We start from the raw sequence: 144,179 nt of genomic DNA on the forward strand, positions 1-144,179 counted from the left end.
CGGCTGTCCCCCAGTCCCGCCGGAGGAAGGAAAGGCCAAGGGGGGAAAAGGGGCTGAGGAATGGGGGACCTGAGGCGCCTCCGGCAAAGACAGCGGGCGCGGTGACGGCGAGGAGCCGTCCTTAGACGACGCGGGGTAGAAAGCCAAGACGCGGCGACCCGTCTCTGGAAAAGACTAAACCATCAACCGCCGAACCTCCTGGGAGGAAGGGGCATCCGAAGATGAATCAGCAACCCGACGCCAGCCAGGCGCCAAAGAGTCCGCGACCGGGGGCAGTTCAACGTCGACCGGCGCCGCAGTGGACACCAGAACGACGCGCGTCGTAGGAGACCGTGGCTGGGCCGGAGCCGTGGGCGGCTAAGGAACGGCGCCGAAAAGGCATCAACTCGACCCCCAATGAGGCAGCCACCTGCAAGGAGGGACGAGGGGGGCTCGAGGACACAACCCGACACCTAGCCGGCCCCTGCAGCGCAGCCAGGGCCAGCAACCGCCGGCACCTGAGCGCCGCCACCTCGGCCAAGGCCACTGCCTGCCCAGAGGACCGAGGGGGACTCAGGGTCACTCCCGGAGCCCCAGCAACCTTTCGCGACACCACAGGGACCCCAGCGAGGGTTTGCGGCGAGGCAGAGGAGCCGTGGTCCGAAGGAGGGAACCCAGAAGGGTCGCACCCAGACGGCACCACATCCTCCGAACCTGTTGGGGCCGGAGCTACCAGCAACGCCGCAGAAGTCACCACGCGCAGCAAGGGATCTGCAGACGTCCCGGAAGGAGCCAACGAGGCCTGCAAGGCCGCCGCATAGACCTCCATCTGGGCTATAGTTGCCCCACAGCAGGAAACGGCGGATAGGGTGACAACGCGCGGGGCAGTACCACCCGTGGAGAACCCACGCCCCCAACAGGCCGGGGACCTGCCCTCGGGGACAAACTGCAACAATTACCAACAGGTGAGCGAAGCTCTTGTGGCCTTGGAGAAGGACGATGCCGGAGACGCAGGTGGCGGCTCTTGAGACCGTCCACGAGGGACGGACGCGGTGACGATGCTGACCTGGACATGCGTTTCGAAAGGAGTTTCAGTTGCTGACACGCCTCACAGTCTGTGAAGTCGTGGTGCTCTCCCAAACACCACATGCAGATGTAGTGAGGATCCGTCACCGACATCTGGCGCGTGCAAGATGAGCACGTTTTGAAGCCCGAAGGCATTGGCACACTGTTCTCAAGAAAAACATCCAAGGCGAAAAAGGGAGGCCTGAAACAGACAAGGAGTTACACGATTCCCCCCCAGCGCGCAGGGATGCTGGCCAAGAAAGTTTTCCGGGTCCAGTCTCATGCCTGGGCAATATTCTACGTTAAAGAATCTGCGGCTAGTAGTCTCTATCAGATAATGCTTGTTTTGTTTCTGAGACAGTTAGACCTCTTATATTCCAAGAGCTTATTCTCACGATGTATGGCTTTTTTAGCATTCCGTGTGCTAGGGCCACGTGCTTAATGCTCTTTGAGCCTTGCCAAATCTGTAATTTTTGTTTGCTGAGCCGCACAGGATCATCCCTGTGCAACTAGCCTTTATTATTAGCTCAACCTCTGAGATGGGGGGTTTCTGCTTTCCTTTTTGGTGCCCTTTAATGCAGAGTCCTGTTCTCCTTTGCCCTTCCACTGCATGGCTTGTATTCTTGCTGGAGCTTGACAGCTTGGGTAAAAACATCACCACTTACTTGCTCACTGCTGTACTCACCACCTTTATTCCCCATTGTTCAATCGGAACCGTGTTCTTCTTCAGGGTATTCACTAGAGAATAACTGGTGAACATAATTTTTTTGCTTTCATTTGCCTCCCTGGGGTCGTAAGGCTGTGGTCTCAATGCCATTTAAGCTAATTGATTTCAGGCAATAAATAAGTTAGCACAAAGCTTCAAGGCATTCCCTCGGTTCAGGGCATTGCATTTGCCTCTGGACACATGAAATTATATTTATAAAGCGTGATGGCTACCCTGAGGCCTCCCAGCGCTACAGATGGCACAGCCGATGGCTTTGAACTGAGTCCTTTCCCTGATCGGCAGCCAATGCAAGGATTCTAGGGCTGGTTTTAAAGACTGCCGGCGAGGGATCTGGAGAAGCAGTCGGGCGGTGCAATTTTGGATACTCTGGAGCTTACTGATGGTGTATTGTGGAGCTCCCAGATAGAGGACGTTCCCATAGTCCAGGCAGGAAAGGTTAAGAGCCTGGACCATGATCCTTCTGGCTTGAGAAGGGGAAGAATCTCACGCAACATCCTGAGTAGGCCAAAACAAGTGGCAGAGAGTTTAGCTGCTTGGTAATTAAAAGTGAGGGAACGGTCAAGCCAAATGCCCAGACTCTTAATCTGGTCTTTTGGGGCTGGGGCAGGCACGAGACAGTTAAGCCAAAGCAAGGCAGAGTTGAAAGAGGGGAAGTTGCCCAGGAGCATAGGCACCATCTTGTCGCCATTAAGTTTGAGGCATGAGAGTTCCATCCACCTGGCAACCTCCTAGGCAACTGCCTAGGATGCAAGATGACCTCTCTGGGTGGTTCAGTGCAACCACGAGCTGCTTGTCATATGCATAGCTGATGATTTTTATGCCAAATGGATGGACAATCTCTGTCAAGGGTCTCATATAAACATTAAATAGCATGGGGCTCAGGTAGGAGCCCTGAGGAACCCCACAGCTAAGAGGCAGCTGATTGGAAACAGCATCTCCTTCAAAGACCCTAAAGGAACGTTCACTCAGAAAGGATTGTAGCCAGGTTCGTGCAATACTGGATACTCCTAGATTTTTTTGAGGCTGAGGATCAGAATGTTATGATTGACAGTGTTGAAAGCGACACTGAGGTCAAGGAGGATAATCGCTGCATTACCCCCCCTTGATCCAGGATCCTCCTAGCCTCCTCAGTAGCTGCAAGGAGGGCGGTTTCAGTTCCAAATTGGGGGTGAAAACCAGTCTGGGAGGGATGGAGCAAATTGGTAGTATACACATACTCTGGATACAGCACAGTTTTCTTGTCAAAGTCAAAGATGCTTTATTCGGTTTGTAAAAAATACAACCATATAGCAACAGACATAATAAACATTAAAAAAATTACACAGTTCTAGAACATGCTACCATTGAAATGTAAACACAATGTTTCAAGATAAAACACGAAAACCCTATACAGTTAATTCTGTATCTAGTTTACATTAGCAGCATTTGTAGAACATAAACACTAAGCCATTCTAAGAATGCATTTGACTGTAATAGTAACAATTATACGACCTTTAGTTATGTGCAAATGTGCGAATAAAGTGCTAAGTATCATTGCCGTGTCAATGTATGTGCAAATTGGCGATTCAAAAGCAAGGTTCGGCAGCATCCTTCCTAAAGTGCAATATGCAATTAGCAGCACTTAGTCTAACTATATACAGTAAAATACAGATACAAAATTAAAACAAAGTGCAAGTGCTATACCATTCTAACAGTGCATATTATACAATAGCAGCGATTTATCCAACATACATGTATGTGCAAATTAGCATGATAAAGTGCATAATGTCGACAACATCTTCCTTAAAGTGCACAGTACATTTAGCAGCTAAGAAAATTCATATAATAATTGATTTTCTTACAAAAATACATTTTAAAATATAGGTGGCCACATGAAAGCATACGTCTGGGGTCTCTAGGTTAAACAATAGTTTCATTGCTGATTGTATATCATGCGTATTACGTTTTAAAAAGATGGGTTTCAAATAAAAATTTCTAAAAGAGGTATAGAAGGTACAAGATAACATAAAATGACACGTGCTCTGTTTTGATTTACCGTCACATGGACACAAATAAGTTCCGGGTTTTTTAGGCACGGGAAAGGCCACAAGGTGATGCACAATTCCTAGGCGGAGACGGGTTAGTACAAATCGATGGGAAGGAATACTGACTGTTGCAAGGTAAGATTGGAAACCTTCATTGATGTTGTATTGCTGGTAAAGATTGAATGTACTTTGTTTATCATATTTTTCCATTCTAATCCCAGCTGTATATTTCAAAAATGAGACCTTCAACTCCCGCTTTGATAGTGTGGAATCCATTGTTAAGTCATTAAAAATGTCCAGACCATACAGTGTTTTATACCAATGGTGTATGTGACTCAGCCAAGGGATATTCGATCGGCGGTCAAGTTTGATACAATCGGTTATTACGTCCTGCGTAAACTTTGTCTCCTCCTTAGCCCAAATTGAACGCCATAAGGACAAGGGACGGAGGGCAATTAAATCATTAACATAGTGCATATCTAGTTCCTTATGTATTAGCTCAATTGAAGCCGTAGCTGGGGCACTGATTAATCTTTTTAAAAACACATTCTCCTTACCCTGAACAAATTTGGCACTCTGTGCATCATACCCCCAAACCCCGGCCCCATATATAGCTGAGGAAATACACCTTGCGTTAAAAAGGGTTAGCATTTCATGAATTCTGTGATCCCCTAATTTAGCAGCAAATCTGAAAATACAGTTTGTATTCCTGACCATTTTAAAAAGAACACTTTTTTGTTCATTTATCCATCTCCCATCTCCTGAAAAGGTGATGCCTAAATAACAAAAACTGTTAACAGATTCTAATCTCTCCCCTTCTAAAAAAAAAAAGGGCTCGCATTTTCTTGATCTCTTACCGCACACCATAGTAACCGTCTTCCCTTTATTGATTTTCAATTTCCTGTTTTCAATAAATACGTGGAATTGATTAATTAAATGTTGCAGTCCATTATGAGTCCTAGAGAGGAGAACCGCGTCGTCCGCGTATAAGAGGACTGGGATAGGGTTATCAGTAATGGTGGGAGCATCTGCATTAATCTTTCTTAAAATTATGTCAACCTGATTTATAAAAAGAGAGAACAGTAGGGGGGCGAGTACGCATCCTTGGCGGATGCCTCTCCTGACTTTAAAAAAAGGGGTGCACTCGCCATCTGTTCCAAACCTAACTTTGCTGGATAAGTTTTTATACAGGCGGGCAAGCAGATGGATAATTTCAGTGGGGGCACCCATTGCCAATAGTGTGGGCCAGAGCAGTGCGTGTTCCACCAGATCGAATGCAGAACTCAAGTCGGCAAAACACAGGTAAAGATTACCAGCTTTGGTATACTTGCCGACTATGAGTTCCAGGTTCACGCACTGCTCCATTGTACCCATTCCCCTACGGAACCCATACTGTACTGGGGACAAGATGTTTTTCTCCTCAGCCCAGACTTCCAATCTCACTAATAGGGCTCGACTAAGGATTTTAACTGTCGAGTCCAGAAGTGAGATTGGTCGATAATTTCGGGCCTCCGACCTAGATCCTTTTTTGTAGAGGGGTATGATGATTGACTGGCCCCATGTCAGTGGTAAACTATCTTCCACCACAGCATTAAAATAACAGGTTAAAATTGGGGCCCATAGAGATATTTCATGTTTGAAAAAATCCATGGGTACCCCATCAGGCCCAGGTGCTTTACCCCCCTTACTGTTTTTAATTGCCTCTGTCACTTCACTTAAAGTTAAAAACAACTGCATTTTCTGCCATTTAAAACATGATACTGTGTCTATATTAAAAGTAGACCCATCTAAATTAAAATCAGAGTTAAAAATCTCTGAGAAATGCGCAATCCATGCAAGACAGCTGACATGGGAACTGACCTCAGGAGTATTATCATTCTTTAGGAATGGGCCATTAATAGTTTCCCAGAAAAGTTTATGATTTTTGGTTGCAGCGGCCATATCAAGTTTATTCCAGGCATCGTTTTGCAACCCCCTTTTCCTAGTTGCCAGGGCCAATTTATAATTAGTTCGTTCTTCTCTAACTCTTTCTTTATCTCTAGGTTTAACATCAAGCACTCTTTTTAACCTTTTTAGGGTCTTGGCACAATGTTTGTCAAACCATACAGTTTTATTTCTTTTAGGCTTTCTATTTCTTATTAGCAAAGAATTTTCAAATGTGCATATAATTTTCATGAAATTAGAAAGAACGGCGGGCGCCATCACGTTTGGTGCAAGGCAGTAATCAACTTCTCTGGTACATTTACAAATAATATCCTTCGTTAATTTGTTAGGGTCAATTTTGATCCATTTAATTCTCGTACCATTTGGTCTCACAGCAGTGATCCCATGGACAGATCTACCGTGCACAACGTTTTTTGGGCCCCAGCCCATTAACTCCACTGAAATGCTATTGTGATCACTCACAGGCTGCTCTGTTACCCAAACATTGGAGAAAAACGAGCCATTAGACACCAAAATATGGTCAATATTCGAATGGGCATCTCTCCCCCTAAATGTTGGGCACTTTTCATTATTTTTGTTCTTTGTACATTCAAGCAGCTCCAAATTTAATTTGGCTATCAGATTATTCAGTGCGCTGCCATAATTACTGTGCGGAAAATGATTAACAAAGACACTGTCACCCCCTGCATGCTCCTCATGATGACCGCAAATCCCCTTCCGGGCGTGACTACAAGCTTGGATGTTAAAATCGCCTGTCCACAATATTGCAAAATTATTCTTTGAGAGAGCAATTGCAGCTTCAATAGCACATTCAACATCAGGGACAATCTTATCCCGTTTAGGACCCACAATATTATTATAAAAGTTCACAATAATTAAGTCCCTGCCATGACTGTGTGTTAGTCGCAAAACAGACGCATGCTGGCACACTACTGTATGTCCCCCAACATTAAATTCCGTTAATTTGGTCGAGACCAGAGTCAGTAGGCCTCCCTTGGCTCTACCAGCCTTAGATGCTACTGCTGCCACGCTATAGGAGGTATAACCTTCAACTTGTATTTGTTCTCTGTGCCATGTCTCTTGTAAGCAGATTATATCATAACCACATGTAATAAAGTTATCCCAGAACGGGGTACATAATTTCGCAGCAATTCCCGCTATATTCCAAGTAATAATTACAAGGGAGTCAGCATGACTGGCTCCTGTACCTTCAGGGTGGTTAGACAAGAATGATGCTTCTGGACTTACTGTCGTATTAACGTTGACATTAACATTTGTCACAGTTACATCATTATCTGTATCATTATCTATACATGACACATTGTTAAGCAAAATTAACTTGGGCTCAGTTACAGCTTTTACGCGGCTTTGGTCCCCCAACTGTTTTTCCATAATTACTGTGTCACCCATTGCAACGCTTTCAAGGTTCGGGGCCAAAGATGAAGCATTCAGTCAATCATTCTCTATACATAGCCTGTACAGCTAGCCCATTGTTATGAATGTAATTTTTGCCAACATTTGGACTAGGAGTTCTTCTTGACGGTTGCTGTTAACACTACCCCACCATTGATTCAATACCTGCTTGTTTTGATCGCTGGTGCTAATGGCGGTTTCCTTATCAAATCCAGGTTTAGTGGTGGATTTCGGGGGGGTATATTGGAGTCCCTTTTGGGACATCTTTGGTTTCTGATGAGCTCCTGTATGGCAAATAATCGCTAAACTCTTGGGCAGCAGTTCGAAATCTCGGGGACATGGGCGTTGTTGGCGTCCCAACTGTAGGGTTGCATACAGCTAATGTGCTTTTGTTAGTAATATTTCTGGTGTGATCACTTGATGGTTGTGATTCTTTTTGTGCCAAATGATTGCTGAGCACTAGGGCGGCAGTTCGAAGTCTGTGGAACATGGGCGGGCATTGTTTGAGTCCCTACTGTAGGTTTATATATTGTTACTGTACTTTTGTTAGTAATATCTCTGTAGTGATCCATTGATAATTATTTTTGTGAGGGCAATTTAAGTTCCGTCTCTGTTCCTTCAAGTTGGAGACCATTTACAGTGACCCTTATGTCTTCCCCAGAGGTCTCCTGCAGGTTTGACTTTGGGACCCCGATGGCTTCAGCATTGGATCATGTTCGTCAGTGCTAATGATAAGCATGCAACCCAATAACAGTACCATCAACGATCATGGGCAGTCAGTGGTAGACTGTAAATGGGAGAGGTGGCCAAAAGCTGCCAGCATTGGCAGGGAAATTCCACAACATCAAAACAATGACTTCAGGACCCAGACACTCACCATTGCTCCAGGTGAATAAGATGAGCATTGCCAAGGACCTGGAACAGTGACAAAAATATAACCAAGTTATCATGGGCTCTGTACAAACCCCTCACAGTCCAAGGAGTTTAATCTCAACCAACTACTGCGGAAAATGTGATTATTGCAGCACAAGTAAGGGACAGAAAAAGGAACCATAATCTCACAAGCACAAAGGTATTCAATTTAAAATGAGTCCTGGTGTGAGAAGAATGTCTGGAGAAATAATAAAGGACCAGCCTAGATCTAAGGACAACGAACAAGTAGGTGAATTAAGAACACTTCCAGCAGCTTCAACATGGATTAGATGTGTCGGACATACATACTTAACATTCCGCCTGCACAAAGCACGGAAAGTCAGATGATAAACACAATTCGGCCCAGAGCCTGTGCCAAGGTTCTTCTCCAATTGCATGCCGTGCTCATGATACAGAAGTCCTTCAGAAAAGACACCAAATTAAATCCTGAAAGGCTGCCTTTTTCTACAAACTGATGCCTCGCTCAATGGTTGTCCTTCATGAATCAATTAGCGTATTCTGTTCTTCTAGTGGTCAGTGCTTGCCCATGAAACCTGTGCAGGTGCATTTTATGGACCAGAAGAGTGTATGCTGTAGAAAGTAGGGCAAATGAATGTGGGAAGTAGCATTGATAGACAAAAGATGAAAATATGGTGAAGGACTAGGAAAGATATCTCTGCCAATCAATCGACCTGCTTCTTGCCTGGGGAGATCAACATTGTCTAAGCGAATATTGCCTTGTTTTGACTGATGCATAAAACCACTTTATCCCCTTTCCCAGAACATCACCTTTGTAATAGCCATCACATCTGCACTGGTGAAGGAGATTCGGGCTCTGTGGTCTAAACAACATTAAGAACTGTCTGAAAATATTTCTATATAGAACCTAGCTAACTTTCCTCCCAAACGTAATTGCAGACATACATCGGTTTAAACCAGAGCATATTGCTCTATACCCTTTGCAACTACCGCTTCTTCGGCACGAAGATACCTTTATACTCTGAATGTGAAAGGGTATGTCAGGACTGATTGGATAAAAGATCAGAAAACGAACCTGCTTTTTGTCCATTATGATGATTGTGTATACAGCAATGAGGACATCCATGCAATCCAGAACCCATTCGATTGTCTCCTGTTACCCAGGGCAAACAGGCCCGTCACAGGAACATCCCAGGGCTGATACTTTCAGATGGAAAGGAGCTGTATAACTCTTAGTAAGAAAATCCATACAGTTCCAGAACGGTGCCTGATGATTACCTCGCCCATTTGAAAGGCACTTCTGGGTCAACCTGGATTTTTGCAGAAACATTTGCCCCACTAGAGCACTTATTTTGGGCGTCATTATTGTAAATGTCAATTAAATAAAACCTGTCCACCTCCACTCTTACTTTTAACTTTCCCACTTGAGAACATGGATTAAAGCTTGCTATTTGAATGTCATTGTCAATATCCTAATGTGACGTATGTAATTCTAGTTCTTCATAAACAACACATCCTTCTACCTGGCCATTCTAAACTGTGGGTTTAAAATTCCAGGGAAGTTTATCACCTCTGCAAGTCTCTACTTTCCGATCTGCCTTCCTTCTTTCGTTTTAAAAATAATGCGTTAAGAAGTTCTAGAGGCGTCTGTCTGACCAGTTTCAAAGTATAATTGGCTATCTTTCAAAGAAAGAAAAAATTGCATTTTGGTAAGCATATGTGTTACAAAGATATTTATTTTCTTATTTTAAAATCGGTTACCACATTTAGGCATAGATATTTACCTTTGTGAACATGGGCAACTCTTTCTTCTACCAACATAGTTTGTTGATTCCTATAGCACTTGCATAGCCATTATGCGGTTGAAATGCTTCCGTGACACCCTTTAGCAATGCAGTTCGACACCGTCTCTCATCGCATGCTCGCAGCCAGACTGCACGATGCAGGAATACAAGGAGCCACCCTCGACTGGATCCAATCCTTCCTTTCCGTCAGAACACAGAAGATCCGACTCCCTCCCTTCCTCTCCGAACCCACGGAAATCAACTGCGGAGTACCCCAGGGATCATCACTCAGTCCCCCCTTGCGCCATCGTCAGACAGAATGGGCTCAGCATCGTATCCTACGCCGACGACACCCAGTTCATCCTCTCGCTCACGAAGAATCCAGAAGACACAATTCTGTTTCCAGGAAGGTATGAAGAATGTGGCAGCCTGGATGAAGGACAGCTGCCTGAAGCTAAACTCAGAGAAGACAGCGGTCCTCATCCTCTGGCCTTGCTCCTCTGCCTGGGACAACACCTGGTGGCCCTCGGGAGCCCACCCACCTCTAAAGACCACACTCGGAACCTCAGCATCATTCTTGACTCCTCCCTCTCCATGAACCGCCAGATCAACGCCGTCGCCTCCACTAGTTGAAACTGCCTTCGCATTCTACGTTAGACCTTCAAGTGGATCCCTCCCAGACTGCAGAAGGAATGTCACCCACAGACTCATCACCAGCAGACTGGACTACGGAAACGCCCTCTACGCCGAAATTAACAAGACCCTTCTGCACAGGCTCTAGAACGCCGCAGCAAGACTCGTCCATGGAACACCACGCCATGAGCACATGACCCAACACCTACGAGGTCTACACTGGCTCCCCGTCAAGAAGAGGGTCACCTTCAAAATCCTCACCCACGCCTACAAATCGCTCCACAACATCGGACCCCCATACCTCAACAAGAGAGTATCCTTCCATGTACCTATGAGGAACTTCCGCTCTGCCGACCTCGCCCTGGCAGAGGTCATCCGCAGAAAGAGAACCGGCAGCAGAGTTTTTTCCTACATCGCAGCCAAAACCTGGAACGAGCTCCCTGTGAAGATCAGGCGCTCCACGACTCTTCTCACGTACAGGAAGGGTGAGTAGTGCGCTATACAAACCCCTGATTGATTGATTGTTATAAAGGACTCCCTTTTGAGAATTCACTATACAAAGACCTAGCCATTACTTCAGTCTTCCGTTAATCAGTGTAATCAGATGAATAAGTGAAAAAATAAATGTTTGGTCTAACTGGACTCTTATTAAATTTCTGCAGAATTATTTCTGTTAAGGTGATGAATATTATACCCTAGAGAATTGAGTTTCAGGGGGAAGTGAAGGCATATACCGTTCCAATTCTTATTGACTCCTGGATAGAATTTGACAAAATAGTTTAGCTGTACTTCGCTTTAAATTTTGCTTAAAGTAACTCTGAAGGTTGTGTCAGAAGAGATGTAAACCTTTAATTAATTGGACGTGAGGGGTATCGCACAACTCAACTACCTCAAAGCTTTCTTTGGAAATAGGTTTTGCACAAGAACCTGAACCACACCACAGAGAATATTGGGGGAGGGGGGTTTAAGTAAGGAAATTCATATAGGTGCAACACAAGGGGGCTGATGCCACGAGGTGTCTCTCTGGTGTTTGGTTGTGGGTATGACTCCAAGTCGTGCACAAGTGTGCCCTGGTGCACCCGAATGACAGTCCTCCAGGAAGTTCAAATCTAAGATCACCAAATATACTTCTTCTTAGAATGGTAGGACACCTGCTTCTAAATCATTATACACCTATAGCAGGTTTGTGTGATGGGATTATATTAAGAGTTTTGGATATTGCCTTTTGACAAAATCTGCACCAAGGATGTTTATCAGCGGCCCACCTCAGAAGACATGCAATTTCATGTCTACCCCCACCCAGATGATTGGCTGGTAAGGGCAAATAATGAAAAATAAGTATTCAGAAGGTGGTTAGCCTATGGCACTAGCTGGGGTTCACAGTGAATTCAAGGATATATTCCATAGTCCCAGAGAGAACAAGCATTTGCAATGCAATAGGTCTCGCATTATGAAACTTGGAGCTATTGGTCTTGTAAATGACTATTTTTAGGTTTCGTCCTGGCGTTGCAACTGCGTAGCAGTTGCTCCGCCCAGGCGAAATCTAATGTTATCGCTATAATGGGGACTTGAAACCGCCCCTTCTTCCATTGGCTAGCTCCATAAATGGAGGCTAGCCATTGGAAGAGATTGGCTGTCAATCACGTTTTCCCGTGAAAACGCGATTCGGGGGCGTTTCTGGGTCTTTTTTTAAGCCCCGCCCCTTGTTGCCGTGTGTCCTGGGCCGCGCTGTGATTGGCTGCAGGACCAGGACACCCCCGTGACGTCAGCCAATCACAGCACGGCCCGGGACCTGACTTGTTTATTCTGTCATTCCAAATGCAAGTCGCATTCGCGGCGCGGCGATACCATGTTTGTCAATGAGCATTTTAGGGCTAAGTGAGGTTTTTTTTCTAAATCTCAGCGAATGCTGGTAAACTGCGGTGTTGCGGGCGAAGAACCAATACACACCAAGGTCACTTTCGACAGACCACACACAAGGGTTGTCTTTTTGAGCAGTTGGCTGCAAAATCTTAAGAAGAAGCTATCACATACAGAAAAGTGTATGGAACTGAGGCTTCCTGCCTCTTCGGAGCAAGTCTCTGGAAAGACTGTGTTTATTCGCTAAACAGATAGGTCATCTGGCGACGAGGCCATGTCAGCAGGAGGCTTCTGTAATGAGACGCTATTCAGACAGGAAGCTTCTTGCTTGTGACAGCTCCGTCTCAGTGACCCATGTTCAAAGTTACCCAGTGTGTTTACAAAAAAGAAGGAAAAAAATGGTCAAGAAATGGGAAACGGCTGCCGAGCCCTGGTCCCGGCAGCCAGGCCAGCTGTCTAGATAGCAGCAACCAGATGGCACTGCTGGGATTGTCTCTTTCCGCAGCGAGGTGGCAATGGGATGGCACCGCGCCTTTCCGCCTGACTGACTCCAATCATGTCTTTCCCCAATGGCAGGCCCGGGCAATTACCAGCCTTGCAGGAGGCCCAGAGACAGGCCTCGCCCTGCAAACAAAATACAGCTTGCAGCTCAGACCAGCTGCCAAACCACACACATAGTGACGGGTTGAGAAAGGTCTGAAAATATCCCAACTCCGCCGCTGCTCCGAGAGAAAAAAAAAACCAGAACTTTATCGGCAGAAAAGAACGGTTCCCGTAAAGCCCGACAATAGACGCAACTTAATCAAAATGATAAGGACGTGTGCCAATCCGCGTTTACTTGAAATGGAGTGATTTTTTTTACGTGCAGACAAGTTTACAGAACTAAGATAAATGACATGAATGATTTCAATATATGCTCATACTTTTGAACCAAATGGTGAAGGTTAAAATCTTTCCTTACAAGGGCCTCAATCAGCCACAAAGGAAAACAGTAATCACTGTCTTTTCAGCCAGCCCAAGCGCATTTGTCAGCCCTTTCTCCGTCAATGCAGCCAGAGCAATCAACCTGCCAGGCATTCAGAATGGAAAAACAATCTGAAAATACCGGGTATAATGCACCTGCCAGGGAAAATGGCCATTTCAAGAAAAGCTACTGATCTCAGTGACCCTGCTGAGGAGGCGGCGGTGCAAAGGGGAAAGAAGGCTTCAAAGAATTCGCCGTGATCTCCCTCTCTCGCACATTGACACTTCCTTACAAAGCATGCCAATTACGGCTTTTGTGCTACTTAAAAACGAAAGCTTTTCTGGGGCCAAATAATCTCGGGGAGAAACAGAAAGACGTTGCGCCTTGATAAATTTACATGCAGAAAGCAAGGGCCATTTATTAATTGGAAACAGAGCTACCACTGTAGAGGCGCAGGGCAGCAGAGTGCCCGCCTAAATAAAAGTGCAGCTCGCACAGAATGAAGATTTCAGAGTATTGTGCAGGGAACTAGACTGCATCATTTAGGCCCTTCTAATATTGTCTGCTCTTGAAAAGGAGCCCATGCGTTACACACTACTACAGGCCTTTGTGCGCGTCATATAGAATGCTGGGACCTCCAGCATAAGTTGTGTGGACTGGGCTGATTGGGGTGAACCGTGTCTGCGATTCAAACACCCACGGCTAATTTTGATGGCTCGGGGCACGGTGCAGATTACAATCAGCCCCTTGCTCAAGATGGCTCTCTCAGAGCTCCCTCGATCCGGCCATTACCCACTGATTTCCTGATTATAAGTTATCATTTGCAAAGAAATGAGCCCGGTGGTTCCTGTCACAATGCAGGGGCATCACTTAGTGCTAAGCGACCTCTTCATAGCCATCTTTACAGATTATAAAGCAACAGTGAGCCAATCACCAGTGTTAGACGGGCTGGGCCTCACAGGGATATCTGCCCATGGCTACCGAGCACTCATGTGCACAAGAGGGGGCACCTGCCACTGATATACACATATGCTCTTAAATACGGCAAAAGCCATGGCCGGGATGTTTTATACGTACATCCTCTGCTGAGCTCTCCAGCAACAGTACAGACACAGCAATGGATTAGTACTGGTATTGGCAGAAGCAGAGACCCTGCAATGGATTAGTACTGGTATTGGCAGAAGCAGAGACCCTGCAATGGATTAGTACTGGTATTGGCAGAAGCAGAGACACAGCAATGGATTAGTACTGGTATTGGCAGAAGCAGAGGCACTGCAATGGATCAATATTGGTATTGGCATAAATGGGAGCGCCAATCAAAGCTCGAGCCTCGATGGAGGTCGAATGTTTGGCTCTGGACCAGCCCTTGTGCCATGTCGACTAGTGAGCCCAGAGAGAGCTGAGAAAGGCAATAAAGGCACCACCCCTCTCACTCCAGAATGGACAAAAACTGTGATAACACAGTGCGTTGTCATAAGATTTAAAAGTGAGCTCTTTTCACCAGAAACTGGAGGTCATGCATCTCCTTGAAATCTTGTTACTGGAGGCGCAAACTCTGTGGATGTCTAAGATCGTTTGCATTTTTTTGGATTAATTAACGGCTCTTACTGAAGAGGTGAGCTCCTCCTAAAATCAGTCTGTAATTCACACGTCAGGGGAGTCAGCAGTAACACTAACATTAACAAAATAAAGACAGCATCTTGTGACTTTCCACACACACAATATATATATATATATATATATATATATATATATATATATATATATATATATATATATACACATCTGAATTAGAAAAGTGCGGCTAATCACCCATGAGGGTAGCCAGGCGCGGAGTGTGTGTGTAACTCTGGGTGTGTGTGTGTGTGGCTACGAGTGTGTGTGTGGCTCTCGGTGTGTATGTGGATCTGTGTGTGTGTGGCTCTGAGTGTATGTGTGTGCCTCTGGGTGTGTGTCTGTGGCTCTGGGTATGTCTGTGTAGCTATAAGAGTGTGTGTGTGACTCTCAGTGTGTATGTGGATCTCTGTATGTGTATAGCTATAAGTGTGTGTGTAGCTCTGGGTTTATGTGTGTGTGTCTGTAGCTCTAGGTGTGTATGTGGCTCTAGGTGTGTGTGTCTATAACTAAGTGTCTTTGTATGGCTGTGGCTCTGGGTGTGGGTGTGTGTGGCTCTGGGGGTGTGTGTGGTACTAATTGCTGTCTGCTGAGCTTGTCTAGGTGTGTGTGTGTGTGAACTCTGGGTGTGTGTGTGTCTATGGCTATAAGTGTCTTTGTATGGCTGTGGCTCTGGGGGTGTGTGTGTGTATGTGGCGCTCTAGGTGTGTGTGGTACTAATTGCTGTCTGCTGAGCTTGTCCGTAGAGTACAATAGGTCTCCCAGTTGCAAAATATTAAGCTAATGACAATGTAAATAACAATAACATTTATTTATCTGTATTCAAAACTAAATCATAAATACAAATTTTAACATTTTCAATGCCAATAGCTCAAACTTTTTTCAAAGGCGAAACCATTGCATTGTAAATGCTTGTTTTATTTATGTGTTGGTTTTGAAAATAGCTAAATTAATAGCTTTGTCATTTACAATGCCAATAGTTATAACTTTCGCAAATGTGACACCTATAGCATTTGTAATGCAACATGTTTTGTATTTGCATGACTTACATGTATTGATATTTCAAATAACAATGGCTTTTAATTTTCTTCCAGTGTACTCAACCCATCACGTTTAGCCTTAAATTAATAATTGTTGACTAGGGTCTCTTGCTAACCACAACCAGATGAAACTCCTGGCAGAGCTTTGTTGTACCAAGAGAGCTTTTGCTTTTCTGCGTCTGACACCAAACCTGACTGTAGAGGGCAGCATCTGCTCACTGGTCACTTGTCCAACCGGAGGGATTTTCAGGAGGTGTTCTTGTTGACTTGCGTCAAAGCGATATTTCTTGTAATAACTGTTGATACTTAAAAAAAAAAAACCATCTCTCAAGATGCTTTTGAGTCGCATCCTAGTCAAGATAAGTGAAAAAAGTTTGCTACTTATGTGTATTCTGGTGTAGAGGCGTTCAGTGCCAGATACCGCACAGGGTTCAGGTTTGAGGAGTTGTAATTCGAGGTTTAATTTCTTGGCTCTAACTAATATCAAGGCTTGATATTGTAACGGCTACGAAGTGACATCTGCGAAAATACGCTCTACATACAGACAGGCTTGCAATGGGAAAGAAAATAGGACCAGGCACTAAAAAAAAAAAAAAAACAACGTGACCCGTGTTTGCAAATCGGCACAGTTTTGAACTAGTAAAGTTAGTGTATATCAAGCTATGGGAAGACCGCATGGCTTTCCCCTTGCTGTGGGAAATGTTTTTTGTTTTTTTTTTAGTTTTAAAGGAAAACTTTAGTGGACAAAAGAATGCAATGAAAAAATAATATACAGTATTAATGTCCAAGACAATGCAAGTAAAAAATCGTAGGTAATATAAAGAGAGAAAAGGGGAGGAAGAGAGGGGAAAGAAGGAGGGGAGGGAGAAAGATCCATACATAAAATGTAACATTTCGGAAAAACTTGCAAATGGAAATGTTTGTTTTAAACTAAGGGAAATTAACAGTAAAAAAACAGTCCACAAGACCACAAAACAGGCCCACAAAAGTGCCAAAAAAAACAAGCATTTACAATGCAACGGTTTTGCCTTTGGAAAAGTTAGAGCTATTGGCATTGTAAATGACAATTTTTTTTATTTATGTTTTCTTTTTGAAAACGATAAATAAATTGCATTGTCATTTACAATGCCAATAGCTTAATCTCTCGCAAATGCCACACACACCCACACCCACAGAGCCCCCCACACACACACACCCACACAGAGCCCCCCACACAGAGCCCTCACACACACTGCGAGCCTCCCCACACACCCAGACAGAGCCCTCCACACACCCACACAGAGCCCCCCCCACACAGAGCCCCCCCACACAGAGTCCCCCCCCACACCCACACAGAGCCCTCCACACACCCACACAGAGCCCTCCACACACCCACACAGAGCCCCCCACACACCCACACAGAGCCCCCCACAGAGCCCCCCACACACCCACACAGAGCCCCCCACACACCCACACAGAGCCCTCCACACAGAGCCACCCACACAGAGCCCCCCACACACCCACACAGAGCCCTCCACACACTACGAGCCCCCTGTGCAAGTTATACACTGTTGTTAGAGATGAACCGACCGCATAGGTAACCAACAGGTGTAAAAAGGACTTCAAAGGTGACCGACTGGGGAGAGAGATGATGATGTAGGAGTGAGAGAGAGAGGGATTGTGCAGATAAAAGAGGAGTGTGAAAAGGGTTGTACACAGCAAGAAGTCTGAGAGGGAGTGTGTAGATAATGGGTAGGTTTGGGTTTGCAAGAGATTAAGCTATTGGCAATGTAAATGACAATGCCATTTATTTATCTGTTTTCAAAACCAACACATAAATAAAAATTTTGTCATTTACAATGCCAATAGCTCTAACTTTTGCAAAGGCGAAACCGTTGCATTGTAAATGCTTGTTAAAGTAGGTTGCATCTGTGTCACAAGTTTTGGCAGTCAAAAATCGTACCTGCCAACAGACCCGAGTCAAAGTCACATGACTTTGATTTAATAGTTTCCCAGCGGTGAACTTCTGAGGCTCACTCCTGAGACCGTGATGTTAAACCCTCTGGATCTTTGCACAGGATTATTTTAGACCACTTAAGCATGTGACATAGATCCATACCCCCGAGTTTGGTATGGAAACGTGAGGTCACATCACATGAAAAATGTAATCCAGCACTCTGTATTGTTGCTGCTTTGTATAGTTCATTTCTGCGCGCAACATTCACTCCAGAGATGTGTTAGTTTTGTTTATCCGAAAACAAATGATTTGCGTAGGAACAATTGCAGCCTTGCGAATGAACATGCACATTTTTTTTAAACAAAAGAATTGCAAGAGCAGATAATGGTATAGACATGCTTCGCATGTACCTCGTTTGGAACGCCCTCTCCTGCAAGGTTGCTTTTGACAAGTAAAAGATGAGTCGTGCATTTGTTGTAGGAAGGCAGCGCGCCTCCCCGGGCTCCTGCGTAGCGTGCGTTTGACTGTCCCTTCTGAGTGACGCTCTCGCGCGCCTATTTTTGTTCGCTGCTCTCCACTTAGCCACATCTCACGCGCCTGCATGTTGTACATGCTGAACCAGGTCTCTGTAAATTGGCACTTTGTGTCCTTTCTCACACACGTCTGCATAGCGAACAGGCATACTTTGCAGATGACTCACACGGCCGCCTGCCTTCAAACCGCAAGTGCGGCGTTTGGACTGAAAAGCAGCGGGCGTCGCATTCACTAGAGGGCGCGTCTGACATCCAATCACCCCCTCGACAGCTGAGTCGCGTGAATCCCGCCCCTTGCTTCACTACATCCATGTGACACGTTCTGCGTTCTGCCCACAGCCAGTGCTCGAAGGAGGCAAAATAAGTACATGCATTGCACGAGTTAGAATTATTCCCACGTTAGCTTTAATCGGAGACGATGTGGTCTGACTGCCGACTCTGGAGCTGGGAAACCAAGGTTCGAGCCTCGGGGTCGCGTCCTCATCCTGTGATTCTGGGCAAATCACTTAATCTTCACATGACTACAAAAACAAGCAGCAACGCATGGATATCTCAGACCACTACACAGAGGCTTCCCAAGCAGGCAGGAATACCCGGAGGCATCCCAGCCGCGGAAGCAAAACCAAAAGTGCACGCGGGAGCGGTTCAAAAGCGCAAAATAGGGACAGCTTCCAAGACACGCGGACGGCAACCTGCACTGGAGTCTTCTCTGACCCTCAACGGGAACAGGGAAGTGTGCAGCCCCCGAATGTACACAAGCCCCCTCTCCACCGGGGTAGCTCCCTTCGTTTGAACATTTCAGCGCGGGGGAGGCTCAGCCGCTCGCCTGCTGTACCTTTAAACGGGCATGGGTCTCCCGCACACCTCGGCTCCCAGCACTTTCCCTCCCGCACTGCTCCTGGGTGCAGCGGGCACGCGGGCCCCGGGCTCTCACCTCCGTCCCTCCGCTGCTGCAGTAACAGGTGTCGCCGGGGACAGCGGAATGGCGGCCGGGAGGACCGAGCTGTGCGTGCGCTCTCCCAGACTCACTGGCCCCGCACTCCGCCTCTTCCAACGGCAGCAGGCAGGGGAGGGGCGCTCTGCGCAGACTGCGCTCAATTTGGGGGGAGGGGAAACGGGAGCCAAAGTGCCTGCGCTGGAGACCTGCGAAGTCGCCCCCTTGTGTGTTTTTTCACCAAACAGGACACCAGGTGTAAACGGGCGATCACGTGCGGGCTGCTAAAAACACGGGTAGTGCTCAGGCGTTACTGCAGTGCCTGCCCGCTAACCCGGATTACTCCTAGGTGCCACTTCCTTGAAAAATATGTTTCTAGGGAGAAGCGAAGATTCACATCGGATTCCCACATTTGGCAACGTGACTTTTATGGATTAGGCGAGTGGAGTCTACAAATCAGGAACAACAAGTCAGGTCCCGGGCCGGCCAGCCAATCACAGCGCGGCCCGGGAATGACGTCACGGGGGTGTCCCGGGCCGGCAGCCAATCGCAGCGCGGCCCGGGACAAAGGGGCGGGGCTTAAAAAAGCACCAGAAACGCCCCCGAATCGCGTTTGAGAGAAAGCGCGATTGACAGCCTCTGCCTCCCAATGGCTAGCCTCCATTTATGGAGCTAGCCAATGATAGGCAGAGGCGGGTCATCACCCCAGATAGAAATCAAGAGGTTTTGCTAGCGCATGCGTACTTCGTACGCATCGCTAAGGCAAAACCTAAAAACGGCCCCCACACGGGCATGTCAGACCCGCCCATTTGGCTTGCCCGATTGCCCCAGTCCGACCCTGTTGTGCACGAAAAACAACGCAATCTGCTATTAATCTAAGCCACACGGCTACGTCTCTTTCTCTGGGGTAATATGAGCATCGTTGTATTCAACCAGGCAAATGTATTTCGAGGTCATGTTATATAGTTACCTCTATAAACACTGAGGGATGCAAAGTCAGTTAAATCGCAGCTGTGCTTATTTAAATGCGAGGCAAGATGGCGTCGGCATTTGGACTTAACTTGAAACCTTGAAAAGATTTGAGGCAGAATAAGCAACTTTTCAGTAGCTTAAGAAGGACATCACTGGGGGAAACGCCGATGCTTGCCGTACTCACAGCGCTGGTGAAACTCCGTCGAGCCTTGTGGGCAGTACCTTCCACAGGTGTTGCGGCTTGGCTCAGCGGGGAACGCGGTGGACGCCGATGCATTGGAGACCACACGGCGAAAGGAGCCAAGAGAATCATCGAAGTAATGCCTCCGAAAGGTGCACGCAGCAAACGCGGCCAGGAGACGAATGCGACGGCTACCACAGGTGGAGGCGCGAAGGACATGAGCGGGGGTACCGTACAGAAAACTGGAGCAGGCGTTCCAGGTGAGAAGACGGGGGAGACCCCCGGGAAAGTTAAACAGACTATCTCTGCTTTATTTACGGCTGTGGAGGAAAAACGAAAGGGGAAGGCGTTGCATGTGCAAACTGCATCTCACGCGGATAATTGCCTGACAGTCTTCCATGCCGGAAACTGAGACATATACACTCACGGAGAATGTTAGTGTTTTGCCGGGGGTAGAAGAAGTAACGCTGCCCGAAATTACAGTAGAAATTGTCTCTATGGGTGTGCCACAAAATAATACTTGTATATCTGCATTAAATGGCGCCACCGGTCTGGGCATTATAGAGGCAGTCACTGAGCGGAATTCTGGGTTATTGGACTGCAATACTGTAGAACACCATGACGACTCAATCATGCTAGAAAAGCTTTCGGTGGCGCAGCCAGCTATAGCTATAGCGAATGAAGCTGAATCAGGTGATTTTTTCCCAGTCTCAGAGAATTCAGCTTCGTCGTGCGAAGATTTGGCTACACAGTATTCCAAGCAATTGCGCATGGACGAGGTTGATAATGAAGAGCTTGGGGAATATTTAGAGGATAGCCCGATCACAGTAAAGGGCGGAGGGGATGTTACAATGTTAGAAGGGGCCGTCGGAGAGCATCAAGAAGCTGGGGTGGAGCATATCACCCTAGCTACGATCTATCAAACAATTTTGAGCCACATGGACAAAACCGAGCAAGAAAGTCATAACATTCAGAATTCTTGCCGAAAGCTACAAAGCTCCATCCGGAGATTAGCAAAGTCGCAGTCTGACTTTGGAGAAAGGTTCACCGAGGTGGAAACTAGAGTGTCCAATATTGAGGATGAATTGGTAAAACAGAAAGCGGCTACAGAAATTATATTGAGGATGAATTGGTAAAACAGAAAGCGGCTACAGAAATTTTAAGTGCTAATAAGGAAGATTTGCTATCGAAAATGGCTGATTTTGAAAATCACGCTCGTCGCAACAATTTAAGACTCATGCACATCCCCGAAGGTAAAGAAGGGCAAGACCCACGTAAGTTTATAGTGGAGTTACTCCAGAAGGCATTCCCGGATTTGAATAAATGGGATTGGGAGAGAGATCGAGCGAGCCCATAGATATCCCTTCAATATTCGTCCTCAACTTGGGCAAAAGGTGACTAAACCTAGACCTTTTCTTGTGGCCTTCAACAACTTTCGCGCCAGGGAAGATATATACATGCACACCCGACCAAATAATAAAAGTATGGGTGAAGAGTTCACTTTTGTCGCGACACCGGACTATAGTAGATATACAATGGATAATCGCTGGCAGTTGCGACAATTAGTGAGTCAATTTCAACGAAAAGGTGCACAAGCGTACATCATGAACCCAGTGAAACTTAGTCATTTATAAGGAGAATGTCCGATTTTTCATTATTGTTGCAGCAGCGAAGGAGTATCTGCAGACTGTAAATGACTCTTAAGTTTCTTTTTTTTCTGATTACTGATCACTAAAGTGAAGTGAGGTATAATTTAGTATGAAAGTCTGTCATCTAAAGGGCTTTTTGGCTTCTTTTGCGTATTAATAATTTTCTTGTTGTGTCTCATACATAGAGGTTTGTAATGGGATTTTGCGCTTCTGCAGTATAGAATGTTGAAAAATTGCTTTCAAGATGAACTGGGAAAGGTTACTTTATTTAGTCCTGTGGGGAAATGACAGAGGGGGTGGGAAGCTAGCTGGCTGGCTACCATCAACAGGATCACGAGTCCGAAAGCCTCGGAAAAGGGAGGGGGGTATTCGGAGGGGGGGTAGGTGCTGGAGGGCACAGGGGGTTAAGGGGGAAAAAACCACAGTGACTACTGGTGACAATACACAAACGAAAATATATTACTGGCACAGGGACATCAAGTTAAGCTGTCTAACTAAATTAAAATACATGTGTTCAGTTAGAATCAAATCTAATCTGAGGACCAGGAAATTAATATCTCATGCCCCGTAATATTAAAATTTGTTCTTTCAATGTATCCGGCCTTAACAATGTCAATAAAAGAAAGAGAATAGCATCTGAAATTCGTTTTATTCAGCCAGATATTCTCTGTCTGCAAGAAACGCATCTGGCATGGGATAAACGGAAGCTTATAGCAGATTTAGGATACACTTTAATCGCTGCCTCCCAACAAACCAATATGACTAGAGGGGTAATGGTTCTCTCCAGACCGAATTTGTGCACCTCAGTTCGAAACTTGACTGATAAGTGGGGCAGATGGGTAATATCGGAACTAAAGGTGGGGGGTAGACAACTTACAATTTGTTCAATCTATGGTCCCAATATGGACTAAGGGGAGGTTTTGCGATGGCTAAATATGGAACTTGCGAATTGGAGATCCCCTTTAATTATATGTGGGGATTTGAATATCAACTTAAATACTATGGAGTTAGCTGCTGGTCCGGAGAACTATAAGGGTCACAAACCACGAGTTTTTAAAGCGCTATACAACTTGGTTAGTGATCATGGATTGATAGATATTTGGAGCAAAAATCATCCGACACTTCCAGGGTACACTTATTATTCTTCTCCGCACAAGAAATTTGTCCGTTTGGACTATTTTCTGATCTCCACATTCATGCATTATGGAACAAAGATGCACATATTCCCCAGAGTATCATCGGACCACTCCCCAATTTTAATCGAATGCCCCATAGTAAAAGCGACAAATCAGTCCAGGAGTTTTACATTCGATAGAAAGCTTTGCCTTGATGAACAGTACAGAGTATATATGAATAAATGGATATTAGAATTTATGAACATTAATTTAGGGTCAGCTAACATTGAGAAGATATGGGACACATTTAAGGCTTGCTTTAGAGGGGAGGCGGTGAGTTATGGGCTGTATCATCAAAATAAACTACGCTCTCATTTGCGAGATCTCTAACTGTTTAAGGATAGCGGAAGAAGAATTGATCAAGGAAATTGGGAAGATGGATAATTCAGTGAATATATCTGAGGCTGAGGGAAAAGTAGCACAATGTCGGGCTGGTATAACTGGGGTATGGAGCGAAGAGATAGCACAGAAATATCTAGTAAATAGACGACACACTCATGAATACGGGGAGGCAATTGGTCGATCGTTGGCTTTGAGATTAAAAATGAAGGCTACTTCTCGTATGATCCCCAAGCTACAGGATCAGTTCGGGGTAGTTCATGAGGAGCCGGGGGAAATATTGGATATATTTCAGCAATTCTATGCGGAATTATACACTCACCAGCCAAATCTAGCAATGGGTCCGGTCCCGGAAGAGGGCATGATCAATAAATTAACTGATAGTGAGATACAATTCTTAGATAGCCCCTTCTCTATGGAGGAATTAGAGGCGGCAGTTAAAAGCATATCGAATGGAAAGGCGGCAGGCCCGGATTTTATTCCCGGAGAAGTATACAAGTGCTTTTTTGAGCCATTGAAAAAGGTCATGTTGGAGACTTTTAGAACGGCGCAAATGGGGAATGCTCCACATACTTGGAATGAAGCATCAATCGTTGTGTTTATTAAAAAGGCGAAGCCTCCTGAATTACCCGGATCCTACCGCCCAATATCTTTGCTTAATTGCGACAGCAAGATCTATTCGAAAATGATAGCGAATCGCTTATCTAAGGTCATCACAACTCTTGTCTCAATAAACCAACATGGGTTTATCCCAAAAAGAGGTACAGTTGCACATATTAATAAGGTTATCACTTTATTTGATATTGCAGAGGGGGAAAAAAAAGAGATCTAGCAATGATATTACTTGATGCTGAGAAAGCTTTTGATTGTGTGGAGTGGTTATATTTATGGGAAGTGATGAAAAGAATGTGATTTGGAAAGGCTTTCTTAACAACAATACAGGTTCTTTATAAATCACCTAATGCAAGAATAACTGCTATGAGCCTGAAATCTGAAAAGATTATTATAACCAGAGGGACAAGGCAGTCCATGCTCCCCATTGCTTTTTGCTTTATTTATAAATCCTTTTATTATTCATTTGTTAAATTCACCTCACATTAAACCATTTATTGTTAAAGAAATTGCATACTCAGTGTTTGCATATGCTGATGACATCGCGATAGTTACAGTTGACCCCGGGGAGGCAATAGAGGAGATTGAACAAATAGCCAGAGAGTTTGGAGCCATTTCTGGCTATAAATTAAACTACGCAAAAACTCAAGTACTTTGTACAAATAATATACAATTTAACGATCCAAGGGCAACGGACGAGGTCACATATTTAGGTATAAAAATTAAACTCAAATGCAAGAGATAGTCGACAGTAATTGGGAAGAAACAACACAACAAGTAAAGCAATCATTAGAGAGGTGGGGGCGGCTGCAATTATCTATAATTGGCAGAAGTAACATTATTAAAATGAATGTTTTCGCTAAGATATTATATTTATTTCGTAGTATCCCTTTGGAATTTCCATTGCAGTATATACAACAACTTCACGTGCTTGAAATTTTTCTGGGCTCCGGGGAAAACCCGGCGTGCTATGAAATGGCTGACGTTACCTGAGGAAAGGTAGGGCGAGGGTTACCGGATTTTTCTATTTTATTATTATATCTGCTTTCTGCAAAGAATGAGACTCATGCTGACAGGGGAGTCAACTGAGGCGGAAGCTCCTTCGATATTTTTCTTGTTACTAGGAGAACATGCAAAGGGATGTTTATTAAAGGAGCTGGAGGGGAACTATTACAAACGCACACGCTTTAAGGTATTGGAGTCGGCCTTTAAAGTATGGTGAAGCGTACGGAGACTCATGAACTTTGGTAGACTTACTTATTATACTCCTTTTAGTGCAGATAAATTACTCCCTTCCGTGTTTTGGGACAGAGTGGAAAAAGGATTGGGCAAAAAAAGGGATATCTAAAATAGGTGATTTATAGGACACTAATGCAATATTTGTTACATATGGTAATTTAGTTGAAAAATATAAGTTGGCCCAATCCTCTTTTTTTAAATATCTCCAAATTCGGGATTTTTGTTTAAAAAAGCAATTTAAACCTTATCCCAATAAACTAGTCGAGGGAATTCGCCTCAAGAAAAGGATAGGCTCATTATATTTAATCTTGATGGAGTTTAGGATTGATGACTTGCAAAAATATAATGTGTACTGGCAGAATGAACTAGGAGAATTAGAATTGGACATTCAAGACACTATAAGTATGGCTAAGGAGGTATGTCTGGCTGCTAACTTAAAGGCTCAAATATATAAGACGGTGTTTAGGCTATACTACACTCCAAAGCGGATGGCTACCTGGGGTAATAAAGTTGATGGTAAATGTTTCCGCTGTGGCGGGGCGGATGCTGATATGTTGCATATTTTTTCCATTTTCCTAAACTGTTGCATTTCCTGACCAGTATCGAAACATTCATTGCTAAGGTTTTGCATATCCTGCTTAAGATCTCTCCGGCGCTTATGTTATTGGGAATAGGACAAAATGTTTGTAATGATAATGTATTACGTAAGCACAAATATCTTTTATTTATTGCCATGACGGTAGCGCGCTTATGTATTGCAACTGAATGGCTTCAGCCTGAGGCCCCTACATTTGAATTTTGGAGAGCCAAGTTTTATAATATTTTTGAACTGGAATGGAGTTTATATGCTTTGAAGGGGGTAAGGAAGAAACGCACTGGTATGTTAATTTGGAGTGCTCTCAAAGAATATTTGGAGTAATGCTGAGTTTATCAGTATCTAAGTTCCATGTTTGAAATTGTTGATATGTGTCAGTTTACCGAATGAATTCAATCTGTATTGTCACCGGTATGATTGTGGAAATAAAAAAATAAAATTAAAAAAAGGAATTGTTCTTTAGCCCACTCTGCCACCCCAGTTCAGACATGGCTATATGCAAATCAGTCTGACCCTGTGCCTCATGGGAACAGTCCAGCCCGAACTGCCAAGCCAAAGAACGGTGATGGATTAAAACCAGATCTTTTGACTGGGTGTGAGTGTTTGATTGATTCAGATGCTCCGTCCATCACCACCCCCTTTTGTACCGCTTTTAGCCGCCATAAGTGTGGCAGGGTATGCTCAGACGTGAGTCCCTTGCTCACTTTGCCACTGGATGCAAGCAAGCCGGGCTGAAGACGGCTGGAATGCCAGAAACCGGTCCTCGGAAGCTTGTTTCCGGTCCAGGGAAGACATGGCTTGGCAGTTCGGGCTGGACTGTTCCCATGAGGCACAGGGTCAGACTGATTTGCATATAGCCATGTCTGAACTGGGGTGGCAGAGTGGGCTAAATAACGGTGATGGATTAAACCCAGATCTTTTGACTGGGTGTGAGTGGTTGATTGATTCAGATGCTCCGTCCATCACCACCCCCTTTTGTACCGATAGTAGATAAAACAGCAGCCACATAAGTGGACCACAGGAGCAATGACATCTGACACCAAAGTAGGGACTAGGTTGGCATCAACAGCTCTCACCCCGCTATAGACCAGAGCTGTTGCAATAGCAGTGATTACACCAGTAAATGTGGCATGGACAACCGCTGCCAGCAAGGCAGCAACATAATCAATGCCCAATTGTAAATACAGGTTAAAAAAAGTGACAAATGTAATGCTTTAATCCATCTCAGTCAATCGTAGATGTTCTGGACAACATTCCAGTCCGTGGGTTTTTTGTCCCCACTGTGCAATTAGACACAGACAAGCATCTGTAAGTTAGCCATCGTCCTGTTCCAATAGGAACAGTTCGCCAAAAGTTTAAGTCATATTCCCTCTGATCGAGAACACAAGCAACCGCAGTGTTTTCACCTTGTGGGCCACATCAATGAGATACAGCTTGAGACCTGGGGTGCAATGAGCAGAGGGACCATGGCTGGGCATACCCTTTGGCCATCTCACTCTGAAAAACAGGTACTGGCAAAGACAGTAGATCTTGCTTTTATATTCTAGCATGTAAAATCAGTGGCAGATATGGGCACATAATGGTTGACATCCCCATGTACACTACTTATTTCTGTGACTTCAATGTTTGTACCCCGTTTTTATTCCCTAATGCTGTGGTGCCATGCAGCAGGGATACAAAGTAGCATGACATCAGCAGTCTTGGTGCCTCTGTTTGGATCTTAAAGGCAGGCCTCTTGGCTTTGTCAATGCTTTGTACCTGGAAATAAGTTTGTTTATAATACTGCACAAGGAAAATGATACTCTCATTAAACTTATGAAGTCACTTTACTGTCAAGGTTGGCTTTATTATGCTGAAGTTGGTTGCATACGTAGTGGTAGTTCGAAATTATACCAATTACAGAAGAAGGGTTCACATAGATGTTATTGTGACGCACTCAACCGGGACAACTTTTTGAACCATCTTTATTTCACATGACTTGTCTTAGGAAGTGACAACCAGAAGAAACAAATTTGGCATCGATCTCATCCTTGCATACAAATGGAGGCCTGTGGCTGTGTGTAGATTCTAGAAAAGGCAGTTCCTTTCAAAACTGCAATACAAAAATGTACATGTGGGGAACTCTCTTCTTTCCACGAAGGTTCAAATGAGATAAATATTGGTATTCACACTTTTCCAAAAGCACTCCGTGTCATCTACCCAAAGAATGGAGAAGCTGGTTTTCAATCTCTTTCGAGAGGGTGGAGATGTTGCACGCTGCTCGACATGGTGGATCACGTTTCCAAGATGTGGAGAAGTGTTGGTTCATGTCTTAAAAACAAGGTCTGTAAGCTTGGTTCCAATGTGTTGTTTTATGGACAAGAGCCTTTCATTTCAGTTCTGCACTCCTGCGCATAAGCTCTCAGGTTGCTTTAGACTTGGTGGCTGGCTCAGTCTCCTGTTCATACTCAATTTCCACATAGGCTCGCTTTTTCGGTGCAGTTCCTTTTAGGGGTGTCTTGCCTTTTGACTTTACTTTGCCGGATGCTTTTCCAGTCTCCATCTCCTCTTCACTCGAGGACTTCACTCCCTCTTCGTCACTGCTGGCTTCCAACTTGTCCATGTCCTGCACAAAGAAATAATAATTCAGAGACAACGGATACAAAAGCCCTGAATGTGATAAACAACTGCCATTGACAAAAGACCCATCAACCAGGACACCATCAGATTAGAGAGCAAGAAGTGTAGGACCCCCCTCCCCCTCCAGTTGAAAGAACATATACACATTGAGTAATAGTGACAGGGGGAGGTCCCCTTCCTTCTTAACCCCCATGAAATTGAGAGCTCACACTTGGTCCGCCCGCCTAGTTGCTGTACACCCATCATGCATACCTAAATGAAACTGTATGAAAAACTTGTACTTTGCTACAATGTATTTTTCTCAATTTCTTAAGTTGGAAAAACTCAATTAAAAATGAAAACAAAAAAGTTTAAAAAATAAATTAAAAAGTAAAACAATTCAGCACACCTTCTCCATATATAAATACCTAGGATCTGAAACAGCACCTCTGTATCAAACAGGACACAACACTGCTCAAATTTATGAAAGAGTTGAAGATGGACCTCTTTCAAGAACACTACATCAATATAGAACAGTACACTTCTGGTCAGATGGCGCTCCTATTACATGTTGGCTGAATCCTTGATTTTGCTCCCGGACATCACTCCACAGCCTTTTGGCTAGGCACGCCCTATACAAATATCTCAAATCAGTCTCAGAGAAAACAGGGCTAAGGTTACCACTTTATGGAAAGAAGAGAAATAGGACTACCGGCAGAGATACATGCGTGATTTCAATAACTGAATATAGAGGCAGTACAAACAAATTAGAGCGCAATATGGGGTTCTCAGTACTGTAAGGTGCTGTAGGTGATGGCTGCAGTTCACAGGTGTAGATATGTGAAGTCTAGGTGTGCAAAGAAAGAATTATGTAAGTGGAACAAAACTTATTAGGAGAAGCTAATTTTTTCTGAGATGAGATATCTTTGTTCGATTTTATGAAGGTCCCAGTATATTAATACCCTGTGGGTGCCTATGTACTAGAAGAAAAAGGGAGTAATGAATCTAATGAAATATGCACACTGGAAGAGCTGGGTGTGGATCCAATGCCAAATAGCACGGATGGTCTAGGGTAGAATTAATGAGCAATGGTAGAGCTGAAAGTAGGTCCCCTGGCCCGGTAGAAAGTAGTAGACATGAACTGAGGTGCAAAACCAAAGACTCAGTGTGTATGTATGGACTGGAATAACAAGACCTGTAAAATCAGGAAAGAAGAGGTTTTGAAGCTGTTTACAGAAACTTAAAATGTTCATTGTGCTACTTCAAAATACAAATGCAGTTGAGAAAAATAAAGTAAATACTGCACCTTAGTTATGACCATAATTCATAAATGTAACAAAAAACAAATGCTAGCAACATACAGCTGAAATTTAAAAAAGGATATGTCTCAGAAGATGAAAAAGTAATTTACCTCAAAATCACTCAAATCGCTTTCTTCCACTTCATCGTCCTCCACAAACTCCCTCTTACCAACATCCTAAGGGAAAAATTCAAAGATTCAATTTGCATCAATTTCTAGCAAAGTTCAGATTACTCAGAATGTTTGCCTCCTAGTTTAGCAGTCACAGAGTCGTCGGCTCTATGCATGACTATTGACAGGACAGGTCAATGCATACAAATTGGGATTATGGGATCAACTGTAGTCGCAGTTAACAATTGCAGGATTTTTGTAGTCCATTAAGCTCTGTAAATTTAATGTAATGCCCAAAACTTGTTCCCTTTTCAATCAATTTTGCAGCTCGTCTGCATTTTTTGTTGTCTGTGCATACATTTTGGTAAAGTAAATTACCCAGTTTAGTATTCAATTGGATTGCGCTCAGATAGCCTTGCCATGTGATGTTTTTGTCGCCCACCCCCCTAGAGGACCCCGATTTGTCCTCCAGGGTGTTTACCACTAATCTGGGAGTGACCTGCGGTTTAAATGCTGATAAGTAGGATTGCGTTTTAGGCGACACATTTTGATCTCGTAAAACTGATTGGATATTTGCATCTCTATTGGCATTTTGTATGTTTAAAAAGTGTAAAGGTGTTTCATAGTAATTGTGTGCACTTTGAACATGTAAACAAGACTGTCCTGACAGGCCTAGCCTCTCTTGTCGTTCCTTAACTTTACCCACAACAATGTATTATGCTTCAACCCTCATGGGGCGGCCAGTCCGTAGAGACCCATGTGCATTTGTGTTTTCACATTTCTTAGGGTTGCTCTTCTGCCACTCATCAGCAAACTGAAAAGAGCTCGTACAATAAATTATCCATTGCTGCTCTTTGATAGACTATACCATAACTTTCTCTGTGGTCTTCCTGGGTGAACTCCTCGGTGCAAGCAGCATGGCTGTTTGTATTCTGTCCTTTCCAATGAGCTGCTTCCTGCCACAATCAGATACTACTTTTGATTGGATGAGGTGGCTCTTTATCAGACCACACTGAACCTATCAGAGCATACAATATGGTTCACTCTATAATGCCATCCTTGTGGGTTGCTCCTTGCTGCTACGAGGTGGATCTCTCAGACCATAATAACACTGCCTTTGTATAATGCCATTTTCCATAAACCATTTCCAGTTTTTGTCTGCTGCTGGATAGACTATAATATGGTTTGCTCACTTCCGCTCCTGGAGGGACTCCTCGCAGCAGGTAACCATGGTAGGGTGTATAAAGTCCATTTCTATGAGCTGCTCCCATACAGGCCTTGGTGGGGTCTTGCTGACTGCATAACAGTTGCCCCTTTGTCGCCTCACAACAAATCCCATCAGAGTCTGAACTATGGCTAGATGTATAAAGCCAATTCTTAAAGAATATGCCTCACCACAGTGGGATCGTCAGGCAGATACTATGGCTGCTTGTCTACAGACTGATCCTCCGTAAATCCATGGGGGATCTGTAAGAGCGTGTGCTCCCTGCTGCTCCTGAATAGATTGCTCAGAGCATATACAAGGGCTGGTTGCATATCGCCCTTTCCTGTAGATTACACCTCGGCCACTCCCGAGTGGACTTCAGAACAAATACTTTAGATGATGTAAGATTCTATCTACTTTCAACCCGGGTAATTCTTACGCCAATATTTAATATGGTTGAAAATGTATGATACAAACCAATCCTAACCTTCTAGGTATCAGAATGCATGCATGACCATGTCTGTTCTCCCAGTTTTCTCCTACACTTGTGCCCAGGTTCATTTACACACTTGCCACAGTTTGAGCAATCTTTGACACACAATACTAAAACACTTCCCACATACGGCATACTGTCCTCATAAGTTTCTTTTAAGCAATACAATAGGTTCTAATGTCCATGCATCAAATTTCATTTCTTTTTTCTTCAAATTCCAGTCGAGGCACAATAATAAAACACAATAAGAGCACAACTGTGGTCCAGAAGCAGAATATCAAAACACTGCCAAAAAAGACTACAATACAGATCAGTGCACTGTTCAATCCATAGGACTTTCAATAAGTAGCTTTCTACCCATAGGAAAAAGCTCTTCAGCTCCTCATCATGGTTCTGAAGCACATTCTTCTAGAAGTTCTGAAGGACAGTGCTCTTGGAGTAGACAATGATGCATTGACGCTTTCTGCAGTATAGTAATGCGATGCAAATCTTAGAATTTCTCAATCACCTTTTCAGCCTAGGGTGGCTTTCACAATCCAAACATTATGAAAAACTCAATATCAAAGACTTAATGTGGAGTTAACTGACAGTTGCCTCGAAATAAAGGTTGAGTTAGTCCTAGGAATATAGTCTTTAGAGTGACTCATGGAAAATGGTCACTCCTACTGTATTAGTCCTAAAAGGTCAATCAGTACGTGCTCTTAGTGAGACATGGCATAGAAAGTCTCTTCTTTCTGCTAGGAGTATTAGTAGAGGTAAAAACCAGGATTATGCACACCAGTTTTTAGTTGGGGAGGATATGCTTCGACTACTGTTTTGATTCTCTTGTTCATTATGTTGGATCTCCACTAGGTAAATGATCATAAGCGAGCAGGAGGATGAATGTTCCGCACTATGGACTCCCTATGTATCAGTGTACGCGCAGCATGTGCTCTTGGGCTTAATACAGTATACAGTGCAACAGGCAGTTACCTTCTCCTCTTCCTCCTCTGCTTCTGAAACGTCGGACTCGCTCTCTGCCTCCTGATGCTCCAGGGCTTTGTCAAAGGCATGAATGGGGAAATTATAGATATCACCGTACTGTGAGAAAGTAAGAGAAAGTGGAGAATCGATTAATGCATGCAATCCACATAATAAGAAAAAAGAAAATATGCTTCAATGTTTTTATTTAGGTTTACATATAGCACAATGTGTCATGTACTCCCTATTTTATAATACTCAGGACTGCAGCAAAACCACAGACTTACTAGGAATTACTAATGCCAGCCTTGAAAGAGCAGCTACTAGGGATAACGGCCCACTGTTTACATCATGATTAAGGCTCCCAGTTTTCCATTTTTACAGATAAATAGAGAAAGAAAAAGCGGAAAAATACTGAAAATTGTGTTTTTTATGAAAGACTCTCCATCAGAAAACTCCTAAAGACCTGGATCTTTAACCTCTCCGATGACTACTCCAAGGCAGCCATCTAATCCCCTACCGTCACCAGGACTGGTCATCCAGGATTTTCAGCGCCAAGATGCTCCCTCCGGAGCGAACGTTGCGCTTTAGAAATTCCCTCACAAATATCACACAAATATCACAAATATCATGAATTCCAGGCAAAAGCTGAGCAGATAGGCAGCATGGGGAGTAACAAAATAGGATCAGATTTCTGTGAACACAGACATATATCAACATATATTTGTAGTATAACACTAATATGTAACTGAGGGTGTAGTGTTTTGTTTTATAGTGTTATGTAGCTTCTTAATTTGCTAAAATGTGACAGGCATCCATGTATGAGTGTACGTCTAAGAGTTAAATAAATGTGGAAATATACAATTTTACGATTCCATTTATTGTGAAAACACAAAATAAATATGGATAAATACCAATAAGATGGCCAAAAAATAAATATGGATAAATAAAAATGAAAATGTTAAAAAAAAAAATACCATAAAACAGGGAGCCCTAATCATGATCAGGACAGGTGAAACACTCCACAAAGAGATTTTAACAGTTCCTATCCCTTAAGCCTAAAGGGGTACTACTGGCTAATGCACTCCAATAATGAGCTTTCAAAGAATGTGGGATCTTCCAACATTTCATAAATGTATGAATTCATGTGCGGGTCGGAGTATTTTGGACACAGCTGACTGCAAAACACCTACAAGCACAGTTATGACCCTCCCCTGGATTGTGGCACTATTTGGATAAAGCTGCAAACAGCTTAATCCCTTAAGAGTTAAAGATTTTTTTTACCTCAGTGCTAAATCCAACGTAACATTTGTCCAAGCTCGCATTAGGCATGAATTTATGAAATGACCCTGTCAACTTTTACCTCTTCCCTTGTTGCCCCAACCCTCCAAACAGTTCATCACACAAGATGATGGATGCAATACCGCAGAGAGTTTGAATTTTGTGCTGACCAGTTGTTAGATTTTTCTTTGTATATGGTTAGTTCATCCACTCAGTTGAAAGGACAAGAAAATATGTAAATAATTTGTGAATGTCTACCATAACGTCCTTACCCATATAATACAAAGCACTAAAAACCAAAACACAACGTGCACACCTGTAACTTTATCCCCGTGGGTCGATGTACGGAAGTGATGCACTAGTTTCTCTTCACTCTTTCAGAAAATGCAAATTGTTGCTGCTATACTTAACTTTCCATTAACAATAGTTTAGTGAAGGACCTACCTTAGTGTTAAAAGATATAGGTGTCCACTTACACAACACCCTCTTACAATTGTGCACAGCACTACTCCTTACTAAGAATACACCAAGCTTGCCGGTAAAGCATTATCAGAGACCTGAAGAAATGCATATTACAGCACCCACTTGGTACACAGTCGATCTGGAAGATTCGGTTCTACAAGCGATGAGATCTTCTATGTTATAACCATCTATTTATTGGGACAGTGGCGCTTGAATGATTTTCAGAGTGGGGGTGTTGTCCAGTGAGTCACTTCCCTATCCAGCAGCCTCCAACACCCCTAATATCACAGGGATTTTAAACAATTGTGACACTGAATGGGTAATTCTATAAGTAGCCATACCTTTCTTGTACAACACGGTGCCCACCTCCCCAGTTTTGCCACCCTTCAACATTTTTGAAAGAATGAGATCTGGCAGAGTATTTTAAAGCAGCGAAATAATTATTCCACTGAGCCATCCAGATCAAATAAATAAACAAATGCAGATGGCTGCCTTCACTGTTAGAGCGCACTTCCTTGTGCTATTCCAAGAGCAACTACTTAACGCAACTGCAGATTTAGCAACATTTATCAGACAGTAAAAATACACCCCACGCAAAAAGCGCCTTAATATATGTAACCTGTTACATTATGTGGCTTTAGTTTCCCGAAAAATCGGTGTTTCTTCGCCAAAGTAAAGAGCCGATACTGAACTAGAACACTAGTTTTATATCGGATATGGGTGTAGATGCTTGGCAGTAGCCCGCCATCTAGTGGAAAGTTTCGCGCCTGTCTTCCATAATGATGTGAAAATCTAAACAGCAACAATGTCTCGGGTGACAATCATCCCTACCTAGCGCATCCAACCAATTTATTAAAGGAGCATTTCCTTGCGAAAGCACTTGAAAGGTAAACTTGAGCTAAGCACTGCCATTATGGATGGACTGCTACCGCAGAAAATTCCCTTCAACAGATGTTTCTCACATGAGTCAAGCAGAACATTTCGACACAAGTCACTTATGGACAGAATATCTTCCACTACGAGACCAGTGCAAAATGTCTACTTCTGTCAACAGATGGCCAAGCTCTTTACTCTTTTTCGGAGTTGTGACCACATTGTCCTAGTACAGTTTGATTAGAATTAAAAGAGGTTCGTGATATTCAGTTGAAAGACTTTGGGGCTGAGCTTCTATAAATTAATATGGAGTTCCATATCCAGTTGCCTACATTTCCCAAGCGGTCATTTCTTCCATGCAGTCTTCCATCTCAAGAGAGGTGTCCAGTTGTCACTTGGAGAGATGGATCGGTGAAGGTGTGATCTCCCTTTTCATAGTTGGCATGGACCACCATTTTAGGGATTGTAACAAGCGACGCACTGCAAACACCATGTCTGCTTAACCCGGCTCTTAACTGTGACGATTCGCTGTCTCAACCTTTGCAGTGTGAGTGTATGGGTCCTGGTACTAGGTATTCTCCTGTTGATCTTAGACCTAGCTGTGAATAGACAATTATATGCGCTGAGGCACGGAGCCAGAATTTGGATAGGTAATAAAATCACCTATAATACAAAACTGATGTTATGTTGATTTGGATAGCGCGCTAACCACCATGGAGATTTTCCAGGCACTTTGCCAGTGGGTAGGCGTCTGTCCCCCTTGAAGAATTTATTAGAAGAGCCAGGTCTTCAGCTTTTTGCGAAACTCAAAAAGCAATGAGGACGCTTTGGTGTGATGTGGGAGGTTGTTCCATGCTTTGGGGGAGATGTAGGAGAAAACACAGACTCCAGCTTTTGTTCGGTGAATGAGGTTATGTGAGCTGGTGAGAGGCTGGCTGGGCAGAAGTGCCTGGCAGGTAAGTGAAAGTGGAGGCGGCTGTGAGGGCCAGTGTTGTGAAGTGTTTGTGAGTGAGGAGCTGGAACTGGGTGCGTCCTTGTATGGGGAACCAATGAAGTTCCCTGAGGTGTGAGGTATGAGGTGATGTTGGTGTTGTGAGGTGGGTCGACGAGGCGTCTAGCAAGGGAGTTATGGGTGGTTTGGAGCCTGCTCCGGAGCTTCTTGGTGATTCCAGAATGGGGCGCATTACCATAGTCAAGTCTGCTGGCGCTCAGGGCATGTGTGACCGTTTTCCTCGTATTCTTTGGTAGCCAACTAAAGATCCTATGCAGCATCTTCAAGATATAGGTGTATGTGGTCTTTGCGTTTACTTGGGGCTGTCAGGTTTTCCTCCCTAAGATCACCACTTCCGTTTTGTCTGTGTTGAGTTTGAGGCAGTTGGATTTTTTCGAGGTGCTGAAGTTCATTTTTGAGAATCAGTTGGGTGCCTTCAGCATAGAAAAGTATGTTAGTGTGGTGTAATCTGATGAGGTCTGCCAGCAGGGTCATGCAGATGTTGAATAAGGTAGGGCTGACAAGATCCTTGGGGCTCACCGCAGATGAGGAAATTGACTTCCAACAGGGAAGGTGGCAGGATGCCTTTCTGTGTTCTTTCTGTGAGGGAGGAGCAGACCCAATTGAGGGAGGGGACTTTAATACCTGTTTCAAGTAGTCTTCTGATCAGGAAGGAGTCGGAGACTGTGTCAAAAGCTGCAAAGAGATCGAGCATTGGGATTGTTGCTGTTTCTCCACAGGCGAGAATTATCCTGATGTGCCCTTTTGCGGTGACAAGGGGCGACTGTATGTGCTGTGCTTGGGCTGGAACCCCGACTGGTGCTTAGGAGTTTATGTGTGTTGAGATAGATAGCAAGTTGTTAATGGCTTTCTCCGTTACCTTGGCTAGGTATGGTAGACGGGAGAACGGGTGGTAGTTTGCTAGTTGTGTGAGGTCTGCTGAGGGTTTCTTTAGCAGTGCGTTGGCCACTGAATGTTTCCAGGTCTTCAGGAACATTGCAGTGGTGATGGGGATGTTAAGAAAGCAGGTGAGGACTTTGCTGATGGGGGGAGGGAGGTGACCCAAATGCAGATGAGGTGGGGGCAGGAGGGTCCGTCAGTGCCCTGGAGAGGATGGGCCTCATGGTATTGGCTGTTTCTTCCGTGGTACTTGTTTTCCAGGTAATCGGTGAGTTTACATGGTGGTTTTTGGGTAGGCTGGAGAGGAGGGTGAGGGTTTGGTTGAAGGCTGAAGTTGTTGTAGATGCTGAAAAACTCTGAGAGGTTCTTGCAAGGGGATAATGCTGCTCATGGTGGACACTGGAAAAGTCAAGTCTTTGATGACTAAGAAGAGTTCTTTGCAGCTATTCGAGCTGTCGTCTATACGTTCTGCTAGGGCCTTCCTCTTGGTTTCTCCGATCAGCTGGTGGTTGTGTAGCAAGGCTTCTATTGAAGTTTCTGCGTCATTTTCGTGGTGATTCGTTCTCAATCTTCTTCCAGTTGTTGGCAGAGTTTAGAAACCTGCAGTGTAACACCTAGCTTCCAGGTTCACTTCTGTGAATTGTGTTTACAGAGTGTCAGGAAGTAGGCATATTTTGTGATCCACTCGTCTGTTTGATTTAGCTATTTACGTCATCGTCGGTTAGGCTGGTTCAAGCGCAGAGTGTCCGGCCAGTTTCATTCCAAGATGCTGCTCCGGCTGCATTTAGCCAGGTTCGTGTAGGTGGGTTCTGTTTGTCGAGGGATGTGGTTTTAAATTGGATGATGGTGTGATGAGTCCAGGTTAAGAGGCATGGTTGCAATGATTTTGATACAGTTGCAGGTGGCGAAAACTGGGATGAGGGTGTGTCTGACAAAGTGTATGCGCCTGGGGCCATGTGTCATTCCAAAGTTTTCTAGGCTTCCAGGGAGTACAGTGGTGTGAGTTGGTGTTGTTTACGACTTCCAGGTGGAAGTTGAAGTCTAATAGGATGTAGTCCTTGGAGTCAATGGCGAGGGAAGCGACGAAGTCTGTAATATTGTTGGTGAAAGTAGCACATGGTCTAAGTGGTGGGGAGATTAGGGTTCCGGCCAGGGTTTACATTGCAGGGATTCGAAATGTAGGTGCTCCACGCAGGGGGTTGGTTCTCTGTGGACATGAAGCATTTGATAGATTCCTTGAATTACTCTTCCTGGCTTCTACTGGCAGTCCTGTCGTGGGACCTTGTATCATGCTGGGATGGGCATGGCAATGTCAGCCAGGCTTTAATAAGGAACAGGATGTCTGGGGTGTAACAATCTAGGACGTCCCAGATTTCCATGGAGTGTTTGCTGAGTGAGCAGGCATTGAGGAGCATGCATTATAGTTTGTCTTTGGGTGCGGGAGGTGTAATGTGTGTAGTTTTTCTGAAAATGTGACGCCTGGAAATTAAGAAAGAAAATTATTTTTTAATGAGAGGATAGGGTAAATACTTCCATTTTTTCTGGTCAATTGCAATATTCTAGGGCCCTTTTCCTCACATTATACACACTTTGTACCTGTACTCTGCCACCTACAACCTGGAAAGTCATAGTCAAAGAGCTCCTTATGATTTCTGGGCACACAGTTTCTCTCTTTGATGGCTTTAGTTGGAACAGCTTACTTTAATTTCTTTGACAGGAATAGAGTTGTACTGAGGAGCATCATTTACTGTCATAGTTATAGGTGGGAATCCTCAACAACACCTGAAAGGGGTAAGGAACTCTATGAAGGCAAATTCTCCCCATCAATGATGGTTATCTAAGCCACAAATGTGAGAACCCAAATTCTACATAAAAGCTTTCCCTAATCAAGAAAGCCCCAAAACAGTTCTCTATTTCACTATACGTTCAATATTTTCTACCCAGAACAGAAAAAAAGCTGATGATTATTTTGGGTCGAGGTGAAAAGACAAGTTCCGGTAATTGTCATACAAGGGGTTCAGTTACAGATATGCCTTTGAATAACGTACAATGCTTTTGTTTTACTTATAAACTACAAATCTAATAGGATGTCAAACCAAAGATCAAAATCCGCTGAAAAAAACATTATTCTGGAGCTCATGGGCATCGAAAGGCATCCATTTCTTAAAACAATTGGGCGCACCATTAGTGCCTCGATCCTTTAGAGAACTCTAGCAAAAATATAACCTACTAGACATACACTTTTATGATTTTCTTAAGTTCAAAGTCAGCTTGCCCAAGATAAGTTACCGCAACAAAGATCCCTCCATCATTAAGGCAATAATACTTTCCCTCAACAAGTTGGGTCACCAAATTCTCCAAGCTTTACCACCTTTTAAAACCAAAATCCACATCCATCATAGGGGCAGTCATAAAGAAATGGGATAGCCATGGCTCCATCCTCTCTGATTACTGGCAGCTAATTTGGATATCAGTCGTATCCCACAAGCTCTTCCTCTTTCTCTCCCAAACAAAGTACTGGCTCCAACTTAGGACATTCTAGACACCTGCTTGGCTCCATAAAATGGCTCTTAGAGAAGACCCAACAGGTTAAAACGGTAATGAAGTTAACGGGGACCTCTACCACCTACTCTTAGTTTTTGACTTTATCCACACTCTTTGTGGGATCAGACTCCCCAAATCTATTCACAGAATGATAGACATCTAGTGAACATACTACAAACTTTGGCTTGTAAGTCAGTATTGGCCAACTGGAAGAACAAGGCTGCTGTACTTGGCTGAATTGGATTACCTACCTAAGACGGGCAGATAATATCACTCTCCAGAACTTCCCCAGGAAAAACACAAATTAACGTCTGGGACAGCGACTCTGCCACAACAAAACCTCCATAATCATAGACTGTCCCCTTACTCGGATGGGAGTTCGCGCTCAGACATGGACAGTAGGTCACACCCCCCACCCAAAAATAATTATGCATTCTAACTGTGTGCCAAATATGTTGGCTAAACTTTGTATGAATATGGATTCATTATGCTGTACTGTCACTAGTGATATGTGCCATACTCCCTAGCACAACTATCTATCGGCTTGGCTAATAAAATAGCATACTGTTCTTGGGCGGTAAAAGACCCTCAGTGAACTGCTCTTTAATTTCTTTACTTTTCCCTTATTGTGTCTTGAAAGCTGTGATTTGGATACTGCTCTTTCATTTTTGTGAGTTATTTTCTGTTTGTATTAAGATAAGTCATCACCTGATCCAGCTTACGTAGCTTGCTTATTATGCTTTAAACCGTGCTATTATAGGGGACTGTTTAAAATCAACTCTGCATACATGAATGCCATGGCTGCTATACATACAGCGTTTTTGTCAAGACCTGGGGCATCCATACTACTTTAATAACCCCGAAACTCTAGTAGAAATTGGAATGAAAGATCTAAAATCTGAATGCATCACATAATTGGAGTACATAAGGTTGTATACACAACTGTTAAAGCCCACTGTTCTTAGAAATCAGCATATCTTAACGAATTATGATATGCAGCCATACTTGAAAGTTGTGCCCAACTCAAGGCACAGATTTGTCCGGACACGTTTTAGATTGGATATTTTTCACCAGATGATTAGTTTCCTTGAACCCAATGACTGGTCTCCAAATTTAGGCAATTGTCCCGGTGAAAAAACGATGATACAGATCACAATGCACGTTGTACTCTTCTGCACATTTTATAAAAAGTGGAGGAAATGCTATATCTTAAGAATTTTAAAGCCATTACAGTTCACTCAATGCCGTCCGGTGTATCTTCTTCTACAAACATTACCCACCATTGATATCTTTTGTAGATTGTCATGCTTTTTATGGGGTGCTTTTTTATGCCAGAAAAAACATCTCGAAAGATGATGCAAGCAACTTTGTATGATAAGTGATCAAATGATACACGTCTTTATTAATCCATTATCTTATATGATATATACTATAAAATTGGGATTTTAGTAAAAACAAAAAATATATATATAATTATTTACTATGAATCACAAAAGAGATTTGAATAAGAATGTATGGCGGACCAAGACTTGAGGTTTTTACATTCTTCCATTTTCTCTTCTTATATGTGAAATGAAAAAAAATTGTTTTTATATTTATTTTTGTAAATGAAGAGGGATCTTTATAGCGTACTTTTATGTACTTTTTTGGTGCGCTTTTTATGGTTAATTTATTTAGATCGAATAAAGTTGGTACTTCACTTGCTTATTATGTACCCTGCTATACTATCATATCATTATCTCCTTTGTTCTGATTTTATAAAACCCAATGAAAACTTTTTGAAATAAAAAAAAACCTGCAAATCTGTAACCATTAACCCATGCTGGGTTTCCTAAACATGTGAAACAATTACAAGTGGGTTTGTGTTGTGAGATGTAATGGGTCACCCAGAGGGGCCACATCAATAAACTAGGCTATAGTCAATCAAATGAGCAATATTACAACACTGTGAAACATTTTAACTGCCACCGGAAAAATGGGTCACCTTTGCACTAGAAGCACAATTATACTGCAAGGTCTGACAGAACAACCTACATATTACATTAATATCTGGTCGTACAGTTGATAACATGCAAAACCATCAACCCCATATCTTTGGGAATAGTTGCCAAATAAGTCTAATGCTCTAGAGTGTGTCCTTACCGCTCCTTGTTTCAGCCGCTCTAGCAGTTCCTTTTCAATCGCATTGTCCACTTGAGCTGCCACCAACGCCTTTTCCTGGTTAGAAAAAAATATAAAGTACATTAAAGCAAATCAAGAAAACTACCACCTTGCTCCATTACTAAGCAAATGCCTGTTGTTGCACAAATTAGAACACACATCACTGAAATAATTTTGTGACAGTATTTTTGCAGAAAAGTTAGTTCACAGAAATTGACAAAATAAAAATGATTTCTCGAAAAATCTCTGAATTACTTTTAACTGAAAAAATAAGACCGAAAAGGAAATTAAAGGCTACTCGAAAAACTAGATTTTCCATTTATTGTTAATGAAATTAATAAAATGGCAATAAGGCAGTGAGTGAAACTTGCTCAACCTCTTTTCCTCCCTTTTCTCCGCCACCTACTCAGACAGGTGACCCAACAGATATTCCCTTGTAGTTGAAGTAAAACAATGCATTATTTTTCAATCGGACAACTAAACAGAAAAAATAATCAACGATGAGGGGGCAAGACATTTATTTGACTCCATCATGGTCCCTAACATGCCATCACTCACAAATAACACCTGTCCCCAACATCTTATTTGTGCATACCTATTTGTAAGACTGCAACACGTTTTCAAACTTTTCTGAAAAAACTTCAACATTTGAAATTCTGCAGGTTCCATTATTCACAACTTCATACATTTTTTTACATGGGCTTAAAACTATGCAACTATGTCAGAAAACATGACCGCCCTCAAGACCGCACCCGCCAATACCACCAGATGATCCGCACCACCAAAAGGACATTGTTCAAATAGCGGCTGGACAACAACTCCCACAACAGCAAGGAACTCTTCAACATCGTCAAAGAGCTCTCCAACCCCAGCGCCAGCAACAACGACATCACTCCATCGCAAGACCTGTGCAACTCCTTTGCCGCGTTCTTCCACCGCAAGATCGCAGATATACACGACAGCTTCGACCCCCAGACTCCGCCACAAACCACCAAACCAACGACCCCCATCACCAGCATCAACGCATGGACCCCCATCAGCATTGAAGACACCACCCGCGTCATGAACACCATCCACTCCGGCTCCCCTTCCGACCCATGCCCTCATCATATCTTCAACAAAGCAGACCCCATCATCGCACCCCACCTCCAGAACGTCATTAACAGCTCCCTCACGTCAGCCACCTTCCCTGGAAGCTGGAAACACGCAGAAATCAACGCCCTCCTGAAGAAACCAACAGCAGACCCCAAAGACCTCAAGAACTTCCACCCCATCTCTCTCCTCCCCTTTCCGGCTAAAGTCATCGAGAAGACTGTCAACAAACAACTGACTGCATTGCTCGAAGAAAACCACTCGCTCGATCCATCCCAGTCCGGCTTTCGAGCCAACCACAGCACAGAGACTGCCCTCATTGCAGTCACCGATGACATCAGGTCCCTGATGGACAACGGAGAGACAGCTGCTCTCATCCTCCTCGACCTCTCCGCAGCCTTCGACACCGTCTGCCACAGCACCCTAATAACCCGACTCCACAACACTGGGATCCAAGCAAAGGCCCTGGCCTGGATCACATCGTTCCTCTCTGACAGAACCCAGAGAGTACGCCTCCCTCCCTTCAGCTCCGAGGCCACCAAGATCATCTGCGGCGTACCCCAGGGCTCGTCACTCAGCCCAACCCTCTTCAATAGCTACATGAGCCCCCTCGCCACCATCGCACGCAAACACAACATCAACATCATCTCCTACGCCGATGACACCCAGCTGATACTCTCCCTCACCAAAGACCTTCTCACCACCAAAGCCAACTTCCAAGACGGAATGAAAGATGTCGCAGAATGGATGAAGCACAGCCGTCTGAAACTCAACTCGGACAAGACGGAGGTCCTCATCCTCGGACAATCCCCATCCGCCTGGGACGACTCCTGGTGGCCCACGACGCTGGGCACCGCACCGACACCCACGGACCACGCAATCTGGGATTCATCCTGGACTCCTCCCTCACGATGACCAAGCAAGTCAACGCAGTCTCGTCCTCGTGTTTCAACACCCTACGCATGCTCCGAAAGATCTTCCGGTGGATCCCCACCGAAACCAGAAAAACGGTCACCCAGGCCCTCGTCGCCAGCCGACTGGACTACGGGAACGCCCTATACGCAGGAACCACAGCCAAACTCCAGAAACGCCTCCAGCGCATACAGAACGCCTCCGCATGACTCATCCTCAACATCCCTCGCCACAGCCACGTTTACGCCCACCTGAGAGACCTGCACTGGCTCCCAGTCAGCAAGAGGATCACGTTCAGGCGCCTCACCTACGCACACAAAGCACTCCACGACATGGGCCCCGAATACCTCAACAACCGACTCTCGTTCTACACACCCACCCGTTACCTCCGCTCCACCAACCTCGGACTCGCCACCGTCCCACGGATTCGCAGAACCACCACCGGTGGAAGATCGTTCTCCTACCTGGCAGCAAGGACATGGAACTCCCTCCCCGCACACCTACGACTGACCCAGGACCATCTCACCTTTAGGAAACACCTCAAGACCTGGTTATTCGAGCAGTAGCGTCTCCCCCCCCCCCACCCTTCAGCGCCTTGGGACCCTCACGGGTGAGTAGCGCGCTCTACAAATGTCCGATTGATTGATTGATTGCAAGAACACAGTCATGTGTCCACTGCGAAGACAATATGAGAAACAGCATACATGAAAAAGATGACTGATATTACCTAAAGACCTGGTGGGCAACCTAACACAATGACTGAACAATGATTCTAATGTGAAATGGGCATGATAACTTGTATGCCACAATAACACCACAGGTTAAATACAAATTAAATTAAAAAAATTGCATTTAGATGGTAACTTCAAGAAATGGTGATTGTCTGACAAATGCATATAAGTATAGAAACAATTTGTAGTTATGGAATATGTTCATGAGAACTTTGTCTAAGTAGGAGTCCTGTTCAATATTGTTAAACAAAAAATGAAAAACTTGAACAGGAAATCAGGAAAAGAAATTGCAAGAATCACGGTAAAGAAAATCAAATAACCTCTCGTCTTTTTTCTCTCCTCTCCACCTTTCTGCTTAAAGGAACAAGTTTTCTCCTAGAAAGGAAATTAAAAAAAAAGGATTAGTGCCTAACGTAGGCAGACATAGACAACACACATATATATCATGATTCAAAGCGTCTTGATTTTCCACTGTTGGGCACCATATTTGACACCAAGACGCCTGACCACTACTGACAGAAATGTGAGTTTAGTAAAATGTAACTGCACCCAAGTGATAAAAAAACTGAGTTTGTAAACCTCTATTTGTGAGACATTGAAACATGAAAGCACAGAAGAATGATTTTTATTGCAATTTTTCATTGCTGCTGTGGTTTAGCTAAAGAGAGCATACGTTTTGAGAAATGTCCACCTTAGTTAAAAATAGTTCTTATAAATACTAAATTACAGTGCTCACACTCTACACAACTGTTCAAAAAAAATAATAAGTTAAAACAAATGATTTAGGAGGTGCGCACTGGCACCTCCTTAACTATTAGCAAATACAAGGTTGGAGCTATGGAAAGAAGAATTTTAGAGCACAGCTTTGTAACGTAAAAAGAACCAATCCCACGTTAAAGGATTGGAGTAAAATTATGCAAATAACGTCGGTACACAAGAATTCAGAAAAGGCAAACGTTTACTTTTCATACTATTTGTTCACTTAATATTCGAGCTAAGGAACAATTATAGAAATAAGTGAGTAGGCGGGGGGGCACAAGATTTGTCTCATCGCTGCCACCATTAACGCGCACTATACTCCTATTTCAACATCTGTTTATTGAGTTTTTAGTTAAGTTGCACCTGCATACATGTTACATATAACCTTTGCACAATTTTACAGGAATTTAACAGTCTTGTTTCACAACAAACAATTACGATAAGCATGTTTTCAAATTTTTCCAATTGTCCATACAATGCACTACTACAGCAAGGTTGTCGATGACTATCCAGATTCCGTCAGCCTTTACATTTGATGAGATCTCCAGATAGACAATTGTGAAACAGATTTAAACATAAATAACAAAAACGTCTGAGCATACTAGTACAATTTCGTTCCACCTCATGATATATGGTGTCTATGGTTTTCAGTCCCCCCCTTAGGTTTACACGACACTATAGTAAGAAAGCAGGTGTTGTGTGTGACATTACATATATAGTTCACTGCTGTCGGGCTTTTTCAATTGATTTATTTCTGAGAGGGGTGGAATGCAACTCATTTGCAGTAAGTGGGACATGTGTTGCCAATGTGTTATTTTCTTTTGCGATTGGGTATTGCGCGCATACACCTATTTCTCTCGTTTATATTCCTTTCATCCAGATGATCAACGATATGCAGTGTTGCTATCTCCTGTGTAAACCAAAACGGTCAAACTCAGACGTTTTCCAGTCGTATACAGATTCCTTCCCCTTAATACGAGTGGAACCCTGCTTGAAATGTGGCCCTCCCAGCAGTAAACTGTCTTGTTTGAATCCTAGTACAGAATGGATAAGGTAGCCTTTTTTGCTAAAAAAAACAAAAGTGTATATTTGTGTTGTTAGGTGAGTATTGTTGAAACGCGGAGTGAACCTAAACTTAATACTAGCCCATGTGCGGATAAAAAGGCGTAGAGTCGTGCAAAAGATGTGGCGGCAGGTGAAGAAAAAAGAAAAAGAATACTGTACCCAGAGAATCAGAGGTATCTGCTTTACAGAAGACAATCAACCTATCAGAAGTTTAAAGGGTTTTCAATAAGTGGATTTGCTAGCACTGTTCGACAAGGAATACTTGTCATCCAGCAACAGATAGGGAGAAGATCAGATTATGGCTCTCATAGGCTCTGCATTCTACCAGGAAATTGCCACATTTAAAGCAGCCAAGTGCCACAGTGTCTGTCTGGTATGTCTGGGACAATTCCGACAACCTTGCCTGTTGAGGAATTGAATTTTTTTTTCCTTTGTGCCCAAGGACCTCAAAAATGCAAGCAAAACACATTTTTAGCTAGTCTGGAATGAGAAATTCTCTCCTTCTCCTACCCATTTGATTCCTTACGCAAGCTAGTGAGAATGAAATTGGGAGATTTTAGGGGTGTGCAAAATTCTTTAACTTAATCAAATTGTGGGAAAAATGAAACTTCTGTGAAACTATGAAATTGGCAAAATTATAAACAAAAAGAGATAACCAATTCCTCAGAAAAAAACCGTAATGAGCACTTTGTAGACTATCTTTCAGCAAAATGTGGCTGATATCCTTAGTGTTTTGTCACTTAATATAGGGGAAGATTATATTAAAAACGAATAAATAAGATTAAACGTTTGCAAATAATTTACTTCAAAAACAGTTTTTAGGTTGGGCCTGGTTGCAAAGACATTGTCATCTTACCAAATCTTACCACATGCTTAACCCCTTAAGTGCTGCTGTCGGCCGTTGGACGTTGCAAGCACTACCTTCGTAGTGCTGCGCACGTCCAACGGCCGACGCGGCCCCGCCCGTTTTTGAGGAAGTGCCGCACTGCCGCGAAATTGCGGCCAACGGGTTAAAGCCCACCCACTGCTTAACATTCGTGGGCATTCTTGTTACTCACTGCTTGCTTATTAGATGGCTTGGCCTTGTTCATCTTGGATCTGTTTTACAGCTGACTTCCCCATGGGAATGTTGCTTTCTCTCTCTGATCTATGTGCTTCTCTTCCACCACACATTCTCTAATCCATGTGCTTCTCTCCCAAGCTCCACATTGATCTGCACCCTCGTGTGCTTCTCTGCCCCTTCCACTCCATGTTTCTCTCTCACCAGTTTGCTTCTTCATGTTCTGTGTTGCTTTACTTATGTTGCTCCCCCACACTCACTTTTGCGACAAACAAAAAACAAAGCACTACGTAAAAAAAAAGTACCCATCCATTTCAGATTGGTTATTAGAAAGAAAACAAGTATGGACACAGCCAATAGGTCTCGCCTTTGCAAGAGGTTCTATCTTTGTTTTCTCTCTTGTACAGTAGTTTTGTGGATAGTAAGTGTAGATTGTTTGTCAACAAAATAGTTTTTAATGTTACCGATCTCTAAAGGACCATAATCACTACGCACTGACAATATTACACAATAAAAAAAGAATGTCACACTTTAAGTTAATTGACCAACTTGGCTACCCATTACTGATGCTTAAATACCATGAAAAGAAAATGTAGCTATGAATAACTCTACATCCATACAGTTAAGCTTTTTTAAACGTTTCACTGAGTTATACACTCTATCCAGAAAGCACACAGAACTTGGAGGGCCGGGCAGGCAGCTAGAAGGCACATCGGAGTCAGCCGCAAAGAGATTTGTGTGACGAGCACACAGACAATTAATAAAGGTCATCCGAGATAGCACATGGATTGCAAGAGGGGTCAAAACAACTGTGGTCCCACTAAATAAACTGTTTTCAAGAGGTGTTGGGAGTGAGAATAAAAATTGTATGGAATGTTTCTGCCCAAGGATTTCAGCACAGAGGTGGGAGATACACTTTAGTCGAAGTGTTTTCAAACTTTTATTGGTTGCTATGGTTACGGCAGCGTGCATACAATCAGGATACGTGAGAGATTAGTGCAACAGTCAAGGCGCAGGTCTGTCTTTAGTTTAGAGCGCAGTTTGTGGCACAGGCAGTCTACAGTTCTAGGGTCTGGTTGACCTATAGCCCATAACTAGACTAATTAATTTACTTGCACATTTTTAAAGTGCTTTTCATGTGGAAAGATCTACCACTATCCCAGTAATCACTGATCCGTAAAGACCATTAATTTCGATTGCACTTGACGATTCATCACTAACTAGGGTGTGGAGCAAGTGGGATGCCTTGGTTGTCGCGTCTAGAAAGCAGAACAACATTTTTTTGGGTATTGTTACTGGGTTTTTTCTTTACCTATCGCAATGCAAGCTGTTCCCTTTTGGAGGACACAGGTTTCTACCCAGAACAATCACACACCATTGAACTCTGCTGCTGCACCAAGATGGCCAACACTGCTCTGAAATGCATAATAGGAATGCATTATAATTGTGCGTTCCAAAGGAGTGGCAACCAACTTATATGCTGATCTTGAGGGGAGAGGATGTAGTGTAAGGGCTAGAGTTTCCAACCGTGCCGCTAAAGCGGTCCTAGTCTTGTGGGAGGCCCAAGAGGCTCAACATTCTGCGTTTCTAGGTAAATCAATTAATCGCTCCATGCTTGTGAAAGTGTCCATGTGTTTAATGCAACAGGTGCTCTTGTAAAGCCCTTCGATACCTTCAGGTAGAGTTTACGCTATGTAAAATAGCACATAAGTTACAAAAACGCCACCAACACGGGAAAGCCTCGCTAAACAAATAAAGCACACTTAATTAAAAAGAAAGCTTAGAACGTATCTCCCACAAGCTTTAGTAACAACACGACATAAGAAAACGGAACCTTCCTAAACATGGGCACTCTACAACGGAAAAAAGTGCACATACTCAAAGATAAATACACTAAAGTTGAAGGATACAAGTATTACACCAATGCTCCATGAGAGGGAGCAAGACATGAGAAGAAGGGACATATAACAAAGATGATCCACCTGGGAGAAAGCCTTTTCGAACAACTGTCTAATAAAAAAATCAAAAGCAGTGGGCGGGCTGAAAGCCCACAGAGTGAACACATCATGTCTCTAAGAGAGGGAGCATGCTCTGCCTAGGCGAGACCCCAAAAAAGGGCAAGTATCATTTTGTATTTAATTATTTTTATTTATAAAGTTTTATATAGCGCAAACTTGATCCCGAAGGAAATCAGCGCACTTTACAATTTGAGGCAAAGGTAACAAATCAGAACACTAGTCTAACATGGGGAATCTAATGGGCATTGAATCAACTAGTACAAACATAACAGCTCAATATAACCTGAGTGCACGAGTAGGAATGGGCTATGCGATGGAGCATAGAGAGATAAGGGGAGTACATACAATAATCATATACAGGAATAATAACCAGTACCCAAAACAATAATCGAAACAAGAGTCAAATGGGGAATCTAAAGTCATCGCAGATGGCGATGAGGGCAGATTTTGTGCCTCTTCCTGGGCGGAATCCCGTTTGGAAGTCTGAAAGTATGGCATTACCTTCAATGAATTGCGACATCTGGGTGAATGCTGCTCTTTCTGTCAGCATGGTAAGTATGGTAAATGTATCGCAGTAGCAGGCAAGTGCTGGGTCCTGGGATGTGACTTTTATTCTTGCTGGGGGCACTCATATGTGAAAGGTGCGCTCGCTTACAAAGTGGTGCAGCAGTCACATCGTAGCACCTTTTCCCCCCATTTAGCAATGCTGCACAGCGTCATTAAACCTTTGCCAAAGCCAACAGGTCCCAAATGCAAGACCAATTATCTTTGACAATGCCTGTTTTTATATGAAACATTACCCTAAGTAAACCGTTCAAAACTTTGCAAAAAGCACTCCGTTCAAGCTACAGAATAAACATTTTTCCCCATGTCCCAGAAGAAGCTCTAAAGAGGAAAACATTAATGGTTAGGAAAAACACACATGGGGAGCTTGAAGTCACTCACTGTCGTTTGAGGGTAAGTTTACGGATGCGGATTAGATACTGGGTTATCTTCGTGAACCGTTGTTTGCACTTGTGCCGAATAAATCGCGGCCAGTATATGAGGTTTTCGTCTATCTGTTCCAGGGCCTTTTCATAGTTCTTGCTGAGTCGAACCTGAGGGTGAAGGCAAAACAATGATGTAATTAAATTGGCTAGGCATTGACATTTGAAGGTCCAAGCAACTCCACCCTTGATGTTTCACTGGCTAATGCCACTGAAAATCTGTAGAGCTGGTTCAAAGTAAGTAATACGTTTCACAGGTGACCCCCATAGATACCTTTCTACGGCACCTGGCCAGCTAAGAGAAATTCCGGGTTTCCTACAGGTTATCCCATTTCTACATAGCATCATAAACACCTATTTCTAAAAGATGCAAGCAATAAAGCAATATTACCTTTTTAGTCTTGAGGACCACATGTTTCCAATAACAAGCGTACTCTTTAGGATGTGATGGGAATGAGGAACCAAGCAAAAGGGAGATTCCCCCAACTGAAAACCATTCCTCTTTCCAAGCAGTTATCTACACTAAACTAAAGAAAACTCCAAACAAACCATCCCTCATAACATTCCAATACTTCACTCCAAGAAAGACAGAATGTACAGTGCACTTTTCTCCCAACAAATCTCACACACACACTCACCAAAATAACCAGGAACAGGGCAGAACCTGTGGTATCAAACACCGCCATTACCGTTGTCACATCACAACCATCACTCTCAATTCATCTACTAGACTACTCCCATTGTTATCTATCCATTAACTGGTATTCTTCTAAGAAACTGCTCCAAACAAACATTAAAAAAATCTTATGCTCCTCCACAGCCAAATCATTAATCTGCCATTATGACTTTTCGACTTTCTGCCTAAAATCCACACTGCTATTGACCAATCTGACAGCACTAAGTAATGCTATTCATTTCTTCTGAACAGACAATCTTCACACTTTACAACCCACAGATAACTCAACTCCAATAACCAACACATAAAAGTTACTCCTGCAAAACGCCTTGCTTATAAACCCCGTGTTCGTAACTGACATACTTCCAACTTTTTTCTTCAAGATTGCCTTTTCGCTCATTTGGCTTATCACGATCCACCTTGTCGTTCTGTCCTCTGAAAGACTGGCCGGTAGCTTCTATCCTCTTTAAAATCCAACTGTTTATGGCAGAGCCACCGTTCTATGAAATAGCTTCCATCGGGCTACAAAATACAGGTGGCCCTCTTCAGGTGGTAAGTGATGGAAGACAGGAACCTAATTGTTATAGGGAGCGGGTCTTTCTTGGGGAGAAGCCATGATATCACCGACACAGGCGGCTTGAGGCTGCTAGCTTAAACTACAAAAAGGAAATGAAACTTAAATGAGAAGAAATGAAGAGATATTATTCTAGCAGTGATGACCCACAATCCGAAATCATCGGAGGCGACAAGGGGTTAAGAGTGTAATTAGAGGACATGGACAAGGAAGCTGTAATCTGACGCATGTTGGGGCTCTTCCTGAGCAATGTTTTGAAAGAGTGACAAGCCCAGGGTGTGAATGCACTGCTCCAAGCTGGGCTGAGCTCTTGCACAAATGTTCATAATGGTTGGGAAATGTAAGCCGTATATGTAAAAAGATAACACAGTGGATAATAAGAAAGCGAAATTGAAAGCAATACAAGAGCATTCAAGTTGCAGGACGAGGGGTAAACAGATTCTTGAGAAAGGCGGCACGAAGCAGAGCCCCCAACTTGTTTATTATGTGTGAAGCTTCACAAATGTTGCCAAAAAAAATGAGACTCATCAAGAACTATAGTTGTTGGCATGGAAACTGCACTGATCCTGAAGAGTAGTTACATATTTGTAATTCAGCAGTGTTGCAATAGGAGCAGTGGCATGGGCTCCACATCTTCACCAAACGAATGCCTTTGAGACAAAAAGGAAGATTTACTTCTTCAAGACATAACAAGCATACCATTAAAGAATGAATGGTGAAAATGTCACAGACGTACAGAGAGTGGGAGGCTGTACAGGGAGAAACATGCAAACCTTCCATATCCGGTATGAAATCACTGATAACATAAGTGAATAAGGCAATCACAGAAAAGACTAAAAGGCTGGCAATAAATATGATAGTGATGTGGCAAGAGCTGGATAAAATTAAGAACAGCGTCAAAGAAGCAGAATGCAGGATATCAGCAATCAAAGGTAATGCAGGAGCATATTCTGCACAGCTTGTTGAAATGCGATCCACAGTTGAAGGTAGGAAGAGAAGGTTGCAGAGTTAGAGAATAGGTCAAGGAGGAATAAAGTGTGAATCTTGGGTCAGCCAGAAGGAATGGATATCAGCCTGTAAAATAATTTTGGGAGAACTACTGCTAGAGCTAATACCAGAACTAGATGGTACCCAGGAAATACAAATACAACAGTGCACAGCACACTAGGGCACATGTTTTTCGTATGGGCTCGGAAAGACACTCACTGATAGCATATATATACGGGAGGCGGAAATACTGTTGATGGAGAGAAGGCGAAGAGCTAAGGAGATCAGTATGTTAGAAATAGGAAAGAAAAAGAAAGGAAGAAGCTAGAGGGAGGCTTAGAGATCATGATTAAAGATTGTAGACAGATCTAGCATAAGAACAAGGTGATAAATTCAGGCACCAATTAGACTGGTGGTAAATAGGAAACAAGCACTGAAAATGCAATAGGTCTCACCTTAGATTAAGTTAAAGCCATTTGCTTTGCTAATGGTATTGTATAGCAAAGCAAATGGCTTTAACTTAATGACAGGCGAGAGCTATTGCATTTGTAATGCTTGTTCAGTCTTGTCTGTGTAAAACCTTCCTTCTATTGAAGTGGTTTTGCAGTGACTTGGCTGTCATGCCACTAAAGGTAATCGAAACCCCCTTTAGTTAAGGAAGCAATGTATAGACTTCATAGTTATCAGCTCAGCGACTAGGATTCTTATAAGTGACATCATCAGGTTCTCATAAATGCTAAAAATGAGACCATATGTGAAGACTCTTCTCCTCTTCTTCCAAACACATTGTTCTGGCATGATTAAATTACTGAGTAAAATAAAGACAGTTCCCCTCAAAAACCATGCCAAGACAGCACCTGCAGCTTTAAGCTGTTCCATGCCATTCGCTGCCAATGAGCCAACAAGAAAACAACCCCCAAGCTCTATAAATGCAAATACTGCGTTTAAAATATGCTCTATGCAAACTCTACTGACTGATTCATCATGGTCCAAATACACTACAAACACATATGTACTGTGCAAAAAAAGAAAACAGGGCCCAAACAAACATATCTAGTCAATAAATCAACACCAGACAATAAACTGACACTGAACCGCAAACATTGAACACATGAACGCTTAGAACATCTTCTCACAGGTAGTCAACCATTCATAACTGATCACTAACTTTCCTTCCATGGGACTTGACCCTAACCTGATCAACTGAGCCACTTCTGACACAACACCCAATATACTCTTTGTATGTATTATGAAGTGCTGAAGCAGCACTAGAGAAAAACAAATACAAGAAGCTGCCATTCTCTGATGCCACTGTAGGTCGGGATATGCACTGAATTCAATGTAGTAGTATGTATATTCAACAAAATCTTCAATATTTAAATGTCTTGTAAAAAAGAAAGAGCATTTATAGTGCCTTCGATCAGGATCCAATATGGGTCTTAGGACACATGCATGCCAGATTTTAATTTAACTACTATTAATCTACGTGGAATTCTTTGATATAGTCCTATCCTGAGCTGAATTAATCTCTCTACAAAAGCACAGCTATCCAACAAGCTCATACTGAAAGGTTTAATTATTTTTATAGAATCTCAAAACCTCCACTCCATTTAATTATTCGAGAGCCAAGCTAACGATTTCCTAAACAGGTAGACTGCGATTCTCTGAATCTCGTCAGATGGGATTGAGAAATAGCGCTGCTCCAGCACCGCCCTGGAAGCTGAGATCTGCATGTTTGCATACCACCCAGGCTCCAGGTCAATGCTTTACGGAACGCAATCAAAAGGGAAACCTTACACATTCACAAATAAACACAATACTAACAATTGACTGGAACCTGAACTGTGCTAGGCCACCAGTCGAAGCGACTATGAGCACTTTTGGTTACAGAAATATTCATTCATTGCAATGGGAATATTGATCAAATTCAGTATCAGGATACAGTGTCGCTACACTGGAGCTGTGATGTGCAATAGCAGATAACATACATGCAAGGTATGCCCAAGTTTAGCCCGGGGAAGGAGGAAGGGGCAGAAAATGATATTAAGCACTAGGAGGGCACAGTGTTAAAATGACATCCCGTGAATCCCATTTGCAGAGGATTTAATGCTTGATTATAATGCCTAATCCATGTGGAGTGGGTAACAAGCGGCCACCATACTGCATTCCACACAGACGTAAATATAAACAGGGCGCGCACCTGCTAGAACAGCTTACATGCATGCACATACAACATGCAGCCCCCGAACATGGGCAACGCAGCCGAGCTCGTGCCACATACATGTGGCTTCGTCACCACAGCCTGCAAGCAGTGTATTCTCCCCATTGGCCTTGTACTGCAGCCTTCTCCCGACAGGTCCGCCTATCACATCAATACCCGGGTACAGAACGACACAAGATGTCTCCTGTGTTATTAAAAGCCTCGCTGAGGGGTATAAAAAGCACCGACCTGCCTGGAACACCACTGTGCTCTTCCTGTAGCCAGCCGGAAAGTGGAGGCCGCGCAGCAGCCCGTTCGCGGTCAGACGGATACACATGTTGGATAAGGAGAAATCAGGGGACCATAACATGTCTCCGCAGCACCAGGGACGGGGTTCAAGCAGAAGACGGCCCCCGCAGACCGTGGCAACGCATGATGATCCCTCTCTCGACAGTGCATACATTGAAATTGCTGACATATAGAAACATGCAACCATCTGTTCAATTGTGTCTGCTAGGTCTAGTCTTATGTAGTAAAATCCCTCCGGCAATGTTTTAAATGGTACTATTTGGGTCTAGTATTGGCTAAGAAGAAATTTGCAATGAAATGTAACAAGCATGTAGACCTGACTATAAAGGCCTTGTAAATGGAGCTTGTTTAAATGGATGAATGAAACATATTATTATTATTATTATTATTGGATTTTATAAAGCGCGTAGTCACCCGTAAGTATCCCAGCGCTAAGATCCATACATCTGAGGGTCACTGGGGCGAAGGGGAAGTCAGATCAGGGGAAAAGGTGCGTTTTCAGCCGCTTCCTGAATCGGAGATAATCTGGTTCCGTTCTAAGGTCGCGGGGTAGTGAGTTCCAAAGGCGGGCAGTGTTGACAGAGAAGCGCCATCCACCCATACGCACCTTCTTAACTCTGGGGATGGTGATAAGGTATTCCTGATCGGATCGGAGGGATCTAGGGGCTTTGTAGGGCCTGATAAACTTTCTTAAGATAGGGGGGCCTTTGTCTTGTAGAAGTCTGTGAGACAGAGTGCCTTGAACTTCACTCGCTCTCTCACTGGAAGCCCCTGGAGGAGCTTAAGGGCTGGTTTGGCCGAAGCTCTGGCCGGAGTATTGGTAAGGATCCGAGCCGCGGCATTCTGGATCCTTTGTAATTTGCCCAGGGTTGCCTCCGGAGCGCCTAGGTAGATGGTGTAACTGTAATCCAACCTTGATAAAATAAGGCCTTGGATTAACAGTTTCTGGGAGGCAGGAGGAAGTAATGGCAGAATCTTCCTGATCGATTTAGGGAGCCCAAAGCAAGTCCCCGCGATTTGTTTGGCTTGCGTCTTGAAAGACAGATCTTTTTCGAGCTAAATACCCAGGCTTTTAATCTCAGACTTAGGAGCAGGGAGTTCACCCAGGCAGAGGGGCCAGATGTTCTGTGAGAGGGAAAGCCCCTTCTGTCCAAGGAGGAGAATATCTGTCTTTGAGCCATTAAGCTTCAAAGATGAGCTATTCATCCATCCTTGTATTTGTGTCAGACAGTTGTATAAATCCGCTGGTTCTTGATTTGGGTGAGATAAGGACACTACTAATTGAGTATCATCAGCATAGCTGACGATACTCACTCCGAACGGGTTGACGACCTCCTCCAATGGGGACATGTAGACATTAAATAATGTCGGGCTCAGGGAGGAACCCTGAGGCACGCCACATTGGAGGGGGATTTCGGGGGAGCGTGTGTCATTCTCCCAGACCTGAAAGGAGCGTTGGCCAAGGAAGGAAGTGAGCCAGGTCAGCGCAGTGCCCTCCAGACCGATATTCCTAAATCGATGGATTAGGAGCCGATGGTTAACGGTGTCGAAGGCCGCACTGAGGTCCAGGAGGATCACTGCCACTGATCCCCCCGCGTCCAGAAGTGCTCTGGCCTCCTCCACCGCTGCGAGAAGGGCGATGTCAGTGCCCTGCCCTGGGCGGAATCCGGTCTGCGAGCTTCTCAGCAGATTGTTGGTTTCCAGATACTGCGAAAGTTTTTTTGTTCACAAGCTTTTCAGCAATTTTACTGGTTCCGGGGAGTAGGGAGATTGGCCTGTAGTTGGCCAAATCCGAGGGGTCCAGGGAGGGTTTTTCAGTAGCGCCTTGATGACAGCCGCCTTCCAGCTGGAGGGGACAATTCCCTGTAGCAGTGAGGCATTAATGAGATGGGTAAGGGGAGGGACGATGGTAGGGGCTACTTTCTTAAGGATGCGTAGCGGAACAGGGTCCCTAGGTGATCCGCTTTTGATGGTGTCTAGCGTGGTTGCGACCTCTTCGGTAGTTACTGATCCCCAGGAAATTAAACGGGGAGAGGTGGGAATCGTATTAATACCTTCTTCCTCGCTAAAATTAGTAGGTGGAATGGAGGCAAGGATTTTCTGAGTCTTCTCCTCGAAGAAGTTGGCCAGTTTAAGGCATTTTTCTTCATCTGCTTTGGGGGTCTGGCGGAGTTCTTGGTCTGGAGTCTGGGGCTTTAAGAAGTTCTTTTAAGATGATAAAAGATTCCTTGCTAGAGCAAGAGGAGTTTTCTATCCTTTCCTGGAAAAATATACTTTTTGTATTGCGAAGAGCGATCTTGTAATTTTTTAAGGAGGTATGATAGGCATCCTTCTTAACACTCGACTTATCCTTCCTCCAGGAGCGCTCCGTTCTTTTACATTCCTTCCGTAAAAGATTGAGCTCCGGAGTGTACCAAGGGGCAGGGCTCACTCTTTTGATACGCTTGAGGGTGGTAGTTTTGGGGAGAAGTTTGTCCAATGAAGAGGTAAGCCAGGAGTTGAACTGTATATCAGCGTTCACTGGGTCTGAGGTAGGGGAGGGGTGAGAGTCCCTGAGGATAGTGGTCCATTAGTCTGGCACGAGTTTGTGCCAGCGCCGTTCGGTGACCCGGATTTTAGTCTGTTGGGTAGGTGAGATGAGGAAATACCAAAAGATGGGAATTAAGAAGTGGTCTGTCCAGGGTAGGGGCAGGGGGGAGCTAGTGGTAATGTCCGTGATGTTGGTAAAGACAGGGTCCAGGAGGTGCCCCTTGTCGTGGGTGGGTCCTACATTAACTAACCTAATATCAAAAGACGTGAGGTCAAGCAGGAGTTCAGACGCAGTTAGATCTGTGGGGTCCGATAGGTGAAGATTGAGGTCACCCACTAGAAGGAAGTTGGGAGAGGAGGTTGCTATCTGTGAAACCGTGTCGACAAGAGCACTGAGGAATTTCCCTGGAGTTCCCGGCGGGCGGTAAATCAACAGCCCCGAGAGGGAGTGTGCAGGGGATATTTGAAGAGCAAAGTGGCAGCTCTCACAGTCTTCAATATTGGCATTACTGGTTCTACACGCGAGATGTTCTCTGTGGATTATCGCAAGACCACCCCCTCTGCCAAGGGGTCTGTGCAGGGTTTGGATTATGTAGCCTGGGGGTAGGGCGTTGACAATATCAGCATCTGACCAAGCAGTAAGCCAAGTTTCTGTAAGAAACAAAACGTCCAGACCATGGTCCTGAATCAGCAGGTTGGTTTCATGAGCATGCTTAGGGAGGGACCGGCAGTTAAGAAGGCCCATCTGTAGTCCAGAATTACCTGCGGTGATGGAGTCTGGGTTACAGAGTTCACAATTAATGTAGGGTTTACCTTCTACATGGATGTAGCTACACTCCGGATTTTTTCCCGGGTGGAGGGCCAGGAGCATGTCACTCGTATAGACCAGTCGGTCTTCTGATGAAACGGGCAGAGTTACTGGGCCTGGGTCCGGCTGGGCCCGGACGGGCCCAGACAGGCTTGCCTTGGGCGCGCCTCCTGCGCCCGTCCGCTGCGCGTACGTGGAATGCACATCTTATATAGGCGGAGTGTGGTAAATAAATAATTAATTACCGGTACTATTTTTCTATGCATTAACTGAAAAGGATAGCTCAATAAATAAGAGGCAGAATCCGTGGTATCTGAGTCGTATGGGCTTTAATCAGATGGCTCGAGCCAATGGACCATCGGGTTCCATCACCTGCAAAAGCTCAGGAAGGGACAGACACAAGGGAAAAAAAAAGCCTAATGTCATATTAACATCATACAGTATATATAGTAAAACTGTATAATTGCATTGCATACAGTAGGCGTAACAAGTGACAAACGAAAGATAAGAACATATGGGCGTAGAAAGAAGGCGTGCACAGGGCGTGCACGGAAACATGTGATGTAAACGTCACAGAAGTGTCATAAATGGGTGGATACATAGAGGGGGCTACCTGGGCAGCTGGAACCTTTAACCTACTGGTGCGCGCAAACGGGCCATGACGTGTAACTGGGGAGAGCTGGGGGCTCTGACTTCTGGCACTAGAAGAGGAGACTAAAGTCTGGGATGTCAGGACGACATGTACCTATAGCATATCTGGTATCTCGTGTTTGGAGTACATGTGGCTTGAATCTAAAAGTCATCAGGGCAAAGGCTACTTGACACTAGGCTGGTGCATGCATATATTCTACATGTATTGCGTGTGCTATGAATCTTCTATGGATACTAATTCAGTAATTCTCTTGCATGGAGACAGAAAGACTAGACTATAGATGAAGAAGTTTATGCGGTTCGTTAGCTTAGGAATGTGAAGCCGGGGAGCTGAACTGATAACTGTAAGCATAACATATTCTTGGCAGACAGGCAGGCAGGCCAGGCTGGGCACCGCGCTGCTTGGCAGAAAGTAAGTGAAAGGTCAGGGATGCGGGAGGGGCTGCATCGCTCCTCGGAGTGGTTTCAGGAGACTTGAGCTTGAATCTGGTGTCCGGGCCCTGTAAGGCCTAGAAACAGGGACAACTCGATGATTTATCGTGCACAATGTAAAGACGTTGGCAACATAGGCCTAATACTCGTTGCTTTCACGAGGACTGGATAACTGGCATACTAACGTTGGACACAACTATAATTGCGTCTTTATTCGGTCAAGGGGGAACATATGCATATCGATCATGCACACATAACATATAATGGGGAACACGTAGGGACACATGACAGGGCAAAATTCAATTTTCCTCATTCCCTCCTTGTTCCCTACGTTTCCTTCAGGAAACATCAATATTCATGAGACCATCTATCTGTTCATAGAGCATCATTTGCTCGTCTCTTATCTTCTTGGAATGGGACTCAGGACTTGGAATACAAGAGGTAGCGCACAAGCCGCAAATCGCAGGGCCACATTGTAAACATAGACAACAACTGAATATGATCATTACTACTATTCCCAGGAATGACAATACTTTCCATCCCCAGGCAGATATTACACTCCAGAGCCAACCGGACCATGTCCAGGTGCCTGGATTCTGGTGTAACTGATGGGCTATTTTGTGAAGTCTGGTTATAGCTGAATAAACAGACGGTGCGTTATTAGGAATGAAAATGCAACAACTATATCCGATGACTCTACAAGCTCCGCCCCTATCGGCCAGTATGACGTCAAGAACAAGGCGGTTCTGAAGAACGACAAATCTCATAGCAGATTGTTCTTCTGTTAAGTTACCTAGAGCGGAAGTAGTCTCATTCACTACTGCTTCAAGGGTTCTGGTTAACCTACGTATTAGCTTACTATTCTGGACAGGTCCTATGAAGAAAAAGAAACCTTTATTGAAGTCTGTATACTGTTCTAATGCAGTTTCAGTTTGATCGACAATTGGGGACTCGATCTCCCTTCTATGTCTGACGTGTACTAGATGTGTATTTCTGTGATAATCGGATGGGGCTAGAAAAACTGGTGGCAGTAGGAAGGAAATGTAACATGTTCCATCCCAATCTAGGGGCAGACGTACATATGCGGTCTGACCACATACAAAATACGAATGACGTGAGGCTTTGAAAGTAGACTTCCCACTGTCACTATACTCGACCACAGTAGTACAATCACTATGTCCTAGATGTACTGAACCATTCTTTCGGACACATAATTCGCCTTTCACTGGTAGGACCATGAAATTCGAGGAATAATTACCTAGATCATATACTTCATTTTCTAGATCTAACCCTGTTCTATGGGAAAGACCTTCCTTGTCTGTGAAACATGTTCTATTCAGAAGGGACTTATCGTCTGAGGATGATGTTATCGTAAACCATGCTCCACACGAACCATTGTGTGAAAACGGATAGGGAAAGAGTGGCAGAACTCCCTTCGGTGTCTGGAAAGGGGGGGAGTCGACCACACACCCAACAATTAGTGGCATTGCTAGTCTGGTGCGAATAGTGTAACATTCGTATAAAAGTATTGTTGCGCATGGCAAGTCGGTAGGATAACTCGTGAGGGGGTAGTTCACTAAAAGTGTGCTCTACTGTATCATTAGAGGAAAGATGTACATGTGAATCAATAGGAGGAAAAAATACATGTAAAACATAACTTATGCATGTAATCGTAAGACTCAGAAATAACAAACAATAAAGTAATAACGCATCTGCTGCGCAAATTCTTACAGTAACGTATTTTCTTGGAGTTTCGTCTAACTCTCTCACTATGGGGGTCTATCTCATACATGTCAGGAACCTGTCTAACCGCTTCACCCGAGAGGGACTTAGACAATTAAACTGTCTGACTTGCTAGACCGTAATTTGTTTTTATACTCCTGCTGCGGAGTTTTCTCTAACAGGGGGAGTTTAGAGTCAGTATCGGGGCAGTCCTTGAGAAAAGTCTTTGGACGGAGTCCATGAAAACGCTTGATATGGCTGGAGTGTAGCCACCCCTTGCGGCCCTCCAGTTTCACGGCGGTCCTTGTGGTCATCAGAACAAGTTTCGTCTCTTTCCAGCGGGGCTCCAGCGGACTTGAACGATCAAAGTTCCTTACAAGTACGAGGTCGCCTGGTATGACCTCGTGCGGTTTCACTTGGGTGTTGTCTGGAAAGGCAGCCGCGACCTGTGAACGACAAGAGAGTAGTGCAGACATCAAGGAAGCTAGGTAATCTGTCAGCATATTACTGTCAACATCGGTAATTTTACGTGGCATAGGTGTACCCCACATGTTCGGGGGACGACCGAATACAACCACAAAAGGTGACAGACCTGAACGGGAGTGAGCGACCATTCTCATGTAAAAAAGGGCGACTGGCAGAGCTATCATCCAATCTACGCCTTTCTCTGCGCAAACCTTTGCAATGCGGATTTTCAGAGTCTGATTATGTCTCTCGACGAGGCCAGCTGCCTCGGGGTGTCGTACACAGTGGAACTTCCACTGGTACCCTAACAGAAGAGATACTTGTTTCATGAGTTCGGATGAGAATGGCTGGCCGTTGTCTGAATACACGACCCTGGGCAAACCATAGCGGGGGAAAAACTCACGAACCAACTGCCTGGCAGTGGTCGCAGCAGTGTAATCTGGGACTGGATATGCTTCTGTCCATCTGGACAAAGCGCATACTACTACGAGGACATACTTGAAACCTCGACATCGATCCATCTGAATATAATCCATCTGGAGGACTTCAAAAGGGTGGTCAGGAGGATGGAATCCACCTTGTTCCACCGGAACACCTTTACCTGGATTGAACTGACAACATATCATGCAGGTACGCACTTTCTGCTTTGCTGCTGCTCGTAAATGCTTGTTAAACCAAAGGTTCTGGATGCTGTCTAACATGGCTTTTTCTCCTAAATGTGCTGGACTATGTGCGGTGTTAATAATGACTTGAACCATAGAGTCGGGGAGAAACCATGTGGCTTTTCCCTTCGTCAACCATCCTTGATCTGTCTGGACCCCTCCTTGTTCAGACCATTTCTTGATTTCATCTGGAGTAGCATGTGACTGTATGTCTAGTACGTCTTGTGTAGGGTCCTTCACTGTCATACAAGTCGTCTGATCTGGAACATCTGTCTTTGTCGTGTTAACTGGAATGTCTGGAGTCTGAGCTGTAAGCTTGGCTGTTCGGTCTGCTAGATCATTACCTTAGGAAATGGTGTCAGTGGCTTTCGTATGTGCTTTGCACTTCATAATGGCAATGGCTTTCGGTGAATGTATTGCTTCTAACAGAGCTTGAATGAGGGGACCATGCTGAATCTTGACTCCATGAGAGGTCATGAAACCTCTTTCTTGCCAGAGTACTCCAAAGTCGTGAACGACTCCGAATGCATAACGTGAATCTGTATATATGTTTACTTTCAGGTTCTTAGCTAGTATGCAGGCTTGGGTCAGAGCAATGAGCTCTGCTGCTTGAGCAGACAGGGTGTCAATACGATGTGTTTCTATAACTTCAGTTTCAGTAGTCACTGCATACGCGGCTACTAGTTCTCCTGTACTTGTTCTCATACATGAACCATCCACATAAAGTGTCAGGTCGGGATCAGGTAATGCAATGTCTGTCAAGTCTTGTCTTGGCTTTGTCATGGTGTTAATAACTTCCACGCAGTCATGTGTGGCAGGGTTTGATATAATCGAGGGTAACAGTGTAGCAGGATTTAAAATGTTGCAGCGTCTGATTTCTATGTGTGGCTGAAACAGTGTCAGTTCATATCCTGTTAAACGTGCAATTGTCAAATGCTGAGTCTGTGTTCGGTTTAAAAGAACTTCCACTGAATGTGGAACTTGTACTGTCAGGGAGTGTCCTAACACTATGGAATCACTTTGTCTGATAGCTAGAGCTGTGGCTGCAATTGACTTGAGGCACGCAGGCAGAGCCTGGGCTACTGGATCCAATGTGCTAGAAAAATAAGCACAAGGCTTGTGTTGTCCTGCTTGATCTTGCGTGAGAACAGATAATGCTGTACCATCACGTTCAGTGACAAAAAGTGTAAAAGGCTTACTGTAGTTTGGTGTCGCTAATACAGGTGCATTACACAAAGCTTTCTTTAACTCATTGAAAACAAGTGTATGTTCCTGGGTCCAAGGGAGGACAGTCGATGTGGCTGCCTCCTGTGTCGTTAACTGTATCAGTGGTTTGGCTAGATATGCGTACTGAGGAATCCATTGTCTGCAGTAAGAAGTGAGGCCAATAAAAGCTCGTACCTCCTTCTGTGTCTTGGGCTGTGGAAGATGTGCTATTAACTGGATACGGTCAGGTGTCAACTGTCTACCCCTCTTGGACAGCAAGTGTCCTAGGTATACCACTTGCTGGACACAGAATTGCAGTTTCGAAGGGGACACCTTGTGCCCCATGTCTGCCAGAAAATACAAGACTGTCAGTGACGCACGTTCGCAGTCACGTTCTGTACGGGCTGTGATCAATAGATCATCGACATACTGGAGGAGGGCAGTGTCAGTTGGCATGTGAATACTGTCTAGTTGTCTTTTAAGTGCTTGACTGTAAATACTAGGACTTTCTGTGAAACCTTGAGGAGCACGTGTGAATTTATAGCTTCTTCCATTTAAACAGAATCCGAAAAGAAACTGGCTGTCTAGATGAATGGGGACACTAAAGAATGCGTTCTTGAGATCAATAACTGTAAAGAACGTAGCTTCAGAATCAATGGCAGTCAATAGGGAAGAGATATCTGGGACCACTGGGTACTGGGGTATGATACATTTATTAAGTTCTCGGAGGTCAATCACTAATCGATAAACTGGGGGTGCATTTGGATCAGTACGTTTAAGAATCGGAATGATAGGAGAATTACATACATTGGAGTCAGTTTCTACAACTACTCCTTGAGCAATGAGCTCGTCAATAATTTTCGATAAGGCTGCTACAGCCTCAGGTGGCAATTTGTACTGTCGGATTCTTGGTAATACAACACCTCGTTTCAGAGTGACACGATAGGGTGTAATGTGCATACAACCTACATCAGTTGGACCTTGCGCCCATAAATGCTGTGGTACATTCAGTAATCTTGGATCAAAATCACGTAACACATAATGACCTTTAAAATCACGTAAAAACAATCTCACTCCTTCCGGAGAGCAGCATATTACGGCACCTAACTCTTTCAATGTTTTAATACCCAGTAAATTTTCAGGACAGGATTTCGTAAGTAACAAGTCTGTAGTTCGGGACAATGGACCAACCACTAGGGAAACTGGTTTCGATATTTCATTAACAATAGGCTTTCCTGAAAATCCCAGGGAAACATTTCTTGAGCCTGAGAGTGGAGCCCCTGGAACCTCGTCATGACTGATGGTAGTCCTACTTGCCCCTGTATCAAATCAGAAACTTTCTGTCTTTCCCTAATACTTGACTGTGTACATAGGGACCCTCTTGATCTACAGGAACCTCGATGAAAGGCAAGCCAACCTCCCTCTCTAGGCTGTTTCATGAATACTGCTGATATTCTGGATAATCTGACTGTGCGTACTGGTACATCTGTTGTGTAACGTGTTGTGTGGCAGCTATAGGCTGCGGTACTGTAACTGTCTGTTGTGCGTTCTGCGGTGGCTGCGAATTCTGTGGAACGTGTTCTTGTCTAGGAGGACGCGGTCTCTCTTTCGTCTTACCTGTAGCTATATTGTGTTTCAGAACAGCACATTCGTTTATATAATGACCTGGCTGTTTACAGTAATTGCACGTCCCTTTAACGGGAGCTGCAGAATGACTAGTCTGATTCGGACCCCTCTTCTGACTATCTGGTGGAACAGACTGTGCAACTAGTACTTTCATTTTCGTGTCTTTCATACGTCTCCTTTCGTGTTCTTGCTCTTCCCTGATTCGGTTCTGGTGATACTGTAACATCTGGAGCATTTGTGACGGGGTATTAGCTTGCCATGTACTCTCGACTTTCAATACTCGATTTTTTAACTTGTGGTAAGGAATTCTCAACTAGTTTGGTAACAAAAAGATGTGGATACGATTCACTACTTGTTTTCAGACCGCTATTAATAATGAAACATTTCTCAAATCTGGAATAGAAATCACTAGTGTCTTCGTCTTGTTTCTGTTTACAGGCTGAGATGGCATCCCAGTCTTCCTTTTTCGTGGCTAGCAATCTTGGCAAGACTTGTATTAACATTTCGGGCAACTCTTTGGCTCTATCCCCAAGACCAGTACCTGGGACCCGTGCATTATCTTCGTTCTCTAACGCGGTCCAGTCAATCTTTTTCTCTCCCACCTCCCATTCTTTTTCTTTCAGTTTTTCATATATGCCCGCAGGCAACAGGACCTTTAACATTTTGATGATATCAGGATACGTGTATTCTCCCATACGGAGCATGTCTTTTAATTCACGGTGGAACCCTGCTGGATCTTTATCGTGACAGGGCACTAACTTTTTCATTTCTAGTAGTTCTATTTTCGTGATAGGGGTGGTAAACAAATACTCGTTCGAGATTACCCCCCGTTCCCTTAACAGGATGCACTTCTCGCAACGGATTCTGTCTGTCTATGTAGAATGGGGGTGAAACAGGAACAAAATGCGGAGTCAGGAACGTTCTGTATTTGTGGCGCTGTTCTAAAATGACACTAATTAAATCGGTACCTAGACCTTTCCATCTGTTTAGGAGTAACTCGTTTAATACATTATATAAGGGACCTGGATCAGAATGCTGACTCTCGTACTGTGTAATGAGGTGCTGGATCATGTACATACCCACCAGTCGCTGCTCGGCTGGGGGCAGTTTCAGAAACATTTGAGCCACTACTTCGTCTGGAAATGTGGTAGAATCACTAGTCCATCGGACTGCTGATCGGGCTAGTTCTTGTTCATGCATGGTACTAAGCTCACTGTAACCTATTCGTAATTGCAGAACTTTATCGGTAGCCTGGAATACTTGTTCAAGAGAACACTGTTCTGGTACGGGAGGAGGAAAAGCTTTCTTGTAATCTAGGCGTGTGTGTCTATCAGAAGGTCTCGTTCTACCTACATACGCTATTCTAGTGGGATTCTCGTTGTCTACCTCTTCGTCTGAAGAGTCATTCTCTTTCTCGGCTACCCTCATTGCTTCCTCCTTTTGGTGTATACTTATAATTTCTTTACGAATCTTTCTGTACATGGTTTCTATACAATTTTGTGTTCTGTGTTTTCCTTCTGCTATATTGTCACTCCATCTTGTCAGGACTTTCATATCTTCTTTGTTTTTATCAGGATAATCCTGTTCTCTTATTAAACAATTTATTAAAAATTGCAAAATCATGCCTTGAATCTCGACTTTCCTGTGTACCATAGCTTCGTGAATGCTTTCTGGATTCTCCCCTGATTGGATAAAATGATATATTCTGTCTAGATGCTTTTCCATATTTGATATGGTAACCAAGAAGCTTGCAACTCGTCGTAAACGTATGGAATATATTATCATACTATCTTCGCCTGGTACTGGGTCATATCTACAATCAGATCCACACTCATTAAAATACTTTTTGAGGGCCTCGTACGTAGTCACTTTGGGCGTACGTTGTAACGCTGCATCTCTCAGCGTCAGTCGCTTTGTTTGAGGCGGGGTGATAGGAGTACCTCCCCCTGCTCCTCCTGAACTAGAATCGTCAGTTAATACTGAATGCGCGGCTGCTGGTAACGTGACTGGCAAAGTAGGGGTACGTAATGTGGGTTGATCCTGGGGTGCTGGCACATTAACAGGGCCAACGACTGGAGGCACAGTAATTACATTATGAACAGGGTGCTGGACTTGAACTGGCGGAATAGGATTCGTATTAGCATATTCTGGGACAGTGTCGTCCAAATAGGAAGAAAGGAAAATTTCAGCCGCGGTCGGTTTATGACGTAGCTTAGTCGGGACCAAGGGTGGCGGTAAATTACAGGGTGTTTCCGGGGTCGCTTTAGGCAAACCCTCGGCGAGAAGAAGATACATACCTTTAATAAGGGCATTTCTCTGTCTGTCTGATTGTTCTGCTCTAACTCGTTCACCTTCTTCTAGTAATTCCCTTTCTTGGGCTTTTTCTGGGGATTCCCTACTTAATTCTGCTTTTCTGAATTCTTTCTCTGTTCTTTTATGGGATTCTTTACGCCATAATTCTATGGCATCTTTCTGGGATTGTCTGGCTTTCTTTTTCCATAATGCTTCTTCTACTCTCATGATGCACTCGGCATCCCATGTTCCTGAAACAGGCCATCTATATTTCTCTTCAAGATCCTTCGTGTAATCAACCCATAAATCTAGATACAGTATGGCATCTAAGCCATGCTTATGATACATGAAATGTCCAGGACTGTCCCTAGGAGGGACAGGAACTGATTCTTCGAGTAACCCTTTTCTGGTTTTTATCTGACGTAATTTCGAAAACAGCGGCATATTTGAACCGTACTTGAACTTGAACACAATACACAATGAACACAGTAATGAATAGCAAAACAATCATTCATACCACGACATCAAGAACACATTAATAACAGTTCAAACAGATACTACCTAATACATTGAAAACATAATACTTGAACTTCTCGAGAACAGACTTACTAGAATTTCTGGATGCACTGCTAAAACAGTACAGAACATACCGGTCTCCTAAAGAGACACGTCATACCGTATCCACCTAGGTGAACACGTCGGACCGGATCTGTGTACCCAAACCCGTCGGACCGGGCACAAATTAATGAACCCGTCTAGATACGTCCCAGCAACGGTACTCACCGGGAAGCAAAACTGAAGGCCTCGGACTGGACTGGACTGCTACGACGTCTGGTTACTGCTACGCACTACGCATGCGCCTCGGGCTTCGGAAACAGGTGGGCCTCCGGATACCTCGGACCTTGCTCTCTTGGCTTGGGCTCTGGTCGGGACGATCCGCCTTCCTCACCGCCTCGTCTGGATGCCGGACCGCAGTCTCCGTCTCCTCCGTGGGCCTGAGGGAGACTTGAAGCAGAAATATCTGCACGTGCACAGTAGGGTTCCGTCACGGCTGTAGAAGGGTCAGGGGGCCTGCGTTACATCGCCGGCGCGTGGGAAAGGGGCTCGTCCCTATTCGGGCGCCATTATGTGGTAAATAAATAATTAATTACCGGTACTATTTTTCTATGCATTAACTGAAAAGGATAGCTCAATAAATAAGAGGCAGAATCCGTGGTATCTGAGTCGTATGGGCTTTAATCAGATGGCTCGAGCCAATGGACCATCGGGTTCCATCACCTGCAAAAGCTCAGGAAGGGACAGACACAAGGGGAAAAAAAAGCCTAATGTCATATTAACATCATACAGTATATATAGTAAAACAGTATAATTGCATTGCATACAGTAGACGTAACAAGTGACAAACGAAAGATAAGAACATATGGGCGTAGAAAGAAGGCGTGCACAGGGCGTGCACGGAAACATGTGATGTAAACGTCACAGAAGTGTCATAAATGGGTGGATACATAGAGGGGGCTACCTGGGCAGCTGGAACCTTTAACCTACTGGTGCGCGCAAACGGGCCATGACGTGTAACTGGGGAGAGCTGGGGGCTCTGACTTCTGGCACTAGAAGAGGAGACTAAAGTCTGGGATGTCAGGACGACATGTACCTATAGCATATCTGGTATCTCGTGTTTGGAGTACATGTGGCTTGAATCTAAAAGTCATCAGGGCAAAGGCTACTTGACACTAAGGCTGGTGCATGCATATATTCTACATGTATTGCATGTGCTATGAATCTTCTATGGATACTAATTCAGTAATTCTCTTGCATGGAGACAGAAAGACTAGACTATAGATGAAGATGTTTATGCGGTTCGTAAGCTTAGGAATGTGAAGCCGGGGAGCTAAACTGATAACTGTAAGCATAACATATTCTTGGCAGACAGGCAGGCAGGCCAGGCTGGGCACCGCGCTGCTTGGCAGAAAGTAAGTGAAAGGTCAGGGATGCGGGAGGGGCTGCATCGCTCCTCGGAGTGGTTTCAGGAGACTTGAGCTTGAATCTGGTGTCCGGGCCCTGTAAGGCCTAGAAACAGGGACAACTCGATGATTTATCGTGCACAATGTAAAGACGTTGGCAACATAGGCCTAATACTCGTTGCTTTCACGAGGACTGGATAACTGGCATACTAACGTTGGACACAACTATAATTGCGTCTTTATTCGGTCAAGGGGGAACATATGCATATCGATCATGCACACAACATATAATGGGGAACACGTAGGGACACATGACAGGGCAAAATTCAATTTTCCTCAGGAGGGGGCGTGGCCTCGAGCGAGTGGGCGTGGCCACAAGACCGGCTCACTGGCTGATGGCGGGAATGAGAATTAGCAATCCTGCAGCAGCGTTTATCTCTGCTGCGCGGGTGAAGAAAGGGGAGGAAAGTGCCCCAAACAGAGTGCAGGTAAGAGAGGGTGGTGGGTTTTAAAATTCAATTCAAACACACAATTTTTAAAAAAAACGCTAAGATCGTCAGCAAAACGCTCCCGGCTGTGCCTCAGGAGTAAGGTCTCAGATGAGCTTGTATTCAGCTCGATTATGTAGGCGGAGGGGGCGTGGCCTCGAGCGAGTGGGCGTGGCCACAAGACCGGCTCACTGGCTGATGGCGGGAATGAGAATTAGCAATCCTGCAGCAGCGTTTATCTCGGCTGCCCGGGTGAAGAAAGGGGAGGAAAGTGCCCCAAACAGAGTGCAGGTAAGAGAGGGTGGTGGGTTTTAAAATTCAATTCAAACACACAATTTTTTTAAAATATGGGATGGTGAATGTGGTGGGGCACTGGTAGGACAGGTGATGCTAGTACAGCTGAAGCAATGAATGGCAGAAGATGATTAACAATATTTACAATGAGACATTGGGGACATTTAACATGCAACACTGAACTGAACAGGTAATATAGGAAACAGGGAAATGAGACGTTACTGTTAAAATGTGAAATAAGAGGTCACCTTTATTTGATGTTGGCTGAATAATTATGATAAATATGCGGATTCCAAAGAAGGAGGGATGGGTATTGTTGGTTGGTTGGAGGTATTGTTATATGGCTGTTATGAAACCACAAAATATATATAGATCAACATTTCAGTACCAGATGTACGGTTGCTCTCTAAACAAAGTAACCCACAAAGCCATTCGATAACAGAAATTAGATGTAACAATGTTGAATAAACTCCTTCACAAATCTTCGTCATTATACCTTCACTAATAGCTTCCCAATGATTCAAAGGTATCTTTTTATGCTAAAATACCAGTTATTTTCTTTCCAAAAAATCTAACTGTTTAAATGACATTAATTGAATATGTTTGTCAGAAAAATTATTCTATAGATACGCCATCTCTACAAAGTTTATTCTCTTGGACAATTTCAATTGTTACAATAACAACCATTGTCACTTATGGCTACTCCGATTACTAGTCAATTTAACACAGAGGCAAAAGACTCCTTCCACAGGACTGGCTAAAACAACATATGACTTAACCAACATGTCACTATTGCTACAGACAACACTCTCACAAACAGCTAAATACATTTTGATATATATGCCTAGCCATCAGTAAGATCTTCAAAATCTGATTTCTTACCCAACAGCAATAAGCGCCCTACACGGCCAATATGGACTAATTTCATATGAAAGCTGAACAGAGGAAGAATTCCAAACAAGACAATATCCCCCCTTGCAAACGGACCTAAAATTTTACATAGCACCAGATTTTGACAATTTTTTTTTCTTTCAGAGTTATATATAGCGCAAACTTGACCCGAAGGTATCAGAGAGCTTTACATGACCACCAGATGCGTTCCAGATGGACACATTAATTTTTATTGGGCACAGGGAGATTACGTTTTTTCCCAGAATCACAGGATGTTGAGCGTCCCTGCAGAGACTCGAAGCAGATTTCCCAGCTTCGCGGCCGACCCCTCTAGCCATAAGGCCACATCCTCTCCCCAATTCTTTGACAATCCCAAAACGTAATCTCAACATTCAGAATTTAACAATTCTTCTGATATACACTCTTGCACGACCTCACTCGCACTATATCATGTGAAACCACCTTCTCACTTCAGCTCATCCCCACTGCAACAATCATCAACTGAAAGCAGTCTGGGCATATAACCTGATAGGGTACTGTTTTTTGCCCAGGCACATTAGATTACATACTAAAATGCTAGTTTTTTTTAAACTGCTAATCTTGGGTCAAATTCCTTATGCCATTCGGAGACAGCACATTGATCAAAGGTTTGCAGTACGTTTTACTAACTTCCCTGAAAGAATATACTTCCAAAATAAAGCATCCATATTCGAATGAAAGGTAGCAACAAAAAAAAAAAGGGGGTTGAGAGCAAGAAGATTGGGGGAAAACATCTGGGCCCCCATCAAAAGATGGAAACTAAATGTATATAGTATATTACCGGCACTCTAGCGGAACATTGTACAGACAGATGCTTACTCTTCAGGTTACTTGTAATTGTCTCCTATAGCAATGAATTCGTTATCCTGTAACCCGTATAATTTGATTTATGTGTTTTTCTTCCTTTTTTTGGTCATATGTTTAACCCTAAAATCGCTGTTTGTCTTCTCTTCAATCCTCATGAAATTTGTATGCATTTAATTTGCTGGTGATAAAATAAAAAAAATACAAACAAACAAAAAGAAAGAAAGGTAGCAAAAAAGCAGCCACAAAAAGGCAGCTCTTGCAAATGACAAAGATCTCTCTCTACAAAACGTTCCACGCTCAAATCCACTTCTAACATTTCAATATTTCACCCTTCGACACAAAGTGCCACCCAGGGAACAAACGATGACAGATATACAGCTTAGTTTTCCGGAGCTATTTTAACTTTTGATGCAAGTGAGCATTTTAAAATCTCAATTGCTCTCCAATTTACAAAATTTCACCTTTACAGAGCCAAGTACAGCAAAGTGGATCATAGTAGTTAAAAAAATAAATCTCTTATTTCTAACTTTTTTTTAACATGTTCACGCCTTTTATTAGCAAAAGATACATTTTACATACATTGAAATTTAGCCAGATATGGAATATGAAGTAGTGCTCTTTTTTAAACATGTTATTTTGATGAGTTTATGCCAATTAAACTGGCGTAAATAGAAAACTAAAATACACTACTGTCCTTTGTTTCGCAAACCCTTCATTCAATAATGTTGGTCTCACCACTTACCAAATAAAACTTTACAAATAGTTTTCAATCATGTTTTTCAAAATTTCATTCAACAGAAATGGCTGCTGCCCCCATCTCTAAAGTCATCTTGTGCCCACCACAACAATCTCATGCTTCCAATCTCATCCCACTCTGGCTCAGCAGCCGCCTTCATTGGTTACCATGGATTATTTCGGTCAGGTATGTCAATTTTAGGCTTCACAGGCCTCTTCTCTTCATGATCAATACAATTGTGTCCTTTTGCTTCTTTAGCTCCAAAGCAGTAAGTGTCCAGCATGACTGTCTTTAGCACCTCCTTTCTCTACGCAACCTCTACTAACATCACCACCTTATAAGATCCTCAACCAACCATTGGCTGATGACAAGCTTCCCCTGTCTCGCATAAACCTAGTTTGTGTAGTCAGTTGGCTGTCAGAAGCTACCTAAACTCCTCTGCTATAAGACTGAAATCCTTTACTTGCTATAATCACAGTCCCCTGCACCAGTGTTTCTTAACTTGTGGTCAGAGACTCCCCTCGGACCACAAGTCCTACTTGGTGGCAGGGTCTGTGATTGTTTAAAAAATTAAATACTAAAATGTATAAAGTACAAACAAAGAAGCAAAATTAACAATCTGAAAAAAAATCTCTATATTAGATCTTGAATTAAAAATATTTACATTTTGAGCATTGATATGCCGTATACTTGTTTCTATATTTTTGTGTATTGTTTTGACTTTCAAATCATAGAAACTGCTGTGGGTCCCATGCTTCCAATAATGACTCAGTGGAGGTCCCCGAATTCCAGTATTGATTCAGTGGAGGCCCACAGAAGTGAAAAGGTTAAGAACTGATGCCTTATACCATATCCTTTCTATTCTCTGTGTAACTGTAAAATCTAACCACGCCTTACACTCTTCTCCAACCTTAAGAAACGCTCTAGTCATCAGTAAGAAGGGCCACTGAAATAGGAGACTCCATGATCTCTATACCTTCTCTCCAACAATAAGGTTATTCGTTTTGAAATACACACTTTATCAAGTCTGCAAATACTGCTACTTCAAAAAACCTACATAAAGCAAGCTGGCTAAAAAAGTCGACAGAGGGCCTCATGCCAGGATATTTTAAACTAGCATAAATAAAATCATGTCACTTTGCAGACAATCTCTCTCTCAAGCAGCCCACACAACCATATACCAAAAATCTAGAACTCTTATATTCCTGCACCATGTCAGTGCTGGTGCCTCTCCATGTTAACATCCACCCTAAACCCAGGAAATACTACTGCCCAAAGAATCTTCAAATTGACCCTCAAACTACATAACTCACAAACCTCTACATGTCCCTCTGGTTCTTCCTTTCACACCTCTTCATCAAGCAAAATTAATGCAACAATATCAGCCCTTGAGCTAACTATACAGTGCATTATGAAGCTAAGTAGACCCATCTGAGTAGATCCGGTTTTGTCTTATTCATTATAGACTATGAGACGTATCACCCATCATTAAAGTACCTTGTATGGTTTGCATAATGTAACCCTCTGTCCAAATTGTGAGATTGCAATGCTTGACAAATACACAAAATGTTTTTCTACAAGAACCCAAAGTGGAGTGGCACGGTGCTGCAATATCAGTTGTCATAATCCTCATATTCAAATGTCTTTTTTACTGCAGCACTATGAAAAATATTTTTTTACTTCCTTGAGCAATGAAGAAAACATGCCTGCCACACTGACTTGATCAGGAGAACAGCATGTCCCTCTTTTAAAGCAGATGGGGCACCCCTGCACTTTATAGCAGTTCTACTGTGATAAGGGTACCAAATTACATGACTGCATGAAACTCACCCGCTCCCACATGCGTCCCGGAAAAGCAGCTCTTTCAATCACTTTCATGTACAAGTAGCACAGACCTAAAGGAAGGAGAACATAATTAATACAAGAAGTAGGTCAACAGATTTTGCTCTCCAGCTGAAATGCCATGCTCAATTCCCACAGTACACAAAAAGTAACACGCACTTTGCAATATGTTACATTAAAGTGACATGGTCTTTAAATTTAAGAGTATGCTTTCCTCAGTGTATCAAAAAGCAGACTTCTACCCATAAAGAATACAGAAATAGCAGCATATGGCTAAATATTGGGAAGAGAATAGTGATGGTCATTTTTTTTTACCTTTAACCACATGCGCGCGGCGGGTTTTCCCGCTGAAGTTTTTAAAACCCCGCGGATCATGACGAGCTCAGCTCGTCATGAGCGCACAACAGGTAAACCTCATGACGAGCTGAGCTCGTCATCGGCGCAGAAGGGGTTAAAATTAAAGAAAGGCTTTTGCCCCTACCATCAGAAACAGTTACGAAAATGTCCAAATGTATTACAATAACATTTGGAGGAGATAACTGAAGGAAAAGAAGTGGAATATGAGGTGATAAAAACGGCACGCCAAATAGTAGCTAGCCGTGGTATAAATTTTGACATTGATGAAAGTTCCCAGATTTTAATAATAATCATATCAACTTTTTATAAACTGAAGGAAGATGCAGACATGTACCTTGCTTTAGAAAACAGATGTCAAGTTAATAATACCCTATGAGGTTGTACTCATTTCATCGATCTCAGAAGGAAAAAAAGTTTTATAGCCCCTGCCATGGTTCAAATCTGTGAACTCAGATTTCTGCAGCAAATTTAATAACACGTTGAGCATTTTCATCTCTTCTTTGGGAAATATATTAGTAAACAACGGGTGAGGTGGTTATAGCGGGGGTGGGTGGGTTGCAGTTCCTAGTTTCTTGTCTAATCAGACAGTAAACCGGAGTTTTCTATCATAGGGTCTTCACAGATAGTCAGAAACGTTATAATTAACACATCTACACATGAGAGCCCACAACACTTTTTACCATACATATGAACACTACAATAATTTGAAGAAAAAAAATCATTCATCGCCACCTATCTAAAGTTGAGTTTACCAAAATCTGCAGAGTTTTTTGTTGTTGTTTTTCTTAAATGAAATCCAATCAAGAATTGTATTAAATAAAACGACCTTTTAATGAACATAGATTATGTCTGCAAGGTCAATCAATCTTCAGAATCAATGTCAGAAATACTATGAAATGTATTTATTCCAGTGGCGAAGTTATCTGCTCAACAAAGGATGTGATGCTACTCCAAGGGACGTACAATTCAATTCCAAGGCATGTGTGGATGTACATAATTCTGATTAACAGGCTATACATTCGCACACCACAACACTGTTGGGAAGATCAGTGGACTCAGAAGTGGGACTCCCAGGGCAATCAAATTCTTCTACTCCATGAAGCCGTACAGTCTCCAACATCGTGGAACTTTCGCCGCAGCCTCCTTTATGGAGACAATACCCATCAGGATCCCCGAAGACAGACAACAGTAATGGACGCACTGTTGACTGGCAGGGTAACGCACTGAGGCAATCTAACAGTACAGAACATCTGGTCAATGTTTTGGAGCACAAGGTTGTTTGCAGGCCAATCAAATCATTCTCTGACAGGCAAAATGTTAGTTCAAACAGACAATAGAAGCACATTGAGTTACTTCAACCGACTAGGGGGAACTAACTATATGATTTTGTTGACAGAAACACAAAGAACATAAAAAGTGGTTAGTTCCAGGAGGTATGACCACTGGGGAATGCATCCGCAAGGGAACAAGATTGGTTAAGTGGATGCTCTTAGCAGACTATACGAAGGAAACCACAATTGTAATCTAAACAATGACGCTCTAAGAGACATCTTTACTGATTGGGGCGTCCGCAAACAGATATATTTGCAACGGCAGACAACACAAAATATCAAGACTTTGCATCCAGTTACTCATAACCAGGGTGCTTAGTAAATGCCTGTATGATGAAGTGCTCAAAACGTTTTCTGAACACATCTCCCTAGACTTGTCTAATCCCTACCACTCTACGATTCAGGCAAAAGCCAAGATGATCCTGATTGGAACATTGATCCTGACTTCACATGAATGACCGAAACAGTGGTTGTACACCAACCCACTTCATATGCCAGGAAAACATCACATGAGACTGCTATGGAAAAAAGGGAGAAAGTACAAGGTATTTTTTAATTACCCACGGTGTGAGACAGGGTGTGTACTCACCCCATTTTTATTTGCTATCTATATACACTAATGCAGTGGAGTCGGCCTCGGTAGGCTTCACCCAAGATGTCTCCCTTATCAAATCTTCTGCTGTGCCGATACACCTCTATGCAGACGATGCAGTGCTTTTGACACAATCTTGTAATGCACTGCGGAGACTCATAGAGGAGTATGTGAAATGTATTAATAATTTGGACATGAAGCTAAATCAAATTAAGTCATTTGTACTTGTGGCGGATACGACTTTAACGAAACATCCCACTTTGTCTATCGAAGGCTAAAATCTTGAGATTGTGGACTCATTTCATTATCTTGGGGCTATGTTTAATAGGAAACGCACATGGTTAGATATGGTGACCAATAGAGGAATCGTAATGGAAAAAAGCATCGAGGAGGTTTTTAGATTTATAAAGAAACTTGGTTCAAAGCCACTAAATGTAATAAAAAAAGATCTAGGAGGCAAAAACACTATCCATCGCTGCTTATGGGGCAGCCGTTTGAGGTTTCTTGGATATTTCAAAATTGCAGAGTATAGAGGACAGCTTTTTGAAAAGGTTGATATGTGTTCCACAACCCTGTTCCTCCTACAATGCCCATTTTGAGCCGAGTGTCCCTCATAACCGATAAAATTCATATTACGCCAATCCTTTTGTGGCACTCAGTCTGGAGGAAAGAAACAATATGTCTAACTAGACATATCTTGGCGGACTGCTTGAATTTAGACGGTGTACATAAAATTAAATGGCTAAAATATATCGAGGTCAACCTACAGGCAATTGGTTTACGTAATTTATATGAGGATCCGAAGTCATGTCTGAGAATATCTAAAAAAAGAGTTGAAGCTTTGTTTATTAGACCATTTTGATAGAAAGGGTTAAGACCTCAACTGTAATTTTACCACAGTAAGGCATTATCATTTAGCCCCTAGCATAAGAATTATTTCAACTTCATACCAGTCATTTGTAACGAATCTTCAGCACAGACACAGATCACTGAGATTTTGATTAAAATACATCCCGCTTATGCTTGGTTATCTATCCAAAACGTATTCCATTGATGCCCTCCCTTAATGTCCATGTGATAATCTCCTCAGAACGATTTGTACATTGTTTTTTTCTGCAAGCTGTCCACGGATGAAAGGAATAGATACATCCTTCCGCTTAAATGTAAATTAAAGATTAGATAATGCCACCCAGCACTTTATTACTTCCAGCAATAACCGGATACCCTGGTATGCATTTGTCTCACTTTGTTCCTCTTATCTGCTAGAAAGACAAGAAGTCGAACTCCCTAGTCTGAATCTTATAAGTAAGATGAGGGCCAACTTGATTCATTCTTGATCTTATATTGATAAAAAAAAATATTGATTATGTTTTTATTCTTTTTAATTGTATTTTATTACTCTGAATTTTAATAGATGTATCTTTTTAATCTTTTTAATCTGTAATGTTATTAACATTTTGGAATGTATATTTTGCAGAATCCTTTTCTGCCGTTATTCTAACGCGAAATAACGTTATTTTTGATTGATTGATTGACTGCTATGTAAAGCAAAACTTTTAGCCAAGTACTCCACCCAAATATAACATCCTTGAATTTGGCTGTACAGCTTCTGAAATGTATTCAATATAGACATTTAAACCTACCAGGAGACTGTGTGTACATTATTGAAAAAACAAAGAAGCCAGCTAGCAGAGAGTCACATATCCTCTTAAATAGAAATATTTTTACACATGGTGCCAGTAAAAAGACGTTAAGCCTGTCTCCTGCCAAGACGAGGCCGTACTGCCTTACCTGCTGCAGCTGGGCAAGTGTGGACTTCAGCTCTCCTAGATTAAGGCACACTTGTCAGCTATTATGGAAAGTCTCCATCTCAGATAATTGTTCGTGATCTCAGACATTAAGAACTTCTTAGAAGGACAGAATAACGTTTTCACTTCAATTTAGAACCCTTCGCCTCTTTAGGCGCTCGATGTGGCACTGTCAAAATTCTAAAACCTATTTGAGCCAACACAAAGGTTTCTTGTAGCATCATTCATGGGGGGACACCTTTAATTGCTACTACCTATGTGTGTAGAATTAGAGATCTGCAAGCCCTTTCTGCATAGCACAAAAATATGCAATACTCTATCTTTATTCAGTAGCTATGAGAACAAAATGAAGGAGTATTTCACTTAAATCAGTCTATCTCAGTGGCAGTAGTCTTTAAAAACTGAGTCACCTGGGAAAATACTTAACATACTTTAGAGACACAAGTGTCCAAAAAGTTTACTTTGACAAGACTAAGGACATTAGGAAGAATTCAAGTATTTGTAAACTATTGCTTCGTACAGATGGATATAGGAACCTACATTTCGCAAACGATTGGTAACATAGTACTAAATAGGAGACAAGAGTCTATCCACAATCGTACTGGGGCACCGAGGGTGTGGAGGGAGCTAGAGAACCGCAGGAGTCGGTTGAAACATCTTGACCTTGACAGGGCTGAGTATGCCCTTCTTCGCCTTCACCACAAATTCTACCTTAGCAGTGATAAGTGTGGTAAGCTGTTGGCCCACAGATTACGGGCTAAAACACAGACAACTCTGATTCAATCGATCGGGGATCAAAACGGGGATGAACAGAGTGCTGACATACAAATAGTAGAAGCCTTCCGCTCGTTCTATGGCGCCTTGTATACTGGGCGGGACCTGCTTGTGTATCTGAGCACCTGTGAGATCTCCCCTCTCCCCAAAATTGCAGCAGACTCACTTGATTCTGCTATTCGCATAGAGGAGGTGATTACGGCTATCTCTAGACTGAAACTGGGCAAGTCACCCAGTCCAGGCAGCTTTTCGGCCTCTTTTTATAAGACCTTTAGTAGGGAGTTGCTTCCCTTTTTAGGTCTCGCTGAGCCAGCGCATGTGCTGCTTGCTCTGCGAGACATTTAGTAGTGGGCTTTGAAAAGTCCTACCCAAAGGCTTTTGCTGGACTCCAGCTTGTGTTCACGAGCGCGTGGACGTGCATAGACCATCTGGCTTTCTGTAATGACTCATTAAGCCTTACACCGGGTGAATCCCCTACCCTCTCCCTTCTCCCACTCCCTCCTCGTCAGCTTTTCTCATTATTGGGTCCATTTCACAGGGAAGCAACGCGCTCTCCACTTGTGGGCTTGTTTAATTTCACACTAACAGTTCCCATGCTTCTTGTTTCAAATTTTTCGTTTGCTATGCACATTTGAATGTTACTTGATTATGGTCAGGGTTGTTTTGTTAAATCGTACGCGTTTTTTGAGCTTTGCCCAGATGGCTCACGTTTACTCAGTCTACCCATGGCAGAGGGGTGCTGCATTGGCGCCGTCACCACCGTAATCAACAGAGGAGGCTGACTATTTCTTACTTTCATTCTGAAGTGTGTCAACCTTCAGTGCGGAAGGATGGTTGAATTAGATAAACAAGTCTACCATCTAGTAGTAGACTATATTTTTGCCGTGATTTAGCATGTTAGAAGATCTAAATAAATCCTGGTTTACAGGAGAGGTCTCATACATTGTTTTGAAGGAACTATTTATTTTAGGACTCGTAAAAATGCAGCACTCTCACTAGCCACAAATCCACACCGAAAAGCTCTTTGCGACTTTACAGAAAACCTACCGTTCACCATTGTTCGGGCAGGTTATTCGGAATTGACCAGCACAAAACGATCACTGTGTGCCAGCCGCATGCTTTCCAGGTGCAAAGAACGACTTTACTTCCAGTATACAAAACTCAATCCTATCCAGGATGCCAACTCACTTTGTACCTTTCCCAACGTAGTTTGCATGGCAGCTTCTCTGCAGTCAGTGTTTAAAGGCTGTCTTAAATATCTTCCATGTGTCGCCCTCACTCTCGCTGGGCTGAAGCTTGCTACCAGCCATATAGTGCCCTATGCTGAATCTGACGAACAAATACGACCCCGTTAACTCAACCAACCGCACCTCCATGATAAGGACTGATAACTAATTCCGCACTGAAACACATAACAATTTTCCTCGCTCTGTGTTTAGTAAACACCCTCTGAAAACCGGTACATGGGCTACATTTACAGAAACAGATGGTAAAAAAGCAGGCTGGCTGTCCTAGCAAATTTGGGACCTCTGGCCGCCTTAAATATATTGACGGCACTTAGTGCCATAGAACGACGACACTCACATCCCACAAACCTGCGACACCGACTGCATGTGAGAACAAGCATTGGCATAGCCAATAGGTCTCGCCTTTGGGACCTTATAAGTGTTTAGACATGCAACAGTTGATGTTGTTGCACCAAGGATATTGTGCTGCATAACTAAATATTTATAAGGTCCCAACAGCGAGACCTAATGGCTACGCCAATGCTTGTTAACTAAACTGTTTAATTCCTTTTTGGAGAAGGGAGCGGTAACACCCTCCATGTCAGGAGCTGCTATCTCAGTCATTCTAAAACCTGCTAAAGATCCGCGAGAATGTGGCTCCTACAGGCACATATCTCTCCTCAACATCGATGAGAAGATCTTTGCTGGTATCTTAGTAGCGCGCTTAAATCCACTTATAGCAGATCTAATAGACTCTGATCAGGCGGGTTTAATCCCCACACGAAGGGGGGGGGGGGACGGGGACAATACTAAGCATCTCTTCCATCTTATGGATAGCATACAGAGATCGGGTTTGCAGGCCTTCTTCCGGTCTATTGATGCCGAGAGGGCATTCGACAGGGTGGGGTGGAACTATTTGTTTGATACCCAGCGGTGCTTCGGGTTTAGGGAGAATTTCATCAAGTGGATCAAATGCATCAACTATGCGCCCATGGCATTTGTGAGAGTCAATGGCAACAGATCTGCCGCCTTTCTGATTTCCCGGGGAACCCGCCAAGGTTGTCCCTATCCCCCCTTTTATTTGCGCTCTATATGGACCTATTGTCCCAACATATACGAGCGGACAAGCGCATAGAAGGCTTGAAATCTGGGACTGATGTTCACCAAATAGGTCTCTATGCAGACAATGTGATTCTCTCCCTCACCAACCCTCACTTTCGTTGGCACAGATGGTTCGTCCAAAGAATCTGGGTGGGTCTCCCTTTGATTAGTGGCTACTACCAGGCGTCCTGCCTGCCACTGGATCACGGCGCCTTCCAATTACACCCAAATGATTCGCCATCTTAACACGTTTGATAAATGGCTGGTGCGCAAGCGTGACGATCGCCGTCATATCTCCGAACTGTACGCTATGCTTACGGTGCGACCCACCGAGCAACGCAAAGGACACAAGTCCGTTGGGAGACCGAACTGTGTAGGCCATTATCCCCCAAGGAATGGGATAACATCCTTCACAGAGCACATCACACTGCACACAATACTGCTTCGGCGGAATCCGCATTTAAAGTCTTCTCATACTTGTATTATACACCTATGCGAGTTCATAGTTGGGACAAGAGCAAATCGGACCTTTGTTGGAGGATGTGGGATGTCCAGCATGCTCTCTCACCTATTATGGCATTGCCTCAAATTGCAGCACTATTGGAATGTGGTACTCAACAACATAGACGAGGCGTTTGGCGTTTCCATACCCTGCTCCCCAGAATATACTCTCCTTGGTCTCTTACACTCAAGAGCTTTTCCATTAAGGTCTATGAGGGATAGGCAAACAGCATTAGCCCTATTAGCAGCTAGACAAGCTATTTTATCTCAATGGGACACGAAGTCTGTTCCCGAAGTTCTGAACTGGCTCCATCACCTGTGGTATATTTTGACTATGGAGCGCATGTCCCTTGTTGTGGGGGAAAGGGGGATGTCTATGCAAAATTATGGGTGCTATTTTTGCAGTTGTTGGCTAAGGACATTAGAGAAATCACTTGCTCTATATAGCTGCAATTCCTTTAACTGCTACCACAAGAGGCGCATGCTACTGCACCGCCGACTGCATTTTAGGAGTGACGTTCTACCAACATTTCGGTTCTGGGGCCTGGGGTTCATTAAGGCGGCAATGACTGGGGGTGGAGGAGGGTTACATGGGGTTTAGGGCTGGGTTGGTTTCTGTAGTGTTTCCCTATTTGTTCTTTCTTTCTTTAACTTCTAGTGTTTTTTCTCATGAAATGTAAGAAGTCGTTGATCAATACAAAAGCCATATCGATCCCTCCGCTGCCGGTCTCAGGGTTGTTGGCACAAAAGCTGTGTATTGCTACAAAGGATACTCTCTGCAGGCCATTGGATGTAGGCAGGAGGCTGTGTTATCACATTTAGACTTCATACCAATAAAAAAAGATTGGTTCTTAAATAGGAGTCAATTAGCAAGTCAATCGTTCTCATCAAAACCTAAATCTCATTTAAGGAGGGGTAAGTCAGCTACAAATACCTGGATATGTAATGTCTCCATGTCAGATATTTGGAAGACTGCAGTGAAAGTTGTTCACACTTCCACAGGGCAATACTGTTAAGACAGATGCTAGAAAATAATTCAATAGTTGATCAGGCTATTATGAAAAACCTGTTCATGAAGAGTACAAATAGTTTTCTCTACATTGCCAAATATTTCAATTTGTATCTCCTTTTTCAGGTGTCTTCAAGCCTCGGAATACTGAGATAAGATTGCTATTCTACTCTAATGTTAATGGCCATCAATGAAGAACCTACGATGCAGAAGTCAATATTACTTACTTGTAATGCCAGTTCTGCCACATAGGGACCGTCATAAAATTCATAAATGAGCTTGCTTCTCCGCTGTTTGAAGCAACCAGAATGTAATCTCTGAAGTTTAGAAGATTTCCCATGAATCTTCAATGATGATGCTGTCAAAAGTAATGGTGCTCTTAGGCAACTGCCAGTACAGGGCATGATGGGATTGGGAAACTACTGGCTCCTTAAAAGAGCAATACATTTGGATGGTTTTACAATATGTTGCACATTTTTCAAGATTTTTAGTGTACATGGTGCTAGTTAAGTTGAAGGGTTGTTTCATGATGGTATAGTAATATGTTTCTTATAGAAAACGTTTACCAATGGTATTGGTGCTTAAAACAATAAACTGTCTGAACGGGATTAAAATTAAGATTACTTGCTTTCATAAACTTGTTTGAATAGTCAAGTCTTTAAAGATTCGCGTAAAAAAAAAACGGAAATCCCTTTCCTGACTGAGTTATTTCCACAAGGAGTTCCAGATAACAGTGGCCACTGCGGAGAAATTCAGACTGCCAGACCTCCATTTTTTAAATTTAAGAACAGTGGTACGAATTGCATGTTTTGATCTCAAGTTTGGTATGGGGTTATATTTCTTGATTTTTTTCTGCCACAAATTTAGGGGCTGTCCCGTTAAGACTTTTAAACACCGGGCAACACAACTTAAATGGTACATGTTAATTTAGGAAAGCCGGAATATCAGCTGTGATGCCTCATTTTAAATGACTTGAAGTTATTGCCAGGTAACGTTAAGCAATCCCACGTAGACCAGGTTCGTGTAGTCAAGTTGTAACATGATGGCAACACTCCGTTTCCGCGCCTCAGTGGATAGTAGAGGTACAATTTCACTCTACATTTTTAAATGAAATGAGCATTTGGACACTACAGTGCCTACCTGAAAATTCAATGTGAGGTTTCCATCAGCCACAACCCCAATCAAATAGGATTTCATTTTCTTGATTGGATCTTATTTTCCAAAAGAGAAAAACACTTGAACTCCGGATATCGAGCATTACATGGGCTGCAATGCATGGTTGAATATTTAAAAAGTTTTTTTTTACCCATTTACTGAAGTGTGTATATGTATTTCAAATGGTGTTCCAGGGCCACCCCCCTTAGGTAGGACAGTCAAATGATTATGACTTTAAATGATCCCTATGATACAGAGCTAGGATTGCAAGTAAAGAGATTTCCCTTTTCTCTGCCTGCAGTTTGTCAAGCAAGCAAAACCAGTTCGAGGTCCAGAAACAATGCTGCTATAGTACCAACTGAAGTAAATAAAAAAGCGATGGGTGCAATGCTTAAATTAATCTCAGCTACTGGTAAATACTCGTTGCTGCACCCCAGTCCATCTTTTTTTTCTTGCCAGCCAGATTAGACTCAACCATATGCAAATCAGTTTTGTTCTTGCTTTAATGGTAACAGTTAGGCCCAACTACCAAGCCGGGTCCTCTCTCCGAACCGGAACACAAGTAACCCAAGACCAGTTTCACCTAAGTTGGGCCACTTCAGTTGAGTGGAACTTGGTTCCAGTGGCACAGTGATCACAGGACCCATGTCTGGGCATACCTGTTGCATTTAGGGAGTTTCTTCAAAGTAAATAAAAAGTGATGGGAGGAATGCTTGAAATATTCTCAGTCACTGGTAATTACTGTGAGCCGGATCCCCGTCTATCGTTTTTTTTGCCCACCACTGGATGTATGCCCAGAAGAGGTGATCATTGTGTCCCTGGAAAAAAGCAGCACTTTACTGAAGGGCCCCAAGTTGGGCAAAACCAGTCTTAATTTGCTAGTGTTCACGTTTAGAGAGGATCTGGGGGTAGGCAGTTCGGGCAGGATTGTTCTTAGTGGAGCAAGACCAATCATCATTTGCATATGGCTGGGTCTAACCTGAGGTTGCATGATGCCTAACAAAACAATGGACTGTAATGCTGTCCTGAATAATTAGTAGAGAAAGATTAATTCAAGCATTTAAACTATCACATTTTGTTGACTACAGCACTATAGTACCAACAGGGTGAGCTTTATGCACCATTGCAGAATACCCTGAAGTTACAGTACCTTCAGATACTGAAGGATAACAGAAATACCAAACATTCCGTCAAACAAATAGCTCCTCAAAAATGGAATCTACCTTTAAAATGGGCAACTTCAGCAGAAGGAAATAATAAACTGAGAAGAAGTGCAAACTGACTTTTTTCAAGGCAAAGTGTTCCCAGAACTTGGTTAGGGCAGTGCTTTGTCTGTCAGGGTAGCTGCCTCTACTGGTGCTCGATAATAAACAAAAACGTTTTCTTTCCAATTATGGGTCAGATTGATGCAGTTACCTCGTTCTTCTTTTATTGTAGCATACTGACTGTTGGCCAAGGGACAAGAGGAACGGTTACACTGGCCAGTCAAGTTATATTCATTGCGGCAAAAGTTCTGTGTCTTTGTCCTAAAAAGCAAAAAAATTCTGGTCAGTATGAGTGAAAAAGAAGCAGGTCAAAGAAGCTTTCGAATCTGCAAGCAAAAGCACAATAAAACCCAAAGTCATATCTTTCTTACAACTGGAATATGTCAAAGGATTTGAGCAATGCAGATCCCTTTTAACAGTAAAGAGCACTAAATTCTCACTAGAGTCAAACACACTATGAAGGCAAGCACAGATAAAACGTATTGTAGTTGGAATAGGACTGCCAATACACATGCACGAGAAGAATCTGACCACTGAAACTAAAGAGGCTACTAGTAACATACAGAATATGTTAACGGAACAGCCAGAGAAGTGTTCCGAAAACAATATTACTCATACATGATTGATAACAAGAAGATCAGCACATCTAGCCCGAGGATCATAGAAAGGTTAACTAGTAACTGTGGAAGGACAAATAGGTGGAGGAAAATGTGCTTCCAGTGTGACTCAAATGCAAATAAACTGATCACTGAAGCAATCGTTAAATAGTACTTACTTTATTTTGAATGAGCAGAACTGTTTGTTACCAAGAATGTCCCAAATTACCTGAAGGGTAAAAATTGAAGAGGGTTAGATCCGACAGTTTTGTTCAAAAGCAATTTTTGTTTCATACCTACAGAACACAAATTAACTCTTGTTGCTCGCATTTTTATAAAAACTCATGTTTGTGGTTCATGCCATATGTGCACCATTTCCAGTTGACAGATCCCAGATGTCATGAGTCACACTGCGCTACAATACATACCATGTTCAAAAATACTCTATTTAGACAATGGAGTCTGTCAAAGTGCATTAGTACCAAGTAAAATCAAAATTATAGCTATTGTAAAGGTTTTTCGTAAGTGTTAATAATTTAGCAATACATACCAGAATCACTTAAAATCCCCCCAAAATATCAGTTTCCTGAGGTAATCACAGGTGTGCCTCCACACCATCTCTCGGGAACAGTTTCAGGGCCTGCTCCTTTTTCAGGCACATCAGATTATGTGTGCATCATGCTCCCTGCAACGGAGGTGATGTGCAATTTGTTCCCAGGTGACCGATGTCAGATTTGACTACAATTGATTTGGATTAATGAGTGCACATTATTATCAAGATACATAAGGTCATGTATGTGACCAATCTGCAAGACATATAATGAAACTGAAATGTGGACTATATAAAAATAAAAAGACTGGCTTGAAAGAAATTTCACTTACAACTGGATTATTTATAATCTGTTTCCAACTGAAACTCAGCTCTGCACCTATGACGGCGACTTCAAAAGAGGAACATTGAAGTCGAAAGCAGGTTGGAATTACAGATAAGCCTGTGATTAACAGAGTCTTAGGCTCTTCAAAAGGATCAACCTTGAAAAGATGTTTCAATATCAACCTCGATCATTAAGGGAGGATCAGGTCAAATTAAAAAAATCCATCATTGGAGCTTCTGCCTTGGGGAAAAGTACATACTATCACACCAGCTGCTACTGAAAGAACAAGAGTAGATAAAAGACAGATGAAAATACACACCGACCAAGACGATGGCACAATTTCCATATCACCGTAAGCATACACATATCAACAAGACCTATCGCTTCAAGAAGCAATTTCAGACGAAGGAATAGCATTTTCGGTGCTAGCCTTCAAATACCAAACCTACAGTTTTGATTACGAGGAGCACTTCTGAGCCACAATTACCTTTACTTCCACTCCAGACAAGAATCTGATGGGCGAAAATGTAGAACAGAACAAATAGGACGGGAGGAAAACAATGGTGTATACAATAAATATCGAGCTGAACTGCTGGATGAGGGTTAAAATACTTATCTAATCAACATACTGCCCCATGATCAGATGTCAACATTTCACACTGTTATTCAGATGGTCGCTTTTGATGACAGCATAAGCTTGCATAATTTCAGGAAATTTGCGTTATGTCAAATTCCACTATAACACCCCATCATGTAATTAATTACATGTCGTGCAGCATAACATTTAGCACAAACAACCTAAACATTAGTAGCAGCTGTTCACAGAACCTGCTTTGTGTGTGTTCGTTTTTAGGGCAAAACGTGCCCGTGCAAGAAAGACTCAAGCTAAAATACTGCACCAAATGCAATTTGTATTATGTGTCATTTCAAATTATTTTCTTGAAATTCCATTCAATTACACATGCAAATTACAAGATTTACGTACAACCCAAGTGAAATGCAAGTTAGAGGCGGAAAAAGAACTTCTTTATAGAAAGCCTCATAAGAACAGAAGAAAAAAAAACAGTATTTACGGATGCTTAAAAAACACAGAATTCAAAACAAACTTGCACATGCTTGGTCAATAACCCCTATACTTGAGAAATATACTGCACCCAGGAACTAAAGGACGAGTGCCACCAGATTTTATAGCAGTTCCTACAGCTGTAAGAGCAATAAAACGAGATTATACACAACAGGACACTGTGCTGCCATAGATGATATGAACAAGCATTTACAATGCAACGTGTCTCGCAATGACATTATTTTGAGCTATTGGCATTGTAAATGGCATTGTTTTATTTTTTTTCCTTTCTAAAAAACAAATAAAATGCTCTAATGAAAATGGCAATAGCTAACTTTTTCGTAACTGCAAAATCTATTGCATTTGTACTAGTGTGAGTGATAGGTACTGTAAATGGTACTGGTCCTTTCGCTAAGAGGAAGGGTACACAAGCATTTGCAATGCAATAGGTTTCGCACTTACGAGATTTTGAGCTATTGGCATTGTAAATGCCAATGTCATATTTATTGGTCTAAAAAACCTGCAATAATAAAAGACATTGTCATTTACAATACTAATGTTAAAGTTACGAAAATGCGACACCTATTACTATGCCAATGCTTGTTTTCCAATGGCGAGACCGAAAAATGGGTATGTCACCAAGCACATATCTTTTGCATTTTTGCACTTTCATACGCAGAAAGGTGCATTAGTCAAAGCTATTTCGGTTACTTGATTTTTTTATATTTGATATCGGAGTCTTTTTTTGTTTCAACCCCCCAATTCCAGAGGAATAGAACAACCTCTAAAATGTCTGCAGAACACAATTCCCCGTAATAAATAGCGAGTGAAGGAGGCTGTCGAAGACAGAAGCAGTCGCAGGGATGTGCTGAGAAAGGTGGAGTCTGAAAAGGCACAATTAGTCATGACCTGCCCAGCGCCAGAATGAGCATGGGGTTTACAGAAAGGAAGACTGGTCATAGAGAGGACAAAAAGAGAGCAGGCCTGCAAAGGAGAGACTGGGCATGTAGGACTGCCAGTTGAAGAGAACTAGGTGACAGGGCCTGCACAAGAGTTAAACGCCATCTCCATAAAGGGGAACGAGGCCCGCAAAAGGGGGAGGATGAACCCGAAAAAAGGACAAGGTGAGAGAGGGCAGAGAGGCTACAGAAAGATACTTGAACTGTGAAAAGGGCACAGAGAGACACAGGTCCTGCTAGCTTGTTGTAGTGATGGAGGTGCAGCTCAACTTTACGTTCCCACCTCTGCCCTTGACCGGTGTGTCACTTTTCCCTATCAGGTACTACTAAACCTTGCTAGGTACCTTGTTCTTTTTCAATAAGCTATCCACCCTACTGAACTATGTTCATGCACGCTAAAACTCCTCCTCTGTCCTGAGGAAGGCTCAGCAGATTTAGCTTTTGGGTTAACACACTGACACTTTAAATCATTTATTATTTTGAAACAACTCATCATGAAGCTCAACCGTGATTTCTCAATATTTAGGACACATGGCTTCTCTGTGATTGGTGCGCACTGAATCAGGGGTGTGTCCCCACCCTACAGTACCCAATTAATAAGCATGCACTGCAACAAACTCTCTCCCGTGGCTGTTGTGCACCGCACCAGAGGCAGCACCAGAATGACAGACGTGCAATGCACCACAGACAACACCACTGTCACCTATGAATGACGTGCACTGCACTTGACACAACCCCACCTTAGTCACAAGTGTGCACTATTCCACACATGCTTCCCTGTGTCAGGTAAGCCCTGCATCAGAGCCCCCCCCCCGTCGTGCCGTGCAGACACCAGAAGCAGCATGCCTGTTGTGTGAGGAAGAAAAGGCATAAAAGAGAAAAAAAAATAACTTGTCTGTAAACGAGGGAAGGGAAAGAGAGCGAGACAGACAGAAAAACAAGCATTACAAGGATGCGAAAAAACAGATGGCCCCTCGGTGTGCAGACTTGGACGAAACAAAAACACAGATGGCCCCCCTAAAGATAAGAAATTGCTTTGCGACAGCCGCAAAGCAGACAATCCTGTCAGGATGGGCCAGACGAAAAGGGCTGCAATAAAAAAGAACTCATTTCCAATGGCAGGCCACCGTTTAGCAAAATGGTGACGCCAGCCAATGAAAATGAGGGGCGGGGCTTCAAGTCCCCTTCAGAAATCTCCTCTCTTACTATAGCTCTCGCAGAGTGAGCAACACATGCGTTGCAACGCTAGGCGAGACCTAAAAAAGGACTTGCAACTCACAAGGTTTGCTCGGCATATAAGAAAGTCACCATTGGGAAGAAATGCAAAACCCTATGCAACCAAACAATAAATCAGTGCATCTTTATTTTAATGTAACACCTGTTGGGGAATTATTGAGTTTGCTGTTGCGCAGTGGTGAGGGAAATAATCACAAGTCAACACTGGCTGTGGCATCAAGCTTAAAAAGTTGTGACTAAACCATCTAATGAAGGAAGAAAGAACCAACAGGGATCATTCTATTGTCGGAACTTGTCAGAAGTGTACCCAGTCTACTTTCTGTTTCCAAATGATATGCACTGAGGCCTATTCAAGATTTGATATTTTTCAACAGGAATACACAAAACACATTCAAAGCGGGTGACATTTAAGAAGGTCAACATAAGCCTGCAGAATACATTAGACTTTAAGAATGAATACTTCCACACACCAATGCACCCAGCTCATTGCCAATATACTCAAAATGTGCAATATGCTCCAAACATTGCCAGTTTAAACTCCACTCTTTTGGCATGTCACCACGAAAAGTATCAACCAAATTTGTGGCAGGTTTGGCATCAAATCTACAAAGTTAATGTATTCACATCTATTCTTACTTGGATGAATGGTTAAAAAAGGAGAACAACATCTCAGAAATGCCAAACCACTCAAAATCACTTTTCTGAATACCCTTTTATTTAGAATTAATTTGAAGAAATTACATTTGCCACTAGTATAAATACAAAACGTCTTGGGGGTCAGCTCTCAGTTCAGTAGAGTCTCAGGATAACCCAACAACAGAATGTGTTTTGGCACATCAGAAATTGTTTTCTCTTTACCAACCTATCACAACCTCGGACATCAAGGAACGTCCTGAAAATGGTAGTTACATTTCACTAGTACCCAATGCGCGTTTACAAATGTGCCCCCTACAAGAGTTCTTGGTGGGTCAATGGTGTCAAGTTTTTGGTGCCTGAAAGGATTTTATGTTATCATCCAGAGTACAGCACGGACATCAGAGGTGGAACAATTAAATTCTATTCCTAGGCTTATGCAGACCTTCAGCCACTGGTAACCATTACAACAGATGCATCCCCGGTGCCATGGGCACACCTATAAGAACTGCTGTTTGACAGACAAAATAGAAGTAAAGACACCCGAAAGCATATCAATTTAAAGGAGCTGATAGCAACGCCTTTGGGATTCATGATTTGCCAAGAAATACTATATAACAAATGAATGCTACTGTGCAGAGTAGCATGATAAAAATGCATTAAAGTAGCAAAAGGGAGGCACGCACTCTTCAGCTGTCCAGGACAACAGATTTGGCACGGAGCACAGATTTATCTTCTGGCAGAACATCTACAGCTGTACAACAGTTTCACTCACACACCAAAAGGGACATCAAGACAAGTGTCCTCAACAAATTCTTTCACTCTCAGAGGTGTCTGCAACAAGCAAGAGAAAAGACCAAAGTTGCACTGCCACAGAACCGGTCATTAAGGAATTCTCTGTGGATAGATTAGTTTAACAATTGCTTGTGCATATGACCATCTACATTTTGTACAATATACCATACACAAAATTAATCATATTTCTATGACAGGTGTCCACGTTCCTCAAGCCTGGCCCTGCCAGCAATAAGTCCCCTGTCTTATGGAAATGTTTGTACATAAATTATACAAGTTACTGAATCAAGCAGACTTGCTAGGGCAACACTGCACAAACCTTTTACATACAACTTCATTGTACTAGAATCTACGAATCTGGCATTTGAGATCTTACAATGGGGTTACTTGCAGCTTCCTAAATAGTGTGAGGGTATTCTTAAAGTGCAATATCTTTCCACTTCTGCATGTCATACAGCAAAGTGGAAACATTTTGCAAACTACTGCATTGCAATACGTGCTGATCACTTCAGGCATCAGTACAATACATCAACATATATATTCTTATATTATAAAAGTCAGGATTGGCGTAAACATCTATGCAAGTCTATTTGGTGGTTGTTGCTACGTCTTTATAAAACAGGTAAGCATTCATTATAGGAACCTTGTCAAAGTCGTCCATGGAAGATCTAAAAATAATCAACCATCTTAGAGTACCTTCAGCAATAGCTTGAGACTTGAACATTGTTCTGTTCTTACCCGACTTTTTAGGCCACCACTTATCTCACATAACTACAACAGTTGACATGGAAGATGGTATTCTACGAGGCATAATTTCAACACGCTGTGTTAGAATGTCCTTAGTGAACAAACAACATTTGCAATTACTTTAAAAGAGGTTCTTACTGCATTCACACATGATTTCTACCTAAGGTTTTATCTCAATTTTATGAGAATAATTACTTCAATTGCCTAGGTTATACTAACTGACAAAATTTACCTAAAAGTTGCTAAATAAGTTTGGTGCTGGGAGAGGACTCTAAATACACTGACTTTACTACACATATCAGATGGGTGATGTAGCTTTTTGTTGCTTCTCTGCAACTTGGCTAGCAGCCGATTCCCTGGTTGTCTGGCTAGTTAGTTGTACTTTGATAGATGAGAAAAGGATAAGACTGACAGTAAGATTTTGCACTTAAGAACTATGCGGGTGCCCACTTGGCAATTAGAGCAGTCATTTTCCACTAGCGGATCGCTAATTTCGAACTTTAAGTCTCCATTTAAGGCAGTAGAAGATAGAGATTAATTTTCTACCTTATTGGAAGCAATGGAGAATCTGATAGATATTCTCTATGACAGCATTCGATGTAACCCATTCTTTAACCTTGGCAAAGGGTTACAATATTGCAGCAAGATACAATCTGCTTCTAAAGGAGTGGTAAATAGATGTATTCCAGCAGTCAACAGCACTACGCCTGCCTTTTGAGGGAATGCAGTTATAAAATTCAATACCAGAAGAAAACTTTCACTGACTATTTAAGGAGGAGAAGTTCTGCATAATTTAGACAGTATACAGGATCTTCAGTTTCAAGTACTCGACCATCTTTAAATCTTCTTTTCAACAACCTTCATTTGGTTGCACCAGCAACTGTCTGGCTACTTCGGGTAACAGTAGAGGAAAGGTCATAAGAATAAGTCTGAAAAGAAGGATGTCAATTAAGGCATTTCAAGGCAGTATGGGGAAGATCCACCTCTGATGTATAGGTCCTGAAGGACATCAGGTCAAGTTCAATACCTCCAGAGACGGGGACCATAGTTACTCCTTGCTCCAAAAATATGATCAAGAAAATTCACTGATGTCTTCAATCCAGGCACTGACAATGAAGAAGGCAATAGTTGTGGTGCCCAGAAAAGAAAGGGGTGTCATTCAATAATGTTTCTGGTTCCCAAGACAAAAGGGGAATTCAAATTGGTCATCGATGTACAGAAGGCAAACAAATAAATCAAAAGGATACCTTTCAAAATGTAAACTTACTGGACATCATACAGGTGATTCTGAAGGGTGCCTCCATGGTCACAGTGGATGTGAAAGACACCTTCTTTCATGTTTTACTGACCAAAGAACATCATACCTTTTTAAGGTTTGGCCTGTGAGATATGTACTGCCATTTTCAGGCATCATCCTTTGGAATCAAGTCAGCAACGAAAAATCTTTACAAAGCTGATGACACCATTGGTGGTTTGTCTACATCTCAAAGGGTGGAACCCATATGCAGGTACCACTACCCAACCCGTGAGGAGACTAGCAGACACAGAATTCAGCGGCCAGACTCCTCCTCAACCTGTCCAAATGAACCCACATCACCCCTCACCTCTGGAACCTCCACTGGCTTCCTGTCCTGAAAAGATGCCAATTCAAGCTGTTGACACACGCCTACAAAGACGTCCACGACCAAGGACCTGCATACAGCAATCACCGTCACAACTTCCACCAACCCGCCAGAGACCTTGCACAGACACCGCACATCCGCTAAAGCCTCAGTGGAGGGCCGTCCCTAGGTCACCGCCAAGTCCTGGAACAGCCTTCCCATCCACCTCCGGACATAACCCTCTCTGGTGGAATTCAGGAAAAGACACAAGACCTAGCTTTACGACAGAGCCCAGCAACCCAGCGCCTCGATACCCACACCGGTGAATAGCAGCACTATACAAATACGGCTTGGAACATTTACCAATAGTTAGTCAACTGGCTACTTCATGCCACATTGAGAGAGGAGGCTGTGAATCGATGGGAAACTATAATCCTGGTCATGCTTTCAGAGTCAGTGGCTATTGATCAAACTTCAGAAATCCAAAATAGAACCTACTCAAGACAGAACTATTATAAGAGCACAATTCTGAAAAGATCTTTGGATGGTACGTCTTCTAAGAGAGAGCAGAAAGGCTAAGAGTAACAATTCATCAATTACTGGAATGTTTTCATTCTCTATGATTCACTCACATTACAGGATCATAAGACCATGTGCATGTTCCTAGTACCTTGGCCATATCTTTAGAGGAGTTCTTTAGCAATGCACCTTCTAAAATAAAGGAAACCAGACTCCATAGGTCTAGAAAAGTTGATTCCTTCAAAATGATTAGATACCAACAGTGCTGCAGTTGTGGTTAAAACAAAATGGTTTTATCTCAATTTTCTTTACTGCTGTTGAGGCTAGTTAAGCTTTGATATTCCTCAAAACTTATGACTAGGACAAGGGAGAAAGCCCCAGTTTCTTGTCGGTGATCTTCACTATCCTTAGTCCTACTTGTCACTTCAATATGTACTGGCCTTCATGGTTTGGTACAAACAGGAAGTACTGGGTAAGCTGGCTCTAATAGAGTCCAAATGGTGTCCAATATGTTTCTTTTCTGAGGTCTAAAAGTAATGAAAATTTAGACCTGAACATGAATGATTTGTAGCTGAAACTTTTAGGACTGGTAACAGTGTCCGTAATGACCTGTAGTATGGTGGTCTGACATGGTGGTAGGTGGTGTCCACCATCTCTTGGCACGCTTCGTAAAGCTCTGGCCTTTTCTCTAGCGGAGCTCTAATAGATACCGCCTGCATAGTATCTACCAAAAAGACCCTGCTACTCTCATAAACCCCTAGTACTCTCAGACTGTCTTCACCACTGTACAGAAATATCCTACCAGTCTACCTGCCTTATCGATCTACCTGACACACTAGAAAAGTTCCCTGGTAGTGCACCCTTCCTTCCCCACCAGAATCCTGCTAGGACACCGTTATCGTCTAGTACCAAAACAGATACATTTCATTTATAATAGCGCAGGATTAATGCTGTTACCCGCCCCCCCCCCGGGGGTTATACAGGATATCTCGTATAGATCACAACTCACATCGTCGTGCTGCATGTTTGCAGCAGTGGCTTTCCTTCCCTCGAGTCTTCAATACAAGTCCGCTCACGTGGATGCGAAGCATCAAAGACACCGCCCACGAAACAAAACCGGAAACGCACTCGCCATCTTGGAATGAACAGTGCCGTAATGCATCTCGAGAATATTGGCAGACGTTAGAGGGGAATAATGAAACATTTCGTATTAAGAAAGAAAAAGGGTGGTCGAAGATTTCCGAAGCGATACTATACGAAGTATGTCCCAAACACATTTTGTAAAAAGTAAAAACAATAAAGAAGTGCTGGAAGGAAGTGAGGGTGTATCACTATGTTGAGGAAACATAAATAAATATTTAAATAGTTCATTAGTGAATAATACTGCTCTCAATTGTGCACGTAGATCTATTCGTACTTGCTACAGGCTGACTTGCTCTCTAGTTTACACGGACCACAGGTGATCCTATTCGTAAAACCAGTACTTCCGGGTCACATGCCAGCCAATCACATGGCTGAAATTATTCTGGGCGTACTCTGATAGTGAGAGGGACGATAGTATGTAAGGTGCCCGACGATTGGTGCATATGACGGCATCTCGCCCAATAATAGCGCTCTGCACAGAATCATTGGTTGTGAAGTCTGCGTGAATAAACACCGTTGCTTGTCTGAGGCTCGGTCGAGTGTTTTAGGGACTGGGCAGCAAGCTCGGGATGTGACTGTCGGTGCTATTTAATATCTGGTTTCCCCGCGGGATCGCATATCATCTGCTCTTGGGCAGTCTTCGGAGCTCTAATCTATTAGCCAGCTCCCCGGCTCTTCTCTAGCCACAGCAGCAGTGAGGGTTCTCAGCGATGTCTCCAGATGGGCAGACAGAAGCAGCAGAGCTACTGTTTACAAAATAAATCCCAAGGGGTCTTAAACAAGCATTTGATTTTGTATCTGTAACGTGTAAGTTTGGAAATCTCATGTAACGTGCTTGGTTCTATTGTAAAGCGCTCTGACACCTTTGGGTAAAGTACGCGCTGTATAAAAATGCATAAATAAATACATAAATTTGCAATGCAATAGGTTTTGCATTGTGAAAGTTAGAGCTATTGGTGTTGTACATGACAGTGTTTGTTTTACTCGCAGGTCTAAGCAAAAAGACCTATAGGACAGCATATGTAGCACGACGAAGCAAGGAGTAGCAACCTAAAAGGGGTGTTAACACGATTGTACATGGGGCAGCACCGCAAAAGGGGTGCATAAGAGGGAACAAGGCAGCAACTCTGAAACTTGAGTAACATGAAAGTGCGAGTATGTTAAATACACTTCTACGAAGGAAATCGCACTTATTAAGACAAAACAAAACATTGGGACACAAGTGCAATACAGGATTCTGGAAATAATAAAAATAGTAAAAATATGTTTTCATTAGATTGAAATGTACTTACAGTAGAAGGGATGGGTGCTTGAAGTCCCAGTAATAAGTGGGCTTCATGCTGGCTTAATGCTCCACAACAAAGGTAAGGCGTTAGGGCGGTATTATGAAAGGGAAAGCACAGCATGGCACGCTGGTAAAAATTAACATAATACTGTTTGAAAAGTTGATTTTGGCGAGCCGGGCAGAAGAAAACAAAAGAGCTGCCGCCATTTTAAATTTCAAGCACAGTGAGCATAAAAGCAAGGCGCATGGCCACTTTTGTGAAAGCACGCTGTAAAAATAAAAAAAATTATGTTTGAAAAGATGTTTTCGGTGAACCGTGCAGAAGAAAACAAAAGTGCGGTCGTCATTTTAAATATCAAGTGCAGTGTGCACAAAAGCAAGGCGTGGCTGCTATTATGAAAGTGAAAGCGTGGCATGGCGTGCTGGTAAAAATGAATAAAATAATGTTTTAAAGTTGTTTTTGGCAAGCCGTGCAGAAGAAAACAAAAGCACACCCACCATTTTAAATATCAAGCTCAATGTGCACAAAAGCAAGGCATAACCACTATTATGAAAGTGAAAGCGCGGCATAGCCTGCAGCCAAAAATGAATATAAAATGTTCGAAAATTTGATTTGGGCAAGCCGTGCATAAGCAAACAAAAGTGCAGCCTCCATGTTAAAGATTTTTTATTATTATTTATTTTTTATTGAGAGTTCATAGGTATTACAAACATACAGTAATATCATATATAAATACATGTTCCAGAATATTGAGGAAAAAAGAGATTGGCTTAAGCTTAAAGTGAAAAGTGCTAAATATCCAATATAGATGCATGTTAAAAAAAATATAAATACTCGTTTCAAAGTGCTCAGCAGTGCTATCATAATATTCCTATGGTACTGAAAAAGATCCTATTAAGTTAAAGTGCAAAGTGCTAAATCAGGGTAGATACGCACATATATATTCTATTCGTTTATACCAAATATCACAAAAGTACAGATAAAGATCACATTAAGGTAAAGTGCAAAGTGCTACATCAGGATAAGTACGCACATATATGTTCTATCCTTGTATACCCAATACAACATACTAACACACATATTTTCTATCCTTGTATACCAAATACAACATACTAACACACTTCAGTATTTCTCATACTTTCTTATTGCTCCTGATCTTATTGCATATTTCTTTTCCAATTATTGTACCTTACACAATTTTGCTCTCCATACATTGAAGGTAGGTACCTTCTCTGTTCTCCAGAGTTGTAGGATTAAGGATCTTGCTATTAATGTTGCAATAAACAGGCATTCCTCGTGCGTAGAGATAGCAGGTGAGCAGCCCAAAACTGCAATGGATTCATCGATTGAAATAAGGGGATCTATTGTAAATCTGAAATATTTCTCGATTTCCTACCACAAAATCCGAATTTTGGGGCACTCCCAAATGATATGCGTCCAAGTGCCTTTCTCTGCACAATGGAAACATTTATCTTCTATTTGCGGGTATATCTTATGAAGAAAAGAGGGTGTTCTATATATCAACCATTTCGAATAATATTGCATGCGTTTAAAATTCGCCCTTCTGAATATAACTGCATTACATTTATTAATCCTGTTCCAGGTTGATTTAAAAACTGTAGATCTTCCCTTTTCTTCCATCTATCCCTAACTTTTTCATATAGTGAGAGAGATTTGTTCTCATCGAAAATCTTAATCCAGTTGATAATCTTCCGTTGTATTGGGCAGTTCAGAGCTTTGCTGATACCCTTTTTGTAGAGCAGATTTTCCATATCTAATTTTTCTAATATAGGTTTTAATCTAATAAATTACCACTTTAAAATTGTGTTAGAATGTTGAAGCCCCCTTTCAATTTCCGCCGAAGTTTTCCAACAGTTCCCCCTGATGAAATCCTGGATCTGGACATACCTGTTTTCTTTTCACAGCCTTAGGATATTGTTCTTTAAAATACCTCTTTCCCCGTATATATATTCGAATGCCTAGTTGAATTATTCATTCTTAAAATATCGTAGTATGCTAAATGCTGGGTCTTTTGTTTAAGTGGCCATTGAAGGGTCTTGTAACGTACTTTCATAGGGTACTTAGTAACTCTTGTAGGATCAATGATTTTATATTCCCGTAGGATCTTTTTCATAAAGAAATTATCTGCCTCCTAAGGATGTAAAAAGAAAAATCTAAAACTGTGATGTGTAAATGTGGCATAATAGTAATTTGTAATATTCAGAAGGGATAATCCTCCTTCTGCAACAGGATAATTTAAAGTGCTGAGTGCCAATCTTGGTACCTTATTTGTCCATAAAAAAGAGGAGAACATACTGTCTATCTCTTTAAAGAAAGAGGTCTGTATTGCACACGGTGCTGCGCTAAAAAGGAAATTAAATAGTGAAAGAATGGACATTCGAATTATCGCAACTCGTCCTATTATTGATAACGGGAGCAGTTCCATCGTGCTAACTGAGATTTCACCTTTTTCAGCAATGGAATATGATTTAAGGAAAAAAGGTCTTCCTACTCTCTCTGTTACATAAATCCCTAAATATCTATTTGGGCGAGTGTTGTATATCTGTCTAAATTCTGGTAATAAAGAATTAACACCACAATTGCATAATATAATTTCCGTTTTGGTCTTATTGATTTTATAGCCTCCTATCTTTTGGAAGTCTGCAAAAACCCTCATAACTTCCGCCTAGGTGTCTATTTTTGAATCCAGAAAAAGAACAATGTCATCGGCGTAAAGCTTTATATTCGTCATTCCTTGAACAGGGACCGCGTGAGCTCTTTTTTCCCTGATTGCGATTGCTAATGGCTCTATAAATAGAGCAAATAAAATCGAGGAGAAGGGACAGCCTTGTTTGGTGCAGCCTCCATGTTAAAAATAAGCATGGTGTGCAGCACTGCAAAAAATAAAATGTTTTAATCCAGGCACTGCTATTGAGCAGCGCACTAAGGGGGAAGTCACAATGCAATGAGACACCAGGGCGGGTTGCCGAAGTAGGACAGCATGTCGTGCCTCCTACAGCAACTACAAATAAAGCATAAATTAATAGTGCTCAGTAAGAGTTAATGAAACTTGAAGAGTAAGGACACATGTAAGAGTGGCTGTCCTTATGGGAAGTTACAAGTGAAGAGAAGGGGGTACTAAAGAGATACTACCAAACAAATAAACCAATGAAATAAACAATCCCAAAAGACACTGAAAGGATCCAATATAATGCATAGGTGGAGCTTAATGCCCATATCCATAATAAGCATGTCTCGAAGAAACAGCGTAAACGCTGCCTAGGCGAGACCTAAAAATATAGATAATAAAATGTTGAATAAACAGGGAACAAGGAAAATATAACAAGACCTTAAAACCAAATGATTTTTTTGAATTATGAAATAGACATGAGCCCGAAGGGAAGGCAAACAAAGGAAGACTAGAAGAAAATATTCAAAGCGAAGAGAATAGCATGAGGGAATGGTGTAGGAATAAGAAGAAAAGGGGAAAAACGGTCAAGAGCATGCATGCCAACATTTTACAACAGGAAAGTGGAAGATTTTGAAAACAAAATTGGGAAAATGCATTTTTCGCATCGATTCATATTGTAGCAGAGGCGGAAGACAGCTACAAAAAATCAATTTTTACATTCTAAAATCGCGAGTCTCCCGCCTGAATTGGGTCTTTTGGCATGTATGCTGGACGAAAACAAACAAAACATTTGGCTTTTCATTAATGAAATGATCTCATGGCTTCTATTAAGCACTCAATGGGTGCAACAAGGACAGGAGCACTGCATTGCATAGCGACATGTGCTGTGTTGTCATACACATCTTGCCCTGTGGTATTCGTAGTTTTTCCTTTTAAACAGCGCTGGACATGTAAACAATAAACTTCAGAATCCCATAAACTGATGGTCAAGTTGTGCATTAATGCCAATTGACCCGGTTCAGACAGGAGATTCCCTATTTTGGAAGCTAAAACTGGCTTTGTTTTAACTGTCTCCTGTCTGTAGATGCATCTGCTTTAATGCAAATCAATGGGTAAAATGCCTTCTCCAGTTTTTATTCCGAAATCTCTCACTTTCCTGTTAATATATGAGTTGTGCAATCTAAAAATGAGCAGTAACGAGGGGCAGAGTCCCAAGGAGTCAGCTCTGACAGTCAACTTATGCACTTAAAAAAAAACCTTTCATAATGAAATTGCAAGATTACAAAATTGATAGTAAATGTATCCCACCTAAATAGGGACATATAGGCCGCGTCAGGTGGCTCAGTGGACCAATGCATCCACTACAGGAGCCTGTGTTCGACTTCATGGTCACAGGTTCAAATCCTGGCATGTCAGTCAGCCTTTCATCCATCTGAGGTTGATAAAATGAGTACCATTGAGTTGGGTAACAATAAACATATGTTATTCAGTGCCAAGATACCTCTGAGTGAACGCGTGCTTTACAAATACACGTTATGTTATGTTATGTTATTAAACAAAAAAAACATTATGGGGTTAAAACACCTGCACAGATCTTTGTGTAAACAGCAAGTTTCAGTGTATCATAATGCTAAGATAATTTGTAGTTAATGCTCTTGCTGGAGAGATGTGTGGCAGTCTAGTAGTAGGCCGAACGCATCATAAAATAGCATAGAGGGTTAAAGTGCATGCTGCAAAGCACATTGTGTAACATGCAACTTTATATTTTTGTATTACAGATTTGTACTTGATGCAAACAGTTCAAATCCTTTTTACTTTGTTGCTGAGATCCCTCTGTTACTTGCAGGTCACAAGCTTCAGACTTTGTGATATAGCTTAATGACTTATGAATCTGCATCTAGGAGCTGGATGGAAACTGTTAGGCATACATTTAGAACCAAAGGCGAAGATTTACTAAGTTTTTTCTGCTGCCCTTGCATCACGCAAGGTAATGTAGGGCACCTTCATAAACATTCTTGTCAACTCCCTCGCCACACTACATTAACTATAATTTGCCCCTTTTCCATGCATTTGTTATTCCCTTTTATATTACATGATTTATAGCATGTGGAATTATAGTATTTATAAAAACACTTTTGATATCTGAAATGACATAATTTCAGAGAGCACAGTACATAGTAGAGTGGCTAGTTATAGTTAATTCAGTGTGGCGAGAGAGGTGACAAGACTGTGTACGGAGATGCGCAATTTGTAGTCAATTGAAGATGGTGTGTAGATTAAAAACTAAAGTTCTAACTAGTGGTGCGTAAATTTTAAATTTAAGGTATAACAAAACCTTAGAAATTTCTCACGTTTCTATAGTTAGGTTTGAATGGAAAGAATAAATAAAGCTAACCTAACTATAGATGAGCTTTAACTTTAGATTTCTCATTAAATTGAAATGATGTTTATTTTTTAATAAAATTGTGTGTTTCAAATCGTAGTGTTGAGTGTCAGTTAACTGAGTGTTGTTAAGTACAGTGTTGTACAATATAGTGAAGGACAGTGTCATACAGACTAATATCATAGGGCCTGGTTCACAAAGGTACATTTACACTGTTGTGTAACTTTACGATTGTTTGCTATTTAAAGATAAACAAATAGGACAGTTTTGTCTTTTTACGTGCAGAAACTCCACTCGTAAAGATACTACTCGTAAAATGCATTTAATAGTAATTAATCATAAGCCTACACAAAAGTGTAAGTTAACCTTTGTGAATCAGTCCTAGATTTGAGTGAGTTAGAGTGGAATAGAGTGGAGTGGAATGGCATTGCATATAGTGGAGTAAAGTGTTATAGAGTGGAGTATCATAGAGTGGAGTATCGTACAATACAGTTGAATGTTGTACAGTAAATTATCGTAGACTGCAGTGTCATGGAGTGGAGTGTCTCAGAGTGGCATAGAGTACAGTGGAGCCTTGTACAATGGAATAGAGTTGAGTGTTGTACAGTGGAGGTTAGGGCATACAGTGTAGTACGGTGTTGTACGGTGGCATACAGTGCAGTAGAGTATTGTATGGTGCAGTTTTATAAAGTAGAGTAGAGTGTTGTGCAGTGGAGTGACGTACATTTGCGTGCCATACAGTGGCGTAGCATGGGCTAAACTGTCGTACAGTGGAGTCAAGTGGAGTTGCATAGCGTAGAGTGGTCTCACGCGTCATATAGTGGAGCAGCGTCTCATATAGTACAGTGCCGCGGAGTAGAGCACAGTGTAGTGGTTGAGCATAGAGTGGAGTAAAGTGTTATTGACTGGGGTGGACGTCATACAGTGGAGTGGTATGCTGTGTTGTAGTATGTGGGCAACTGTCGTAGAGTGTTGTACAGTGGAGTGAGGTAGAGTAGACTAGAGTGGTTCAGTGTGATACAGCGAAGTGACATAGAGTGTTGTAGAGTCTAATGGCATATAGGGCTGTTGAGTTGAGTGGCATACAGTGGAATAGTGCAAAGTGGAGTAGCGTAGAGTGGAGAACAGTATAGTGGTGAAGTGGCGTTGAGTGGAATGGAATATAGTGGAAGAGCGTAGAGTGGAGTAACATGCAGTGGAATAGTAGAGTGGGGTAGCGTACAGTGGAGTGGTATGTAGTGAAGTGTCCTAGACTGGATTGGCCTACAGTTGCGTAGGGTAGAGTGACATAGCATACAGTGGAGTGGGGTACAGTGGACTAGCGTACAGTGGAGTGCTATACAGGGTAACAGCGTTATATTAGTCCTCCCCGAATTTGGATGATGCATTCTGAGTAGACCCTCATCTTTTGAGAAACGGATGTGGATGAATAAAATAAAACTGTCTTGATGACAGGCCCATGCACACTGGCTTACTTTTCCCAGCATTACTGCAGCCAGTGTTCACTGTGCAAAACTATGATACTATGTTCCTTAATCATTTTTATTTGAATGTCCCTTTCACTCACCTTGCGCAGGAGCACTTTTCCTTTGCACTCCTTAGAGCAACCGTCTATTGATATATCTTTAACATTTATATGTTTTATCTACTTTGCTATTTGGTAAAATAAAAGAATATAAATAAGATTTTGTCTCTAAAATACAGTAGTTGTGTCTTTCTCTCTGGTGTGTTGTGAAGAGTATTTGTTTCTCTCTTGTTAAACCAGTGAAGGTTGTAAAGAGAGCCTGAAATAGAGGCAGCCTTACGAATCTGGCAAAGCAGTCTGGCGGTCGCATTCTTCACCACCTGCAATCTTTGTATCACATCTTTGTTTGAGCTCAGATATAAAAACAAAACGATCCCCTTGATCTAATTTGAAGTCTGACTAAAATTCGAAAACTTTTAAAAAACAATTGCTATGTAACCAAATGTAAGTACATTATACTTTTATTCCAAGAATTGGTTATTCTGGTATATTAAAAACACAATATCATATGCATCATACAATAAAATTTTTTTTTTTACAAAATACAAAAGTATATACATAAAATCAAACGAACACATCCTAACTATGACCCGCATAATTAAAGATAGACAGAAACATGTAAGACATGAGACTTGTTCAATACAGTTGTACATCCGATTTCCTGTATTACCACTTTGTTTTATACATAGATACAATCTATATTTCAACAACAGTGTTGGATTCCCAGATTGTACTAAAAAAATTGCGTTGACTCGTTTAGATGGATACAGCTTGTTACACCATCTTTATCTAGACTTCAATATTTTTCTGTCATGTGTGAGGGGTCAACAATTTTCTCCCTACAATAGATATACATAAAATTAGTGCAAATACAATACCGATTCAATAGATAAAAACATGAGTCTCTATAGTCACCCTCTGTGATAATTCATCTATCACGAAAGTAAAATCACTCTATTATCTCTTAGGCTATTTGCCGGCTCTAGTACATAATCACTTTATTCTATCTTGCTCATTCCTGCTCTACTCATTCTCATGTGCATTAAACAGTTGTTGGAGGTAACTATATATATGAGTAGTTATTCATATTATAAATTTGCTAAAGGCCATGGTATCACTTGCTTCCAGACTTTCCCCATCTATTATGCGGGTAATACAAAATCAGTATCTTAGAAGAAAGTACACAATCCTAATATTCTTATTTAAACGCTAGCTCAAGCTAACGGAGAAACATTTACACTTCTTACCGTTGCTACTAGTTACTCTGGGAGTTATTTCTGACTTTTCCTCAGAGGATCTACCTTATTCGACTTTCATAAAGGGTTGGTTTATCGAGGCTCTTTGGCAAGACAGCTTTATGTGCTAGAGGGTCATAATAAAAAGGTTTAAGAATACCCCTTATTTTTAATATCTGAGTGCCTAGGGGTTAAGTATATATATATATATATATATGTTACAAGCAACTAGTTGTGAAACTCAAAAAGAACAATGATGTTATCGTCAAGCAGGCCGACAAGGGCGGCAACGTTGTCCTGTGGCCCAGGGTCTTGTATTTACAACAGGCGGATGCACAACTTAATGACATTTCTTGTTATCGAAGAAGTAACATTCAGATTGTTAAGAACACATGGACTGAACAACATCAAAAATTACAAGTGTGGAGAAGTGCGGGGTTACTTACACGTGAGGAATTTCAATACCTAAAGAAGGATTAGCCCGTTATTCCCTCTTGGTACTTACTCCCCAAGATTCACAAAGACACCCAAGTGCCACCAGGCCGTCCGATTATTTCGGCCATCGACAGTTCTCTAGAACACGTGTCTAAATACATCGACTTTTTTTTGCAAAGCCATGTAAAAAATCTTCCTTCCTATGTTAAGGATTCTTTTGATTTTCTTGAAAAAATTGATCACTTCATTTGGGAGGACAACATGATACTTGTGACTTTGGATGTTTCATCCCTCTATACCTCAATCAGACATGAGGATGGACTCAGGGCCTTGGACCATTACTTGAACAAAGACTTACCTCTCCCCACGGCACATAATAAAATGCTGGTCGATATGACCAGAATGTGTCTAGAAAAAAATTTCTTCATTTTCAATGGCGTAATTTACCATCAGGTCAGGGGTGTGGCGATGGGGGCCTGTTTCTCGCCTAGCTATGCGTGTCTCCACGTCGGGCTATGGGAGGAACAGGTCCTAGTCGGTCAACACCATGATTTCTTTTCTCACAATATTGTTTTGTATTTACGTTACATTGATGATGTGTTCTTAATTTGGAGGGGTAGTGAGGAAGAGGCCAGAAAGTTCGTTGATTTAATTAATTTAAACACCGTTAATCTTGATTTTACGGCGAACTTCAGCTCTGAATCCATCTGTTTCTTAGACGTTGAGGTAATTGTGAAGGGTACTAGCCTCAACACCAGATTGTACAGGAAGCCAAGTGCAGGAAATACCATCCTACATTCCAATAGCCAACATCCAGCACACCTAATTCGTAGCATTCCCTTTGGGGAAATGCTCCGAATTAGAAGAATCTGCAGTACAGATGCCGAATGCGCGGCTGCGCAGGAGGCATGCAGATTACGCTTCTTGGCTAGAGGCTACTCTACTGAAACCCTGACCATGGCCATCACACGTTCCAACTCAGTAAGCAGGCAGGAAGCACTCATACCTAAAAGGAGAGATGTTCAACTGAATAATGATGCAATTAAGGATGTTCAAAGTGGTTCTCCCAGAGCTATTCTAACATACAATAGACAACATGGGGCTCTTCGAAAAATAATCACCAAGAATTGGAATCTAGTTCGCAGTGACCCTGTGATTGGTCACATGGTGGACACCAAACCGATTCTTACTTTCAGAAGATCTCCCTCAATGTCTAAGGCTTTAGTTAGCAACACCTTAGAACCTAAGATCTCTACAACCTGGTCAGCATTGAGGAAGGGTTTCAAGACTTGCCCCCAATGTAAAGCCTGCCGCTTTGGCAGCAATAGGACACATTTTAAAAGTCCTTTTTGTGAGCATCCCACTGCCATTTCTAAATGGCTTACATGTAAAACAGAATATGTCGTCTATGTGTTGGAGTGCCCTTGTGGGCTTCAGTATGTGGGCAGCACCAAGCTGCCCGCCCACAAGAGGATACTCCAACACATACGGGCAATTTCTGGACATGACCAAAATTATCCGGTTGCCAGGCATTTCCAGGACAAACACCTAGGTGTCCCTGATTCACTTTTATTCTTCTTAATTGATTGTGTTGAGGCCTCGAGAAGAGGAGGTGACCGCGAGGCTAAGCTCCGTCTCCTTGAGACCCGATATATCTTGGAATTGAACACCAAAAATCCAAATGGCCTCAATGACAGGGAAGACCTCTATACTTGCCTTTAGAACCTTTCTTTATATGCCTGCTTATGCCTGTTCGGATATTTTAATGATCATTGAACTGTTCCCTGCATAACTTGTTTCCTGATGTACATATGATGAATTCTTCTCTTTTTTATCTTCAATATACAATTGTTTTTGATTTTAATCTTGGAATCACCAAATAACTAAGACTATGCACTTTACTAAATTTTGCACTTTATATTATGCACTATACATGCCTATGACTACCAAGGTGACTTGCCCACTTGGGCTCAATTTTGAAAACATATTTTCTGTGTGTCATCTATTTGCTGCTATTGTATTTTTTATTATTTGCATCATTTGTAAATACTGTATATTTTCTCATACATATCGAAATATGTGGGTTTTTAACACTTCAGAATGTACATAGATGAATTTACTTATCATGTACATACTTACGATAGTGTTTTCTATTTGATCAAGCTTTTGTAATTTCTACATGTTTCTTTAGCTTGTTTTTTACCAATCCAAAAAAACATATAATTGGTTGTAAATATGTAAATTACTTAATCTTGAATCTTGGCAGCCCACTAGGGCTTTACCCACCTTTCCGTTGTATATGTATGCGCAGCAATTACGTTATGAAGTATTTCCTTCATTTCTATGACGCAATGTAATGCACTGTCACTTTAAAAAGTCTAGTTCGATGCTCGCTGTTTGTCATGTGATCAAGCCTCCTTGGAGGCGAAACGCGTCATGGTGGCAGCGCTGGCTCTTATGAAATAAATCACCGTTCACCAGCACCTCGTGGGTCGGCTCTTTGTTACTATTATTGGACTTCTTTGGTTCGGTGTGACAAGCTAATATATATATATATATATATATATATATATATATATATATTCACTGAAAAAACCATAGGTTATAGACCATATATAGTTAGGAATTAGCATTTAAAAAACCTTATTTTACTCACACAAAACCATTGAAATTCCATATATAGTTAGTTGCACTAACTATATATCGCGCACCCGTAATCCACTGCTGATGATGTCACATATTACATCATTCATGACATGGTCAGTGACATCACTGATGACATCACTGATGACAACATCCAGTGATTATGTGTTTCTGTAAAGTTTAAATATGTTTTACATATTGAAGAATGAGTGGATGTATAAGTGTCTCAATGAAGGTTTTAGTAGGTGCGTGATTGACTGTATGAGTGAGTGATTAAATGCGTCTTACTAAATGCACGGGTTAGTGACTAAACTGTCTGAAAGTGTGCATCAGCATGTCTGTTGTTGTGCAAGCTGCTGCATGTGTTGATCAGTAGCTATATAAGTAGCTATATGGGTTATTGATTGGTTGCACAAGTATTTGTATGGGAGACTGAGTGTGTGTATGACTGGCTGGGAGGTGTGTGACTCTGTGCAGATCAATGTGTACTTGTATCAGTGATTCTATAAGAGAGTAAGTATGTGTTAGTATATGTTTTAAAATGTAAGGTACTCTATGTTTAACTGTGTAGATTAGAAAATGGAACTGTGATTGATTCTTTACAGGACTGACTAGGTGTGTGAGTAACTCCATGGATGAGTGGCAGAGTGTGAGTGTCTGTATAGGTGTATGAGTGCATATGATAGTGTTGTAAAGATGAGTGATTGTATGTATGAATGATTGTATGGGTGAATGAGTGAATGTGTGTGTAGACGTAGGAATCAGTGAGTGGGTATGTAGTAACTAGTATTGGTGTGTCAATGGTTTCAAAAATTATACTCTGTATTTAACACTGGGTGTAACAGAGGTTATATTAAAGTGTGAGGAGATGCATTGTATTGTCACATTAATGATATCATCATTGATGTGACCATTGATGTCAAATGAGATATCATCAGTGATGTCATTTGAGATGTCATCAGTGATGTCATCAGTGATGTCACTGACCATGTCATGAATGATGTAATATGTGACATCATCAGCAGTGGATTACGGGTGCGCGATATATAGTTAGTGCAACTAACTATATATGGAATTTCAATGGTTTTGTGTGAGTAAAATAAGGTTTTTTAACAGCTAATTCCTAACTATATATGGTCTATAACCTATGGTTTTTTCAGTGAATTTTCAAGGTTTTGTAAATGCTAATTCCTAACTATATATGGTCTATAACCTATGGTTTTTTCTGTGAATTTCATTGGTTTTTTAACAGCTAATATCTGTAGCTGTAAAATGTATTCTTCTTTAAATCCAAAAATATATTTTATATGTTTATGAATAATTTTTTTTTTTAAATATTTTTTTTTCTTCGTTCCCGCTTCGCGAATCGGGAAGCTTCCCGTTAGCTGACCTTGATGCCGCGAAATAGACCGCGAGCCGGTAAACGTTTCTTTACCGCAACTGCCGCGTTAGAAAACAACATCGTGACGCCTCCCGTCCGCATGACGTTTCGCGTTGTCGCGTGATACGTCATATGACGTGCTACGTTAGCGAACTCGTACGCTTACCGAGTCGCAAAGCACAGGTTTCTGGAAGCAAACCGGGAGGCCCTGCAAAGCGCGTAACGTAAACACAGCAGGTCATGTGACTTGGTAATAACACTTTTCATTGGTTCATTTCACTTTCGGTTTCCTAATGATGTAAGACTAGGTCATATGATCTAAAATGAACACTTTTCATTGGTTGAGAACTATTTTTTTTCCCAAATGGTGAAAATCCCTCCTTCTTTCCTCACTCTGACTTTCATCATTGTGAGAGAAAGACCCTTTGTTACCAGTGAGCAATGGCTTCTTTACTAGCTTCAGCTGGTGCTTCCCCACCACCTCCACCACATCCAAGGAAGAGTGGACCACCTGCTAAAGTTATAATTCAGCAAGAAGAGGAAGAAGAGGAACAGGACGACCTAGATAATCTCCCTATTATGGCCAGAAGATCTGTTGTACCGGAAGTAACGGGACCAGAGGGCAGGGAGATGGTGCCAAATATACAAACGAGATTTCGTGAAGTAAAACAAGTCTGCGTACATTGCAGTGGAATCATTTGCTACGCAGAAAGTAGCATCACTCTGATCAACAGAGCTATTAACAATCATGCTCATGTTTGTCCGAAACTCCCCAAACAATAAATTCTTTTTTTTGTTTTCTTCCTCCTGTTGAGCCCTTTACAATGAATCGTTTTCGTTGCCCCCTCCGAAAAAAAAACAAAAAAAATATAAAACTGTTCAGAAAAATTCAAAAAAAGTAAAAAAATGTTCAGAAAAATAATAAAAAAAATATAAAACAACAAAAACAATTTAAAAAAAAGTTCTTTTCAGAACTACCTCCCCGTTATAAAAAAATTGGTACAATATTTGCAACTGTGCCAACCTCTATTTCTCTTAGTTCGCTTCCCAGTTCGCTCCCCGGTACGCGAACCGGAAGCGAACCAAAACATTTTTTTTATAAAAAAGAACAGTAAGTATAAGGGAAGGAAACAGACAGTTATGTTAAAAGAAAGACAGCTATAGGGGAGTAAACTAGAGATACTATTACCCGTAATCCACTGCTGATGATGTCACATATTACATCATTCATGACATGCTCAGTGACATCATCAGCAGAGGATTGCGGGTAACAGTATCCCTAGTTTATTCCCTATAGCTGTGTTTCTTTTAACATAACTGTCTGTTTCCTTCCCTTATACTTACTGTTCTTTTAAAAAAAATTTTTTTAGATCTGTCAGAAACAGTGAAAGTAATGAAATATAAAAGACTACGTAGAATATGAGCACTGTATGCAACAACTTTGACACTGACAGAAGCCTCACCTTCTCCATGCCTCCTACACAGTTCTACATGTACATCATAAATGCAAACAGAACAGAATTAATTATACATGTTAAATGGTTTATTTTTGCTGTTCTCAGAATGTATCAAATTTCACTAAAACAGTGACTTGAAGGTATTCATCATATAACAGCGGGGAAAAAAAAACACAATCAAAATGATTGTGTTTAAAAAACCCATACATTACAAATCAGAATTCAGAACTCCTTAAAGTTAACTTACTTTCCATGACTGCCAAGGATGTCCTATGAACAGCTTACACTCTGTTGTGCTGTTATTACTTTCAACCCGCCACTTTCTGAAAGAAAACCTCCATCGTTTTCAAAAACATGTTACATACAATAAATGACTTCTCGCTCTCTACCACACGATTCCACAAGGCCAAATCGTGTCAGAGCCATGTATAACTCTTGGATTTCTTGTAAGCCAATCCCGTCTTTTCGCATTTCCGCAACTTTCAGAATTAAAATGTTGAAGATCATTTACACAATCCTGGACTAGTAATATCTTCCCCTTCTTGCTCAATCATGTTCTACATTTCCTATCACACTGATACTGTTTACTATGAAGCAGACTTACACTACCTTTATGACTAGTACAATTATTTAATTCTCTACATCACTTTTAATCACAAAGCAATGTAAAACAGTAGACAGCATTGCAGACTTACATTCCCTCTACTCCATGTTTTGATTCGCTGCTTCAATTAGCTTATAAAAAGAAATAGTTTTTCTGAACTCATTCACAGTGCACGTATTTCTTAATAACGTCCAGTATTATGGTAAAAAGTTATGTCTCTGTACTACACTTATCCTCAAGGCCAAATAGTGTAGGAGCCATGAGAACTTCTTGAAATTCCTCAGAGCACATCCCGAGATTCTTTCCCTAAAATTTTGGTTTTAAAAACACCAGGTAAGAGTTTTTAAGGTCATATGGCAATTTTTTTTTGAAAATTAAAACAGAATCATTGCAGAATGACCAGCCATTTCTACACTTTAAATAAGCTGTATAATGTCCTGATGTTATTGAAGGACCATCATGATATATAATTGCTACAGTTACAAAAGTCCTTCCTGATATTGACAACTGTGAAGCCACAAAATTTTTAATTAAAGTTGTCAATTTTGTTCCATCAGGCCTACATCGTTGGAACATTAAAATGACATACTGGCCATATGTTCGTATAAATAAAGTGGACATCATTTCAGATTTACATTGGCTACACTCCATGTTGTGATCAGCGGCTTTTACTAGCTTATTAAAAGAGACTGATTTACTGTCTGGCAAAGTTAAATATATAAATCTTTCTGAGTCTACACTAGTAGTAGCTGATACCCTACAGTTCTCGCAGTCATGCTGCCATTGATAAGAAAGCCCAAACAGGTGATCTACATCTACACCTTCATCATGCAATACATCAAGCATATACATTAAAAACTCCTGACAATCTTGCTGACTATTTTGAGAGAATTGTGTTTGGCCTGAACATCTGTCTAACAGATTTCGAATTTCAGACACACTTTCTATGTTTGTTCTATCAGTGCTACATTTCTCTAACACAGAATTTAACAAACTGCAAAATCTTTGATCCGAATTGACCACAATCTGTTCTTTTAAAGTTTCTAGAGAAAAGACAACATTAACCACTACATTAGCATAGCAGTTCACACCAGAACTGTTTTCAAATTGAAAACCAACAACATCTTCAACAGAATCCTTTTTGTTTCTGCTTATAATTTCAGGTTCATCAACTTTTCGTCTTTTTGCTACAACCTCCCCAGTATTGGTCACATTTCTTCGTTTCCGGCCTACCACACGTTTCTCAAACAAAGGATACTGAGGCAAATGTGGCGCATACTCTCTTCTCAACCTATTGTATTCCTTAACACAATCTAGATCCGCACAAATGTTTGTGACATCACACTCAATCAAGTACAATCCCGATAAAGTCCTAACTCGTGACAATGCCACATATGCCATACCCTCCTTGAACACAGAACTGCCAATATTCACCAATGCACAGTCTACACTTAAACCTTGCGATTTATGGATTGTCACCGCATATGCCAAGCAAACAGGAAACTGCTTACGACGAACATATAAGTCTTTTACAAGCAAAAATCTAGCAGAACAACGAGCAATTAGCTGTACTTCCTCAATGCCATCAAATTTAATTTTTAAAAATTCAATTCCATCTCTATTTCTGTATTTCACAAAATCAACAACATTACCCATTGATCCATTTACCAGACCTCTTTCAACATGTAAATTCCTTCTTAAAATTATACGGCAGTTCAAGCACACATTCAGAGTCTTTTCAAAACCCGCAGTTTTAGATATACTCTTCTCTAATGAATCCAATTTTGTTTTCAGATTCTCAGACAAAATAACTGTTGATCCCATATGCTCTACTCTGTCAATAGCTTCCAATTTCACAATCTCTTGCTTTTCTAAATGCAACATTTTGTTGTTGAATTTGGCACATTCTGCAAGAGTTGGCATCAAACATATTCCAGATTTTTTCTCAGTAACTTTCTGAAAAATATTCTCAGGCACAACATCTTTGTCTGGATATAAATTTGTCAGTAATCGTGCATGTAAAGCTTCTTTCCCATGCTCGGTCACTTTTCCAATTCTAACATCTTGTAGAATAGTCTTGTAAACTTCATCCTTTGCCTGACGCATATTTTCATGCAGTTCAGCATAATTGAAGTTTAACCATATATTGACGTTGCCAATACTCCCTAAGCACTTCCTGGTATCTTCATGCGTGAGCATTTTGAACACAGGTTGCCCTTTCACTGGTGTCAGCTGCAGAAGATCTCCAAAAACAATGATGTGTTTGCCACCAAATAACACATCATACTCTGTTTTGAGAACTTCTTGCATTCTCAAATGCACAAAGGCAAGCATAACATTGGAAACCATGCTTACTTCGTCAATGATAAGAAGTTTCATTTTCCTCAAGACTCTTGAAACTTCAAAACAAGCATCTCCAGATAGCTTGTGATATTCTAATTTGTTGTCATGCTCCACTGGCAGCATCAGTAAACGATGTAAAGTAATCCCTTTAATGTTATGTGCTGCCAGTCCAGTTGGAGCGGTGACAACACAAGACAGCGATGACTCTGTCCTTTCCTGCAAATAACATGAAATTGCTTTAATAAGGAAACTTTTTCCAGTTCCCGCTTCTCCACTCACGTACAGTCGGACAGGCTTCAACGACGTACATGAGCACTCTTTCTTATCATGACTTAATCCATGATCAATTTGCATGGTAAGTTCGTCATATATTTTCCTCTGCTCAACGTTGAGTTGTCTTTCCAACTCTTCTAAGTTAACCGCATCCTCCTGAGCATGTGCCATGGCTCTTTCCACTTCATTCATAGCAGTGGCAGCTTCATTTTCGATAAGAGGTCCTCCTAGTGGATCCTGACTCAATGAAGCAGAACTCTGACTGTCCTGAGAACTGTCTCTGGCAATCTCGGCTGCAATCGTTGCTTCCTGCTCAATTTCCACATTCAACATTTCTACATATTTGGGAAAAGCAGGACATTCTATGGTCTCCTTGGCAGCATTGAAAGAGTCTTCGTAACAGAGGAAATCTCCAAGCAGTTCCTCTTCTGCACGCCAAGGCTTAAAAAGTTGCAAAAGTGCTAAATAGAAAAACTCCTTTTTTTCACGAGATTCGCCACTCAATTTTCGATGGTTTATCAAGTGGCATTTTCTTTGCTTGACCAGACATCCCTCACTTCCTATTACAGCATACACTCCTTTCTCAGTATCTTCTTTGATGTTCCTCTTGAATATGTAATTTTGCAGAACCTCATACAGACAAACATTCTCGAGGTGACTGCTTCGATTTGGATAATATGTATCCAACATGTTGCTCTTCAAAATGTCGGTACTGTTTGGCTCCTTTTCCGCCAAATACTCAATTTCCCGCACAGGTTTCAGAACTCGATTACGCGTTGCAGCAAGACCAACACTCGCCCAAACGATACTCCTGGACTTGGCATAGAGACTTGCTGAAGACAACCGGTCAGAACATTCGTAAGCTCCGATTTCTCGATGCGACAACATCTTCAGACTGAAACTGTCCAACTTCTTGCTGAGGCTCTTTTCATGGGAAATGTCCTCCCACATATCCTTCAATTCTGTCTTCTCTTTTTTGGTGATGTAAGATGTCACATACCTAGCCACAGCCATACAGTTATCAGCCACAAACTGTATATCCATGTTAGCATTCCACATGGACAAAATCACCGGGTTGTAGTCGTTGATGTACTTAGACTCTTCGTTCCTCTTCAAATTGTATGTGTTTTTAGGTGATTTCTTCATCACATTATGTCGCAGCGAAGACATCAAACTGTTCACTCTTCCTTTAGAAATCACCGATCGTGGAAAGCCGAAACGACATTTGGTGTAGAACTTGTCTTTGTTCCGGAATTTACGACGACAGTACTTTCCACATCGATGGCTTTGGAAACGTAGAACTTTTTCTCTTAGGCTTTTTTTCTCCTTTGCGTTTGGAACAGCACACGTAGAATACTGTTCTATGAAACTCATCACTGAGTCGTCTGCATCCGTTCCAAATTTAGGTGCATCCTTGATCCACAGCAACATATGTATATGAGGAGCACCTCTTGCTTGGTACTCCTTCCTCCAGAAGAAATCCAACACCTCTCCAAGAGGTGGATTCTTCTTATTCATGATGAAAGACATCATACCTTCAAATCTATGATTGAAGTACCTACATACATTGACTGGATCCAAAGAGCACAGTTCTCCGGGTGTCTTGAATTCGATGTTTTCTACGTTAGCATTTGCCTCTCGTAGAAATTCAAGTAAGTCTTCCCAGCCATACTCAGCACAGCTCAAAGTGAGGAACCATGTGGGAGTTCCTAAGTTCCTCAGCATACATTTTAAATCACCATGACGACGGTACCAGTACTCATTAGTACCACGCTGACACGCCATGAGATTAATCAGGTGAGAATCCAAAATACTGTCTTGGACATTGACTTTATCCATAAAGTCACTTGCCGAGATGTTTTGCATGTGTATACCACTTTTCAAGATGTGGTTCACTGCATATGACAGTCCAGACAGATCGCTTTCAAACAGGAGATGAAACAAATAAGGAATGCATTGTCGAAACCTAGGATCTCCTGCATACAATCGCAAAGTCCGGTATTCAGAAGCAGGAATTTGATGAGGTCGCTCATCATATCTTCCTCCCTGACCTGTTGGAAAAAGCTGTGGGAAACACCGAGCTTCCAAACTTTCCTCCCAAACACTAATGGGACTCCCTTTCGCTTGTTTCATTTGAAACAACTCAATAGCATTCCCCATGACTTCCTTGGAATGCAAAGGATGAACACTATAATGTTCATATATTTCTTCACTAGTACAGGGTTCTACTTTCTCAATTTGACCAGCACACAAATCGCTATCCTCTTCCTCACTTACTTCCTCTTCTGCAACATATACATTTTTATAGTATTTATTATATTTTTTCAAATACAATGTTGCCCTTTTGACTTTCCTAACATCTACTAAATCTTGCCATATTTTCTTATTCTTTGTCGGAACCCCATTAACTAAGATAACCAGAGGTTCCTCTTCCACTTTTTCTACTCCAATTGTGTTAATGTTTTTCTTCAAATCTAGAGGCAAATAAACAACTCTTCCCTTTAATCCTCTCTGTAAATCTGATGGAGGCAATTTCCCTGTCTTTGGCTCCATTCTTACAATAGCCTGAAAGGGATGGATACTTTGAATCAAAATAGATTCATAAGTATTTAAATCCTTCAATTCAGAAGGAATTTCAACCAATTCCAGATTATTATGAACTGCTCTAGCAGGCATCTGGTTTTGATTTAATTTGTTACAACAATAAGTACACACACGTTGATCCAATCCCAAATCAAAACAATTTTCTACCATCAAGTATGTTGCAAAATCCTTCCATTCACTATTATTTTCCCTTTCACTTTTTCCATATAAATCCACTAACTTAGTCTGATTCTTATAATAAGTGCGTCGACAACACACACAAGTGAAATTTGGCCTCTCACTTGATTTCACCTCAAACGTCGCAATTTCCCTCTGGAAATTATCTGTACTGGAAACCTGTACACTATCTTCCACATTACTCTCTTCTTCTTGGTCAATTTCAACATTCTCCTCTTTACTTCCAAAGTAACAAAACTCAATTTCTTCACATATATTCTTCACATCTATTTCAGAACCATGCAAAAGAGCAGCGCATAATTGTTTTAGCATAATTGCTGGACTCTTAGCATAATACAACATTCTAACTAATTTCCTCACTTTATTATGATGCACTGCTAGCATCCTGAAATGATGAAAAACACTCTGGCATACTCTCCTGGAAAGACAAGCCAGTGAATGACCATGCAAACCTATCACTTCTCTCACTCTGCAAGGATCTAATTCTTGCAACAACTTCATTTTCTGCTTCAAACTTTTCTTACTAAATGACCGTATAAAATCACAAAGCAAATTGATGGAATCCTGTCGTACACTGCAAATACTACTACACTTCCAGGTGTACACAGGACCCTTAGGACGTCTCCCTAAAACCTCATTACCTAACACCTCTTCTATCTCTGTTCTCACAAGTTTTTCTTTTTCAACTGGACAACCATCTTTCACTTCATAAGCTCGACCACTGGTGTCAACTGCATGCACCAAATCATTATCCTGGAAATAACTCTCCTCATTAAAAAATGCCTCAGAGCTTGAACTATGCATCCATTCTCCAGAAAAAACTTCACAAAAATTACTACGATTAACTATTCTCTTCCATCTACTATTTCTTTTGAAATCATAAATTACCTTGTTTAGCTTCCTAATTCTATTGATTGTCAAAATAAATAACTTACGTTTAAATTCAAATGCCTGATCAATAACTTTCTCAACTATTTTTTTTCTCTTATAAAAAACCACTTTCTGCTGACCTTTCTTAATATTTTTTAACAAATTCCCAATTATCCTGTTGCGGAACATTCGTTTACGAATATCCCTAAACTGTTGTTTCCTTCTACTTTCATGCATAGAGTTATCTCTTACTCTAGCAGTAACATTTCTCATTGGCCTTTCCTTACCATTTGAATTCGGTCTCCTTTTCTGGAGTGAAACATTTTCTGTAGTAATATTTTTTTTACTACACATATTTCTTATGACTGTTTTTCGACTCTTACCCGGTACTTTCTTGGTGACTTGACAAATCTTTTTGTTAGAGGACTGCTGCAATATTCCATGCTCCTGCTGTCTTTGACGTTTTCCAGCCTTTCTTACTCTTTCTTTGCTAGGCATCCTAAAATCTTGAAATAATGTGCAGTTGAATCTGTGGTAAAATATAATAAAAAATGTTATTAACCACTATTACCCAACAGTAAATTAATAACAGTCATCAAAAACTTAACACACTACTTAAGTATATAATATACTGAAGCCTATCTCCAATTTTTCACTGAACAGGACTCATCTCTTCTTAACCTTGGATAAACCTCACCTACTCTGTGTCCCCTGCACATAATTAAATGTAAAGGGACAGATTTATATTAACTAGCACATCCCCAGGGATGCACCAGTTAACGTGCACCGCTGCTCTGCCACCCACGGTGTGCCGCATTTACAATCAGATAGGACAAAGCTACATCAAAACCCTGCGCCTGCTTGAAGCAGGCATAGATCTTGACGCAGGTAGGCTGAAAGCTAAAGCAACAACTAAGTGTCGTGTGCAGAAGTTACAAAAAAGGAAAAATGGCGTTTAAACCAGTAATGAGACCATGCTAACGTAATACAGAGTAAAAATATCCAGGATCTACATCAGTTTGGGGTTCACGAACCTGGCAGGTACAAGGCACTGAGGCTTTCCACCGTGCATGTCTCATCCCAAAACATATGTTGTTTGTGAATGAAACAATTTCCCAGACCAAATGCTTTGGATTGGCTACTTCTAAAAAATTAAACACCCCTACTATCCCGGAGTTAGAGGAATACGATGGTTGGAGTAATTTTACTCGTTGTCTATTAAAGATTTACAGGCCCTACTCCGTAATTCTTCCTTTAACATTTCCAGTATAAATCCAAAAGGTTGACTGCTTTGGCAACGTGCCTTATCCACGGTTTAATAACGCTGCCTTTTGCTTTATATAAGTTTTCAAATTGTATGAAATATATACCAATAGGTCGTTATTAACCTTTAGGTAGTGGTTTTCTTCATCAAGTCTGGTCGCTTCCATACACATACAGATTTTCAAAGATGATCAAGAACTTTATCTGAATGGAGAGGAATGCACTGAGACGCCAGATCATTCACTAATGTGTAGGCACAGACAGTTACACGGTTCATGCAACAAACACCGACCAAATATGGCTTGCGTGTTGCAAGGCACGCCAGTTCCTGCTATCATCCCCACGTTCAAGTTCTTGGAAAATGGTAGTTATTTGATGCTCAATAATGAAGATTGTTCTGGGTTAATTAAAAGTATTCATTTTATCGTAACAGTAAATGAACGGGTTATTTGCTGCAGAAATGTTCTATTTCCTCCCACACATGAACATAGGGAGTTTTCAATCTGGCCACAAATACCAACCTTGGGAGCACATTTCAACAGCATGGCAAGAATAAGAGCTCTTTTGTCTCAGAGAGAGGTGGCCTTGAGTTCGGCCCGTGAAACTTTCGGTCTTCACATAGCGAACACCCGTACAGAGGTGCAGACCCTTTTAAATACAGATTCGACTTTGCATTTCAGCAAGATTACCCATTCATTTCCATGCAGCAGGAGGCCCATAGGAATGAAGGTGCAATTTGCGATTAGCAATTACCTCATCGCAAATTACGAATTTTTCCGACGGTGCAGGGGTATCTCAAGAACACCCTGCTGCACCCCTGAAAAAAAAATTTGGGGTCATATGGCGCACATAAATTTTGAAAACATTCCTTTACCTCAAAAACGATTTTCAACTCATAATTTGAAAACACTGCACATGGGGAAATGACTTAAAATGTCCTTAAGACACATAAAAGCATTTTTTGATTGCCTTTGCAGCATGTTTCAGTCACCTTTAACATGCCTATGTAACGGAAACATTCAAAATCTAAATTTGCCATGCACAGGTGGGAGCATATTTACAAGCAATTTGCTCCACAGACAAACTTCTTACATTGAAATGGGAAAGACTCTCAATTACCTTATAAAGAAGCAGACACCATTATATCCTTCTCATCAATATTAAAACCATTGCTTTTTCTCAAAAACGATTTACAAGTCATAATTTGAAAACACTCCACAGCTCCTATGCACATAAAAGCCCTGTCAGTACTAATACTTCACATTTTCTCCAATTACAATTTCTCAAACAAACAAAATCTATTTGTGAAACACTTGAGACAAAGCAACATTTGAAAAACACAACTTTCTTCATAATTTTCTCCTTAAAGCACACTATTTTCTATCTAAATTAAAGAAATTTTTTCTCACCTTAGCAAGTACTTTCAGTTTCAAAACAGTCTCAGAAACACACCAATTTGTCTTCAGCAGAGCAAAAGGTATGCACTCCAGAGTCTGCAGCTATCAAAAGCACAGAAATGCTGTAATTCCTCACACAGATCTCTCATGTCACCCAATCAAAACTCTTCCCTCACTTTTTTTCAAAGCAAAACCCTTCCCCCCTCTGCCCCCTCTCTGCTTTTTCTGCATAGCAACCACCTCTTGCAAGACCTCTCACACAACAATGTTGCAATTGAACTCTGAACTCTCAGTGCACCTGCATATCCAAAGCATTCTTTCATTTAATGATTTTTTCTTCGCCACTCAAAATACATCTTTCAACGAACTCATCCATGCACACTAACTTTCTGTTTTCAGCAATCAAAATCCACCAATCACTCTTACTGCTTCATTAACACAGAAACTCCTCAGTTTTTTTCATTTTACACTCTCATTTTTTCAACTGCCATTTCATTGCCACACTTCATCTGACTGCAGGAGAACCTTCTCTCGCCATGTTTTCTGTCTGGATTGTTGGACATAGCTACATCTATTGGGCTCAAAGGTACGCTGAAAACAGGAATTTACCTAACCTCAATTTACAAGATGTGGAAATTAAGTGGTTTGGCCACAGAGGATTAAAATGTCACCAATTGATACCATTGGTGAAAACCTTTATGCATTTGCCAAAACCTGACCTGTTAATTGTGCACTGTGGAGGTAATGATTTGGGCACTTTGACTGGGGTAGGTCTGGAAATGCTTTTAAAGGACACCTTTGAGCAATTGATGGCACTTTTTCCTCAGACTGCCTTGGTATATTCAAATATATGCCAAAGACAGAAATGGAGGTGGTCGAACCAATTTTGTCCACAAATTGAGAAATCGAGGAAGCATGTAAACAAATCTGTTTCAGCTTACATGAGAGACCATGGAATGGGCTCCCTGTACAACAATAACTTGCGTTACTACATGCAAGATATCTACAGAGGAGATGGAGTTCACTTCTCAGATGAGGGCAACAGAGTTTTCACTCTGAATTTAAGAATGTGCATTGGTACCTACTTATAAGTACCTAAATGTACCATAAACCCAAAAGCTCTTCTCAGAGCTACCCTACATCTGATCACTCACAATTATTATTGTACTCTAACTTTTTTCACTAATTTTCAAGAAAGTACGCTCCCCAGAACGCTTCCCGGTTCGCGAACCGAGCGCACTCCACGCAAAAAAACTAAAAAAACGGTATATATTTTTTTGCCCTGCGAGAACCTTTCAAAGCCTCCACATCAAACCTAGGGGGTCAGGGACGATCTACTATGCCCCCTTATGGTCATTTGCCCCTTCGCTTTGGCCTCCTCTTGTCTCTCGATCCTACCGAGAGACAAGATGGCGGCCGCTACGGACTGTTTGGAATGTTTACAGACGCCGAAAAACCAATCAGCTTCGCAAACCTCCGTAACGCGAAAAGTACGCGAAGCGGAGCGCTGTTACAGATATATATCTTTTTTTGAACGTTAATTTCTCAAAATCCACTGGAGCACATATATTGAGACCTAGCAAAGGCACATCGGGCTACCAGTCCCTACAATTTTGCCAAGTTTCGTGCAAATCCATTCAGCCGTTCGATTATTATTATTATTATTTTTTTTGCCCCGCGGGGCCCTTTTAAAACCTCCACATCAAACCTAGGGGGTCAGCGAGGATCTACTATTCCCCCTTATGGTCATTTGCCCCTTCGCTTTCGCCTCCTCTTGTCTCTCGATCCTACCGAGAGACAAGATGGCGGCCGCTACGGACTGTTTGGAATGTTGACAGACGCCGGAGAACCAATCAGCTTCGCTTCACAAAGCTCCGTTGCGCGAAAAGTCCGCGAACCAGACCGCTGCCTGGTCCGCGCTTACAGATATATATCTTTTTTTAAACGTTAATTTCTCAAAATCCACTGGAGCACATATATTGAGACCTACAAAAGGCACATCGGGCTACCAGTCCCTACAATTTTGCCAAGTTTCGTGCAAATCCATTCAGCCGTTCGGGCTAAAAGTGAGGCCAACCGCCCTATGGAAATTAACATGGGAAAAACGCGTTTTGGGACCCCCCTTTTTTCTCGGCCCCCCCTTGACGAACCCCCCCCAAATTTTCAAAGGCTGCTCAGAAACAAAATGTGCCATTTTCCTGAAAATTTCAGCCAATTCCGTCCACAAACGGCAAAGTTATTAGACATAGAATTTTCAAAAAACCCATAGAGAAAAAATCCTAACTATATATACCTACTGGCGACCGCCAGTAGGTAATATATATATATATATATATATATATATATATATATATATATATATATATATATATATATATATATATATATATATATATATATATATATATATATTCCTAGTCCCGTCCAATAATGGCGGAACCGTGTAGGTCCAGACCTCAGAAGCCTCACGTCCAGCAGTGAAATACAGCCTCAAAAATACCAGGAATCCAAGAATGGATAGCAGGGAAGACGGTATATTCAAATAAGGATGACGCGTTTCGCTCCACAAGGGAGCTTGTTCATCACTCAGGATATATATATATCCTGAGTGAGGATGGGTTTAGTTGGGACCACAGCGGTCAATTCGAAATGCTGGGTTGGTTCCCACTATATGTTTTGTACCTTTTACGGATCGATCTTTATATGATACTGTGGGAAGAAATTGCTCACAATGTGTAATTGTACACTTTTTACATTAATGTCCCTACACGTTATTGGGATTTGTCTATAGATTCCTCTCATACCTCTCATACCCCATAGCATTTCCGTAATTCCGCTAATCTCTTGGTTGAAATTCAATGCAGTCAGGTATTCTCGAAAAAATTCGGGAAGGCTACTGCAGAAAAATATAAGCACACAGGCTATTAATCGGACATCCTAGGTATGCGGTTGCTTATTACCAGAAAAACCCCAGAGTCCTTCAGAGTGCGGATGTTCTCTATCTCTCACCTTGATAGTGCCTCGGCGTGGCTTTTAACTCTTGCAAGCTAATATCCCATTGATTTGTTGTTGAATCTAACCAACCAATGGCAAAGCAGGATGATTAAGCTACATGCAAAAACCCATGATAGGGCTAGGGGTATCTCATTGGCCGCTTATAAATGGGAAAGCGGAAATCCCTAATGTTGGTTTCCTCTTCGGTCCGGGCAATGTTATTAGCACCGGCTACCCGGTGCCCTCATTCTACTACGTCACTTAAGTAGCATTGAGAGAGAATTCACTGTCAGATATTATTGGTTATATGGCCTCCAATAGTTACGAGGCTCGCCAGGTACTGGACCAATGGTCTGGATCCAAACTCTGGGACAACTATCGTTACCGCAATATGCGTGGGGAAATCGAGAGCACAAAATTGCACTCATGGTGCAATCTCCATAGAGCCTGTTAAACGAGGAAAAATACTTGCGGTAAAACAACTTTTAGGCAGTTGTTAATGAGTCCCTGGAGTAAAATGCAACTATTGACTTATCAACACAGAGTATCCATTGTGACCGTCAAAAATCGGTCATAACAATTATATATTGCATGCGGTCAACAAACACATGCTTGTACAAATCGGTAGTTATGTAAGGGTCCCTGTATTGGAATACAGCTATTAACTTTCCAAAACAGCGTGTTACTGGTAACATTCACTACCGGTCATAACGATTAGCTCTTACATAGGAACGCTTTCTCATTGCAGCAGCTTAAATACATTTTGACCAGTCTTCTCTAGATTGAGTCCCTTATTAACCGTATTAAGATGGCACATAAACCACTGTTCTCTAGTTTTTCCAAGAGTATCTATATCTCCTCCTCGTCTGTTGACCCTAATTTATTTTCTAAAATGAACCATTTGAGGTCATTACAGTTGTGGTTTTTACTTCTGTAGTGTTCTGTGAGTGGGGCATTAATTTTATTAGTTTGAATGGCTGACTTGTGTTCCAATACTCGTGTGCGTAGTTCCCTACTGGTCTCCACCACATATCCTAGATCACATGGACATATTAGGAGGTAGACCACGTTTTTACTACGACAGTTGTTGAGGGTCCTAGCAATGAGATTTTTGTCAGCAAAAGTCAAATTTTTCCTTTCTATGCAATGGGGGCAAATAGCGCAAGTCCCACATTTATGGTTCCCTATCGCTGCAATGCCTCCTATGGTGGTTTGTGTTTCCCTAGGGGTTTTATACGTTTTAACTAAATAGTTTCTAATAGTTTTATTCCTTCTGAAGGAAAAAAGAGGTTTCTGAAGTTGAGTCTCTGTATTGTAATTTAAAATCTTCCAATTCCTATTAACTATGGGCCCGATGTAGGTAGGTCGGTCGGTAACGGCCGAAAATCGGTATTTTCGGCCGTTACCGAGCGGTATCGAGCCCTCGGGATGTAGCAGTCAGAAAACCGCCCGAATCGGTTAAAATTCCGATTTGGTAAGGTTACCGTTTCGGTAGAATACCGAATCGGAAATATCCCCAAATCGGCAAATATACCGATTCGGTAACAAACCGAATCGGTAAAAATCATGGAATCGGAAAATTCTCCGAATGGGTATAATACCGAATCGGAAAAACTCAGAATCCGGAAAAAAATACCGATCGGTAAATTTATCGAATCGGCAATTTTACCGAATCGGTATAAAACCGATTCTGTGTGAAAAACTGAAGAGTGAGATGTAGGAAAGCTCTGAAATACCGATTTAGCGTCAAATTCGGTATTTAAAAATCGGTATTTACCATGGATTGGAATCAGGTGGTAACCAGGTGCAACCTATAAAAAAGGACCCAAAATGCATTGCTGCTTGCACCATGGCAGCTTTTTATGTCATAGCAAGACGGCTACGGCTACAGCAGGAAGGAGAGAGGGAATGGCTGAGACAGGAGCAGGTGTATAGACAGCGGATCACCCTGTTCATGCAGACAGATGCAGAGATCCTACAGAGGTACAGGCTGGACCCAGAGACCATATTGGAGCTCATTAGGGACCTCAAACCCCTGTTGCAGCACCCCACCCCAAGGGCACACGCAATCCCAGTGCACGTGCAGGTGTTATGCAGCCTACACCTGCTTGCGTCTGGCAGCTATCAAAGTGCAGTAGCTACAGTAGGAGGGGTGAGCCAGAGCTGCCTGTCCCGGTTCTTCCATAAGTTCCTAGACGCCATGATACAAAGGATGGACCACTACATTTCCTTCCCTTCAACCCATGCAGAACTGGTACAGACAAAAGCAGACTTCTATCAGATGGCAAGATTCCCCCACATCATTGGCTGCATAGATGGCACACACATTCCGATTTGTCCCCCTGCTGACACAGAATATATATACCGTAATCGGAAGTCAACGCACACCATAAATGTGCAGGTGATTTGTAATGCCAAGTGTGTCATCACTGACGTGGTAGCAAAATTCCCAGGGAGTACCCATGACTCCTACATCTTTCAAAATAGCGGAATTTATGCATGGCTGACGGCAGGGGAATTCGGTGAAGGATACCTCCTAGGTAAGACACAGTGTCAGACCCCCATGACCCATATAGCTGTGTGAAGTACATGTATGCATGTGAGTAATGTTACCCCTTTTCCTTCTAGGCGACAGTGCATATGCCCTCCGCTCATTCATACTCACCCCCTACCTCAACCCCTCAACACCCAGCCAAAGGAGGTATAACCGTGCACACAAAAGCACAAGGAATGTAGTAGAACGGACCTTCGGCATCTGGAAAAGCAGGTTCAGATGCCTGCACAAGAGCGGAGGTGCTAGACAATATACCCCCATCACCTGCTGCAAGATGATTGCTGTCTGTGCAATGTTGCACAACCTTGCGGTCAAGAAGGGCACAGAGGTAGAGTTGTCTGACTACGAGGACCCTGACGATGACACAGCTGTGCCACTAACACAACCTGCAGGAGTCTCTACACCAAGTGATGGGAGGTACAGACGTGAGGAGATAACAGACAACTATTTCTGAGTGAGTACAGATGCACAAACATGTTGTGAAAGTGAAGAAATGCTATGTTTTAATGTAGGAACAACGTGACAGCACTGATGTGCAACAATTGAACAAGAAGAAAACAATAGGTGGTCAGGAACTGTGCGTGGTTGCATCACCCACACTGGCAGTCTTATTTCTTGCTGCGCTTGGCTGACCCACTGGGATGCGCCTCCCCCCCTTCAGCGTGTCCGGCTGCCTCTGCCGAGCGCCTGGTGCTCCGGCGCGGCTCTGACAGTGTGCTGGCAGGACTGCTGCGGCTGCTGCTGTCCCCAGCCTCTGCCACGTCCAGGGCAGGATTCACAACAGTGTTTGAAATAATTAGTGCCTCCATGGCACTGGTGATGCGGGCCATGCCCCTGGTCACCTCAGCAGTGTTATTAGTGAGGCACTCCTCCATATTTGCCCCACGGCGGCATAGCAGGGCTGTTGATGCCGCAAGCCTGTTGATTGCCCGGTTCTGTACTCGGGCATCCCTGCGCCGTATGTGTTCATGTTGGTCCAACTTTGCACACAGCTGTGTCATGGCAGTTGTCATTCTGCCCATACCTGTGCCTATTTCCCGGGTGGTTGCAACTAAGTCAACAATCCCCTTTGTTAACTCCCCCATCTGCAGGTTGTGCTGTCGCAGTTGGCGGTGACAGGCAAGGATGTATTTGGCCTGCATCCGCTGTATCCGGACCATGCTCCCCTCTAGCCCCTGGAAGACGCTGGGCTCCCGTGATGGTATAGCACTGCCACTGCTGGAAGTGCGTGGACGGCGGCGTTCGGTGCTGGTCTGCTGTATGGGCTGCTGTGCCACAGGTGTGACTGGTGTGGGATCTGGTGCCTGACCCGCATCTCCCTCCATGAAGGACAATGGGGCCACATATATCCTCCTGGCTGTGGCTGTGGCAGGTGCTGGCTGGGATCGTGTGGGTGAGTTCTCAGGGGAGAACTGGAGTGTTGGGGATTGGGACAATTGGGGGGAGTGGGGAAACAAGAGGGAATGTCCAGAGTCATCCTCAATTGCAGTCTCGCTGCTGTCCTCCACCTCCTGCGACTCAGGCATGCTGCTTGGCCCTGCCACCACACTGTCTGCTGGTGCTGGTGCTGAGGCCTGTGCAGCTGCTGCTCCACTACCTGATGGTGGCCCTAGGAATAAAGTAGATTTTGTCAACTGAGTGGAAATGTCTTACTGTCACTACAATGAATGCATTGCACATGTGAAGTTCATTACTCAGATTATTTCTTAAGGTGCATTGCTGTGTCATGTGCAAAGTGAAAAGTTCCTACATTAGCTGGCTACATTTCACATCATGCTTTGCACATTTAAATTGCTAGCAGTACTGGACTGGGGTTTGGCTGTACACGGGGGCCAATGGGGAGGTGTCTGGTAGGGTGTGTCATGCTGTGCATGCTTCTTACCTTTAGCTTTGGCTCTGGCTGAGCTGTCCAGGTCCCCGACTCCGACCACACTCTCCCTCTCGATAGTTGTCGATACCAGTTCCTCCAGTTCCGTAAGGGGGGGCGCGGGGTTCCTGCCGCCACCGGTCAGTCCTGCCTGCTTGCTGATCTCCGCCAGTTTCCTCTTGGTGAGGCTCCTGATGTCATAGAACCTCTTCTTGAGGTCATCCATTGTCCTGGGGGTCACACCAACTGCATTCACCCTCTCGCTGATGGCACTCCACAGGTTCCTCTTTGTTGACTCTGGTACACTGAGGGACAGCCTCCCATACAGCTGCCTGTGTACCAACACCACCTCCTCCACTAATACTTTCAGCTCCAAGCTGCTGAACTTGACCTTTCTCTTCCTGTCAGCCTTCTGGCTCTCTGAGCTGCTTGCCATTTTGATTCTGTACTCAGTACTCCCAAAACTCTCTCTGCTGCTCAGTCTCCCTGTTCAGCTCTGGCTTCCTTTCCAGAAAGTTCTGATGAGTTGCACCTGCATGGGTAGCCACTCCCTGCTAGGGTGGGGGAGGGTGCTTCCACCTCATTGGCTGCTTTCAGTAGTTTCACTTCCTTGTTTGCCGATCACGTGTTTACCGATTCGGTATTTACCGAATCGGTATTTACCGATTCGGGAAATACCGATTCGGTTTTGACAATGCTTTCCTATGGGATGCCATTACCGATTCGGTATCTACCGATTGGGTATCTACCGAATCGGGAAATACCGATTCGGGACATACCGAATCGGTAAATGCCGATTCGGTAGATACCCAATCGGTAAGTGCAGGGACACGATACCGATTGTTACCGAATCGGTATTTTTAGGAATTTTTTTATCTACATATCAATTACCGATTTCAGAATACCGATTCGGTATGATTCGGTATTTTAAAATCGGTAAATGACTTTTACCTACATCGGGCCCTTGGTTCTTTATTTGGTTGCTTATATGTGAATATTGAGTGACAAAAACTACTCTATCCAAGGAGTTGTTATTCTTTTCTTTATTTTGATCCAAAAGACTATCCCTATCATAGAATCACGCTCTTGTTAGTGAGTGTTTGATTCATGTATTGGGGTAACCTCTTGCTCTTAGATTTATTTTAGTATTTTCTGCATGATGGTAAAAGTCTTTCAAGTTTGTACAATTTCTCCTCAACCTTAAAAATTCACCAAATGGGATATTATTTTTTTGTGCTCGTGGCTGATTACTCGTATATAGTAACAGGGAATTTTTATCAGTGGGCTTTGTGTAAAGCTCCACTTTTAACACTTCATCCTCATGTTTAATAATAATGTCTAAGAACTCCACTTTCTCATTACTATAGTGGCCAGTGAACTTGAGATTAGGGTCTCTTAAATTCAACCATTCAAGAAAGGTATCTAATTCACTGCTGGCACCGCTCCAAATGAATATTATGTAATCTATGTAATGGTAAGCAAAAAAAGAGTGTCATCTGGTATCAAAGAGACCACACGGAGGAGCTACGAAAGGGGGGGAGACGGCCTCACTCAGGACGTTTAAGAAAGCCCTCACTCACCACCTGGTGATGACATGCTTCATCATTGGGCCCCACTAAAGAGGCCGAGTGCCTCTTTAGTGTGCTTCGACGCCAGATTTACTATAACGCTATGTTTATCACCACCTCTGTCCCTGGGTTAATACGCACTAGTCACTGGGAAGTGCAGCGTGCTAGAAGTGAAAAATTGGTGATTGTGGGTATTCGTATTAAAAGGGAAGAGCGTCTTCACACACTGTCTCTTCACGACGATTGGAGCACCATAGATCTACAACTGTGATTAAGTACAACCATTAACTGGTTGTCTTGTCCTTTATGTACGTCTATGTCTTTCTTCCTTTATAGGTGCAGAAACCTTAATGCAGGAAGCCTCCTAAACCAGGAGTTATTAGGAAGACAGTTTTTCTTCCTAATTTTTTGCACTTTTTTCACTTTTCCTTTTTCACTTGCACGTCCCTAGGTAAGGGTGGGCCTTAGTGTGCCCATACCGCCAGGGTTTAGTACACTTATAGAGTCCTGATGAATGCCTGGTAACTTTACACCGTTTCAGAGGCAGAAACATGTTGACTGACAGTTAAGGAAATAACCACACAATTAATTGTGGACTGTTTTCCTACACACTATTTTAATAATATGTCCTAGGTGATCACATAATAAATCATTTTTTGATACACTAAAAACATTTTTAATCCCCTCACCACTAATTGTTTATTTTTCACTGCACGCCTTGAACTCACAAATCCTGCTCCGCAGTAAATCTGGCGTCGAAGCACACTAAAGAGGCACTCGGCCTCTTTAGTGGGACCCAATGATGAAGCATGTCATCACCAGGTGGTGAGTGAGGGCTTTCTTAAACGTCCTGAGTGAGGCCGTCTCCCCCCCTTTCGTTGCTCCTCCGTGTGGTCTCTTTGATACCAGATGACACTCTTTTTTTGCTTACAGAATATAACCGGGGAATAAGAGTGTTACATACTAGTCCCTACCTCTCTTTTTGTTGATATATATCTATGTAACGGTGCCAGCTAGTGATGTTCTCGCAAAATGGGGCCACCTCATTAAAAATGTGCTGTTGTTTAAAATTGCCCACGTAGAGGCAAGCCAGACTGGGGGACCAAGTGGCCCCCATACTGGTCCCCTTGGGTTGTAAGTACAATTCGTCTTTGAAAAGGAAAATATTTCTTTTCAAAATCAATTGAATACATGACATGATGAAGTCCTTATTACCACCTGCTAAGTCTTCTGTCTCTAAAATTGTGGAAATCACATCGATGGTGCTATCTTGAGGGATGTTGGTGTACAGAGCTTCAATGTCCAGGGTGACCAAGAGTTGGGTCACCATGTTGAAGCTCTGTCCCTCAAAGGTGGATATGGCATGAGATGTATCTTTTAAATATGATCTTTGTTTTTTCACTATAGGTTTTAGAAAGAAGTCAACATAGCGACTGAGAGGTTCTAACATGGACCCTATACTGCTTATGATTGCCCTCATGGGTGGATCAGATACGTTTTTGTGGATTTTAGGAAGGCCGTATATCGCAGGGATAATGGGATGTGTGTTCAACAAGAATTTAAATTCATTATCGCAGATCCAGCCTTCATCTTTCCCTAGTTTCAGGAGGGCACTAACTTCTGTTTTTAATTTGCTGATTTCTATAAATTTTGAACGTTGGTAGTGTTCTTTAACATTGAGAAGGTCTCTTAGTTTTTCTTCATATTTGGGGGTGTCGAAAACGACCACTCCCCCCCCCCCCCCCCCCCTTGTCGGCCGGTTTCATGGTTAGCTCGTCACACTTTTGTAGGGTGGTCAAGGCTATTCTTTGTTCCCTCAACAGATTGTTGTTGTATCTGTTTTTACTATATCAGTGTTAAGGGTTTTAATTTCTACTTCCACCACTCTCTCAAATATTTCTACGTTCTTATCTAATTGATGCAAATTAGGAAGAAATGTCGATTTAGGTTTAAATCCAGTCACATTGGGAGCTGGAGTATACGTTTTATCTTCAAAGAAACTGTTGAGGTGTATTTTCCTAAAGAAATTTCTCAAATCACTTTCTAAATCAAATGAACTATGTTTATTGGTGGGGGCAAAGCAAAAACCTTTTTGGAGAACTTCCTGTTCCTCTTTACTAAGAGTTCTTTGTGAAAGATTGATGATGGGGAATTCCCTCATCTCCAGTATTGCTTGCTCCTCGTCGCCAAATAATCTTGGGCGCCATTCTGAGGTGGATGGTTTCGGGGTGTCTCTGGTCGATTGTATCCCCTGAAACTCCTCTGGCCCCGGTTTTGGCGCCTCCATAAAAAAGGCTCACGTTCATAGGATAGTCCACCTCTAGTATCCTTTGGTCTTTCCTGTTCTTCCTCACTACTAGAGCCTGATGTTTAGCCACTTGGATGCTAAGGGTGGTACCTGCAAATCAATGTAATTTCCATTGAAATCAATGGAAACTCCATGACGAGTTACCCTTGTCATTAGCAGCCAAGTGGTTAAGAGAAGGTTATTCGCTTATTACCTCCTCTAGAGTAAAGGGGTCTCTGGAATAAGGGTTTTTCCCATCTTTGTTCCTTCTTATTATCAAAATAATCGTTCTGGGTGTATGGGTAGACTCCTTCCTCAGTGTATCTTTCTATATCTTTCTTAAAGTTGTTCAATTTCTTGTTTGTTAAATATTCTCTTCTAGCCGTCTACATCAGCGTCCATCTCTTCTAGCTTTTTCTTAGCATCATCCAGTGCTGGGTTTTGTTTTAATAGGGTTTATAAACTCCCTATTTCTCGTTTCTCTATCTCAATTAGTTCCTGGGCGGTCTCTATTATTAAAATCAGCCAATCACGACTGCAGCGGTTGGTGATAAGAGTCCAGGTTTCAATAAATTTCGGGTGTTCAACAAAAAGGCCTGGCTCATTACGCACCTGAAGACCAATCAGTATCACCCCTGCTTTTAAATAGTCAAACAGGAAATCTGCGTGAAGCTCTGCTCGTATTTGTTTCTTTTTTAAATTGAGAATCTTCACTAGTTGTTCATGGCTTGTGTTATTAAGCCCTTTCGAACCACCATTACGTGGGTTCAAATTCATTAATTTATTATATTGGTCGTCAGAAAAATCAAAGGTTTTTAATTTGTCCATTATGGTATGATTGACGTCCCTGTACTGAGAAAATAGATTAGTTCAGTATCCAGAAAATGAGACAAAACGCCTCTCCAACCAACAGGTTGTACATACAAAGTATTAGAGAATGAGAGGTACCCCTTCATCTTATCAAGGGAAATGGGGTTCAAATACCTAAAAACAAAACGATCCCCTTGATCTAATTTGAAGTCTGACTAAAATTCAAACACTTTTAAAAAACAATTGCTATGTAACCAAATGTAAGTACATTATACTTGTATTCCAAGAATTGGTTATTCTGGTACATTAAAAACACAATATCATATGCATCATACAATAAACATTTTTTTTTTTTACAAAATACAAAAGTATATACATAAAATCAAACTAATACATCCTAATTATGACCCGCATAATTAAAGATAGACAGAAACATGTAAGACATGAGACTTGTTCAATACAGTTGTACATCCGATTTCCTGTATTACCACTTTGTTTTATACATAGATACAATCTATATTTCAACAACAGTGTTGGATTCCCAGATTGTACTAAAAAAATTGCGTTGACGCGTTTCGATGGATACAGCTTGTTACACCATCTTTATCAGGACTTTTCAATATTTTTCTGTCATGTGTGAGGGGTCAACAATTTTCTCCCTACAATAGATATACCTAAAATTAGTGCAAATACAATACCGATTCAATAGATAAAAACATGAGTCTCTATAGTCATCCTCTGTGATAACTCATCTATCACGAAAGCAATATCACTCTATTATCTCTTAGGCTATTCACCGGCTCTAGTACATAATCACTTTATTCTATCTTGCTCATTTCTGCTCTACTCATTCTCATGTGCATTAAACAGTTGTTGGAGGTAACTATATATATGAGTAGTTATTCATATTATAATTCTGCTAAAGGCCATGCTATCACTTGCTTCCAGACTTTCCCCATCTATTATGCAGGTAATACAAAATCAGTATCTTAGAAGAAAGTACACAATCCTAATATTCTTATTTAAACGCTAGCTCAAGCTCATGGAGAAACATTTACACTTCTTACCGTTGCTACTAGTTGCTCTGGGAGTTATTTCTGACTGTTCCTCAGAGGATCCACCTTATTCGACTTTCATAAAGGGTTGGTTTATCGAGGCTCTTTGGCAAGACAGCTTTATGTGCTAGAGGGTCATAATAAAAAGGTTTAAGAATACCCCTTATTTTTAATATCTGAGTGCCTAGGGGCTAAGTATATATATATATATATATATATATATATATATATATATATATATATATATATATATATAGTTACCTGAGTGAGGATGGGTTTAGTTGGGACCACAGCGGTCAATTCAGTAGCTGTAGTCGTCCTTTGATTGTCCTCTTTCTATTTCCTTGAGCTATGACGACACTACGCTAACGTGTTCGCTTTACTGTCTAAAATCTCATTTGTATGCGAGGCCATCTTGTAGTGAAGCATGTTGGTACTACATGAAGTGCAATTGGTTATATGTTAAAGGATCAAAAAACACTCTAAAATTATGAGCTTATTTAGATTCTATCTAAAAACCTGCACACGCGTATTTGATCAAGCGAGCTGTAGAAGCATTTTGCTAGAAAAATAGAGTTTATGATTTTCATCTATTTGCTATATCCATGTACTGACATTTTCAGTTTCGCTAAACTAAACTTTAGACGAACTTTAAAAGAGTTGGTGAAAAAATTAAAGATGCCTGTCTTCACTTATTGCCAATGAAGGCGGTTTCTACCCCCTATTACATGCGCAGTCACATGTGCGGAATTCTGACAGCGTAAGCACATAGCCGTGACCACTTCATTCTCACAGTTGGCTTAACTTCAAATAATACGTCAATTTGGTGGGAAAAAAAATCAACGCAATTTAAACACATTAAAAATAAATCGGTGCATTGTTATGGATGTGGTGTTGCTGCTTGCTTGAAGTGGAAGGTGAGTTGTGATGCAATGCAGATTATGGCGAAGGTAAAAGTTCTGTGGGTTGACTGTTGGGGGTTGACTGGCTGAGGAGGATGCAATGTAATGGGTACATGAAGTCCATGTGGCTGTAGAGTAGATTTGTAGAAGATGAATTTATTATACTTAATTACAAGGTTAGTTCCAGGTAAGTAGTTAAATAATGACAGATAGTATGTAGATAGCGGATATCCCCACCAGGAACAGCCTCCCTAAAGCTCAGCCTGCACACTCCAACTGACACTCAGCACATCACCAGGCACCCAAGCATTCTTTGACATCACCAAGCATTTTTTTTGTGTGCATATTTTATATAGCGCAAACTCGACCCGAAGGTATTGGAGCGCTTTACACGAGCACTGTATTTACATTACACATTCAGGCACGGGGAGATTAAGTGATTTGCCCAGAATCACAGGATTCAGCATTCCTCACATCACCAAGCACTCCCGCACTCATCCTGACTGAGCAGTAGGGAAGGTGTTGCTAAGGAAAAGGAATGGCAACAGTGGAGTTGGTGCTACATCCTTGTCTTTCTCACTGTAACAGAGTTAAGAATAAAGGGTCTTTTGGATACCAGATGGAGTGTGTAGTGTTTCTACAATTTGGAGACGATCTCAACTCTATGAGAACGATCGTATGTGTAATGTTTTCAGGCAGGGTAGCGGTGCAGTCTACCCGCGTCTCATACGTATGCTTCGGCGCTGGCGCGTGACGCCATGTGCCAGTATAAAGAGGCGTGGCCCGAATTAGTCGGGACTACGCTACCAAACTAATAACCCGCGTAGCGTGATTCTTTAATGGGCTGCATCGCATACGCAATCCCCGCATAGCTGCACCATTACACTGGCGACGACGGCGGTGATGGGCCCACGTCACTTTCAAATTTTGGTCCGATGCTCCGCAACGGTGGGTGGCCTGTGACGCGAGGGAAAGCCCCGAAGACCCCTTAGTCAGCCTGCTTCCAGATGGTGAGGCCCTGCAGCCTCTTGCGCAGTCAGCCTGCTTCCCCCACGTGGGGCCCACGCTGCTTCATGAAGAGCCCACCTGCCCCTACCAGGAATTTATTTATTTTTATTTTATTTGAAAAGTTTTATATAGAGCTAGCTAGACCCGAAGGTATCAGAGCGCTTTACATGAGGACGAGCATTGTTTCAGACCGTAGTTACCAGTTACATGGTTACAAGTTACACAGTTTCAGAGCATAGTTACAAATTGCTGGAGCGTAGTAACCTGTGTTAAAAACATATACATAAGGGAAAAAGTAGGAAAGGGGAGAGATTCAGGGGATAGAAGATAGGAGCATGGGAAGTAGACTAAGAATGAAAAAGGGAAAGAGGTGGGGTGGTGAAAGAAACCTAACGAGAGAAAACAGTGTCCAACGTCCGGTGTGCTGGGATCCCAGTGGAAATGGTGTCATTCCCACACCTCTGCTGTGTGTGGCTCCCTTGACGATGTGGACTCTCTCAGGGAGGTCCCTGAGACTCCGGGGAATAAATGCTGGATCCCTCCCCAACAAGGGGAGAAAGGAGTGCTTTGGTAAAAGGCACACACCATGGTGGTAACTTTAGGGATAATGGTGTATTGCGTGGTAAAACAGATTTAGAGTGGAGGTGACAGTTCCAAAGTATGCAGAATTGTCTCTTGAATTGATTGATTATCTCTCGATATCAGTTTAGTGTCCTCTTAGCAAGGCTTGTGTTGGTGCCTGTGGCTTGTTCCCGGGCGTCTGCTGTGTGGGCATAGTTTCATCTCTCCCTACACTCAGCCTGAAAGGCGACCCCTCTTTTGTTGCTCAATACTCAGGGGTTCCATCTCCTACCCTATGTCGACACTGTGTCTCCCCCTGTGGCTCCATTGGTGTGGTCGGTTTGCTATCCTGTGGGGTTTAAAATGTTGTTCCTCTTAGAATGCTGAGATTGGGTGGGTGGTAAAGAGCCCAGGATCTGTGCCCGCAGAAGGTGTGACCTTTCTTAATGACTCTATTGTTGAGTTGCAGCCATTCGGTTTCCCCCGGTCTCATCTTGAGGCGCCTTGTCCCCAGCGGGCGCCATCTTGAAGTCAGGCAAGGAGCATTTTAGTGCCGGGTCACTTCTACATTTGCCCCCTGCTGACAGCACCCATCTGGCATCTACGGTTCCCTTTGGTGTTGTCGCTGGGGCGCTGCTTCAGGGACTTCTAGGAGGGCATTTGTGACTCTCCTTGATGCACAGCTCTACGGGTGAGGTGCCGTCCGCCACACGCTCCGGGCCCGATATCCCCACTCACCGGCACATCTGAGGTGTTCGTTCCAGATCCTGCCGGTAGAGGATCCGTTGTCTCCACTCGTCGCGCGAGGGGGTCCCAGTAGTTCCGTACATGGATTACTCTGCTCCAGTTCCCGGCTGGTTCTACCGCTGGGCCTGTCACGCACCAGTCCTCCACCACTCGGCAGTCATCTGGTCTCCTTTGGTTTTCCCAGATCTGAGCCAGTCCCTGAGCCCAGGATCAGCCTTCGGTGCCCCTGGTGGACGTCGATCTCTGGGAAGGGCAGGACTGCCTCGGTGCACCGTGCCATAGCCCAACTACATCACAGCTCACCTCGGCCAGGCGGCTGCCACTTCAGTCCGTTAAGAAGTCAGCGCATATGCCGCGAGGTGCTCCCACACCTACATCTGAATGGCATCGATCCCAGCCATCGAGCCCTTCATCGTAGACGGTACCCCCTCTTCCCTCGCCCCTAAATGGAGGGACTGGGCTAACCATCTCCAAATTTATTTTGAAGGGACCGGAATAGCCCGCGACAGGCGCAGAGCATTGCTCCTCCACCTAGGAGGCAAAGACATACATTGCATCTTGCCACCCCCAAGACATATGCAACGCTGCTCAACGCTCTGAATGCACACTTCAAACCCATGGTGAACAGAGACTACGAAAGGTTTATCTTTCGTCAGGCCAAACAGGAAGCGGAGGAGTTGTTGGATACCTTCCACGGGCGGTTGAAAGAGCTGGCGAGCACATGCAGCTTTCAGTATGAACAAGAGGAAATTCGGGATCAGGTAATACAAGGCTGTTACTCCTCGAAGCTCAGGGAAAACATCCTCCAGGAATCCGGAAAATCCTTGGCTGATAACCTCACCATGGGGCAATCTAAAGAACTAGCAAAAGTCAGAGCTCTCACATAGATGCCGCCCTCCACTGTCCCACCAAGAGGAAGCAGGTGAACGTTGTGAAGGCCACAACGCGCCAACACCCGTGCAAGCGTCAGACAGACAAGAAGAAAGAATGTGGCTATTGCAGAGGCACGCCCCACCGCATGCAAGCCTGCCCGGCAAGAGGAAAGAAAGGCTCGGCCTGCGGCAGGATGAACCATTTCGCGACCATGTGCAGGTCGTCAAGGCCCCAAAGAGAGGCGGCACAGACCGTCGAAGAACCGCAAAGCAGCGAAGACATGGATGATGACACGGGTGACTACCCCGTCCATTACGTATTTGCAGTGAGCCAACCGCTGCGGAAGTGATGCCAGGTCCAAATTCACCACCAAGATGTGCGGGCTACCATAGATACTGGTGCCTCGATCTAACTGATGGCCTCCAACGTATACAACCAACTGAATCCTCGCCCACCAAGGCGTAAAAGCCCAAATTTATGTATTCACCTACGGACAGAAGACGCCCATCCCACTAAAGGAATGTTTCAAAACGGACATCCAGCACCAAGATCTGAGGATCCCCACCATGGTGTACGTCACAGATGAAGGGAGAGGAATGCTGGTAAGCGGCCAGACAGAAGAAGAACTGAGGCTAATCTCCTATGCCCTCGCTGTCCAGGAAGAAGAATTAACAGTCATCATGGAGGAGTTCGAGGACATCTTCAAAGGAATCGATGCCTCAAAGGGAAAGAGGTCTCACTTCACATCGACAAGTCTGTGCAACCGGTGGCGCTAAGGCACAGACGCATAACATTTCACCTATGGCAGAAGGGCGAAGATGAGCTGGAAGCGCTGGAACGACAGGAGATCATTGAAAAGGTCAGCAGACCCTCCCATGGGTGTCCACGATCGTAGTGGCGAGGAAACCAAAACAGCCAGGACTGGTTCTCATCTGTGTCGACATGCGCCTACCGAATGTAGCTATAAAAAGGGAACGTCACATCACCCCCATCATCGATGAGATCCTGGGGGAGCTGAACGGCACAGTGTGGTTCTCGAAGATGGACCTGCGCTCTGGGTATCACCATCACCAACTGCCCCTCCATCCGGATTCCCGATACATCACTACATTCACGACACATGTTGGCCTCAGACGGTACAAGCGTCTAAACTTCGGAATCTCACGTGCCGCCATTCGGGAAGTCCTGAGCGGTCTCCCTGGAGTCTTGAACGTGAGTGACGACCTGCTGGTATACGCTACGTCCTTAGATGAGCATCATAGAAGGTTCCGCAGCATCCTTATATGGATCAGAGAGTCGGGCCTCACTTTGCATAAAGAAAAATGTCAGTTCTTGAAGAAGAAATTCAGCATCTTTGGCTACACATTCTCGGACAAAGGAGTGGCCCCAGACCCTGACTAGGTGCGAGACATTTAGGAAGCCTCGGCACCCTCCAACATCTCGGAAGTACAAAGCTTCCTAGGGATGGTAAACTTCTATGGGCGTTTCATCCCGATCTGACCAACCTCACGAAACACCTCAGGGAGCTGACAAAGTCCGCCACTAGGTGGCAGTGGGGTCCGGCCAAGAACAAGCCTTCAAGGACACAAAAGCTGCACTCTCGGCAGGCACGATGCTGTCGTATTTTGACCCGACCGGGCCTACCAACATTGCTGTTGAGGCCAGCCCCTACGGGCCAGGAGCGGTGCTCATGCATCAGTAGCGCAATAAAGACTGGGCTCCAATTACCTACGCAAGCCGCTCCCTGATGGAAACAGAACAGCAATACTCTCAAATTGAGAGAGAGGCGATCACCATTTACTGAGCCTGTCAGCATTTCCACATTTACGTGTATGGCCATCCCTTCACCCTTACCACCGACCACAAGCCTCTCATACCGCTCTTTCAAGGATCAGCGTCAAAGCCCCCCGGAGAATAGAAAAATTGATTCTCCAGCTGCAAGGATACGACTATCGAGTCAACTACAAATCTGGTTTGTCCAACCCAGCAGACTATCTCTCGCGGCACCCGAGAGCTGCAACCAAAGCTGAGGAATAAGATGCCGAGGACACAGAAGAATACGTCCGGCTCATAGCAGAACGGTCTTGACCACTTCCGATGAGCCTCGAAGTGATAGTGGATGCCACCAAGCAAGACGAGTGTCTGCAACTAGCCATTACCGCAGTCCGGACAAACGACTGGTGTCCGGTCCTAACCACAATGGCCCGGGGAACGCCACAAGCCAAGACCACGCTGGAGTCGATCATGAGAATCAAAGAAGAACTCTGTATCGACAGCAGGGGGTGCCTGCTGAGAGCTCCGCAGCTAGTGAGCCCTTCGTGCCTAGCCCAACAGGCAGTGGATCTCGCACATCGAGGGCACCAAGGCGTGGTGAAGACGAAGGGAAGACTAAGAGCGAAGGTGTGGTTCCCCCGGGATGGACTCAATGATACAACAGACAGTCAGAACATGCCAATGGTGTCAGGTGTCAGGCCAACCTGCTAGGCCTCACCCCGTTATCAAAGAAGCCAACCCCCAGCGACCGTGGAAGTGCATCAGCATTGACTTTGGGGATCTACCAGACGGGCGCTACGCCCTTGTGGTCATAGACGATTACAGGAAATACCCCGAAATAGAAATTGTCAGAGGCCAAACAGCCACGGAAGTGATCACCAAAGTGGAGAAAATCATTGCTACACACGGGATGTTTGAAGTGGTGAAAACTGACAACGGCCCACCCTTTCAGGGACAAGAGTTTGCCGACTATCTCAAATCATGGGGCATACACCATCGGAAGGGGACACCGCGCTGGCCCCAAGCGAATGGGGAAGTAGAGAGGTTCATGCCCACCCTCAACAAGGTCATTCGCATTGCGCATGCTGAAGAAGCACCCCTGGAAAGAGCCATCTACAGCTTCCTGAGGGAGTACAGGTTAACATCCTATCTCACTGCAGAGAGGGCACCAGGGACGAGTGGTGCAAGACACTATCCCTCTTCTCCCAGACTGGAACGCTTCCCCGATCAATGGTGCCAGAGTCCTAGCCAATCGGACTAACACCAACGACAAATCCAGTGCCAACAGGAGATCAAGAGAATCAAACATCCCTGAAAGGGACCAGGTCTACGTCAAGGACAGACATCTGGGGAGCAAGTTCTGCCTCCCTTTTGAGCAGAATCTGTGGTCAGTTACCTGCCTGACAGGCACTATCGTGAAAGCCTGAAGAGGGACGGAGGAACTCACATGGAATATATAATTCTTCAAGAAGGTCCACACCGGGACTCAAAGTTTCAAATAAGCTTTATTCGATATTTCATAAAATATCATACAAGCGTACAATTACAGAAATAATTTAAAACAAACAATTTGTTCAAATCAATAAAATAAGTAAATAGAAATGGAAAAGTGTATCGGAGAAATCATTACCATTTAAAAAAAAAAAAGCAAGATCAGGAGAACCAATCTTAGCATGATTAGAAGTTAATTAAAAAAGAAGAAATCTAAAAAGCAGCATATTTAGGTAGGGCCTTGCAGAGATTTCCTACAATATCTATTTCTGATCACCAAAGCTGGTCTAATAAAGTTTAAAACGGCATTACATATACGTGCAGTTGACAGGGATAACAAGCAATCATACGCTTCTTTATAATAACCCGTTTCAGACGATAACCCAAAATACTCAAATTCCCCCTTGTTCACCCGCTGTTATGGTGATTCGATGCTCGGGGAAAAGGGTAAAAGTCATGCAGGTCCCAGATACGGATGGAGCCATCGCCACGTTTGGGCTGGGTAGATCGCAAGTAGGGGGCAATGTTCCTGTGTTTAAACTTAACCAAAATGAAGTCCCCTGGAACATTTTTGGGCAGAAGACCAAGCCACCCCACCCTTCTTACGCTCAGTATCCCACCGTCTAGCGCAGAAGGTAATGGTCTATTGTTTTTGAGCCAAAAGATGGCTTTGTTCAGTAGGTCCTGATGCAGTTCGCGTTTTCCTGGTCTGAGTGCGGGGACCCCAGAGAGAACAGTGATGTATGGGGCTGCTTCGGGGGGTAAATCAATGCGATGCTTTCTTTTTAGTGCGATCACAGGAGCTCTATGTGGGGGATGATCGGGATTAAGGATATCATTGCGACCACTTTGGATAGGTGGTATAACAGGGGAGTCACAAGTTTGCAGTATCGTGGGGGCATTGATCATAGACCTTCCTGAGTGTTGGTGGGGGTAGGGCTTATAGGATTAACAGGGTTTCCGGTTTGTGGGTATGACCGAACAATAGTTTTCTCGATCCTGCTCAGTCTGTCCCCCAAATCATTAATTTTGACTACCAGTGGAGATAGAGCAGTGTATAGCAGTCGCTCGATTTGGGCCAGTAGGGTCGATTGTAGAGGGGATCGAGTCTCAGCCTTATCCGATGGTAATGAGGCAGGGTTCGGGCCAGATACAGAGGGGCTGCAGTTGTTAGATGGAGAGAGAGTTGTATTGGGGGTTGCCTGGGGAATACAAATTACTTGATCTGTGACTCTGGTCACTATGGGAGTGATTGGTGCATCCGGGATATAGTTTGTGCCACAGAGGGCATTCAGCTCTTCCCAGATGGACATTATAATTTGGAGATAAAATCCTGGTGGCAAAGGTAGACAACTCCAAGCGGTAGAGATATAAGATAGAACCTGGCTTTACCTTCTCCAATGATGATGCCAAGTGTGGTGGCCCGTCCCGTCCTCCTCGTGCCTCTGAGGGCCACAGAGGGCCCGACCTTTGCCCGGGCTTAGCCCCGGGCGCTCTCCCGCGCGCGATCCCGCGACGCGGGGGCTCGCGCTGGCCTTATGCGCACCTCCGGGGGCGGGACAGGATGCGCGCCCTCCTTGGCGCAAGTGATGCTGGGGGATGTAGTCCCGAAACGCCGCCTCGCCGCAATGGCCGTGAGGCGGCAGGCAAACGGAGGCAGCAGGACAGCAGAAGAACCCGGTGGTGTGGTTCTGAAAAATCTGGATCCATATTAAGTTCTGGACCCGAGAATAAAAACTTTGTCGAAATAGGACGAATTTGGTATCAAAAGACCGAGAATGACGAGTACATCAAGTACATGTATTTTCGGCATATTCGAGTGACGATTTCACCTCGAAATCGTCATTTACCTTCTAAACCCTTAGCTGCATGTTGCCCTTTAGAATAGGCCTTAATCCAGTTGAATTTGATTCCACAAGGACACATACTCCTTAATCGACTTCTCCCTGACCCCAGTACAAGTTAGAACCATTGCCCCAGGCCGAACTCGTTAGGTCAGTTCCCTCCCAGTGGCCGAGCAAGATAGCATCTAGGCCCAACCAGCCATAAAACCGTTTCAGCGCGCACACCTGCCATATCTCGCTCACATCTTTCTCCACTCCTTTTCTTCACTTGCTTTATGATGGGGAGGTGACCATTTTTATTAGGGGTCAAGCGATATCTGATGAAATGTTGGGCCTTGCCGGATGATTTGTTATGGGCAGCACGACGTGAAATATGTACATGTCATCATGACTCTGCTTTTCTTTTGTAATCAGTAACCATAAATGAAATACCATGAATCCAAGGAATGTTTTGCCCAAGGCTGAATATTATGTATAAGAAGAGAAGCCTAACTTCGTGAAAGTGTGCAGTCTCCTGAATATACTCGTATTGTACTTCTAGGACCCTGTTACCTTGGTTGCAGCCAATAAACTAATCTTTGACTTCACCTGGAAGACTCCGAGTTTCTGTAGGTCTGACTCAGGAGAACCCGAGGTCTCTGGGTGTTGATCCCCTGGCACCGCTGGGTTACCGGTTCTGTGCCGGTTCTTAAAAACCCAGTACCTCAGTTGGCGCCCAGCGTTTGGGGCGATTCCAGTGGTACCAATCAGCCTGAAGATCGTGAGGAGCTTCGTGTGGAAATTCCGGAGGAGGGCCCACCACCTCATCGACCCCTGCATGTCGACGTGGTCCGAAGGTCTTTGCTGCGAGGTTCCCCGCTTCCCGACGGCTACAAGGACTGCTGCCCTGGCTATCGCCCTGATGTTGGACCCTTGAAGTTTTCGGTAGAGCGAAACGCTGAGACGAGTCTTCTGGTGAAGCCATCGATATTT

At 42.8% G+C, this 144,179-nt stretch overlaps 1 protein-coding gene across 2 annotated transcripts; it reads right to left on the reverse strand.

Moving 5' to 3' along the window:
* Nucleotides 1–27,928: 27,928 nt before the first annotated feature.
* MAK16 (MAK16 homolog) lies at nucleotides 27,929–96,422 on the reverse strand. Of its 2 annotated transcripts, XM_078666182.1 has the most exons (10): nucleotides 95,953–96,422; nucleotides 86,695–86,744; nucleotides 86,071–86,180; nucleotides 74,789–74,853; nucleotides 50,563–50,714; nucleotides 45,036–45,090; nucleotides 41,963–42,037; nucleotides 32,782–32,889; nucleotides 30,113–30,178; nucleotides 27,929–28,708 (listed from the first exon to the last, which is right to left on the reverse strand). In XM_078666182.1, exons 1-10 carry the CDS (start codon nucleotides 95,965–95,967, stop codon nucleotides 28,505–28,507), a joined length of 900 nt encoding a protein of 299 aa, XP_078522308.1. In that variant the 5' UTR covers nucleotides 95,968–96,422; the 3' UTR covers nucleotides 27,929–28,504. The 2 variants fall into 2 exon arrangements, with proteins under 2 accessions (XP_078522308.1, XP_078522307.1); XM_078666181.1 differs by lacking the exons at nucleotides 86,071–86,180; nucleotides 86,695–86,744 and having other exon boundaries at nucleotides 95,953–96,049.
* Nucleotides 96,423–144,179: the final 47,757 nt, after the last annotated feature.

The sequence above is a fragment of the Lissotriton helveticus genome, chromosome 11, assembly GCF_964261635.1.
Source record: "Lissotriton helveticus chromosome 11, aLisHel1.1, whole genome shotgun sequence".
In the NCBI taxonomy this organism is placed as follows: Eukaryota; Metazoa; Chordata; class Amphibia; order Caudata; family Salamandridae; genus Lissotriton; species Lissotriton helveticus.

Coding starts and splice junctions, on each gene's coding strand:
- MAK16 (XM_078666182.1), bottom strand. Junction 50,715..74,788: donor CGGGACGCATGTGGGAGCGG/GTGAGTTTCATG, acceptor CTTCACCCTCAG/GTTCGACTCAGCAAGAACTA. Junction 30,179..32,781: donor CAGAGGAGGAAGAGGAGAAG/GTAACTGCCTGT, acceptor TTTTTCCCTTAG/GATGTTGGTAAGAGGGAGTT.